The sequence below is a fragment of the Triturus cristatus genome, chromosome 11, assembly GCF_964204655.1.
Source record: "Triturus cristatus chromosome 11, aTriCri1.1, whole genome shotgun sequence".
Lineage (NCBI taxonomy): Eukaryota > Metazoa > Chordata > Amphibia > Caudata > Salamandridae > Triturus > Triturus cristatus.
In genome coordinates, this window is record NC_140594.1 from 436,390,590 (window position 1) to 436,534,768 (window position 144,179).

The following is a 144,179-nucleotide window of genomic DNA, read 5'->3' on the forward strand; positions in this document are numbered from 1 at the left end:
ATTCCCATGTTTTTACAGTTAGGTTAAGAGCTGCTAGTAAAGTTTCCAATACGACAAAGGACTGGAACTCAATGCACATTGAATATTACCATTTGGAAGACAGCACCCAGTCAGACAGTCTACACGCAAATATGAGGTATAATGGAAAAGTTAAGGCCTTACAGCAAGTAGTTTTGTATTGCAATATAGAGTCTCTCACTTGACCAGTTTGATATTGGGCAAAACCCTCCCTTCGCCTTTTGGAAACTGTTGCAAAAAAGAAACGAACATCAGGTCAGGGCCCAGTGTAGTTCGCACTGAGTGATTATAATGTAAAACATTTTTTTTTAGTAGGTTTTATTGGATATAAGCAATATGATACAAAATATGTCGCTCACAAATACATTATAGAAGGACTTTCCCCCCTACTTCAAGAATATACAACAAAATAGCATAACCATGCACCAACCATAAAACATCCCAGTCAATGACAGTTTTTTTGTTTTTCCCTCAATGACCTCTGTGTTGCATACATAGGTTCCGCACATTCCGACCTTACCACAATGATGTATTTGTCCGAGTGTTTGTTAGAGTCCGAGGAGGCACCAGTTCGTTTATGGTTGCACCAAGCTCAATTCGCTCTGCCTGGAGGTATTCTCGCAGGAGAGCCCATATATCCTTAGGACGAGAGGATGTTGGTAATTCTTCCGCATACAGTTCCAGCTGTTCGCGGCAATAAACCATGTCTTTAAGCCACAAATCAGCTTTCGGACTCAGCCGGCTGTCCCATGTAAATAAGACCCTCCGTTTAGCTACCAGCAGGGCTACTCTGACGAACCTGTCCACCACAGCTGTCAATTGGGGAACATATCGAAGCAGACACACTTGTGGAGTGCACTGAAGCACCTGGCCAGTCATGATGGTTATAAGACTAATTACCTGTTCCCAATATTGAAATACTAGCGTACATTGCCATGCCAAATGGAGAAAGTCCGCCCCCTCTAACCCACATCTCTTGCAACAGGCCGACTCTCTCAAACCCATTCTGTGTAACTTTTTAGGAGTATAGTACACTTGATGAATACATTTTAAATGAATGATGCGAAAGTTGCAGTTTGACGTGAGTCTGCCTGTCAACATACAAATCTGTTTCCATTTTGTGTCAGTGATCAAGGGGGCTACCACCGTGTTCCACCTCTCCATACTTTTATCCGCCTCGCAGGCTGTGTCCCCCTGAATTGCTTTATACAACTTGGTTACCAGCTTCTTTCGGTTTGGCGTTAGTAGTATCAATTGCAATGCTTGCAGCGTTTCTGGTTCCTCCGGAAAACTTGTGTAGTGGTCTTTCATTGCGCGTCGAAGTCTATAACAAGTGTACTGAAATAAATTCGGGGGATTTTGTATATAGGCCAAATCTCTACCCGTGATGTACCTGCCTTCTGGGTATAGATCATTCATAAGTGTGATGCCTGCCTCTCCGAGAGCTGTTATAGGGCAGCTCTCACGGGCTACTGATAGGGCAGCGTGCCCTGCTACAGGTAATGCTGGGGCGTACAGAGAAAATTTGTGTGTTCGCTTACCAATCCCCTGCCACGCTACAATAGTGGCATCTATTGTGTTTATCTCTGATTTAGGCGTCTGTCTGTTGGTGTGAGTAATGATGCTCCTCAATGGTATCGGGTGCGCATCCCCCTCCTCTACCGCTACATGCGGAATGAAAGCGTGTGGCTTGAACCAGAAATACGCATATTGAGCCTGCCCACATAAGTAATATACATAAAAATCCAGAGCATTGAATCCCCCGTTTTCATATGTCAACGTTAATGTGTGCCAGCTAATCCTCGGTTGTTTATCCCCCCATACCAGCTTCAGTAATTGGGTTTGAACTGTTTTAAAAAAATACTTCGTCAATGGGATAGCAATGTTGCAAAATGGATACAAAAACTTGGGAGAACGACCATTTTGATCAGCGCTATACGATCTGCCAAGGACAATGGCAAACCGACCCAGTGGTCAATTTGCTGCACTAACACCGAGTATGCCCTACCATAATTCTCTCTGATCACTACCTCAGGATCTCGATGGATCCACATCCCCAAGTACTTAACTGGCTCCTCGGACCACATTAGGGGGAATTCGATCTGGGGCGAGGCTGTGATTAATGTTAGGGGGATAATAACAGATGTTTCCCAATTTATCTGAAGACCCGAGAATAGGCCAAATGTAATATATTCCCGGATATCCTGGTATAAATAGCGTTGTGGTTCGCGAACATATAGGACCATGTCGTCCGCGTATAGGGAGATTCCGACCGGCCTATTCTGAAAATTTAGAGCAGCAGCCGTGTGGGTCTGTCTAATTTTACACGCCAACGGTTACAAAACTATAGCGAAAAGTAGAGGGGACAGGGGACAGCCTTGCCTAGTGCCGCTTTTGATGCAGAAAGGCTCTGATGTGAGTCCGCCCACACTAACCCTCGTAGAGACTTCAGTATATAGGATCTGTATCCTACGGACGAATACAGGAGGAAACCCCATTCTGTTTAGGATGTGCCACATGTATTTCCATTCTATGGAGTCAAATGCTTTCGCACCATCTAATAACACTGCGACTGCCGACAAGTCAGGATTGAGCACATGGAGCATAGCAAACATGGTGCGCAGATTCAAGGAAGTAGAGCGGCCCGGTATAAACCCAGCTTGATCTGGGAGCACAAGAAGTGACATTAGGGGCTGAAGTTTGGTAGCCATAATCTTCGTCAATATCTTAGCATCTAAGTTTATCAGTGATAACGGGCGATAGGAGTCACATCGCGAAGGAGATTTTTCTTTCTTCAGCAACGTTATAATTAAGGCATGTCGCATCGATGGAGGTCATTTTCCCGATTTGTGCGCTTCCGCATACACTTCAAGCAGGTGTGGTATAAGGAAATCCGCATATGCCTTATAAAATTCTGCCGTTAGGCCATTCGGCCCGGGAGCTTCATTATCAGGCAATGAAAAAATGGCCTCCCTGACATCACTCTCTTCGATAGGCAAACTTAAATATTTCCTGTGGTCATCCGAGAGCCATGCACAGGCCGTGTCACCTAAGTAATCATTCATAGCTTCGTCATTCATGCCTCCTCGGGAGGTATATAGAGAGGCGTAGAAACTACGAAATTGCTCCACTATGGCGCCTTGAGAATAGTGAGCCACACCAGCATTATTAATTATATGATCAATCGGGGGATTGTCCAGTCGTTCTGAAAGTCTATTTATCAGCACTTTCCCTGGTCTACCTCCCTCGCCATAAGCCCTAGCTACATGCCTCTTGGATAAATATTTCGTTTCCATGTCCACCAAGGAGTTATACTCTGCTACGTGTTCGTTTATTTGGGTCAAAACCTCAATGGATGGTGCGCTGTTGTATTGAGATTCAAGATCCCCAAGCTGCTGCTCAATCTCATGTAATTGTCCCCGTATATCTTTAAGGATTCCCGCTGAGGTGCTTATACAAACCCCTCTGATCGTCACCTTGCAGGCGTCCCATAGCATCGCCTGGCTGTCGACAGAGCCCTCATTTGATTCAAAATACTGTATAATAGCAGCCTTAATACTCTCAGCATAAAGCGGGTCCAACAGTGCATCTGCTCTAAAGCGCCATGTGAATGGTCGATGTGGGTTCGCCGGTATGATCATGTTCATCACCACAGGATTGTGGTCAGACAAAGTCCGCGGGAGTGTGTGGACCTCCTCCACCCAGCCATTAGCTTCCGCATTGAGCAGCCAGTAATCCAGCCTAGACCAGCTGCTAAATGCTGGTATTATGTGCGTACCCTCTAGAACACCCTCATGGCACATGCGCCAGGCATCCACCAACCCCTTTTCTAACATGACATCCCGTATACATTGTGCCACTTTAACCATGCGTGTCCCAACTGGATTGGATTTATCAACACGTGGGTGAAGGTGTGTATTGAGGTCACCCGCCCAGATAAGTGCAGCCTCCGGCCAGGTTCGTTACACATTAATCATTTGCAAGAAGGGCGTTGCATCATCTACCACTGGTCCATATGTGTTGATTATCATCACCAATACCCTTCACAACATGCCTTGCACCATTGCCCAGTGGCCCTCATTATCCACACAGGTCTTTACAGGTGTAAACGACACCCCCTTCTTAATTAAAATAAGAACTCCCCTCGCATATGTGGAATACGATGAAGCAAGTCGGTAGGCCGCCCATCGGCGTAACAGCACCTTCAGTGTGTTTATGTAGGTGAGTTTCCAGCAATAAAGCAATTTGCACTCTATGCCTATCTAGTTGCGCCAATACTTGACTGGTCTTTTTAGGTGTATTCAAACCTCGGACATTCCAAGTCATACATTTGTACAATTCACCCTTCATCTAAAGCAGTAAACAAGACGGAATTTACGATTCGCTGTCCCAACATACATGTATACTAAGCAACACATAGTTAAGGTGTCAGTGCATCCCCAATCTGTATGCCAATGACCGGAAAAATGAAAACATTCCCCCCCTCCCACTTCAGCAACCCCAATTCGCTAAAGACCTGCCCCTTAGAAACCTTCCACCCCAACAAAAATAACAAACCATGATGTCTCAGGTGGGGAATACCCATTGGGGGCGTAGCGGCGAAAAAACACTCCCAGATCTAATAGGGAGGGGGCCGCCAATAGTTAGTGCCTTCCCACCACCAAAGTCATCTCATAGTTCACACCAAAATCACATTAGGTAAAACCATCAATTAAGACGCCCGCAGTCAACCACAGGTCAGCGCGGGGCAGAGGATCATTCAGGCACCCTCTCGGTTTGCCACATGCAGAGGCAAACTTTTGCGCAGTGTAACAAGAACAAAGGAGAACCCCCATGGTGCAGACTGCAGCGTGCACTTTTATCAGAGTTCAACACAGAGGGGCAAATATAGGATAACAGTAAAGCAGCGAGATAACAAGCAAGTGATTCAAACAATCCACCCAGTCCGTATAGTCTGATAGTTGGACCAAGCCCATGTGCGGGGCAAAGCCCCTCTTACTGTTCAATAATCGATGTTCACTGATGTTTCAGAGACCTGGCGTGTTCCATCACGTGTTTAGTACTCGTGAAAATCTTGCCATCCGCTGCCTCCCCAGTGTGCAGCCTGGCTGGATAAAGCATCGCATACGGAATCCGTTCTCTAATCAGTACCTTCTTGACATTTTGAAATTCCTTCCATGCTGCCTGCACATTTGCTGTAAAATCCGGATAAAAGGATGGAACATTATTTTGATAGGTCGTTGTGCCTTTTTGCCGCGTTGTGCGCAGGATAGTGTCACGGTCCCTAAAATGTAATAGTCTGGCGATTATTGGCCTCGGAGGAGCTCCAGGCGGAGGGCGCGCCGCCAAAGCTCTGTGAGCACGTTCAACCGCAAAGAGGGTAGATAAGTTATCAGCTCCACAAATTTCGAGAAACATCTCCTCCATAAGTTAATGGTTCCGGGCAACGGCGGACACGGAGACCGCACTACCTTCAGTTGTTCCCTTGATAATACTTAGTAATCAAAAGTCAAGAAATGCGTGCACAGAAACAAAACTCCAGCACTTGCCGTTGAGGAGTGCTATCTGCTTACGCAGACAAATGTAGAAACAGTTTGGTGGAGTGGTGCACTGCTTATTAAAATCTCGAAAATAGTCAAAGAGTCAAATATGCCTTAGTAGGTGCCTTTTATTTTCAAAGAAGATTAGCCAGCCAACGCGTTTCGTTCATAAAATGAACTTCTTCAGGGCTGTAATTTACAATGAAAACACATAAATGGTGTGCACTCAACACATAACCGTATACACAATTGAGCGGGTGTACAGTAGGGTGACACAGAAGTGAGTATGGAGTCTGAAAAAAGCAATCCTAAGTAGGAAGAGTAAGTGTAGGGAAGGGGAAGGCGTGAACTAGTGAACAAGTCACAAGTGTATGATAAAGAAAGGAAGGGGAGGGTTGGGGGGGGTTTGTAGGGAAGGAAGGACGAAAAAGGAAATAACCAAAGAAGATGGTGAAAAATAAAGTAGTGACGACGTAAATGAAAACATGACATTAAACATATATTCAAATTATAAGCTCAACGAACAAAGGACATAAAAACAGCGAAATCAGGAGAAAACATGACCAGATACAGATAACAATGTTTAGTGACAATCAACCAAAAAAAAATCTTAGTCTATGAAGAATAGTAATAATAATATGTGAAACATGAAAAAAAAAACTAACGAATTAAATAAACACACGTATGTTGAAATATAAATAGAGTTATGCTCCCTATTCTCTTGTTGCTTAGAACATATTTATATTGTTTTTTATACACAAATACTTACTAATGTAAAAAAAAAAAGTGATTTTGACACTAGATAAGTGAAGGTAGTAGACATTATTAAAAATTAGTATTAATATTCCTGACATAAATAAGCTAAGAGGTTGGCCCACAATTTGTATATATGTACATAAACTAGGAAATAAGAGACAATACATCCATAGTCACACAAGTAAAAATGTATACAGTCCCACTCGGACAGCCCATGTGGGGTAAAGATCACACTGTGGCCCTTGCTGTCAGCAGTTAGAAGTCCGCAAACATCGGTACTAAATCCCAAGAAGAATGAAAAAAACTAATTAAAGTACATACCAAAGTAAAGGCGCTCTTGTCACACTGGGTTCGAATACACCTAGGTCTAGGTGGGCACAGGGTCACGCACAGGCCACCGTAATAAGGGCCTGAATGCACTATGTGCTACAAAAATAAAAGATAACAGTAGTCACATATAAGTGAAAAGAATATAAGTATTTTATGAATAATGTAGTTTTCCACGAACACGCAGAGGAGAGCAGGTATGCAGCATAAAAATCTAACAAAGTAAAATACTAATTAAATAACTAAATAGGGGGCGTGTGAGCCAAATAAGATCTATCCGATGAGGTGAAAGTATTAGGATCTACATAAAGTAGAGGCGGAAGGGAACGGGCCTTAGTGTGGTTCAAATAAGGACTGGAAGGACATATATCATAGTGAAAAAAACAAACAAGAGTCTGAACAATTAATATATAATGCGACTAGTCGAGTAAAAAGATGCACTACGTATTTAAGAAAGTTTTAGAAACAGCAGTCAAAGCGGAAAGGTGCGGGCCTTGGTGTAATCTAAATAAGTATAAAAATAACAACTATAATGATTAAAGGGACAATACTCTAGACAAATAATGTGTACTTCTGGTAATTACGCATTTGAAAAAGTTTATGACACAACAGTAAAAGCGGGCCTTATAGTAATATAAATAAGCATTCAATATAACACCAAAAAATGGTCAAAGGAACAATAATCAAGGCAAATGGTATGCACTCCTGGTATATACGTCAAAAAGTGAGTTTCGCATGATAAGTACATCAAAGGGACGACATCTCGCTAAAATAACTGGGAGCTTAAAACTCAACCTTAGTGTGCAATGATAATACTCAAAACTAAAAGGAACCCGTTTAGTTAAGAAAAGACGGAGGTTTGTAACAAAAAGAAAAAATGTAAGCAATTACGTCAAATAGAAAAAGACGCGCACGTCATGAAAAAGAAGATTAAGATAGAACATTGCGATGCCTCAGCGCCTGTGTCTGCGACCGAAAGCGGCATGGTTAAGTAAGACGGAGCATACCTGTACGCCGAAATAACGAGGACTCTTTCCTTCTGGGAATGTCAAAGTGGGTGCTACAAGCGAAGAGGCGCGGGAGAATAAATAGCTAGAAGGCGAGCACGTTAGCACGTCTCTACGCGGGGAGGTTCCAAAAACGCGTAGAGTGATGCAAGCCAGAGAAAATGATGTATCTAAGACTCTGGGATCCACAATCAAGTGGAGGCAGAGTCAGAACTAGTAGAAACATCCCGTCGGGATAAACGTCAAAGCCCCGTGTGACCAAAGCGGCCAGTAAAGGCAGAGTCAGAACCAGTGGAAACATCCCGTCGGGATAGATAACAAATGCTCGTATAAATAAAGCGGCCAGGGATGGCAGAATCAGCGTAAAACGTAGCGCTTTCAAATAATTTAAACACTGAAACGGTCAAGGTTCGATGTGTGATAATAAAAATACATTAAAGAATTGTCAATGTCCATAACAATGGACTAAGTTCGTATAAGGGGAAGATGGGGTAAACGGGGTCTAATGTTACACCCAAACAGTAAAATGTTTAAGATTGACAAGGAAAAAACAACATAACTCCAAAAAGAAGAAAAACAGCAAGGGCCACAGTGTGATCTTTACCCCACATGGGCTGTCCGAGTGGGACTGTATACATTTTTACTTGTGTGACTATGGATGTATTGTCTCTTATTTCCTAGTTTATGTACATATATACAAATTGTGGGCCAACCTCTTAGCTTATTTATGTCAGGAATATTAATACTAATTTTTAATAATGTCTACTACCTTCACTTATCTAGTGTCAAAATCACTTTTTTTTTTACATTAGTAAGTATTTGTGTATAAAAAACAATATAAATATGTTCTAAGCAACAAGAGAATAGGGAGCATAACTCTATTTATATTTCAACATACGTGTGTTTATTTAATTCGTTCGTTTTTTTTTTCATGTTTCACATATTATTATTACTATTCTTCATAGACTAAGATTTTTTTTTGGTTGATTGTCACTAAACATTGTTATCTGTATCTGGTCATGTTTTCTCCTGATTTCGCTGTTTTTATGTCCTTTGTTCGTTGAGCTTATAATTTGAATATATGTTTAATGTCATGTTTTCATTTACGTCGTCACTACTTTATTTTTCACCATCTTCTTTGGTTATTTCCTTTTTCGTCCTTCCTTCCCTACAACCCCCCCCCAACCCTCCCCTTCCTTTCTTTATCATACACTTGTGACTTGTTCACTAGTTCACGCCTTCCCCTTCCCTACACTTACTCTTCCTACTTAGGATTGCTTTTTTCAGACTCCATACTCACTTCTGTGTCACCCTACTGTACACACGCTCAATTGTGTATACGGTTATGTGTTGAGTGCACACCATTTATGTGTTTTCATTGTAAATTACAGCCCTGAAGAAGTTCATTTTATGAACGAAACGCGTTGGCTGGCTAATCTTCTTTGAAAATAAAAGGCACCTACTAAGGCATATTTGACTCTTTGACTATTTTCGAGATTTTAATAAGCAGTGCACCACTCCACCAAACTGTTTTTAAACATCTCCTCCATATAGTCCTCTAAACGCCCCACATTTGTAGACTCCGGAAGGCCCAAAACGCGAATGTTATTGCGCCTTGAGCGCGCTTCAATGTCCTCTCATTCTTTTCTTGGATAACAGCTAGGATTTTCGTGATATCCGATGTCTTCGCGGCAACCTGTTGTAACCCCTCCTCTGCATCGGAAATGCGCTGTTCCGCCTCTCCGAGCCGCATCGCCTGCTTGTCTAACTTTGCAGAGAAATGATCCATTCTACCGTTTAGGGCCTTTATCTTGCCATCTATTGCTTGAAGACTTTCGTGAATCGCTGCAAGCGATTTCTCCAACGCTGTAGGGGCCTGCGAGGAGGAGTCCAGGTCCGAATCAGAGGCTACGCCCTGCGCCGATTTAGCTCCCTTCCGTGGCTCAAACGTGAGACAAGGTTAATTCATCTCTGACTTACCCATGTTATCTCCACCTGTTAGCCCAGCTCTTACAGTGACTATACGGCGCCGCCTCTCTCTCTGAGCCACAGGCCGCCCCAACCAGGACCAGGGCAGCGCGGTCAGGGAGACGCCCCCAAGAAAGTCCCACACCGAACCCCGAGCTCCCCATCCACACGAGTGTAGCGTAGGGGGGGCAGCCAACTTGTCACAACCAGTGCGTCACTCCCCAAGGCACACCAGGCGGTAACTGCAGACTCACGCTGTGCACCAGCAGGCAGCGCAATGGAACCTTGATATTGTCCTGGCCCACAGTAGTAATGTAGAGGGGGAGGGGAGGAGGGGGCACACACTCTCAAGCGCACAGCAGAAAAAGGTTAAGGAGACACCTCACAGGGGCACCACTTCGTCAGTTATGCACCTCTCGGATCGCCGTGCCCAGTCCAGCCAACTACACCCAGTGCTGCCCCACCTCACCGCGTCTGTGTATGACTTCTCCCACAACACGTCCAGGGCACATATTGGCAGTGAAGTGGTAGATGATCCGCATCTCCTTCAGATCAGGCGATTACAGCAGAGAGGGAGGGGGAGAGGAAATCTCAGCATGAAATCGCCGTGGCAGGAAAAATGCCGCCCGGCGCACACACGGCCTCCCAGCGAGCCCGCGGCCTACTCCGGCAGTCCACGCCGGCCGCTTGCGTAGTTTCAGGTCCCCGTATGCAGCGCACAAGTCCCCCGCTCACCTCTGATATTCACCGGCCCAAATAAGCACGCTCAGCCCAGCCGTGACAGCAGCGTCTCCGCAGGTCGTGCCACCCTCACTCCGCTCCGGGCCGCCCAGCGCAGCAAACGATGAGGCCCGTGCAGCTCCAGCAGTCGACTAGCGGATCCTCTGACCTCACCGCACCGCCATTTCCACTACGCCGGCTCTTCTCCTCCGCCGCCGATCATCCCACGATGGTCACACCGCAGCACAAACTACATCGCTGCAAAGGTCTCAAAGTCAGCAAGACAGTACCACCAAGTTTAACAACAGATGGCTCCATAGGGGAAGGATACATTCAGGATATTTGTCGGCGGCCGGCAGAGCAACACTACAGTGCGGCCATCTTGCTGAGCACCAAGCCACACCCCCGCACTGAGTGATTATAATTAATTTAGCAAGTTCAGATGTCACCATTTGAGCACGGAAAAGTGATCTCAAATCCGACAGATAAAGAATTACATTATGGCTACAATTAGGAAATGCTGATATAATAACCTTCCAATATATTGCAAAGTGGAGGAAATTGCGCCCCGAAATTCGTGACGCTGTATTTACTAAACCATGAAACTCGGTCTACTTAGTCTCCATGGTCTGAACGGTCATTAACTCAATCCGGCTAACAACTTGTCATCAGCATTTCAGGCTTTGGGTCAAGCAGCCACCTACTGATTTAAGGCATCTTCAATTCTAGTCATAAACGTCTCTTGATAAAAAATTATTTCCAAACCCTGTAGCGTCGCGCTCTAGTCTTCACGGTGTTACGTGATGACGTAGAGCGCGGTGGCCATTTTGGGTGCGATGATAGAGCGCAGAGCCCGCGAGCAATGCGGAGGTCTCCCGGCGCTTTCCTGATTGTGTATCATAAATAAATAAATATCTTACTTACCTGCAACTCACGGTGTGACAGTGTCCTTCCTCCCTGGGGACCCAGAACATTACAACTGGCGACGAGGGCGGGATCCAAGAAAAATATAACCAGGAGCAAAACGAGGACCGCGTGGGACCAGGGTCATTACACCAGCAACCAAGGGGGCAGCAGCCGACCACACACAGGTACGGAACTAAAGGGAGAGCGCGGCAGAGGGGACGTTCGCCGTCATAAGCAGCCACCCACGCGCAGGAACAGCAGCTGCGACCAAGCTGACTGTAGCCAGCGTGATCTGCCACGAGGCAAGGAAGGGAAGGAAATAGTCATCACGCGCCACCCCAAGGCGCACGCGAGGACGCGGAAGGGGGCGAACACAGCAGGAAAGACACTGCCCACAGGTGAGAAAAGCAGCAGGCTAAGACAACGATCGTTGAAGCACAGAGTCAGTGGTTCCACATTCAAAGAAGATAGAAAGAACGCCTGGGGCCCTGGCGGAGCAAGCAGAACACAGCACAGGGGGTGGATCTGTGTCGCAACAGAGCCCTGCACGCCTGCACAGACAAAGCGCGCCTGGCAGTCTGAAGGGAGAGGAAAAGCCACCTGGAAGAAGAGCGGAAATGTGTGCTCAAATGTCCTCACTCACAACACCCATTCCCTTCTTACCCAAACCAGGGGATCCCTCGGTGAAGTGGGAAGATTGGAAGGAATACTTTATGAACTATCTGGAGGCCCTGGAGGACGAGAATGGAGAAGCATTTCCCAGCAAAAGAAGGAAGAGGATATTGCTTCACAACCTAGGTCCTGAAGGCATCAGAGTGTTCCAGAATATAGTCCCGACCCCACGACAAGCGGCGGATGACGACGTGTTCCAGCATGCGATTGATGATCTAAATAAACATTATAGGCCAGCGGTGTGCACGTCCATAGACAGATACAACTTCCAACAAAGGAAACAAGCAGTGGGGGAGTCCATAGACTAATACCTAGCATCGTTGAGGAAATTAGCAGTCACGTGTAAATTCGGTACATTACACGATGAATTCATTAAAGATCAAATCGTCATGCACACCACGAACTCGACGATCCAGGACAAACTGTGGGTAAATGGAGATGCGACCCTGAAGGAAGTCATAGCCATGGTGAAGACAGCGGAGCTATCGAAAAGATGTGCGGAGGCGGTGAAAAAAGAGACACCAGCCAAGCCCATGGTGAACAAAATCACGAGGCAGAACCACCGGAAAGAGGCAAGGGAGCAACAGGGGACACGAGGGCACAGGCCAAATGGACGCCCAGACCAGCACCGGCGAAGAAACCGGGCAATGAAGGCAAGAACACGTGTTACAGGTGCGGCAGTCTGTCTCATCCAGCCTATGATAAGCGGTGTCCAGCCTTTCGTGCCAAATGCATGTTTTGCGGGATCATAGGCCACTACGAGAAAGTATGTCGCCGACAGCAAAAAAGAGCGGCAGTCAAGTACGTCGCACAAGAGTCAGATGTGGAAGGAGAAGGCGAAGAAGAAGAAGACAGCGTGTTGTGCATAGAAGAAGACATACAAGGGATCAACTGCAACCGCTCCAAGAAACCCCAATGCGACCTAGTGATAGGAGGAATACTGATAAAAATGGTAGCAGATTCCGGATCCCCGTACACCATAATACAACAGACGGTGTGAGACGAACACTTCAAAGACCACCTGGGGCACCACATGGAACCCCCAGATATTCGTCCAGTCACATTCACAGGAGACCTCATTCCCATGGTAGGATACCGAAGCCTGAAATTTGAATTCAAGGAACGGAGTGCAAGATGCAAACTATACGTGGCAGAGAAAGGTCCTTCGGTCCTGGGGTGGATCGACCAAGGAGATTTGGGAATACAGTTGAACCCCGGTGGCACCACACAAGTTCTGATGACCAGCGACAAACAACACCCGGACGTCGAAAAACTGAAGGAAGAATTTCCCACCGTGTTCGGAGGCAAGGTCGGCAAATTGAGTAAATTCACGCACAAGATCGATCTCAAGGCAGATGCGAAACCGGTGTGCCACAAAGTAAGAAATATCCCACTGGCGATCAGAGAGAAAGTACAACAGGAATTACGCAGGCTAGAAGATAACGGCATCATAGATCTGATAACTAGTGCAGAGTGGTTGGCACCGTTGGTGGTAGCAATGAAGCCAAACGGCAAGGTGCGTCTGTGTGTCGACCTGAGGGAATTGAACAAAAACATAATAGTAGAAAAATTCCCACTACCAAGGATAGACGAGATGCTGGCAAAAACCAAGGGGATGAAATGGTTCTCAACCATCGACCTCACCTCAGCCTACCATCAAATAGCCCTACACCACACATGCCGAAAATTGACATCATTCATAACCCCCTTCGGGTGCTATCAGTTTCGCAGGATGCCGTTTGGACTGGCCTCGGCAGCAGCCGTATTTCAGAAACTTATGCACAAGCTGTTCAAGGAAGTAGAAGGAGTTCAGTACTTCCAAGATGACATCTTGGTGATGGGCATGAACAAAGCAGACCATGACGCTAAGTTGTCCAAAGTCCTACATGTCTTAGAACACAATGGACTCAAGGCGGAGTGGGACAAGTGCCGGTTTGGAATGACATCTGTCACATACTTAGGTCATGAGATCAGCGACCAAGGCATCACACCTAAACAATCCAATGTCAAAGCGATATGCGATGCACCACCCCCGGGAACCAAGGAAGAAGTCAGGTCATTTCTAAGCATGGCCGAGTTTTACAGCAAATTTGTACAGCATTTCGCCACCAAGACACACCACTTGTGTCAACTCCTCCGGGACAAGACAACCTTCGAGTGGACGGAGGAGACACAAGAAGAATTCCAGAAGATCAAAGCGGACATCAGCACAGCAGTTCCTCTGTGTGGATATGATCAGCAAGCTAGATCGGTGTTAACGACGAATGCAAGTGTAAGGGGCCTAAGAGTGGTCCTAATGCAAGAGACAAAAGAGGGGGAACTGGCCACCCTCAGCTTTGCATCCAGATCTTTTTCGCCTACGGAGCAGAAGTAAGGTGTAATCAAAAAAGAGATGTTGGCGGCAGTCTGGGCCATGGAAAAGTTCCGCCAGTTCTTATGGGGTACGAGATTCAGGCTAAGAACAGACCATAAACCTCTGGTCAAAGTCCTCACATCATCTGGACATGAGAGTGCGACCCCCCGTATTGCGAAGATGACCTTGAAATTATTGGATTACAGGTATGATGTAGAACACAACCCGGGAACCAAAAATAAAGTAGCAGACTATCTCAGTCGAGCCGCAGCCATGGAGGAAGCTCCAAGCGGTTCCGAGGATGAAGACACCAGAGTGGCGTTCACGGAGGATCACGAACGAGTGATAAGCGAACAGGAGTGGAAGGAAGCATACGAGACTGACTCAGACATCGGGGCTGTCAAGCAGTTCATACTAAGGGGATGGCCAGAGAAGAGGCACGTGGAGGTAGCGCTCATGAAATTCTTTGAAGTGAGAGAGGAGTTATCGGTTTGTGACCGAGGGATCTTCCGGCGGAGAGGAGAAAAGGTAGTTCCTCCCAACAAGTTGGTGCCACGTTTACTTGCCCTCATACATGAAGGACACCTGGGCATTGTGAAAACAAAGCTCAGGGCGAAACAGATGTACTGGTGGCTGGCTATGGATAGCCAGATAGAAGGGCACGTGCGGGAGTGCGAACGATGCCAAAGAGCGGACAAGTCCCAAAGCCTGATGCGCCCACCCTTAGGAAAATTTGACAACCCCGCTAACCCGTGGGAGGATCTGTCGATAGACATCTTGGGTCCAGTATTGGATGCTCACCGGAGTCCAGAAATATGTGGTGGTACTCGTAGACCAGTACTCCAAGTGGCCAGAAGTTGACATACAGGAAGACATGGACACCGACAAAATATTAAAGTTTCTCACAACCATTTTCCTTAGAGAAGGTATTCCACGCTCTCTCCTAAGTGACAATGGGCCTCAGTTCACGTCGGAAAAATGGAATGCGTACATGGGAAGGAATGGTATAAAGGTCAAACACGCATCCATATATCATCCAGCGGGAAACGGACTAGCTAAGAGGTTCAATAGAGTCATCATGGGCTCGGTACAGTCAGCGATCGGAGCCAGGAAGGACTGGGAAAAAGAATTAAAGTGCATGTTGTGGGCATACAGGATTACCCCGACCAGCACAGGATACAGCCCCTTCCAGATCCTAAGAGGTTGAGACCCATTCACGAAGGACAATGTTGCATGGAAGGAGCGCACTATCACGAGCAAGTGGTCTCAAGCAGTAGTGCACCACAATCTGGAAAAGGCGCAAAGAATATATACTGAACACTTCAATAGAAGAAGAAATGTCAAGGAGACGGAGTTAGAGAGAGGAGAGTGGGTTCGAGTCAAACTAGTCCAGTTAAGAAGGAAAGGTAACAGCAAGTTCAGTGCACCAATGCAAGTGGAAGAGGTTTACAACCGAGCAGCCCTGCTGAGCGATGGGAAAGTTTGGTCTCAGGACAGGATGTCCAAATGCAACAAGATATTGCAGCAACTCCCCAGACTCAAGATACTGAAGTCAATCCGGTGGGAGAAGGAACGGGAAATACTAGAGAAAGAGAGAGAGAGAGGAGGAAGTAGAGATGGGGAGTGATCCTGGTGCCTTGGAACTCTCAGGAAGCACCAGTGGATCGCCTCGTAGAGGAGTTCCCCTGAGTATAGGAAGAGGTGGAGCAAGAAATCCCTAAGAAGTTGCCGAGTACACTTCCAGTACTCCTGTGAGGCGTACCGGCAGAGCTGTGGTAAGACCGTTGAAGTACAGAGACTTTGAGATGGGAGACGGGAATGAGCTCACCAGCAGGTAGACTGAGAGACATTATCTTATGTGTAAAATGTATATCCATAAAGGAGGGAGATATGTAGCGTCGCGCTCTAGTAGAGCGCGGCGGCCATTTTGTGTGCGGTGATAGAGCGCGGAGCCCGTGAGCAATGCGGAGGTCTCCCGGCACTCTCCTGATTGTGTACCATAAATAAATAAATATCTTACTTACCTGCAACTCACGGTGTGACAGTGTCCTTCCTCCCTGGGGCCCCAGAACATTACAATCCCGTTCATGTCAACAGAACCGATTCAGGCGGGAGACACCAGATTTTGAGACCAAAAAAATGGCTTCGATTTAGCTGCCTCCCACCTGAAATTGCCTTTGCTTGAAATAGGAGTCAATGAGTAAAATACATTCTCCCCGATTCCTTTTTCAATTAAATATTGACATGTATGTAAATGTCTATTTTGCATTTTACATCAATGTGTGCTACAGGTCTGTGTGCCAATCTATGCAAATGGGACTGTGGGCCCCCCAGAACTGTCAAGCTGCTACCGCTGCTTGCGCCAAGCACCGCCCCTTCTTTCTCCCTCCAGAATCGTGAAGGGCGGGCGGCTACAACACTTGCCCGGGTCACAGTCACCTGTCATCGCCCGGGTACAATTTTACTGTTAATATCGCACCCGACTCTGGTCGTTGCTGTTGTGAGCTTGAAAACTGCAGTCATTAGCTTGGGCAGTATTTACACACCGGCGGAGACTGACACATACGGAACCCACGGCCAATGAGCACTTCGAAATCCTTGCAACGTACTAAGATTGACTGGCGAGTTTCCGATAAATGATCCAATCGTCGGTAGTCTTGCACATTATGATCCCGTCCTCTTCTTGAATACTCCCACAATACATTCAGTAAAGGGATTGGCTCTCCTGCAAACCGGAAGTACTGCACTTCATGATAGATGTAAATAGCAAGATCTGTAACGGACAGTGGACTTTTGGGCTGCGTTTACAGACTGGCCATTTACAGACTGTCCATGTAAGTATCTCAAATGACTTACGGATTAATTGCCATTGGGCCTATGATCTGTCAGTCCATATGTATTCTATATATATCTACCTTTTTTCTTTCTTTTTTTTACAGTGCCGCACATTGAATTTGTTTCAAGTACAAATTTAGAGCCCTTCTACTTTACGTAACTGTAATTGGATTATAAAATAGCTTTAATGGGGGTTATTGAGATCGCTGCGTGTAAACACAATTTCAGGGTATGTTTGGTTAGTACACTGGGAGAAAATATTCGTATGTAGTGGTTGATCACAGGTTTGATTCATGTTAGAGCTTTCTATGTAGCATGCAGCTCTCAGGTTTCTAGCCCGTGCACATAGGTTGAGCAATGCTTGCGTTGCAGAGATCCTTGAATAATCTCCTGGACACAAAATACAATCCTGCTATAATGACCGAGTTACGCGCTAGTGGTTTGCATTCTCATGTTACGCGCATGGCATTCCCTTTGAATACCTGCAGGGCTATTTAACATTTTTGTTATTTCGTGGGTGATTAGATGAGTTTGGTTGGCTAGTAATAAACATTTATTGTTAAATGCAAAAAATAAAATGTGTGCTATAAATGCTTACTATTCTTGTAATGGCTAATAGATATACTTGGCTTTCTAAGTCCAGGAGCATAAATAGACTTGACCTCAAAAAACTTTGACTTCTCAGTTTATCTCTTGGTAGTGTGATTTGGCATACTACATGTGCATTTGTTTCCCCTGATGGATTGCTAAGTGACCACCTGATGTGAGTGCCCCCAGCTGCCTCTCTTGTACCTTCAACCCAGGCCATTGGAATTACTGTTTTTCTGTAATGATTTTAATTAATTGAACAGTTAATAAAATTCAACACTGGAATTATGCAGCTAGAGATAGCGAAATTATGCAGGAAGTACGAGTAAATTATGTGGAAAGAAAAGCCAAATTATGAGGCACATTTTGTGACAGTATTACCTCATCGTTTTGTAATTTTTAAACTTGTTAGTACTAGTTTAACACCCAACTATAGCAATACGCTACAGAACGGTGACCAGTCCGTTTTGGAAAGTGCCTTCCTCTGCACGGTAACATGTGTCGCAGTGCTTTTAGTAACATTTGAACCGTTTGAGCTAGAAACCAAACTTGTTTTTTGTTAAAATCTGCAGATTCTGCAAATGAAAGATTATTCGGCAAATCTATAATAATGCGGAAATCGCTGCAGTCACGCAATCCCATAACTCCAGTGGCCCTGCTTTATCCCTTGCTTTCAGCTTGGGCACGGACCAGACAGCAGGTTTTACTCATTCACTGTAAAGTGAGACATTTGCTGCTGGCACATGAAGGATAGTGGACTAACCGCTCCCATATCCCCTGTATCCTTCTGCTCCACTTGGCCGAGTACAGACCTTCCACACCAGAGGAACTGAAAAGGGAAGAAAAGGACAATGGGACATCCTCCATTCATGTGAAACTAAAAAAAACCCAAAAGGCCCATTTTCCAACCCTCCGTAAAGATGAATGTGTTGGAGAATGGAGCTTTTTTGGGTTTGGCTTTTCAGATTGCTCCGCTCCAGGATATTGTGGCATAGATTAAAAAAATTTGCAACATAAAAATGGATATTTCACAGCACACAAATGCACATTTTGCAGCATTATTGCTGCACTTTATCGTACTCGTTATCATACGTTTTCAGCTTTAAAAACAATGGAAACTGTTTCCTCAGTGTCATTTTTAAAGAATCTGGGTACGTCCTATTTGAAATAATCATATTTAAAGTATCTGGCTGTGTTTGTTTGCTATGTATTCCTTTGTGGTAACAATTTTGAGCATAGATTAAGCCAAGCACAATAGTACAGGTTGGTCAGTGGTCCTGATTTCTGTGTGATTGCCCTGGCTTGGCTCTGGAACATGGGTCAGACCACCCTATCTGCTGTAGGATACAATGTCCCGACATTTGCCAATAAGCGCAGAAGAACATAGGAGCAGGAGGATACGATGTATGGAGCATCCAGGCAAAACACTTTGAGCAAACTGGAACGTTTTCTCTGTTAAGCAGCCTTGCAGGCAGTGGCGGTTCCTCCGCTACAGCAGAACGTCGCCTCACTGCTTTTAAGCATTGTAACAAAGAAAAAATAAAATGATAACTGAACATTATTATCATTTTATTTGTTCCAGCGGCTGGGGCGGGCCGGGCTGTTCTAATGAAAGAGCAGGGCAGAGCAGGAGTGGTTTGTGCACTTTCACTGTTCTCCCCACAGGCTGCATTGCAGCCTGCGTGGAAAATGTGCCCTGGCTCCCTGTTCCTGGCGCAGCATCTAACCGCGACGCTCAGACCAATCACAACGCTGTTGTGATTGGTCAGGGGAGCCTGGGTTCTTACTGGTTCGCAAGTGCTGACGGAGGAGAGACGCTGCAACGATAAGGTATGTTTTTTTCTCTTTATTTTTTTACATGCCTACTACTGCAGCCTCTTTGTGCAATTTTAAAACGGCAAATTGAACCTGTCGACCCATTTTAACAGGTTTAAAACCTATTTCAAATATTAGTAAGCCACCCACTAAGTAAGCCTTAATGCCCAATAAGGCATGGTTCATGGTATTTGAAAGTAGGACATGCAAATGTTTAATGTAAAACATGTCCTTACAGTGACATGACCACAAAATATATTTTCACTGCAGCAGGCCTGTTAATTAGGAAAGCATTGGGATATAATACTTAAATTAAATAATGTTATCTGTGCTTAGAAACAGCTACAAAGTTCATTCTTGGGACTTTTAAAAATATTTCTTACAAACCCACTTCATTGGTAAAGTTGGATTTGTACTAAGTATTTTACAGATCTTTTTTTAAAAAAGTCACCTTTACCTGCCTAAAGCCTTTAGAAGCCCATTTGCAAAAGCCTACAACTTTCACCCTTGTACTGAATAGCTCGTTAATGAGGTGTGAACTTGCTCCCAGAGGTGAAATAAAGACCTTGGGTGTGAGGAGGTATTCTGTTCCTCTAACAGGATGATTTCTGGTCTATGTCCAGGAACTTAAATAACTTAAAAGTAGCCTATCCTGTCACAGGAAGATGTAGCTAACACCAGACCCTTCCCCATCATTTGCCCATCTAGTCAGCCAGGCACCAGTTCCAGTGGGAGAGGAGCTGCCTTTAGACCCGGTTTTGAGTGACTACAGAGAATGGATTGCTCATTTCCCTCGCCACACCTAGGGTCAGAAGCTATGCACAGGGGAAGAAAGGTTCTGCCATGTTGGATTTAGGTAGACAGGGGCACTGTCGGATTGTTTGCAATATGGCACACAGGAACTGCTGTACAAGTGGGTAATGTTACAACATTTTCCCTATGGTTTAGTAAGGGGCCAGGAGACACCCCACCAGGCATCAATGTGGCACCCCTGAGCACCCTTTTCAGAACACTGCTTGACCGGTGTAAGACAGAAGGACTGTTCCTTCTGTTGAGACTTGAGGAGACCAGAAAGACTGGACATGCTTCTACTTTTATCCAAAACAAAGAAGTGCCTTCCAAGGGCCGGTTGGCTGGCCTCCTAATAAGCTACAGGGACACAACCAGCTCCATGAATTCCTTCTCCTGAAGCTCCCTGCTGACCAGTTCCAGCTGAAACAGCCCTAGACCCTGCTAGTGGCTTCTTCTGTATTGAGTCTTGACCGCCACATTTTGTCCCTGAGGTCCTCATACCCATGGCTGTGTCAAAGTGTACTGGTTAAAACTTTCTGAGAAACCTTACATGTTTATAAACATTTTAGCTCCAAAGGCCTACGGAGGATCAGGACAAACCTACCAAGTCGATCCGATTGCGGGCCAAAGATTCAGTTTGCTCCCACTCTGAGCTTTTCTGCAGTTACAAATACGTTTCAGCTGGAAGGCGCGGAAATGCTATCCATCCTCGTTGAGCCCGTATCGGCTACAGCTTTCAGCCTTGCTCTGCTGGAGGAATCTGAAATCCAAAAAGGAGACTATGTGCAAAGGTAGAAATCTTCACAGGGCGAATGTGCTGAAAGTATCCTGCCAGTGAAAAAAGTACTTTTACGCACATTTTGAATTTCATCCGCTCAGATCTTTCCTGCCAAAAGTCACCAGCTTCTCTGGGATCTCGTCCAATGTCTAACTGGCTTTGTGTACCCCTTTTTGGCCACAGCCTGCTGTCTTGCCCCGCTGGGGATTTTGGACTTCTGTTTCAATGGCCAAGTCAGAAGGTAAAACTACTGACTACGATGAACCTGGTTTTATTGCCCGACCCATGCTCCATCATGGTTAGCCAGAAATCGTATCTAGGTTTCAGCCAAGCACAATCGGATGACCGTGGTTGGTGCGTAACAGATTTTGGCACTATTTTTATTTAAACTTTAAAAATTCATATCTCCAGTTACCCATATTGGATTTGTTGTCATTTTGGTATCGTTTTGTTCATTGAATGAATCTCAATTTTAATAAATTGTGCTAGGATTTTTTTTTATTGTTTTGTGTTTTTAGAACTTGTAAATGATTTACACATTTTCTTAAGTTAACCCTGTCTGATCTGTGCCACAATTACCATGCGTTTAATTTGGGTTTATATTACTTAATCCTTTACTGGGCCCACTAACATAAATAGTGGCATAATTACTATTGGTAGACTAACATTCACCCCAACTAATAATCCACTTGCTCGCATGGCAAATATTGCAGACATTGCACTACTTGATTATAGTCAGTTAATCCAGTGACAACTTAAAGATTTTTGGGCATCAGCAATATATATATTTGTGACTCCTTTTTAGGAACAACTTTATTACCCCTTTACGGGTCATTCAAGTCCTAGTGATGCTGAACAATATTCAGTTATATGTTAGACCTTCAGAAACAGGGACACAGAAATGCAACTGAAAGCTCAAAGTGCCTGGTCTAATCCAGCCACATAGTACCAGAAAGAATGGTTGAACAAGCATTTCTTTTTGAGATTTGATCTAGATTTGTTTTAGTTGCAATAACAGCAGTTCAGTGTCTAACCAGGGTGCTACGTCCACTATTGGAAAAACATGCTATGGGTGACTAGTTAGATGTTTGGTGTGCTAGTGCATAATTTTAAAATAAGTCATATACACATAGTGATTGAAATTGTAACATTAGTGCGAATGTGTAATTTCTTATATACTGGATTTCTTGCTGCAACAGTGAAAATCAAAGCACTGTTCTGAGCACTTAAACCATTCCATTGGTAAAAATCAAATAACTTTCTCCTAATTTTTCTTTTCCTGTCTCAGCCCACTTCTTCTATTTATATGTGTGACTTCTCTGGCTACATGGATACCTGTGACCCTGCTGGGTAATATAATCTGGGTAGTGTAGGATACAGGAGATTGACAGAGAGATATACAGAACAGTGTAGTGAGAGATGAGCAGTAGCGGGAGTAGAGATCGAGATGATGTTTAAATATATGTGAGGTAGGGATAGAAGTTAATAAAGGAATGTGAGATAGCCAGAAGAAAAAATAAAGAGCTACAAAGGGGATAATTTTAGAGTGCAGTAGAGAGAGATAGAGATAAGGAGAAGCAAATGCAGAGAGAGTCAGTGTAGTACACAGTTCTTCAAACTGTGGGGCGCGCCCCCCTGGGGGGGGCGTGGATTGGTTCCTAGGGGGGCACGAAGGCTTCTGCAAGGACATGTAAATGAAGACGCCTGGAAGTGCAGCGATGTTTATTTGCTGCATTTCCAGGCTGTCTTCATTTACTTCGAAGCCCTCAGAGTGCCGTGGGGCCAGAGGTTAGTGGGTGTGCTGCTTGGGGCTCGCTGGGCAGTGTCTGGAGTCTTAAGACTCCAGCAGGCCCCGGTTTTTCACAGGTCTTTAAAGACCATTTGCATACCTTTGGAAACTGGTTATGGAGGCTGTTTTTTTCTCTTCTTTTTCCAGTACCCCCTGGGCCCCGACTCTGCCTATTCCTCCTTACATTTGTATTTTACATATACTGCTGTAGTGTGAAAATGCAATTCATGAAAATGAATATAAAAAGGGTTGCCAATAGAAAAAAGGCCAGCCATGTATGTTTAAAGAGCCTGCAAAGACCTTGCTTTGACACTAAATAGGGTCTTAAATAAAAAAGTATGTATTCATTTGTAATTTGACTTTCTGTCTGTTCCTTTTATTTTCAGTCACGAAACATTCAAGCAGCCCTAGAACACATTTAAAAGTGCTTTATATTTGCTTTTCGAAGTATGCACAGATAAGTGCTGAAATTAGGGCTTTAGGTGACTGTTTATTTTTGTACTGTCTGCAACATCAAAATAATGAGCTGGCAACCCTAATCATAAGACTGGAAGTTTGTTGCAGGATCAGCACATTATTTATTTCCTTCACCCTCGATTCCCTGATTTAATTCCATAGTAGCAATAGTTTAACTTATATCTGAAACCCTACGCCCGTCAATAACATGCTGATTAACTTAAAGTGTCTGGGAATTCACCCTGCATTCAGACAACTCACTCCTCATTCTCACCCTGCACTCACAGCGCATAGTTATGGTTTTCCCGCATTTGCCACACAATCCATCATCTGCTGTATAATTTGCAGATTGAAAAATGCAGCAACACATGTTACCTCACAGTGGAAGGCCCTTTCTAAATGTTGACTGGTCACCTTTCTGTTGCTTACTGCTATATGTGGGTGTTAATGTGGTACTTATGAGGGGCAATAAAGGGCAGGACAATGTTAACAAGTGTAAAAATAGCAAAATAGTGCAGTAATGCTATCACAAAATATGCAGCATAATTTGCCTTTGCTTGCTGCAGAATTTAGTCAACCATGCTGCATAATTTGGTCTTCTCCTGCCGCATAATTCCAATGGCCCTGTATATAGTGCTATGAGGTCCCAGCCTGTGGCAGAAAGCACTGTGAATATGCAAGTCATTATTTTAAAACAGTGTTTACATACTCTAAGCTAGGCAGCGGCAACATGATGCAGTGATTGAGATAAAAAAAGTTCTTACAAAACATACTTTTTAGGGATGTATGTCGTTACAACGCACACTTTTACAACGCATGCACTTACAACGCATTTTTTACAACGCAAAATCCATTACAACGCATTCCATTACAACGCATGACACTACAACGCATTTTTAAAAACTACCTTTACAACGCATTCCATTACAACGCATACTACCTTTACAACGCATACCATTACAACGCATAATATTAAATTGCATTTAAGGTAAGTATTAGATAGTATAGGGGTAACAATTACTTTTCTAACTCCAGGGGGTGCAACAGTAGGGTAAGTGTTGGATAGTATAGGGGTAAAGATTACTATTCTAACTCCAGGGGGTGCAACAGTAGGGTAAGTGTTGGATAGTATAGGGGTAAAAATTACTATTCTAACTCCAGGGGGTGCAACAGTAGGGTAAGTGTTGGATAGTATAGGAGTAAAAATTGCTATTCTAACTCCAGGGGGTGCAACAGTAGGGTAAGTGTTGGATAGTATAGGGGTAAAAATTACTATTCTAACTCCAGGGGGTGCAACAGTAGGGTAAGTGTTGGATAGTATAGGGGTAAAAATTACTATTCTAACTCCAGGGGGTGCAACAGTAGGGTAAGTGTTGGATAGTGTAGTGTAATATTATGCGTTGTAATGGTATGCGTTGTAAAGGTAGTATGCGTTGTAATGGAATGCGTTGTAAAGGTAGTTTTTAAAAATGCGTTGTAGTGTCATGCGTTGTAATGGAATGCGTTGTAATGGATTTTGCGTTGTAAATAATGCGTTGTAAGTGTAGTGTGTTGTAAAAGTTGCGTTGTAAAGGTTGTTCCCCACTTTTTAGTAATAAGTAATCAAACTGTATCAAATGCAGACATTTTTGTAAGTGTCTCCACTAATCAAGATCCCAGCTGATAACTCCTTTACATTACATCTTAAAAAGAATAGATCTTTGCCACCATAAAGCTTTAAGCAGATCCACTGGAATTATTCAGCAGAAGAGGACAACATTATGCGGCAGGTTTGACTAAAGTATGCAGCAAGAAAAGGTAAATTATGCGGCACAATGCGCCACATTTTGTGGTTAGCATTACTTCATTATTTTGTCATTGTAACTCACGGTAACACTGTCAGGGGAAATATTTCACCTCATTAGTACCAGTGTAGCACCCAAATACAGCAGCAAGCAACCACAAGATTACCAGTCAATCTTTGCAAAGGGCTTTCCACTGCTCCGGAACGCTTTGTGACGCTTTAAGTAACTTTTGTTCCGTTTGCGCTAGAATCAAGTTTTTTTTGTTGAAATCTGCAGATTATGTAGCAAATGCAATACACTGATAATTATGTGGAAAACGCTGCTGCAGAAACTCATAATTCCATGGTTTCTTTTTTAACTTTCTGCACTACCACCCGCACTTCAATTTCAGGCAGAGGCATCTCAAAGTCAGTATTAACCATTCAGGGGCAGTTTTTTTGTGAAACCTGAGTCCATGGGGTGGCAGGTAGAAGGCCAGCAGGGCCGCATTCAGATGCAGAGCCCTAATCCTCTTGATCCCTGAGGCCTCACTGTGATGGTCTAGGAGACAGAGGAAAGGAGCGAGATTCATAGATATTGTCAAAGAGACGGCCCAGAATAGGGAGCACTGTATGCGGACTCATTTTTATGTTTACAAATGGCCAGAGACTGCTTCTTCAGCGAGATACCCCAAAGAAGGGGACAATATAACTGTTTTTTTTTTTTTAAAGGGACATTCATTAGTGAAGCTGGTACTGCTGCCAAGTGTGTAAGTGGCCACTGCTGGTTATCATAAAGGAGCAGATGCAGCAGGACTGGGGCCCAGGGATTTTGGGGGCCCACTGCATCACAATTATGACTGTCTACCTTTAAAAAAAGGGGGCATCAGAGCTTATTGCCCTTTCAGGCATTAGGACAGAGGTGATTATCCATCATGGAGGGGAAGAGGTAAAAGAGGTAAAGGAGATAGACTGCTACCCAGGACTGTAGTTATTATTAGTGCAGCAGGTATAGTTGCATTGGGGTCAAAGAGTGTGAGAGGCTCACAACACCCCAATTATGGGGAGCAGTTTGTTTGGGATATCTGTTTTTGTTTGATGCATTTGCTGTTTTATAAATCTCATATTTGGTGCAGTTCATAAGCTATAGAAAAAGTATTCCTGAAATCATCTCATAAGCCCCGCTCCCTGCACGCAGCCATGTCCCTCCCGCTCCCCCAATCCTTGTCATAAAGTTTTGGAGGGGGGCCTGACCTCAAAACATTTTGCTTAGGGGGGGCTCAGAGTAAAAAAGTTTGAAGACCTCTGGTGTAGTACAATGATCTGAGGAGTGAGGGAGTGTGAAAGATAATGTAGAAAAAGAGGTGAATGTGAGAGTGAGGTATGGGCAGTGAAAGGTAGGTAGACATAGAGACTTGAGGAAAAAAGAAAAAAGATGCAAGGTAGAGCGAGAGCAAAATGAGAAAAGATATATAGAAATTGGCCAGGTATTAACTGTACTGGAGATGAGAGTATGGTAGAGAGAGGAGTGAATGGTAGGAAGAGGAACTTGGTATTAATAAGAGGAAGTTGAGAGACATATGTGGCATAGAGACAGTGGCGTGGAGTTTATACAGAGGTAGAGAGTTGTGAGAGGAAGAAATGGTTTGGTAGTGAGATCTATTTAGAACAAGCATTTGCAATGCAATGGGTCTCGCATTTCGGACCTTATAAGTATTTAGCTATGCAGCACATTATCGCACTAAATGTAAGCAGTATGGTTTTAAAAGACCACATCCTTGCACACACAGCCGCGGTACACATATTATAAATTAAAATCAAGAAAACAGCTGATAAGGATCACATAAAACGTTTCCATTCTATGCATCAACTAGGTATTGTAGTACCTCCAGGAATGGTGCTCTTCCCCAATCAGTGGAAATAAATGTTATAGCCTCCAGGCATTTCCATGAATGAATTTGTGTAAATTAGCATTAAACTAAGTAAAATTGAATAATCTGCAATCCCTTCTTTGAAATTATCATGAAGCACCCATATCAAAGCTGTTACACACTGCCACTTTATAAACCTTTGTATACAGTGTGAAAGGGGTGATAACAGTAACCGATACTAAAAGGTACAGAGAGGACCCTAATGTAAAAAATATACATTTCTGCTCCAATAAGTATTTGAAATGCTCACTCAAGCCAGATTTTTTGGGCAGAGTCTTCCACTAAAATAAGTTAAATCTCATTAGGAGCAGTCTGTTGCGCCACTCGCCTCCATCCAAACAAGATCACGCTGATTTTCCTCCAGACATTTCAGATCAAATTTAAACTAAGTGTGAGCCAGGAAGTTGCATTCATAACATCTTCAGGCCCGACAAGATGGCAGCAAATTGCACACAAACATACATTGTAAACATATACAGATGGTAAAGAGGAGATATATGGATTTCAGCCGAGCACTGCTTTGGCGTAGCTCCCCCTGCGCATAACATGCATTAGGCTGCAGCGAGCACATTTTGGCGTAATTCTCACATGGCTACCGGTTCAATATTTTAATATAAGCCACACTTGACTGACCACAAAAATGAAGAGAGTGCACCGGGAGACAGCCCACAGCCAGGGAAGGCCAGTCTCTATGGAGACGGATTAAGCAGGGAGGCAGACAGTATTCTTTGTTGGCAGAAGGCTCATCGGCATTCCGAGCTCTTCCTGGTTACTAAATATAGCAATCCAGGTTTGTGTGGCAGTCTTCAGAGGGAGGGCAGGCGTCTGACGGGTGAGTTTACGCTTGCAGTGAGTGCATGGTTTGCGCGATACTGCATACCTTCCCGGCCTGTGCCCCTGCCTTGGCGCCTTGGCATACGAGTCATTTCTGGCGAACCACTTCAGAATCTCCATGTCCGTGCCAGACCCCTGCCGTTTCCCCTAAACTGAGACCGCCTGCTCAGGCTCTCCCAACTGCAAGTGACAGAAGAGGGTGTTAAAATCCCACTCGTTCGCCTGACGATGCGAGGACGCCAGACCGGAGCTCCAGCATTGTGTCTCACCGCATCCACGCTTGCCTATGCACCACAGCGCAGCAGCCAGCGCCCATAGCTTGGCAACTGCAGTTTTTTAATATGTAGCGTTTAAAAACAAGCAACGATGAGTTGTAAAGAAAAACGAAACGTTCACTGATCGATGTTTCGAAATCAACGATTAACGATGAGACCGGGTGGCAGCGTCATGACTGAACGACTCAGTGCTATAGTCGTTAGGTGCTTGTGCTGTCTCTGCCTCCCGCCGTGAATTGGGAAAACGCTACTGTTTTATTGCGCATGCGTACAATGTAAGGCATCGTGCGCATGCGAGACAAAGAGTGCAAATTCACTCACAAATAACAAACAAGCATTGAAAACGCAATAGGACTCGTATTTACGCGAGCCCTATTGCATTTTAAACGGAAGTGCGAACGTGAAAGAAGGCAGGAACGGGAGGGGGTGGGAAGAGGCAGGGAAACAAAACTGTTTTTGAAGTAAAGGGGCCGAGGAAGGAACAAAAATGACGACATAGCCGTCAGGTGGCGGGACTAACAAGCTAAACCCCAATCACAATGCAGAATGTATGATTGGAGCAATCACAAATATGGCCGGAAATTGGGCGAGCTTCCCCCGCTATAGTGTATGCTGCATGCCTCGCAAAGCGAGCAGTGCGTTGCGCTGCAACGCTATTCGAGACCTACGAAGGGTGCGAGAAATAGTTGAGGTGAGAAGGGGGTGAGCTGAAATGGAGAAGCAGATCCTTGGGGAGATGTATTTGCAAGAGAGGGTGATGGTTAGCGAGCGAGGGAGTGGGATTGATGATAGAGTACAAGTGGTAGAGAAATAGAGGTAGGCAGGAAGGAGTAAGATGTTTAGAGCCTCACATACTAAGAATTGATTAGGAAAAAAGATTGCAGATTGAGCATTGACTTTTTTCAACTCCAATTCAGATTTAGCAAACGGATCTATTTACTGGTAGTTCTGTTCACAAAATACTAAATCGCAGGGTGTTGCAAAATTACCAGCCTAATTGATATTTATTGGGCAGGTCGTAATTGCAACCCCTGCTGTTGGCCACATTAACAAGGATGGTGATCTGTAAGGGACAGCTAACCACCTTGTCTGTGAGTGTGTTGAAATAAAGACCACTTTTAAAACAAATGCAGCCCATTTCCTTTAAAGGAAAGAAGACTATGTTAAAAAAAAAATGTTTTCTTGTTTCAAAAAGTTTCATAGGTTTGGCAATGGAAACTTTTTCAAGATTCTCAATGGGGGATGCGTCCATACGGGCCCTCTTCCCTATTACGAATCAGTTACCACCCCAACTTGGGAGTCTGTAAAATTTCAATATACTACGGTCGCAATACATTGATACAGCAGGGTCAGATTCACTATTTGGAAGGTGTGTCCAAAACATGCTTCTTTCAAGTAGTGATTCTGAAACCATTTCTACACCCATTTACTGATTTGTAAAGCCTTTTCTGAATCTCCAAATGTGTTTAGTACATTATAACAAGGATTTTAGCCTTCACAAACCCTCTGATTTACCGAATTGGAGGGTTTGACACTGCTAAAAACCCTTTGGCCTTGAGAACGTTAGATAGTTGAAGGAAAGGGAACAGAGGTAGAACAAGAGAAATGTGAGGTTAGGTAGTGTACTAACAGTGAGGTAAATTGAGAGGTTAGGTAATAAGAGAGAGGTTTGGGTGAAGGAGTTGCAGTAGTGAGATAAATGTGAGGTAGAAAGAGCAAAGAGATAGAAAGGTAAGTGAGGGTTGGGAGGTAGAGAAAGGGCTAAGAGAGAGGTAAGGAAGTAGAGACATGACAAGAGACCTGGAGAAGTGTGGTAAAGATAGAGGTGAGGTATGAGAAGTGAAGTAGATGGAGGAGAGTTGGAGGGAGGTCAGATCGAAAAAGAACAGCGGAGTATAGCGAGAGCGATCAGTAGAGAGTTGAGCTAAGGAAAGGGGATTGAGAGTGATGGATATAGGTGTAGGCACAGAGAGTGATGGAGAGGAAAGCCATGAGAGAGATATAGAGGGAGATACATTTGAGTGAGGTAAATGAGGGAGAAGTGAAAGAGACGAAGGTGAAGCAGAGAGAGCTGAGTTTGAGAGAGAGGATGGCGGTGCATAGAGAAATAGAGAGAGAGGTTAAGAGAGAGGGTTATTGTAGAATAGGAAAGTTGAAACAAGGATAGAGAAATTTCATAGAAAGATAATGGTGTAGTTTAATTACCAACAACTGTCTGAGAGTGCAAGGGTTAAGGCTGGACAGGCCGGGCATGCAATGAGCAAATGTATTATCTTTTAGGGCAACACAGCGCCTAAACCAAAGTTGCTGCGTTGCATTGTGCAAGTGAAGAAATGGTTATTTAAAGTGACCTTCTTCTACACCTTGCTCCTGTGCCAGTGTACAAACTGGCTGCCTAGCACTACGCACAACCCTTGCACCTTTGTGCAGAGGTGTGTGTGTGTGCTTTCTAACATTTCTACTGGAAGCATACCCTTCCAGTAAAAACCCTATGCCAAGATAATTCTTAAACATTCTACGCATCGTATGTGTGGTGTACAGTGCACCACAGATGCAATGTGTTGAATGTTTTGAGAAAGGAAAACAATTCTTCATGTTCGAGCCTGCTTCGAAGGGGTGTTATTTTTTTTTTTACACAAAGCCTAATCTGACTATATTACTAGATTGAGTTTTACATCAAAATTAAGGGTATTTGTGCTAATCTGTCCAGGTTACACCCATGTAATGTTCCTTTGGTTCAAAGGGATGCAAAGCACTATCTGTGCTGAGAAGCGGCCACCTTTCCAGCACATAATACTTTTTGCGCTGGAAAGTAAACATACTTGCAAGAGTATGCCATGCTTTGCATCCCTTTGTGTGACTTTGCCGTATTGTAAAAACCCGTAGTAAATCTAATAAAGTTTGTTATGCATGCTCCGCTGTTAGATTAGAAAAAGAAGTTGGCTTTTATGAGCAATGTATCAGGTTATTAGGGCAGGTGGGGCCCCTGGGCAATTGCCCTCTTTGCCCATGCCTCCGATTGTCCCACTCAAAAAGAGTACACGATTGGTTAAAAAAATTAATATGTTTACACACATGGTAATACCTTGGGAGGGGGTGGGAGGGAGTGGCATTAAAGACCTATGTGTAGTCAGATACTGCCCTGTTCTCTTTATATTTAAATTATTTATTCTGTAAAATATCCGCGTGTGTCAAACCACAATGGCTGCTGTAATATCAAACAAATTTGAGGTACTTGACACCCGTCGTATGATAATAGGCATTTTATCCTGAATGATACCAGACACTTGTGCAAAGAGTCTTGCAGCCATTTTCACCCGAAGAGATATGTTGTTATGAGAAACGAGTATGTGTCTTTCACTCAAATTTGAGTATGCTTAAATAGGCATCAAATGTGTGGTCAGATTATAGATCCCCACCTCAGGAATTTCCAGGTTGTTGGGGAATACAGGTTTTTAAGACCATATGAGTGAGATGTGGTTAGAGAGATTTTAGAGGGAGTTGGGAGGGAGGGGAGGGGGGTGTTATTGGTTGTTATTCCCACAGGTTTATCCAGTGGGGTGTAGGACGCATAGAGTGCACTAATAAGCACTACAGGATCCTGAATAGCGGGCGGGCTTTGGCTTAAGGTGTGCATCACCACATTTCCCCCAACAGATGGACTGGCAATCGAACCTGAAGGATTATTTTGCACTTTTATATCCAACTGTGTTGAATCTTGAGATGAACGCCATGCCTTCCGCAACGCCCAGCGGGCTGTTTTCACTGTTTTATTGCAAATCAATAAAATGTGTTTACAAAAAAAGAATGAGTGAGCTAGTGGTTTTTGTGGACTAGCTACAGACCGAATTGTATCCCTTACTCAACTGACTTAACCTTCACAGTGCGGTGAGCATCAACGGATCATCCATTGTCCTGGAAAGAAAACGTTTATGATGAAAATACCACAAACATTTTGTTCTCCAAAATCAAGTTTGGTATGTGAGGGAAATGCTCCCCTCGCGTCCCAGATTTGATATCTTTTTTGCTGAGATGCACACCACGCTGTGCTTGGTGATGCCACAGCTAAATAAAAGTAAGAGTAGACGGCGCTAATGGCACGGTTTGCTTTCACTTCTGATCAGTGCCAGGGAGGGCACCTATCAACATGGGAGAGGCAGCGCTGGAAAAGAGACGGGGGGACTGTGCCTGGGTTTCCCCATCCCCCTGTGCAATAGTCTTTCTGGCACCCGGGGGTGGATATGGGCACCTGCAACAGGAATGGATTAAACAAGGGATCATACAAAGTCAATATCGTGTCCACATGGTGTTAGAAAGTGCCATCTTTCTGGCATGGTATGCCCCCACTTTTTGCTGAATGTACTTTGACTGAGTGTGCCCTGGGCTCCTACCAATCATGTGCCCAGGGCCTATGTTCCTTCCCTAAAAACTGTGCTGAAACCCAAATTGCAAACCCTGGCCACGTCAGCCCCTGGTAAATGGTACCCTAGGTACCCAGGGCCTTGAGACCAGGGAAGCCCCCTAAGGGCTGCAGCACTTATTGTGCCACCCTTAGAGGCCCTGTACCCTGACACACACACACACTGCCTTTGCAGGCTGAGTGTCTGGGTACAGAACAAGACAGAGAGTCGACATGGCACACATCCCTGTGTGCCATGCCCACAAAACACACACTGCCCTGGCTTACATCAGCCACCCCTCTAGCTGGGTGCCCTTTGCCAGTGGTGTGGGCACAGGTGCATGAGCCCTGTGCCCCTACAGTACCCAGGTCCATTCCTGGGCACTGTAAGTGCAGTGCTGCCATCTAAGAGTATATGGTGCTGGGAGATCGTCAACACGAACTCCACAGCACTATGATGGCTCCACTGAAGACTGAGAAGTTTGGTATCAAACTTCTCAGTACATTAAACCCGCACTGATGCCAGTGCAGGATTTAATGTACAATGCAAGACAGAGGGCATCTTAGAGATGCCCCCTGAACCTAACCTACAATCCACGTCTTGTCTGAAGGGCTGCCTAGGCTGCCACACAGCAGAAAAGGACCCCTGGGTAGAGAGCCATCCGCTCTCCTGGGCCTGCAATAATGCACATCCTGTGTGAGGTGCTAGGTCTCCTCCCCCAGGATGGGCAGGGAAACTTCAAAGGCATGCCGCCTTTGTGAGCTTCTCCAGGCCACTTGCTGTACTCAGCAACTGGCCCCTACAGGTTCTAAACCCCCACCCTGGTGGGAAGATTGGCCGGAAACCCCAAGGAAGGAAAGGGGGTGTGCCAGCCTCTGCCAACCCCACCCCTCAGGTGGGGGAGGCGAGGTGAAGCACATCTCTGGGCTCTCACCATCTTGAAGATGGGGAGCCCTGCCCAATCAGGACTAGGCTACTGCCCCCCTCCCACAGGAGAGTGGCAGGATAGGGGGTGTACCCACCCCAGGGCAGGGACCTATTAGTCCCTGCCCTTTACCTACCTGTAACGCCCCTAAATTCAGTATTTAGGGGCACCCTGAACCTTCCTTCCTTAGATCCAGATTCCGAAACAGCAAAGAAGATCAAGAAGACCTGCCGTGCAGTTGCCAACAAGAGGAAGACACCAACTGCTTTGGCCCCAGCCCCACCGGCCTGTCGACCCTCAAACCTTTTCCTGCTAAATCCCGGCATCTCCCGTGGCCAACAACCACACCAACCCCGGAGGACCTGGCTACCTTGTGACTCTGAGCATCTGGGACTCCCACGAGCAGTGGTACTGCTCAAAGCAAGTAACTGACCCCTGGCATCAGCCAGGAACCGCAAACCCTGCACACTCTGCACCCGCCAAGCCTGGCCTGTGCTGGAGTGGACAAAGACCACGAGGACGTCCCCCCGGCGACTGTGACCCCGATTCCGGCACCTAAGGACCCACCTCGACGCGCCGGACGATGCCTGCAGCCTCAGAACCAGGGACCCCCCTACCGCGATCAACAGAGGGTAAGATTTCCCGACACCAAAAGGCACCCCGGCGCCCTGCGGCCCCCTGTCCCCAACTCCTGGGTACCTACCTATCCTCCAACTACCCAACTTACCTCTCGAAGTGGTGGTCGCACCTGAAGAATCTTCGTCCCCCGAGCTTGCAACCTTTGTTCGTTCTTGAGCTTCCATTTGGGAGCTTCATACCTATAAGTAAAGAACGGATGAAGTATTTTCGAATACAGAAAGAAAGAAAAAGCTATTTTTATTGTTTCTTTGACAGCTCAGGGAAGTGAAAAATTGAAAAAATACTCCCGCAGGAGCGCAGCGAAACCAATAAGCAAGCCTAGTGCGTTTGTCGCACAGGTGAGTTTCTAAAAAATCCATTGAGAGTACATTAGTAAGGGGTTTCCCTACTGGTGCGCAGTTAGAGTGTGAATGATGACTGATTAATGGAGTGACTGAATGGAAACACTTTTGGTGCAAATCACGTTGTTTTATATAACTAAAGAACTGAGAGAGTCTGATTAGGGTTATATTGTTGTGGAGGCAGTTTTAATGCTACTAAAGAATGAACTGTTAATAATCGAGGCTGTACCATGAAGATAGGACATCATGTAATTTAGACTTTAGTAAAAAGAGAACAAAAATATTGTATATACCGTTAGTAAAAATTGTTTTCTATTTGTGCCTTAGGCAACCGTTCATGGATAAGGAGATACTATTTCTTATAGTCCTGAAGAAGGAGGTCATAAACAACGAATAGCCTCCGAAACGCGTCGACGCAATATTGTTGTGTTAAATTTGGAAGGGGCACACAAAACCTTTGTCAAATAAGGAAGTCAACCCTTACTCAATTGTTGCCCACAAGGTTTCCGAATTAACTGTTTCATGACAAAATGATTGTCTTTTTAATCTCCTTGTTGATTTGTTTTTTGTCTTAGTTAGTAACTTTTATTTAATTGTTCTTTTAAATGTGTTGCTGTTTTTATTAAAAATCAAATGCATTTTTTATAATGATTATATTGTGGTAAAAGAAATTTTGAGATTCGAATAAACAATTCATTCTTTTATATAAACTGACGTTGCCTTGCATTGAAGTGTTCCATTACAATGAGTGATTTGTGAATATCTGATTTGGGTAGTTGTAAGAAAGAGAATGTTTGAATGAATTAGCAAATATTCTACTCAAAAAGGAAAACACTTTTTTTACTTCACACGTTCTTGAGCTTCTCCATTGCAATCCATTGAGCGCCCGACGGCTCAAAAGCACCCAGCCGCACGAGTGGCCCTGGCAGTGCAACTTCTACTCCTATCTACTTCCCCATTTGCCCTGAGCAAGTGACCAGGAGCCCAGCTCCCACAGCCGCGTGGCCTGCTAGCCAGCAGCCACCAACCAAGGGTAACATTGGGCCTAACTCACTCTGCCCCCCGCTGCCCCTGTGCCGCTGAGGGTGTAACAACTGTACTTACCTGACCCTGGGAGACCCCTGAGTGTATGCCCAGAACCTTAACTCTGCCAGTCGAGTAGTTACCCAAAAGCCGATAACTCACTTTTCTTCCATAGGGTAACATTGGCTGGTTTCACTTGAAAATTCTTTTAAGTGTGGAGTTTCTAAACGTTAAAATATTCACCTAAAATCAACCGAGTAACGAAAACGGAAATACTCACCTGCTATTAGGAGAGATCCCAGTGCTGGATCTTGGTGCCCAGCACTGACCCTGAAAAGTAATTACAACCTTACTTACCGCTAACTCAATGTTCTTCCATAGGAAACCATTGACTGTATTTCTGGTAAATTTCTTCTAAGTGTCGATTTTTGCAAACTACAAATATTCTTTCAAAATCGCACCAACTGTGAAAACGTAATTACTTACCTGTCTTAGATAGATGTCCCAGTGCTGAACCTAGGAGCCCAGCACTGGATTACAAAAGTAACAAGAACATACTTTACCTATAACTTGAACTTTCTTCCATAGGAAACCATTGACTGTTTTTCTGTGAAATTTCTTCTAAGTGTCGATTTTGCAAACTTATAAATATTTGTTAAAAATCGCCTGTATAACCTAAACACATTCTCTCAACTGCTTACAGGTGTTACCCTAGTGCTGAACTAGAAAAAGTAACAATAACCCCACTTACCTGCTAAGTGAATTTCCTCCCATAGGATAACATTGGTGATTTTATTAGAGAAAAGTTTCTGTCAACTTTTAAAATACCAAAATATTGCTTAAAAATCACAACAGTAGCCAAATCGTATTTATTCACCTGTTTTGAGGAACTGTCCCAGGACTGAATCTAGGATCCAGTCCTGGAGTTAGAAAAGTAATCCTAAAAGTAATCAATTGCATTTCACTTGACATTCCCTTTGAGCTCAATGTATTATTGTGTTTGAAATTGTGTTGCCTATTGAAACAAACTGTAACTATTTCATTCAAAAGTCAATTGCCTATTGCAAAGTATTTAACTAAAGCATCTCATTCTGAGAAAGTATATTTTGATACCTATTGTTGGTTCTAAAATAAAACAACCATATATTTTTATATACAAACCATTGGCCTAGAGTTCAGTTCTTGAGTGTGTGAGACCATTTGCTGACTGAGTGTGTACAACAAATGCTTTACACTGTCCTCTGATACTGCCTTACTGCTCGACCAAGCTACCACTTTAGAGAGTAAGGTTATATCTAACTTTAGCCTATGCCAAACCTCTGGGGACTGTGGACTCTGTACACACTGTACCTATTTGGGAACAGTATATACAGAGCCACTTTCCTACACAAAGTCCATGGTTTGGTCAATTTTGGGATCTTTCCTGTCCCGGATAGTAGGGCCACTCACATACCTGGACTTAGCCATTCTTACCGAAACCTGGCTAAATGAATACTCCTCCCCTTGTTTGGACTTATTAGTCCCCCCTAATTACAACATTGCCAGGCTAGATAGGCAATCTAGCAGAAAGGGCGGAGGCATCGCCTGCATCTACAGATCCTCCCTGCTGGTCAAGGAACTCGGAACGCTCACTACCGACTCCTGCGAGTACCTTGCCCTCTCCCTCTCCAACAACGCCCTACATCTTGGTAACTTGCACATCTTTTACCACCCCCCAGGCTCTAATGACTCTTTCACCGATCACCTACTGGAAGTCGTCACCTCAAAAATTTCCTCTAATTCCAAAGAGATCTTCCTCGGTGATTTCAACCTGCATTGGAATGACCCCAATGACCCTTACGTCAATACCATCAAAGACCTCCTAAATGACCAAGCCCTTACCCAATCCTGCTCTCTACCAACTCATTCAAAAGGAGCCACCCTGGACTGGATCATATCCAAGGAGTCAGTAGTCAAAATCATCTCGATAGACCCTTGTGACTGGTCCGACCACCACACCATATCCTTCATCTTACCCGGATCACTCAAGACTAAGCCCCTTCAACCGATAATTCCCAAACGCTGGATTAGGGACACCAAAAACCTGGACCTTACGAAGCTGGAGACTCGCTGCAAACTTGACCTCTACCCGACCTCGAACACAACCTCAATCAATGACCTCTATGATCACTACTCGGCATCTATGTCGAACATTCTAGACGACCTTGCCCCTCTGAAACTAAAGAGAACACAAATCAAAGACAGAAACCCCTGGTTCTCCGCCTCCCTCAACTCAGAGAGGAGATCCCTACGTCAAGCCGAAAGAATCTGGAGACAGCACCCGTCTACTGAGCACCTTAAACTTCTCCGACGGGCCAGAAACTCCTACAACAGACATATCCTCAATTCAAAAAAAGAATACTTCAGAGCCGAATTGGGCAATGCCACGAATAGACCCCGCAAGCTCTTTGAATTGGTTAAACACCAATCAAACAAGCTGGCCAAAACCCCTAAAGAATCCCCGATACCTCTTATATCTTCGGATGAATTCTCCTCCTACTTCGCCGAAAAAACTGCCTCCCTAGGAATCGAACTCAGCACCATCTCTTGCTCTCAACCCCCCCCTTGACCAACTGCCTCCCGCTGCACCCTCTTCTCTGACCTTACCCAAAAACGAAGCTTGCTGGACTAACTTCGAAGTCTATGACGAAGACTCCATAGCTAAAATCCTCTCTACTTTAAACCCTAACAACCACTTCAATGACCCGCTACCGTCCAACTGCCTAGCTGCGGCCTCCCGTGCCATCGTTCCCTGCTGGACCGCGAGGATCAACGCCTCTCTCCAGCAGGGATCGATTCCGGACCCCTTGAAAGCCGGCCAAGTCCTTCCTATTCTAAAAAAACCAACGCTTGACCCAGCCTCACCAGACAATTTCAGACCCATCTCCAATATACCCTTACTAGCCAAAGTGTTAGAGAAATGCGTACAATACCAGCTTAGTCAACACATCAACAACTACCATCTTCTGGATGACTTCCAATCGGGATTCAGACCAGGGCACAGCACCGAAACTACCATGCTCCACATTGTGGACGACGCCCTCCAAGCCCTAGACCAAGGCAAAACATGCCTCCTAATCCTTTTAGATCTATCTTCCGCCTTCGACACGGTCAATCATGAAAAACTACTTGAACGCCTTAAATACAGGATGGGTATGAATGGCGTTGTCCTCGAATGGTTCAGGTCCTTCCTCCACAACCGATCTCAAAGATTCCTCATTGACGGAAACCTATCAGCTCCCACCCTGGTCACGGTTGGAGTCCCTCAAGGCTCAACCTTGTCTCCTACCCTCTTTAATCTTTACTTAGAGCCTCTCACTGAAGTTCTTCGCTCCGCCAATATCTCCTACCACATGTACGCGGATGACACCCAAATTTACATCAATATCTCTTCACTCAAGGAGGTCCTTGCCCTGAACGAAACCCTGAAACTAACCGTTCAGTGGCTCGCCACTAACCAACTAAAACTCAACGCCAAGAAAACTGAATTTCTCCTGATCTCCCCCTCCAAAGCCAACCCGGAGCTACAGGAGTGGTTCAAGGCCATCACAGCTCTAAATTGCCAGCCGACCATCGTGGACTCCGCCAAATCACTGGGCATATTTCTGGACTGCAACCTGAACATGCGTGACCACATTAATTCAATGGCCAAGGCAGCCAGATTCCACCTGAGCTACCTCTGGAAATTAAAACCCTTCATTGAAGCTCCGGATTTGAAAATGGCAGTCCAAGCCCTAGTCATATCCAGGCTGGAATATGGATGCTCCACCCTCACAGGCCTACCCAAGCGCTCCCTGGCACCTCTAAAAGCCTGTCTCAATGCGGCAGCCAGACTTCTCACCGGCACCAGGAAATTCGACCACATCTCTCCACATCTGAAAGCCCTAAACTGGCTCCCTCTAGAGGCCAGAATACAGTTGAAACTGGCATGCATTACCCACAAGGCCTTATACGCAAACTCCCCTGCTTACCTGTCACAGAAACTGGTGCTATCGGGAGGAAACAGGAACTCTCGATCCACTAACAGTCTCCTGCTCCTGCCCGCCCACTTTCGTAAAAAAAAAACTTACAATAGGGCTTTCTCCGGAGCAGCACCAAGAATTTGGAATTCCTTCCCGCCCGATATCAGAAGTATCCCCTCTCTAGCTCGCTTCAAGAAGAAGGCCAAAACCTTCCTCATGGGTAAATTCCTGTACTAAGACCCCTTCTCAGCCGCTATGACTCGCTGCCTGAGTCCAAGACTATTGCGTATTCCGCAACTCTACAACCGGACACCATTGTGACCTCAGGGGGCCACGGTCTCCGCCAACCCTAGCAGTACTTTAACCTCTCATTTATGTCCCCTTGCCCCCATGCTCCCTCATCCACCCCCTTCTATATTGTATATTTCTCCGCTTTTAGAGACTTCTGTTTCTGCTGTTTGTTATTGTCTTGTTTTCTTCCCTGTAACCATGTAAAGCGCTCTGATACCCGCACGGGTCATGTTCGCGCTCTATAAAACATTAAAATAAAATAAACATACCGGTTTTATCAGGAGAAGCATGAGAACATTGATTGGTAGGACTTTTGGGGATCTCTGCAGATTTCAGAACCTTCCCTCACAGAAATGTTAAAATGTGTGATTTCAGGCAGAGTTTAAGGTTTTCAGGACACTGTGGTTAAGAAAATGTTGTGGATTCCACGCAAGACACACCATCCTGGACTCCATGGGTATCAAGTTTTCATGAATGTCTGAGTTTGGGCGATTTACCTGGGCTAGCGGCTGAACGTTGGCCGAAATTGCACAGCTACCCACATTGCTAAAACGAGTTGTTTTTCATGCCAAAAAAATGATGTCTCCATGTTGTGTCTTGGGACCTCTCCTGTCGCAGACAATACGCCGAGCCATAAAAGAGGGGTATTGTTTTTATTGGGAAAAATGTGCGAACACAGAATAGTATAACATCTTTTATTACAAATAACCAACGTTTGAACAGACAGACAAGTTTGGCAGTGTACCCCGTAAAGACCTAGCACCTGACCCGCTATCCCTAATTGATATGCATATAATAGGATTTCTCCATTAGTCATGTGTGCACACTGTTAAAGCACCCACTGCCACGGTGCAATCCAAAACAGGATTATAGCATACAGAATGAATCGCAAAGGTGCACCACTTAATAGCAGAAAAAGATAGACACATCACAAAACATCAAGTCCGTGTCCATAGTATTTTTCATATAGTATCTTCTTTTGTTCACAAAAATCTCTTTTATAAAAGACCACAGCCGACGCGTTTTGTCCAGTAACGGACTTCTTCAGGAGAAGAGTCCCAGGTTTAATACCCTCTGTATATACCATTCAGAAAAGCGCCTCACCACGATAAGGCATACCGTCTTCGCTTTGCAGGAGGTTGCTCTAGGTCGAACGGTAGCCGTATTAAGGCCGAATTGGGAGACTGCCCATTTTTACTGTTTGCCCACCTTATTGTGGTGAGGCGCTTTTCTGAATGGTGTATACAGAAGGTATTATACCTGGGACTCTTGTCTTGCTTAATAGGAAGTAACTATCCTGGCTTTATTAATGCATAGCGGATATGAGCTTTGTGTAAATCCTGCCTGTTATATACACCCACTGCAGAAACTCCGACGTTGACTTTTTTCTAGGAGTGCCCGCTTTTCTTGCTCTAATGCCCTGAAGAAGTCAGTTACTGGACGAAACACGTCGGCTGTGGTCTTTTATAAAAGAAATTTTTGTGAATAAAAGAAGATACTATATGAACAATACTACGGACACGGACTTGATGTTTTGTGATGTGTCTATCTTTTTCTGCTATTAAATGGTACACCTTTGCGATTCATTCTGTTTGAAATAACCAATTTTTTCTAAACTCAGTATCTTGTGCACATTTAAATACCCACTTTTCATTCATTATAAACTGCAGCTCAGTTGTTGGCTCTGGGTTTTGCTTGTTTTTTTTTACTAACCACAAACATTCTATATCCATGTAGCCCCTAGTGTCTGACTTACATAATGGTAAATCGCCCATCATTGCAAAAAATAGCAGATGAAAACATTGTCACTTAATTGCCTACTTAATTTGAACATTGTTTTTATTTCAACCTTTAGAATTTTGTGAAACCATGAGCAATCTAAACAAATGAAACATTGCTGAATGTGGAATCTTGTCTAGTTTTCAGAAACGTGTAGTTTTCCCAGTTAACTAATGGGTATCACACCTATTTCCACCACAGACTAGTAGGCAATTAGGTTGAAACCACAAACAAATAGGAAAAATAAACTATCAGATAGAAAGATGCAAAAACTGTACTAATAAAGTTTAAAAAAAAATTATTTTATACATGAAAGATGCAAAAACTGTACTAATAAAGTTTTTATTTTTTTTATTTTATACATCTCTGCTTGTATTTGACAGCTGGGAAGATGGTGATCTTGCCACAACAACCCTTTTTGTTGATGACATTTTTAGAGAAAAAAACACCTATGCACTTTCTTGCACAGCACTGTTTCCCCATTTCTCCAACAAAAACAAACGTTTGCTTTATTTTTACTATTTTCTCAGTTACCTCCAATTGAATCCACACACCCTAGGCACCTTTAAAATCCCTAAGGTGTGGAAGGTGGAAAAAGGATGCAAATTTGGCCTGGATTCCTGATGTGGATAAAAGTTATGACGGCATAAGATCAAAGTGTCACAAAACATCAAACAAGCTTTGGCAAACCCAGTAGGTCTAGCCTATGCAAGATTAATTCACATTACCTATGTATTTTAGCCATGTTGTTCACCAGCGTGGCTACTGTTCAGCATGGCTAAAAGTTAGTGGTGTAAAGTAGAGTGGCATGGAGTGGATTGAAGTGGGGTGTTATGGAGTGGTGCAGAGAGTCGTGGAGTGGCGCAGAGTTCAGTGAGTGTCATGGAGGGAGTAGAGTGTCTGAGTAGAGTTGCATAGAGTGTTGTGGAGTGGCGCAGAGTGGAGTGGCGTAGAAGGTGTTATGTAGAGTGGATTAGAGTGTTGTAGAATGGCGCAGAGAGGAACAGATTGTCGTAGAGTGGAGTGGCATAGAGTGGAGTAGCGTATTAGAGTGGAATGGCGTAGAGTATTGTGGAGTAGAATGTTGTAGAGTGGAGTAGTGGACTGGAGTAAAGTGGAGTAGTGTGTCATAGAATAGAGTGGAGTAAAGTGCCATGGAGTGGCATAGAGGGAGTTGCATAGAGTAGAGTAGTGGTGTAGCATGTAGTAGAGTTTAATGGAGTAGAGCATCACATAGTGGAGTATCTTGGAGTGAAGTGTTGTACAGTGGCCTAGAATGAAGTGACATAAAGTATAGCGGTGCAAAGTAGATTGGCATAGACTGCAGTGGCGTGGAGTACATTGGTTTTGAGTAAAGTGGCGGATGGTCCTGTGACATAGTGCTGTGGCGTAGAGTGCAGTTGCGCAAGGTGGAGTTTCACTGTGTACAGTGGCATAGAGTGAAGTTGTGTAAAGTAGATTGTTTCAGAGTAGAGTGAGGTAGAGTTTAGTGGCATGCAGTTGAGTGCAGTGGCATAGTGCGGTGGTGCAGACTATGGTGTCGTAGAGTGCAGTGGTGTAGAGAGCAGTGGCGTATAGTACAGTGGTGGAGAGTAGGTAGAATAAAGTAGCATAGAATGCAGTGCCGTAGAGCGCAATGGTGCAGAGTGGCATAGAGTAGAGTGGCGCAGAGTAAAGTGGTGTAGAGAGCAGTGGCATAGAGCAGAGTGTTTAGTGGCATATGATGCAGTGGTGCAGAGTTGGTGTAGAGTGCATTGGATGTGAGCAATGTAGCGTAGAGTGCAGTGGTATAGAGTAGAGTGGTGCGGCGTAGAGTGGAGTGGTGCAGAGTAGACTGGCATAGTGTGGTGCATGGTAAAGTGGAGTGGTATAGAGTAGTAGCTTTGAGTGGTACAGAGTAGAATGCAGTGATAGAGAGTGCAGTGTTGTAGAGTAGAGTGGAGTGGTGCAGAGTAGGCTGGAGTGGTGTAGAGTGCAGTGGTATATAGTAGAAAGGGGTAGAGTGCTGTGCTGCACAGTAAATTAGAGTGACGTGGAGTGGCGTAGATTGCAGTGACCCAGTGTGGAGTGGGGTATATTGGAGTATGCATGGTGTGGTAGGGCACTGCTATTACAGAAAATAAAAGTGCCATTACGTTTGCCCAGGCTTACAGTTTTACTGATGAAACTATACAGCATACACCCAGGGTAAACAGGCTTTGCTCCAAAGTTTTTACTTCGTATAACATTTACCACACATTTTTTGAACAGTAGGTGGCAGTGTTTCTTAATGTGACACACTTTATATAATTTTACAGGTAATTAAAAATGACTTCCCCAAAAATATAACATTTTAAAATAGTACCAAACCTGTACACAACAAAATTAATTTGTTAAAAAAAAAATGTATATATACACAATCCACAAATATCGGTGCAATAAATCGGGCGGTCTGAGGTAGGATACCGATACTCCTTATAATGCAGTCCACAACTCTCCACCAATCCAGGAAGAAACTCGGACGCGCAGAATGCTACAAATAATTTTAATGGCAGGGTAAAAAAACGACACGTTTCAGCTTTATGCCTTGTTCACGCTCGTATGTATACACATTCACCATGTTTAAATACACTTCCTGGTTACATGTACAAAAAACGGACTTATCTTATCAATGCCTCCACACCATTGTTACTATGGTGGCCATCTTGGAAAGGTACAGCTATCCTCATTGCTAATCCATTTTATATCCTGAATGCAAAACATAACAAAAGAATCAAATACTCTTGCAAACTAAATTCAAGTGTCATCCTGAGTACGAGTCCACATTTTGAACCGCTTATTACAATGATGTTATAAATGTACAAATAAAGATCGCATGATGCCCAATTTTTCTTCTAACAAAATCATGTAGCTCAAGCTAGATTAATATGATGTATGTATGGACAATAGCGTTCTATATGCCTCCGCTGTCATTCGGTATACACCATCCAAATATATTCACTGGCACGTGATAAGGGCAATTATCTAAACGGATGTTAGTGTCAGCGAGCAATAAAGATACACTATTCAATCTTAATGATTTAACCTTAGTCCCCAAGTGGGTTATGGCACAAAAACGATATATCCACATACATTTACATTTATTACCCAAGTGGGCATATGGCACATATTTTTGTAGTAAAATTATTCTTTCTATAAACAGAGTAACGTTTTCTCAATAAATATGGGCATCCATATGCGATCCAGTAGGTCAATTTCCATTCATCAACGTAACTTCTCACACTGTGATAGGACAGTAACAAGAGGAAGTGCAAACCTAGGAAAAAGTATATGTTAAAATTAATATTATAAACCAACTGCGGACCAATGTTCTTAGTGAATACTTAATCATATAAATGAATTGCCAATTCCTCACTTAGGTTCAACCCCTTTGGTGCCAAACTTTCCAAATCGATAATGTACTTCGATTCCAATTTTCTCAAGGACAATTCCCTATTGCCCCCTCTCAAACCCAGATTCACATTGTCAATAACCACCATGCGTACTAGTGTGTCATCTTGCATGTGGCTCTCAAAAAAGTGCCGAGTTATGGGGTATAGTCTGTTGTTGTTTCTAATAGCCCGCAGATGTTCCAATACTCTCATTTTTGCTTGATGTTTGGTGCTGCCCACATACCATCTATTACATGGCCACATCAAAACATATACACAGTATGTTGTATGGCATGTGAGACTCTTCTTAATTCTGAACTCCCTCTTGGAGGTGGGTACTATCAATGTGTCACAATCTATGCTCCCTCTGCATGCTTTACATTTATGACAACATTTGAAGCATGGTCTCCCTCTGAATTTGTCGGATTCAGTGACATAATTCTGACTGAGCGCATCTCGAAGTGAGTGACCTTTTCTGAATGTAATCTGAGGATTATCAACCACATTTCTCTTGAGATGTTCATCGGTCAGAAGTACATGCCAATGTTTTTTGAAAATTTTACGTACCTCATTGGCCTGGCCAGAAAATGTTGTAATGAATCTAATACAATCACTACTCTCATCTTCTTTCTTAGAGTACAGCAATTCATTTCTAGATTTCTTTTCTACTCTACAAATAGCATCCTGGATATTCTTTTTACTGTATCCCCTGTCCTTAAACCTTTGACACATGATAGTCTCTTCACATTTGTAATCCAAATCAGTGCTGCAGTTCCTTTTTGCACGTAACAGTTCCCCATAAGGGATACTGTATACTAAGTTGCGGGGATGGCTACTGCTGGCATTGAGGATACTATTTCCTGCAGTCTCTTTCCTGAATAGTTTGGTCGTCAAGATATTGTCCTTGACTTCCAAACACACATCCAAAAATTCCATTAGTTTCTTACTTATATGTTCAGTAAACCTCAAATGGAGATTATTGGTGTTCAACTTCTCAATAAAGACTTTAGCCGAAACCTCATCACCACACCAAATGAAAAAAATATCATCAATATAGCGCAGCCACAGGGCCACATTTTCGGAATTCGAAACACACATATATATATATATATATATATATATATATATATATATATATATATATATATTGTTAAATAATGTATTAAGAATTAATGTATAATCTTTTAACAGTATGCGGCAGTGTTGGGCTGTGACAGGATTTTTCAGTAACAATAAGTATGGTAAAATGATGTGTGTTAGTGGAATGCATGGTGAAGGTGTTTCAAATGTGAGTGAATGCAGATTCGTGGTAGTGGTGTGAATTGTAAAATCTGCGATGCAAAAACATGTGTTGTGAAGGAAAGCGTGGTAATGTTATACCACCCACCCCCAGTAGCCTGCACGGTTGTCACATAAATCCTCTCACTTTGAAGTCTGAGAAGGAAAAGTAAACATCAAGCTTCCTTGGAAGACAGAGCATGACATTTGACGAATATCTTTAAATGCATAGGAAATGTGACAAGATAAGAGCAAGATTTAAAGGCCTGTTTATAGTGGGTGAGTACTAGCGGAAGAATACAGTAAATAGGGTATGGGCCATGGAAGGGACGAACTCAAGCTGGACAGCCTAAAACAAAGCCAGCAAATAGAAAGCAAGCAGATGTTAGTTACAAACCACAAAACCTATGAGAAGCAATGGGCGGGCACCATTCCCAGGGAAGCTTTCCAAATGTCCTCAAGATAATGTTAACAAACCAAACAGCTTTGCTGTCTATTAGTCTTCGACGTAAACAATGGCTGAGCCCCGAGAGTGGAAAACCCAAGCAGCTAAGGGGTTAACATGCAGAGTGAACTTCACGTCACCCCTTGGTCTGGCTTAGAAGACTTTGATTGTCTATCTCAGTTCCTTCCCTGCTCCTTATTTGATGTTTTTTTTCCTACTCTTGCATTTGCCCTACCATTGTAGTATTTCTTCTTTACCATTGTTTCCTATCGGAAGAGGTGTATCCTTCCCTTGCTGACTTAACGGCTATTTTATTTTTAGCTTTAGAACTTTATATGTGAGTGTGTGGTTTTATTCACTGTTTCCCTCACTGTCTCAGCCTTTCTGCTACTCCCCACCCCCTTGTCAGGCTCGTCCCACTTTATTTGATATTTTTAAATTGCTTTTTTTCACATCCCCAGTAGTTGCACTCCTCTGCTGGAGCCTCACACTTCTCTCTGTTTGTGTGGCATCTCCGGCATAATTTATTTCCTATCTTACCATTTGAAAGTTACGGTCAGCCATCTTGAAGCAGCAAAGTAAAACCGTCTAGTATAATTAAAATAAATTCCAAGATGGCAGTTAGTGCATGGGCACGCAGGGGTGGTCATCTTGGAATGCTTTACCTTTGACAAGATTCTATGATGGCCGCCAATGTGTGCACATGCGTCATCTTGGTATGGTTTTTATCACAAAGTAAAAATAAAAAGTATTCTAAAATGGAAAACTGTGGTCACATGCGTACTGATGCACTAGCAGCTATTTTGGAACTTTTAAAAATACTTTGTGCACTTGCAAAGCATGTAACCATGGCGAAGACAACAGCTCTCTAGCTTATTACAGGCGAGACAGATAGGCTTTGGCAGTGTTTATGTTTAATAGCTTTCCAGTGCAAGTCAGGAGCATGGCAAGCAGGGGTATGGTTATGCAAACAAGCTAAACATTTTGGCTAAACATTTTGATGGGTGATTGGGTCGGACTCTTTGGAGGGTATAGGCATATCCTGGATGAAGCGCTCCCTTTCTGGACGGTTTTGTTGGGATTGCTGGCCTCTTGGAATTGCGGCATCGGGACGGGGCGTCGGACACCAAGGCAGCTTCATGGTAACAACCAGAACCGCGCTGGGGGTCACATTGTGAGTCAGTCGACCTCACTGAACTTTGCAGAGGGTGTGTGGGGTTCTCAGGGGCTCTTTTGGAGGCTCTTGTTGAAACTGGTGACATCGGGTCCCGAGACTGTGAAATGAATGTGGCGAGAGGAGCATGTGGACAGTGTCAGTTGGGCACTGGCAGTAGGCCAAGGTAAGATGGTGCCTGCCCTGTTATCCCCACTCTGTGACTCCTGGCAATTTGGAATGTGGAAGAGAGTGACTTATAGACTTTTGTGCTTCCACCTAAAGAGAACTAAACAAAGCCTGGCAAATAGGCAAAAAGGATTTATTTGCTTACAACAGTCTCTGTAGAGTGAATCACATGGAGCTGATTTGAAGAGGCTGCATGCAGTTCTGGAGCCCACTCTGTCATGGGGAAGCCTCATGATGTCCTTGGTATCTATAATGCCCACAGGGTTCTAAAAGCACATTGATGCAAAAATGCCTCTATGAAAGGATCCTTTGAAGTGACGAAGGTTGGCGTAACTGATACAGAGTGTGAGGTGGAGCATGTCGACCACAAGTTTAGGGAGATGGACGAGCAAATTCAAGACTACAGTCATAGGTGTTATAAATTCCAACAGTTTGTGGACTGTGACGTCTCAACCATTGCCCTTCTGTAATCAAAAGCCGAAACCTTTGAGAGTGCTAGAACTGGAATCCTGTCATTGGTTCTAACAGATTAAGTAATCAAGTTACCTGACAATTTCTGAGGTTATGGTATGCGTGGAAGGGGTTGGAGTGACTTTGGTTAAATTCTCCTGCCTGCCCACCACAGACCCTCTTGGAGGAGAAGCGGGGACCGCATTTCTCTTTAGCCGAGCTGAGTGAGGCTGTGAAAAGAGACTATAGAGCTGGTATACAGTGAGAGGAGACTGGAACATACTCACATTTCTGTACCTGAGCAATGCCACCCTGATGTGACTAATGGGCTTCCTCACTATAAAAGATGCTGTCTTGTTGTTAAAAAAATCCATAAGGAAAGAAGTATGGAGAATAAAGTGGGTTTATTACAAAGAACAGTTCCTCCAACTGCCTAGCCTAACGCTCCTCAGGTGGAGATCTGAACATTCTAAGGTGCACTCCAGTTAGAATTCTAGGGAGGAACCACCCAGGGAGGGGGAGAAGAGCGTACCAATACATAATAACAATGACAATGACCATAACAATATTCTGAGTGAAATATGAAAATAGGGGAAGATTATAACACATCTCCTTACCACTAGAAAATGAAGCATGAAGGAGAGGAGACAGGGGAGAGCGGGAGAGAGCCAGGGAAGAGTAAGAGGGCGTGATCAAGAGAAGATGCATGCAGTCTAACAGTACATAATGAATTGTGTAATAACATCAGAACCTGCAAAAAGACTGTGTGAGAGACACTACTGAAGGTCATTTCATGACATAATCCCCATGCCAGTTGGGTGACCTTACAGTTCTGTCACTCCGTTTGACCACTGGTGTAAAGATTTGCCTGTTGGACTCGTCCATCAACTTGTTGTCACCCTTTTGTTCCACATATGGAACCACCCTGTCCATGCTCCACATTCTGCAATCAGCCATAGTGACAACATTTTTTCCAACATCTTTAATCCTAGCAGGACCATAAAATTTGTTGTATCTGTTACAAGTGTTATCAGGTCTTTTGACAAGAACTCATTGACCAATTTTAAGATCACGTGGTTTGGCTCACCATCTGCGATCGTACACTTGTTTGTATTTCTCTTGATGGCACTCAATCTTTTCCTTGGCTTTTTGACCATCCCATTGAAAAGAATTATCTTCAAACAGCCAGTTGGGTGTAAGTTTGACTCCAGGTTTGCGTCCACTTAGGAGACAAAAAGGGGAGTAACCAGTCACACTATTGGGTGTAATATGGTATGACCATTGCATGTCTTTTATGGATTGAACAGTGAATTTCTTAGCAACCATCGCCAGTTGTAGGGCAACGTTAATCATCCTATTGCAGCGTTCCACTAACCCATTGGCACGAGGACAATATAAGGGAGTGGAAATATGTTTTATGGCTAGACTAACCAAGAATTCTTCAATTTCTTCTGAAACCAACTGGACGCCATTGTTGGTAATGAGGATGTGGGGCACCCCTTCACTAGAAAATATATCGGAAAGGAAAAGTTTTATTGCTTTTGTGTCCACTTTGTTGCCAAATTTTAGTGTGCCCCATTTTGAAAAATAATCCACCAGAACTATGATAAACCTTTTTTGTAGACCAACTATTTGTAGGGGACCTATAATGTCTAAGCCTAATTTTTCCCATGCTTTAATGGGAACTTGCACTTGTTCCAGTGGTATCCTTCTTGTGCTTTTAGTCTTATCGCTAAGGCCACACGCATGACACCCTTTGACTAAATCCTCATTGAGAGTATCCATACCAGGGAACCAGTATCCTGAACGGAGTTTATTTTTGGTTAGGCTTCTTCCTAGATGGCCTTCATGGGCTATCTCACAAATGTGTCCTCTAAGTTCCTCCGGGGGAACTATCTTGTCAGATTTGTACACGTTCATTCCTGCCAATGACAGTTCATTCCTAACGTTCCACAATGGTTGCAACTCACAGGGAAGATCTGAAGATTTCTTAGGCCAACCATTTGTGATGTTTTCACTGACTGTTTTTAAGGTGACATCCTTTGACACAAAGTTCTTCCTCTCTTCCTCTAAAATAGCAGGAATGGTGACTTGTAACACTTCAAAATCTTCTATTTTAACTTCCATATACTTATTTAGGGTTAAACGAGAAAGGCAGTCGGCAACTTGGTTCTTATTCCCCGGAACATATTCCATCTTGAAGTTAAAATATTGTAGGGACACTAACCATTTCCCAATCCATGGCTTAGTTTTCTCAATGTCCTTAGAAGAAAATCAGGATACTAAAGGCTTATGGTCAGTCCTAAGTACGAACGGAATGCTCCATAGAAAATACTTAAAATGGTTGGTTGCCCAAAAACAAGATAAAGCCTCCTTTTCAATTGTAGAGTAGTTAACTTCAGCATCTTTGAGTGTTCGGGAAGCAAAGGCTGTGATTTTCTCTTTGCCCTCTTGCACTTGAGACAGGGCGGCACCAATGCCTCGGTTACTGGCATCAGTAGTGAGAAAAGTGTCTTTGGTACTGTCAAAATTTCCAATACATTGTGCTGAGGCAATAGCTCTTTTGAGTCTAACATATGCAGAATTGCGTATAGGTAACCATTCCAATTTGTTTTCTTTTTTGAGGTAGTCTCTAATGGGTTGTACCATATCTGAGAATTTTTTTAATAAATTTTGACATATATTCAGCTAAACCCAGGAATGATTTGATCTCTTCTTTGTTTGAAAGAACTGGAGCTTATCTATTTCGTCCAATATGTGCGTCCTGTATGTCCGGGGATGTACGCAATCCCATAGTACGTGTACTAGTATGCCCCTTTCACCACAACCCCTCCAACAGTCAGGGCTCTGTGTCGCGTCAGCTTGGTGTAGTCTCTCTGGGGTGTAGTACCAATGATAAACTAATTTGGTGAAGGTTTCAGTGATGCCCACTTGTGTTGCTGTGTGGCGTGCCCTATAGCATGCCCCTTCCCACTCCTCGGGGGTGAGATTACGCCCCAAGTCCCGCTCCCATCGTGCCCTCCCCACGTGGCAAATGTGGGAGTATCTGACTTGTAGCATCTTATAAAGATCTGAAATCAGTTTCTTATCTGAGGTCCTCGTTATGACCCACCGTTCATATGGCGTAAGGAGCCTCGCCACTTGTGGACAGTTGTCAGGGTGCATGGCCCAGTGTCGGACCTGAAGGTAGCGCATATGCTCTGTCTCTGGCAGACCGTAGTCGGTCCGGAGCTGCGGGAAGGAGATAATATCCCCTTTCATGAATAGAAGACCTAGCCCACGGCATCCGGCCTCTTGCCACAGGTGAAAGGACTGAGAAACCGTCCCAGGGCCAAAGTCCGGATTTTCCAAGATCGACGTGAGCGGCGAAGGGAAGGTTGTGAGCTTGTGGTGCATGCACGTCTGGTCCCAGACTGTTAGGATTGGGCATGTCACCTGCGAGGCTAGGGGGACGGTGGACTTTCCGGAGAAAAGAAACCTTCATGAGAGAGGTACCCGCAACTGCTCGGTCTTGGAAGAGCCAGTTCTTCTCAGATTCGGAACGGCTCCATTCGACCAGATATCTAAGCTGCGTAGCCTTGTAGTAGAGGGTGAGATCCGGGATCCCGAGTCCCCCTTCATGAGGTGGGAGAAAGCTGACCACCCGTTTAAGTCGTGGTTTGCGCCCTTGCCAGATGAAAAGTAAGAGGTCTGATTGAACCTTCTGGAGCCAGCCAGTGGGAGGTGACAGGGGGAGTGTTTGAAATAAATAGAGAATTTTAGGAAGCGCTATCATCTTTATCGCCGCAGTGCGTCCCAGCCAGGAGATCCGGTGGTGTCTCCACCGCCGAAGTTCGGAGCGGATGTGCGTGCGGAGGCATGAAAAGGTCGCTAATCTCATGGCTTGCAGGGTTTGAGCCAAATGTGTGCCCAAATATGGGACAATGTCGTCTGACCAACGAAGAGGGAAGCAAGTCTGTAGTTCGGCCCTCTCCTGTCTGGATAGGGAGAGATTCATCGCAATAGATTTGGTCAGGTTGACCCTGAAACCAGAGTCTCCAGCGAAGGTGTCTAGTTCCTCCAGGAACGCACCCACGGCCCTCTCGGGGTTCGCTAGAGTGACAAGCACATCGTCCGCTTACAGGCTGATGGTGTGAGTAGCACCCCAAATCGAATGCCCGTGATCAGGGTGTGGTCTCTAACTCTCTGCGCCATAGGCTCCATATATAGAGTGAAAAGGAGAGGCGACAAGGGGCAGCCCTGTCTCGTCCCTCTGTGGATTGAGAAGGGCGTGGAGGTATGCCCGTTAATTCTCACCGTTGCCTTTGGGGACCGGTAGCAGTTTAAGATGTGGGTCCTCATTTTCTCCCCAAGACCTATGCGGACCAGTACCTGCTCAAGATATGGCCAGTGGACACGATCGAAAGCCTTCTCTGCGTCGATCGTGAGGAGCATGTGATTCCCGGTATGCGGGAGGCCTTTTCAATCAGGTGCGTGACCCGTTTTGTATTATCGCTTGTCTGCCATTGCGGTATAAACCCGGCTTGGTCTGGGTCCACTATTCCCTGCATGTAAGGGGCGAGCCGGCTCGCCAGGATGCTGGTGTAAAGCTTCAAATCTATGTTCAAAAGTGAAATAGGCCGATATGAGCCGCACTCTGGCTTGTCTTTCCTGGGCTTGGGGAGGACGACTATCGCCGCCTCCAACATGGAAGGAGGGATGGCCCCAGACGTTGCGAAAGAATTAAAAAGCCGGGTGAGCAAGAGTCCCACAGAATTGTTTATAGAAGGCTGCTGTGTAGCCGTCCGGGCAGGGAGATTTACCTAGTTTCAGGCGTGCGATGGCCGAAATAACCTCTGGTCTGATCTCCCTTTCGATATGGGCTGCCTGGTCCGGTGTCAAGGTGGGGAGATTGGCCTCGGATAGGAAGAAGTCGATGTCTGCCTCATCCAGAAACTGGTCATCATAGAGTTGGGCATAAAACGTGCGGAAGGTGTCAACAATAGCCGCGTCGTCAGAGCAAGCATTGCCCTTGCCATCTCTGATTTCTTGTATACCCTCGCGTAAGCGGACCTCGCGGAGCCTGTGCGCAAGGAGACGGCCACATTTATCACCGCCTGTGTAGAAAGAGTGTTGTAACCGCATTGCGGCGTATTCTGCTTTGTCCCAATCTAAAGCCGTGAGTTGTTTCCGGGCCACCGTGAGTTGTCGCCATATGCGGGGAGCTCCAGTTCGTTGGTGCATCTGTTCCAGTTCCCGCACCTTCTGGGTCAGCTCCTCCCGCTTTGCCCTGCGGTCCACATTGTCCGTGGAGGAAATAGCGATCACCTCCCCTGAATGACCACTTTTAGAGCTTCCCAGCGCATGTAGAGGGCGGTGTCTGGTGTGTCATTGTGCAAGAGGTAGTCCTCTATTGCGCATTGTATCTGAGTGACTGAGTCCGGCCTATGTAAGAGAGTGTCCCGGAAGCGCCAGTGTCTAGTCGGGTGGCAGGTCTGTGGGAGTGCCAGCGTGAGTTCTACTGGGTTGTGATCCGACAGGGAAGCTGTAAGTATGTCTGTGGAGAGCGTAGCCTCATGGAGAGTTTTAGTGCCAAGGATGTAATCGAGTTTTATGAGCATTGGAATAGTATGAGAATGCCCGTGTGTGAGGGTGTTGGAGTTGCCAGAGGTCTGTGAGGTCTAGGTCGTGTAGTCTGGTGTGCCCAGAGGAGGAAAGAGCACCCACCTGCCTCGCGTGTTGCGCCGACCTATCAAGGTCATTGTTAAATACTAAGTTAAGGTCCCTCCCTAGTAATAAGTGGTGTTCCTGGGTCGCAGTGGTGGCAGTTAGGGCGTCTTGCAGAAAGCGTTCCTGTCCCTCATTAGGGGCGTAGATTGAGCCCACAGCCACCGTGTGCCCCCCTATAGTAAAGTGATAGGTGAGGAGGCGACCCTTGATCTCTATCCCCTTCTGGAGTGCCTTCCCCTGAAAAGCCCTGGAAACCAGTATAGCTACCCCTGCCGTTTTAGAGGATGCGGAAGAGAAAAATTAGGTCGGGAAGGCGCAAGACCGAAGCCGGTAGCAGTCCCTGGGGAGGAGGTGGGTCTCCTGCAACAGGCAGATGTCCGCCTGCGTACTCTCCAGATATGAGAGGAGTGCCTTGCGCCTATTGGGATTGTTGAGGCCTCTCACATTAAAGGTGAGAACTTTAAGTGAAGGTGGCGGCATCTCGCATCAAGATGTGGATCAGGAAAGCAGGACTACCAGGGTGCCTGAATGCTCTCGCCGGAGTAAGGGCGCTCTGGACCAGGCATCCCCCAGAAATAAAGGACAGCGAGAGACAGCTAAAGCGAAGAAAAAAGTAAAGGCCCATAATAGTTGGTGAAGTGAAAACAAGGCGCAACTGGCGCCAAAAAGGAGAGAATTAAGTGTCCGTGGATTCAATCAGTAGTCCGTCATCCCAGGATGAGCAGTAAAGGGGTCCTGTGGGGCACCGCAAGTGCCCAGCCGAACCGCGTAAAGAGGTCATGAGGTCGGCCAATAGACCGTCATCCGAGGATCAGCAGGAAGAGAGTCGTTGAAATCGTTGCGTGACCAAAGGGAACCTCTCCCCCCTCCCCCAACCCCCGAAACCTTGGATATGAAATGCGTCTTGGCAGCAGGAGTCGATTACGCTGTCGCAGATTTGGCCAGAGCGTCCGGTAGTGCCGCAAGGGCGACCTGTTGCTCCTGTTTGACAACTAGCGGGTCTGGGCGCCGAATGCGTGGTTGGCTGCACAGCCGCCTCCACCTGGGACGGCCGTCACCTGAGCCCTGGTCCGACCGCTCTCCCTCGTCAGTGTCCTCCGGAGGGGGAACCCCCAGCAACTTGCACACCTCAGTCAGGGAACAGAGTTGGAGCAGTTTCCCATCCTGTCGTAACCCCAGACGGAACAGGTGCCCCCAGGAATAGGGGATGTTATGCTGGCGAAGGACCTCTGTGATAGGTCGGAAGGACTTGCATTTTTGGACTGTGATGGCGGCGAGGTCCTGGTAGAGGGCCAGCAGCTGGTTGCGGAAGGTAAGCGGCTGCATCAGGCGGGCCTTACGGAGGCTCTGTTCCTTGGTGCGAAAATCCTGCACGCACACCAAGATGTCTGCTGGTGGCACCGTCGCTGTTCTAGGGGGGCCAACCCTGTGTGCTCTGTCCAGTTTGAGAATGAAGTCGGGTGGATTACCCAGAACGTGGTTGAAAATGTCATGGACGTATCTGAAGATGTCGCCCACCTCCTCGTTGGTGCCCACTCCCCGAATTCGAATGTTGTGGCGTCGGGAGCGATTCTCCAGATCCTCAAGATAAGATTGGACGTACACTTGCTGCTAATGGATTTGGAGGACTTCCTGCTGCATGGCCGCCAATTCTGTATCTTGCGCATCACTCCTGTCCTCCAAAGATGCCACTCTGCCCCTATTTCGTCCACATCTTTGCGAATGTCTTTGATTTCCGCTGTGAGATCTCGCTTCACTATCTGGAGATCGTCTAGTAGGGCTGCAAACAGGGATTCGAGGAAAGCCCGTGTCACTGGTGCATCTGGATTGGAAGCCATCTGTGTCACCGTGTCAGCACCGCCGGAGGCCGACCGCCCGGGCGAACAGGTCCTTGAGGGAGTGCTCTTTCGTGGTCGACTTGTCCCTCCTGCCTCTTGTAGTTGACATGCTCGGTGTTCCCCACTGTGCTGGCCTGGTCTGGCGCGTGGGGATCGCCGTTGTGTCACAGGGACGTCTGCTCTATTGAGTCCAGTTCGCTTCTGCATCGAGAGGTCGCGAAAGTCCCCCACAACGCCGCCTGGCTCGCCAGCCAACCACCGCGCACCGGGTCCCCGAGGCCACAGGGATGGATGGCTTGGGCAGGGCGCGTAAGGACAGCCAACGATGTGCCCTATGTGCCAGCTCTCTCAGCTCAGGAAGGGGGGGTGCGTGGGATCAGAATCTCCGGGGTGCGTGGAATCAGAATCTCCGTGTATCTCCGCTACCCACCGATGTTGGCCTCCACTGTTACTGTCCGACGCTGGGCCTAGCGGCCGCAGTCCCCAGGTTGCTGGCTCCCCCCCCTCTTCCAGGTGGCCCAGCAGCCCGTCAGGGATGCTCCAGATGAGGCAGCCAACAGGGCCCAGGTCAGTAGGCGGGAGGCTCAGGGGGACCCGGGGCCCAGGCTGGAAGGCAAACCTGCTCTCGGCAGAGGTCAGCTGGACCCGGACGGTAAGGGAAGCAGGGGCCGCAGCTGGGGGGCAGATAGGCAGCAAGACTCACCACCGCCGGCTCCGGTCCGCTGCTCCACTTCACTTCAGTGGACCCAAGCCACGCCAGACGGGGTGGACCACACGTGGTCGAGCTACCCCCGAGTTGTCCGGGCACTCCACACTCACCCCAGCAGCGCTGTTGTCTTCGTCTACAAGATGGCGATCGCCCCCTCGAACGTGGCAGCAGGAGAAGTGGAGACAATGGAACTCGCCAATGTGGACCTCAGGATGGCGCAGCACGTCAAGATCGGGGATCGGGACACCCTCCGGTGATGCAGTCTGCCTGCGGCCAGACTTGGGAGCTCTCTGGGGCCCCTCCTCTTTCGGCTATGCTCCGCTGAGCCACTGTCTCCCCCTGCAAAATGGCGGTCGTGGCCGGGTCCCGGGACTCCTCGGGCCCTGGAGGCTTGTGGGTACAGGTGGCCGCTTCCAGCCAGGGTCGTGAGCTGTGCTTGATTGGACTGGCACCGCTGGTCGCCCGGAATGTCCACAGCCTCCGCGGTTCCACCAGTCGCGGCCCGGCAGACTGCCACATCCGTGGGCGGGACTGCGGCCGCCGCTCTGCCGTCTGTCTGCCGCCACCGGTCACTTAATCCAGGCGGCGGGAGGGTTCTTGGGGTCCCGTGCCGCAGGGCAGTAGCCGGCTCAGACTCTGTGACCACCGCTCCGATGTCGCGGCAGCGCCGGCAATCTCCACAGTCGCTAGGCAGCCCCTTTTCTGCTGGCGTGGCAGCGCCGCAGGCCGCGGCAACAATCTCCGCGCTCACCAGGCCGCCCGGAGTCCGGCGCCGATAGCGCCACTGCTGCGGGACGGGAAGACGTAAGACTCGGGCCAGCAATGCAGCGCCTCACCTCCGGCCACTGGTCAGCGCCCTCCGGTAGGTTATGGGGCCCAGGCTGGTGCTAAAGTTCGGCGGGTGGAGGAGAGGAGAAAGACCCCGTCTTATCTCTCCGCCATCTTGGCCACGCCCCTCCTCTTCTTAAGTTATGATTGTGTTCCTCGTCGTCAGAGCCATAAATAAGAAAGTCATCCTGAAATCAGATAGATTTGTCAACACCCCCCAAAATATGTTGGCATTATTCTTTGAAAAGTTGCTGCAGCCGAAGCCAGACCGAAACGCATTCTTAAAAATTTGTAAGTGCCAAAAGTGCCAAAAGCCAAAGTGAGATCTAATACAGAAAAGTACTTAGCACCATTAATTACAGATAGCATTTCATTAATATTTGGAAGTGGATACCTGTCTACCCAAATGTTGGCGTTTAAACTTCTCAAGTCCACATACACGCGGATGTCATTGCTCTCTTTTTTAGAAGTTATAACAATAGAAGCCAACCATTCTGAACTTTCCACTGCCTGGATAATGCCAAGCTTTCAAGCTTCTCCAGCTCCTTTTTTAAAGGCTCACGCACCACCAGGGGAATAGACCTGGTTTTGTGTGCAGTTGGGACAGCATCATTTTTGAGTTTTATTTTGTGCATGTAGTTCCTCAACAAACCTACATTTTCAGTAAAGACCTCTGGGAATTCGTCACACATCCCTTTACCTGTTATCAACCAGTAATACCTGTTCAACATTGTCTAGGATCTAGAGTGATACCCAGATCCTTCTGGTGCTTCCACCCTAATAAGTTGCTTCCCTTTTCCGTGATGTAAACCTTCCCGAAGGTATGTCTGTCCTTAAAGGTGATGCGCATGCTAACCATCCCTTTTAAAGGAATGGGGTCCTTGTTGTACCCCCCGGATGTACATCTGGTTTTTCCAGAATGTAATCACCATCATTAAATAAGCTTTGGAAAGTGTCTAACTCTATTAAGGTGTACGGGCAACAGGAGTCTGCGAAAGCCTTAACTTTTTTGCCATACAATAGTATTTTGCAAACCGGATAATTAACCTTTTCTTCAACCCCTTGACCATGAACTTGAAATATAAACTTGCTATCTGCAGAGTCAGAGGCTCGATCATGGACGACGTGTACATCTTTGCTCACATCTCAAGAATTGCACATTTTTTAAAAGTGTCCCACTCTATTACATTTTCTGCATTTCACACCTCTAGCAGGACACCTGGGGAAATTGGCTAGATGATTAGCATTTCCGCATCTGTAACATCTGAAAGTTTCTTTTTTTAGCATAGGGCTGACAGTATTTTTGCTCACAACTTTCAGAATTTCCTCATCTTCTTTAATTACTTTGACATGCTTCTCCTCTACTGCAGACTCTTTATTAATTTTCATTTCTTTTACACAATAAGCTGTGTGCTCAATGCTCTTTGCTATGGTTACAGCCTCGTCTAAATCAGGATTTTGGGTCAAAAACCTTTCTTGTACTTTATGATCATTAGTGCATTGGACCAATTGATCCCTGATGAGGGAATCTGCCAGTGCACCAAATTTGCAAATGGCAGAGAGCCCTCTCAAGGAAGCAATGTATGTAGTAACTTTTTCGTTCTTGCCTTGTACCCTTTGAAAAAATGTATGCCGCTCCAATACAACATTAACTTTATCCTTAAAATGAGAACCCAATTTCCTTAAAGTGGTAGTGAACACATCAATATCACCCTCCCCATTCTCCTCTACACCATCAGCTAAATCTTCGTAAACCTTCCCCCCATGAACCCCAAGATTATGTAACACAATATGTTGTTTTCTTACTAAAAACTTGTCCCCTCCTATGGAGATTAGGTAGGAATGAAACATTTTGACCCACCTATCCCATGGAATCTCCGGTTCCCCTTCATCATTTAAAAATGGAAGCGGATGATTCATGTTAGCAACTGACATAATAACAACATGATTTAAGACAATGGAATATTATGCAGTGAATGAGAAAATGCTGAATATTAAAACAGTACAAAAAAATATATAAATCCCATCCTCGTTGCCAAATTGTTAAAATAAATCCGTAAGGCAAGAAGTATGGAGAATAAAGTGGGTTTATTACAAAGAACAGTTCCTCCAACTTCCTAGCCTAACACTCCTCAGGTGGAGATCTGAACATTCTAAGGTGCACTCCAGTTAGAATTCTAGGGAGGAACCACCCAGGGAGGGAGAGAGGGGCGTACCAATACATAATAACAATGACAATGACCATAACCATATTCTGAGTGAAATATGAAAATAGGGGAAGATTATCACACTTGTCTGCAATAATTAGCTGTGGTTTCCCACCTAGTTGCGAGTTTGTGTTTTCCAACCACATTGCAGCACACGATTATCTGGAGACCAAGCAAAAGCAGCAGATAGCGGAGAAGCCGCCACCATATCTAAGACCCGGATTAATGCTCTGGCCAACAAGAGTGCGATGCCTGTTGGAGGCCTGAGGGAATCTCTTCTGTGATTGATAGTTGTTGGTACACTTCTAAGACTTTAATTCAACGTGATATTTGTTTTAGTGGATGCTCTGTGCATTAATGTTCTCTCTCTGTTTGCCTCCCTGCCTTTATTAGTGACAGAAATATATCTATTTCTTGTGATGGGTGTATAAGAACATTTTTATTAGTTTGTTAATTATTGAGCCCACTGCGTCAGGGCTGTCTGATCTGTTTGCAGTGCTTGGTGCATGTGATATTTTGTTTTCTGTTGTGTGATTTATCTTTCCATAAAAAATGTAAATTTTAATGTTGGAGTGAGGTACATACATAAATTCTTACTCCGACGTCAGACTGTACAAATATCTTATCGGCTGTACCATACCACTCAGTCTGGTATCATTTGTACCAAAACCTTTTTTATATTTGTAAAATGAAGGTTCTCAAACCAAGTTAATATGTAAATTAGAAGCACAACTATATACTTTCATAGCACTTTTGATTACTGGCTTGGTTATCAAAATAGGTGGTATGCGTGGTTCTGCAAAATTTGTAGGGGAGCCCACTGTCATTGTCCTTGTTGAGAAGTTTTACTAGTTTTGGTATTTTAAAATATAAATGGTGAAAAAGCCCTGCAACATCTTTAGTAATTGTTTCCATTCCGGCAGGTTGTAGTCCTTGACGCTGGTCTCACTTCTCATGATGCCTGCCAGAAATAATGTGGGAGGCAGCATCCCCAGCAGCAAAGTGAAATACTCCAAGCTTTCTGACACAGACGAGGGATACATCGACCTCCAGGTAAGCTGGCAGCCTGTTGTTGGTGTTACTCTAACTACTGCGGACCTTTCCCTTCTTTGGTTGTGATTGCCCTTGGTCGTTGTTTGCAGGCTGGGGGACAGGGAGCAAGTGGAGAGGAAGAGCTTGGAAGATTGGTTCTTCAAATGTCGAGATTGGAACCACTGAACAAATGCCAACTCATGAACTGCATAGTTGACAATTGTCCACCTTAGAGCCACCCTTTTATGATCGTGGCCACATGTTGCCTGACCTCAGAGCTTCCTATGAGTAGGCAAGAGCATGTCTGGAAACTCGCCCAGCATTTAAAATTTTACAGTTTGTTCCACTCATCACTTAATGCAGTTCCAGTGTAAAATAAACTGCTTGGGAGTCTCTGACTGGACTTTGTTGCAGTATTTAGCAGGCAGCTATTCACTTGACTTTTTAATCAATGTTTTGGGTTTATTTTGTTTTTAAAAATATTTATGATTCAGTGGATTACATGATTTGATTTGTTTACAGTGTTTTTAATGTACTTTAAAAAAATTAGGCTAGATAAATGTGTGTTTTATAAATCCCTTGTTTGCAATTGTATGTGATATGAAAAACATGAAATAAAATGAACTATAAATGTGTGTATAAGCTGAGTAAATGGCACTTTGTCATTTTCTGGGACCCTGTAAAGACAGAATACTCCGCTTCAATATGATATTCTTATGTATTTAAGAATCCTCAAGAGTCACTCCTCTCCCAGTTAGAGGTGCCCCAGTGACCAATGAGAATGCTTTAGTGGTGTTGAAGAGAATGCCCTTATTACTCACTGGTAATCTTCATTACCCTGAGTTCCATTTTTTCATCACAATTCTTACTACGTGAGGTAGTCTCCCCCTACTTCAAAATCCAAAGACAGATACCCTACTAAAGATGAGAAAAAGAAGAAATCTAGCTATAAATGCTTGTTTCTTCTTTGTTTTTATAAGAAGACCGTCCCTTCCTTGTATCTTTCAAACTTACGCTTGTGACTGATCTGCTTTTATTAAGCAAAATAGGAGGACATTGTAGTTGGCAAAGTACACAAAGTTGAGATGGAGGGACGAGAGCTGTGACTGGGAACACTAGGACTTAAGGAAATAAGAGTACTGGTAAGTAATCGGGTCCTTACCCTGTGATCTGTCCCAGTACTTACCACATGAGGATGTAGTCAAGCTTTTATTTTGTGAAGACACCAATAATATGACAACTTCAACCATGATATTGATCCAGCGGAAGCGGTGTACATTTTATAAACCTGCACAAATATCCAATATACCATGAACCAAACAAAATACTCATTTACCATTCAAAAGTTTGGGCCCATAGAAACTCTACAACCACTTACAAATCATGAGGTCCTTCAATAGATCTTTGTAAGAGCAAATAGGCACTCAGATAATTAGAGATGGATGCTATTTCCTTCATGAAAACCTGTAATGAAGAAAATTCCTAACTAACAACAACATCCAAAACAAATTAGGTCAGATAAGACCCATCAATAAAAAACAAACTCAATATATTTATCAAGGTACCTTTATCTAATTTTCAATATGAATAGTCAATGAACAAAAACACATTAGAATTATAAGTACTTTGGTTATTTCAAATGAATACAGGTAATTTCACAATATAACAGAACAAGGCAAAATACATCATAAATCAATAACTGGCGTGAGGCGAAAGAGAGAGAAAAGATACACAATGCAATTTCAATATGCAATTTGAGATTCATACAATCCTACGGTCAAGAAAAGTATTGCACAGCGTGCAAAAGTCTAAATTAGCTAACCCCTCAAGCCTAAAAGGTATAGCTTGTCCAACATTACCAAACAATGAAGTGCAAGGATAATTCAGGAAAGTTCAGTTCAGGGAAGGAGTCCAAGTTCGGACCGACAGCATGTCACGCCCAAGAATTGCAAGAAAATTAGCCAGCTAGCCAGAGCATCAGGAGAGCGCGAGAGCGAACGACCTTTTAGTTATACTTCAAAACGTTCACAATTCCAACCTTCAAATGTAGTTAATTGACAGTATTACATGATTCCATTGATTAGGATCCATGGTGTGATCATGGCGTGATCATTCTCCAATTCACAATCATCCGGAGCTCTTACGAAAATGCTTTTGCTCATTTGTAAAACATCAAGTCCTCTCGGAAAAAGGAAGTACATTGACACTTTCCGTATCCACGTGCTCGCTTCCATGTTAGCTTGCAACAAAGTCAACACAATTATTCATAGAAAGAATACTCTAACCGTAGGAAGGAAACTCTAGTGATAATCAGTCATAACTGAAGCAAATAGATCAGCATTTTAGAAATAATGAAGGACAAATTACATTTTTCTGAGGCCTATGTTAGGAAAAGAAATAATACAATAACAGGCTTTGAGGCCTTCATGGAAAAGCACAAAATCATAATTTTCTAAACAATGAAACACACTATTATTGAAACGTATAAGAAAATAGAGAATGCATAAGAAACAATATAAAAGCATCATATATTTGAAACTTATAAACATAGTCTGATTAAGATTTTTCTAAAAGTATAAGCAATCACTGTTTTTCTATTTACATGTTCATGTTCAAGAAAAAAACATAAGTAGGGCTCCCGGTTTTATGGTATTTATTTTTTTGCTATTTCCGTCTGTATTTATCCATATTTATTTTTTGCTAATTTTATCTGTATTTATCCATATTTACTTTGGGTTTTTTGGAAAAAGTAAGCTGATATTAGTATATTTCCACATTTATTTAACCAATAAATATGCACTCATGCCTGAATGTCTGCCAGGTTTCAGTGCTGTGAACACCCGCAGAAGATAAATCAGTGCACTTATATGAAAATATGCAAATTTCAGTATGAACCTTGTGCATAACTACTGCTGTTAAAGCCTCTTTACTAAAACCCCTTTCTTTTTTAACCCCCTTATCTATCAATCCACACGTCTATTGGCCTAGCAGTCATGGCAGCCAGTATTTAGAATTACTCAAAAAGCAGCCCAATTTCCATTTTCATCCACATTTAAAAATAAATACAGACAAGAAATAAAAGTGATTTCTGTCTTTATCTGTGAAAATCAGTAAAAACGAATAACAGGGAGCCTTAACCATCAGCAAGAATAATTTTACTTTAAACATTTTCATAATCACATTTTTTATATCACTACTTGGAATTTACTTTTATACCATATTTGTAGGTACATTTAATACATTTCTCTCTCATGACATAAATGACTCTCATTACTTCAGTTTGCAAACCTTCTGCATGCTTTTACGATGCAGTTTTGGAACTCTAAATGTGTTATGTCACTCCTGCTTGTTTTTACGTTGTACTTTGAAACTCTCCCGTGTTTGAAAAATATTAAACTGTTAGTCATTTTATAAAATATATTAAGTTAACACTAAATGATCAGACTTGATCAAGCAAATTAATTCTCAAATTATCATGCTCCATCAATATACATAGTTTATTGAATAGTATTTTTAGCATTTAATTCAATGCAGCTTTTATAGAACCAAGAACAATAGCATAATTGCTCGCACATCCAAATAATAATGCAGAAAACCCCACATATCTCTGACCAAAGGTAGCCACCACTCTGGTGGAGCGGTCTTGTAAGTTCCATGAAAATTCCTCTCCCATGGATACATAGGCTTGGGAAATGGCTTGAATTACCTAGCTAATTAGGGTTTCTTTCTCTTATTGGCTGTGCCATAAAAAAAATAAACAATCTTAGCAACAAAAGTTTTGAGTTCTCTCTGTGGATTAGGCAGTGTTTATAGTTTACGTCTGGTATATCAGTAGACATTTTAGTAAGTGAATACTTCCTCTCAACACATTGTTTATTGATGCTTTGATATGCTCTGTATTTATTTTTCCTTTGCTAGGAAGAGGGCTGTCCCAACAGGGTGAGTTTGTTTTCGGTTGCCAAAACAAGGGCAAATAATAACCATATATTTCCATGCTTTTCTCTTCAGTTTAAAAAGAGCCCTCCAAAGATCCCCTACAAGGCAATTGCACTGGCAACAATACTTTTCTCCATTGGCACCCTCCTGATTGTGATAGGAGCCTTACTGCTGACTGGGTACATTAGCGGAGGGGTAAGCACGTCTATATTTAATATGTATTCATGTTTTTATAGCAGGGTTTACTTTATTTTGTTTCAGATTGAAATTGTTGTACTGTAGGCATTAGTAAAGGAGCTGTCTTGTAATCTGGCATTCTGAAGACCAGAGCTTGTTGAAAGACAGCTAAGTGACACAATAGATACTGAGAAGAGGATTGCACGTGTTCTCTTGACTCAAAAGAGATTTCACAATATATGCTGCGGTTCCTGGGCTGCTGAAAAGCATTACATGTTTCACTGGTTAATGGTTGGCTGCTTGTACATAAAGCATCCGTATGTCTTATTCTTGACCAAAGAGAAACTAACATCATTGTTGGAGGTTGCAAAAGAACATAAATATTTAGGCATAATTTTCAAAGATGATCTTAATTTTAAATCACACATGGTTGCTCGGTCGTTGAAACTTGACTCCGTCCTGGGACAAAGATCTGTTGAGGTACTGAAATAAATGTATACCATAAAAATTGTAAGTTCACTGATTTACGGCTCTGAAATTATGGTGGAATCCGATATATTGCACATACAATCAGTAGAAACTGTAATATTGAAACTCTGGTTGAATTTCCCAAAAGGATGTATTAATTAGGCCTTGTTAATATCAAGTATAGATATTGGCCGAGAATTTGAAATTATGGAATGAACTTATGGTTATCCCCAATTGATTCATTTAGATATCTGTTAAAATGCCAAATGCAATTAAGAGGTGGAAACCATTGGATGTTAAACTTTTGAAATGCTTTGCAGGCTCTAATCTGTCTTCTGATTTTACTTTTAACGAACTACAGCTGAGTCTTAGTAAAAATAAGATAAAAAAATATGATCAGAGATTACTCGCAAATACATCAAAATGTAGGAAGAGACAACAGCTTGCTCATTTAACACATGCTGAGTTTAAAGGCAAGTTACAACACTATTTGAAAAATATGAAAGCACAAATTGCCCGGCGCTGGATATTGAAGCTGAGATTAGCTCCGGTCCTATTATTTACAAAGTGGAAATACAGTGGTGTGAGCGCCATCATGGACCATCAGATAGATAATCTCTGCCCAAATTGTGCATAGTGCACTTTAACACTATGCCATATTTTACTCTTTTGTAGTGCTTTTGCAATTGAAAGGAAAAACATTATTACCAATTTTTTTAGAGAGCTCCAGATCCGCGATATGCAAGACCTATTGTCTCTAATTTTAGAATGTAGCAATATTAATCTATGCTACAAGGTGGGCATATTTCTTGCGGTAGTAGACAATAGGGTGAGCAAAGAAGCTATTGCTTAAATGTTATTAATTGTTATATGTGTAAAATATTTCCCTCTTGCTCTTATCTCATGATATTGGTTTGCTGCTTTTTTATATTTCTTGTGTGGGTGAAATTCTACAGTATTTTGATTATTTATTTTAATATAATAGATACTATGTGATTGTTATACTATGGAAAGTTATAGGTAGTTTAAGCGGAAGTAAAGTGAAATAAAGTTTATTGTATTAATCAAAAGATTACAATAAAAACGTATAAAAAATCATGGTCAGCAAAAGTATCAAGGGATCGATAAAACGTTCTAGACATGTGATTTAAATTAATGTGTAAACTGTTTGCTTAGACCTAGTCACATTATTTAAAATCAATGTATAAAAGCAGTTTGCAAAATTAATACTTTATAGGCTTGGTCTAAAAATGTCATTTGCAATATTATTGCCTTATTGTCACTGTCTAGGGCACTGGCCCGATATGCTGTTCACTTCATTCTTTTTCCTCCGTGTAAAGTTGATTAAAATGTTCAAAAATATTTTTAGTTATACAGAATGATTTGACATAATATTGCTTCTGATCTTGCAGAGGAGGCTCCGGATGAGAACACCTTTTCTCATATTATTTGTATACACAGGGCATTATGCGGAGTACACTACTGATAGAGTCTAGGATATTATGTGTGATATTAACTGAATTATAATTTTTGTTTTGAAGTGTTTCTATGTTTAGACCCTCAGTAATTGTTCATGTGTGAAAATATGTCGTTGGACATTTTAAAGTGATTTTAATATTGTTAAAAAGCACTAGTTTGAATTATGAAATCATTCAAGTCTCAAGAACATTGGGACACGCACGAGTTCAGTATGCCGTCTATGAAATATGGCACTAATTTATTTCATGAGGTGGTGGTGCTCACTCACTTTGAGAAAGACTTGTTTAAGTTGAAACGCGTCAGTGTGGTTGGAACTGGCTGCAATAAAGAAAAATGTGTACACACGGCCTGTAGCTTGCTGTTCTTCAGCTTGACGATTGATCCTGTAAAAAGAAAATATATATATATATAAATATATAATATATATATTTTATTAACATACATACACACAGACAGTTGTATTGTTTACTGTATTGCCCTGGATGAAGACCTTTTTAACATTCAATCATCATGTCCTAGGAAGTTAAAGTGGACTCATTTTTTAATTTTTAATTCTTTGCCCATTCATGTGTCGTTCTTCATATTAATCATTTCTCGTTTTTACTTAACTTGGTTTGAGCGTTTAAGATCTTTCATTCTACAGTGAAACACCTGAATGATATCTTGAGGCACACACACCACATGCATTATTTTCTCTGTTGACTGTCTCTATTAGAGTGGATTTTGAATCTTATAAAGCGCTATGCTGCGGAAGGTTTCCTGGCACTGAGAAACAATAATAAGAACATATGCAGTGGAGACTGCAGAACTATCAGAAAAGATAGAACTAAAGAATATGTGGGATCCGTCTCCGAGCGAGTGGCAGTTGGTTCCACAGTTTGGCCCCTAAGAATCTAAAATGCCTACCTCTTATCCTGGTAATTTTTGTTTTCAGATTGTTGTAGTTCCACTTTAGTGCATTATTCGTGGCCAGGTAAGCGTTATGTAAAAGGCATAAGAATTCAAATTGAATTCTTGGCTCCCTTGATAATCAGTGGAGTTTTCTTCAAGCTTAGGACACATGGTCACATTTCTTAGCACAGCAGACTATGCAAACAGCTGCCATTTTGAAGGTTCATTAGTAATCATCTGTAGAAAGTCAGAAAAACTCGATTGAAAAAATCTCATTTAAATGAAACACAAGTGGAAACAAAGATGGAGAGTGTCTTTTTCTGCCGACACGGATTTGCCCTTCGTAGCGAGCCGGGGTTGTGGTAATGCGAGCCGCAGAATGCCTTAATATGGGGTGCAATGACAAGTGTTGGATGATTCCCAGAGATTTAGCTTTTGTTGCCAGGGACTGTGGGTGTAGGCGAGGATTTTATTGGGCCTAGAAACTTCCTCTCCTCAGTCTTTATTCTTATCTATTATGATCAACCCTGTTGTGTTAGCAATGGGCTTTAGAAAATAAAAAATAGACTCCATCAATTGCTCAACCCCCTTAATACAGTCGTAGAGCAAGGGCAATGATGGTTTAGACTGCTTGAAGCCCAGGCTTGCTAACAAAGGTGTTGAAATGCTCTTTGTGAATCCTGATTACCCCTCGATGATTCTTCTGTGTCGTGACAGAGCTCAATCATAGACCACGAAAAGACTGACTTTTCTTTTCTGCACGCTTTGCCGGGGGTAGTGTGCTACAATCACACTCCTGGTTCACTGTCTTTGATGCTTAGATAATGAAAAGAAAACTTCTCCAGCACGGAAAACTGTCAAGAAATGTTCCCCTGGCGTTAGCACTTCCTCAAGTGTCTGGTAGATTGTATTAATACCCAACTTTAAATGGGAAACAGCCTTTACCACACAGCATTTTCTACGCATTACGTTTACAACGGTACACTTACCTCGTAAACGTCTTCACAACGCGTAATGATTCAACGACCATCTTTACCACGCAAGCAACGTCATCACGGAACAGTGCGTCAGTCCGTTTTCAGTGTCGGCGGAGACCTGCGAAAAAGGCAAAAAAAAGAAGTAAGGGGTCTTGGGGGTGTCTCCCCCCCCCCCCCCCCCCCCCCCCAAAAAAAAGAAAAAGCGTGGTAAGGGAAAAATCGAGGTAAAGGCAAAGCGTAGAAAAAACATTCCGTTGTAACGCATGCGTGGTAAAGGCATGCGTTGCAACGGAATGCATAGTAACGACATATATTCCTTTAAATCAGGTTTGCAGTAGTAAATACACATTTCATGACAGTCGGTGGCAGATTATCAAAGCTTTAGGTGTGACAGAACACAATTTTCACTAGGATCTTCTGAATCTGAACCTCTCGCCAAGTGTGAAAATCAGTACCTCTCCGTTTCAGAACCAGAAGTCCTACATACCTGCATTCTATTTACCTTCCCTACAGGTCTCACTACTCAAGTTCTTAATTTCTCATGTTCTATGTGAACTGGCTTTATGATTCAGTGTGTCTTTCAGTGTGTCGGTGCGGAGAGCTGCTTTTCATGTGGTATTTCAATATGCAAGTGTTTGGTCAGTCTACTCTGTAAATGCCGGGTTTGGAGCATTGAAGGCTTTGTGGGAATCAACTTTTCCAGAAAAACTTCACAGGCTGCACACCGTTGTTCAGTTATCAGGAATTGCTGCTGATTGATTAGATGTTCTCAGAAAAGTTACCTGGGGGACAGGGGACTTTGTTTTGAAAATGAATACCATCCATTGTAGTTAAAATGGACTCTACCATGAGTGTGGGTCCGTATCCTCCAAGGGCTTCTCATTCCAGGATTGACCATCCCCACAGCACTGGACAATATATTCACTCCTGTTACAACCGGAAGCCCGTTTCTAGTGAGGCCAGTGTTGCAATCAGAAGAGAGAGAGCAGTTTGAATCAATAAACAAGGTTTCTGCCTAGAATCGTTTTTATCTTTTTGATGCTTGACGCATTTAAACCCGAGGGCGTGTCTTTATTTGGCAGATTCTTTTTACAAGGGTTCTAGTATCTTCCCGTTCCTCTAGAGATTGGTCTCTGTCGTATGTGAGACTTGATTAGACAGATCAGTCTCATGATTCCCCCTCATCCGCCCCTTAGTTTGAGCCCTGTGTCCTTGTGGTGCAGGGGCTGCTGCGAGGAGAGCAGCCTCCTATGCAGCGAGTACTGAAACCTCTCAATGGAGGCCAGCTTTCATTAATGTTATTGCAGCAAACAGCAAGATGATGGAAGGAATACTTGGATTCATCTCAGCCACTGATGATCATTGCATCTGGGGTTGCCCTGCTGACAGGGGCATGGCCTGGCAGTTTTTGTTTCTCAGTGCCAGACATAGGATTATGGTAAAGTTTCCTACATGCTGATTTCCTTGCTCTGTCTGTCTGTCTTCCCTCTATCTGACTCGTCAGCCCACAGTACACTGATTAGTCTCTTTTTTAAAAAAATATAAAAGGTAACTAGTGATAGTGCATAAGCATGCAGGAAAGCCATATGACATACACCTGTCTGTACAGTAACTATTTATTAGCTTTTGAGGCAGTTTACGGTTTTAGATAATGGGGGAAACCTGTGGACTTAAAAGTAACAGGATCGCCATAAAGGTAATGGTATCTTATTTCAGTTTTCCCGAACTAAATATTTTTGCAGCCAATTACTAAAGTGCCTGGTACATGTGTGTCATGTTATTTGCTTTTGGGTTGCCAGAAGACTTCTCTTTTTTCTCCACAAATTGAGTGATTTTCTATTTTACCGCGTTAGCTGAGGATTGGGCCCTTTCCTGGATCCATAAACGTCTTGTGGACACTTCCCTAATTGTTCGCTCTAGATCTGGAGACAGACCAGGGTCCAGCCTATACCTGAAATTGAGACCATGATTTTCTTCCCCCTGCCTTCTGGGAGAGCGGAACCCTGCCAGAAGCTAGGTCCTGTGAAAATACTTCACACTATTCAGCATGGATGTTGAGCGCCTGATTATAAATACACTAAAACTATCCAATCCAAAGCACAGCCCCCACACGTATCTTTCGCTAGCCAAAAGGCGGAGTAGCCAACCGCTGTACTTGTATTTTGTGTTAGCATAACTCGGCGAGTTATGCATTCTTACAGGTCTGGCATAATATAAGCTACTTATTTAAACAGCTTTCAGAAGTATTTTTAAGTTCAGCCATATGGCCACACAGTGGCAGCATTTACCAAGGTAAGGGACAAGGTAGTAAATTGTTAGAAAATATGTTTCCTAAGGATATGATTAAAGGATAAGCAAAAAAACAAGCATTGGCGAAGACAGTAGATCTCTCCTTTGAGAACTATTGGCTCTGTCAGTGCCTTTTGTTCATGCTGTCCTGCATTTGCCAAAATTCTGCTGCTATACAATATGAACTAAAAGAAAAAAGGGGCAGTGACTCGGCCACTGTCAACGCGTCATTTTGGGTCGTGCGTCATGATGTTTGGGTGCTCTTGCTCATGGCACATGTGAACTCATGCGTGTGACTCATGTGCCTTTTGATTTTTTTTTTTTTTTAATTTACTTATCCGAAAAGGATCCGTGAAATGAAATGTGAAAATGAAGTAGCACCAAAGTGTTTTTATTTATAAAGCAGATTAGCTGGCAGTAATTTGCTGCATGGCCCTCGAGAAAAGCAAAAATAAGACTGGGATAGAGGGCAACAGAGGGGTGGTTTAGGGATAGAAGGGAAAGAAGTACGCGACGGAGAGTGCAGCAAGGAGGGCTGGGGAGATGAACACGAGGGAGAGAACAACACGGGGTGATGGGAGAAGCACAAGGGCGAGAGCAACATAGAGCGTATGCTGAGAGTAGCACCCGGCCGAGAGACAACAACACCGCACAGGGGGAGAGAAGCACCCATGCCAGGGAGAACAACACCGATTGTGGGTGGTTTGGGGGGGTAGAAACACCAAGACTTGAGAGAGACACAATGAGCATGGGGAGAGAGAAGCACACAAGGGAGACCACTTGAAAACAGAGGTGCTCCAGGAGAGGAACAAACGTAAGATAGACAAGGCGATCCATCAAATAAGAAGCAAGCAAATGAGAGTGACAATAGTAAACTAGTGGTAAGCAGTGGGCAGACTTTAAGCCCATTGTAAGTTCTTGGTAAACTGAGTATGGATCTTTTCCAACCATTTACCTTGTGCTGTCTGGTAGGCTCAACCTAAAAACGAATGGTGTCAAGTAATCTGGTGACATAGGCCACACATATTTTTTATGTAGTAGTTTTAAAACTAGTGACCTCACCATAGTGTACTGCGGGAGGGGTGGGGGGGCTGCATACATAAGTAGATTATTTGCTGCCATAGAGACACTCGCGCCTTAGTTCCTCTTCAAACCCTGTGCATGTTTGGTTCTGCATCGTAAAATCATCGCTAGTCATAAACATTCGAATACTCCTGCATGTGTGCGAGTAATCCCAGAACATGCTTACAACTTATGAACCATATATTTAAATAGTGAACATCTGGCATTTTTAAATGCAGATACAAATACTGCTGCCTACCAAGGGTAAACAATCAGAATTTTAAATGTTTTCTTTTCCGAAAATATAACGAATTAAAATCAATACAGTACTCGGCATGATCCTTGCTGACTAATAAAAATGAAAAACGTGGAGGAAGTGAAGTGAAATGGAGCCAGGTAGGCATCAGCATTACATAGAAAACATGAAATCAGTTACTGCTCCTTTATGAATCCAATTGCTTCTCTCCCATCCGGCTTTGTACCTTCATTGACTCCACAGCCTCAGTTCTTTTTCTTTTCTAACTCTTTAGAGAAGTATCCGGCTACATATTTTGTCACATTTTTTTTAGAGGAAAGTTATCTTTTTCTGAAAGTTTGTTTTTCACAGCATTTTTTTCCACCCAAGAGTGGTTTCTAACAGCTTTCCTGAATCATTTCAGTTTAATTGGCAGGTTTCTTCCATTGTGCCGCCATCATGTCTTCAGTACCAGTGAAATGCCTCACATGTGATAGAAAAACACTGCTAATGATTTACGTTGAGTGTGTGTGGTCAGCCTCCCATCTTCAAATCTAGTGGAAAAATGTGAATTATGTAAAGCAGTGTCTAGAAGATAGTTAAAGGATCACATAAGCAGCTGTGGCTGAAGGATGCTTGAAGAACTAAGGAGCAATGAGTTGCAGAAAGAGCATGATGGAGCAGCCAGTGAGGGGGCTTCTTGCATGGCAGCCCCTTATGATTTACATAGAAAGAGCACCGGGAATGAGGAACAAAAATGATTGCCACTCCCAAAAGTCTCAAACTCCTGATTGATGTTAAGAGCTTCAGCGTTTATTTCCGTCACTGTTATGGCCTATTTGCTTTCTAGGACAGATCTAGCATCTGTTACAAGGTCAACTTCGACAAGAGGTCCTCATGCAATGTTAAGAGATCACAGGGGGCAGGTTGGCAACCTCTTATTCGATTCTGCTTCATTCTGTGTTACTCCACTTAGCATCGAAGCACAACACTTTGAAGTTCACCCATTACAAAAATAATGTCAAGAAGACTTCCTTCATATTCGCCATCGACGATGGGGTATTAGATCCTTCTCCTCAATTCATTGTAATGCCTTCAGATGATCCTGTGACAATGCAACTCTTATAGATGGTGCAAAACCCTTTAGTCTAGTATATCAAAGTCCAAAGGCAAGCGTCGGTTTTGTCTACTCTTAGAATACCTGTTGCTCCTCAGGATATGGCTCCAGCTCTTCCAGTGGTGAGTCTCGTAAATCTTCCAGTGCAATTAGCTGTGCAACCAGAGCTTCCACACAGCACTAGTCCAACCGGATACAGGTCTCACAAAGCTCAAGTAGTCTACTTACCTCTGATCCCCATGGGAATCCATGCTGAGGTTAATAAGTAAAACTGATGACAGATGGCTGATGAATGTTATGCAAAATGGTGCTGCTCTTTGCTTTAGGACACCACAACCAGTGATTACACCAAGGAAAATACCCCAAATCCATCTGGATTTACTATGCAAAGAAACAAGTATACTTTTTCTTGGAGTGGAAAAGGAATTTACTCAAGGTATTTCCTAACCCAAAAGAAAGGACTAAAAATAGAATACAAGATTGCTAACAAGTGGATCCAAATATAGAAATGTTGCTTGATGCAGCAGCATTCCAATTTACAATAATAGCACATGAAGTTAGTGAGATTTGTTTAAGTAAAGTCACATTTTCAATACAAAGTTTTTGCTTCAGTCTCAGATTGGCCTATGGCTGTGGTGGAAGTTCATCTGTGGGAAAAATGCATTCTTCATCTACCTATATTTGGTCGACTGTTGACAAATACCAAGAATCAGCAACTTTACAACATTTTAAGTACATAATATTACTTCTCTTTGATCTGGGACTCAAGGTCAACTTTTGAAATGAGCATTTGTTCCATTTCAAATGCCAACCAACCCTGGATCTACTGTGGATACAAGGCAAGGGAGAGTGCTTCCTTGGAGAGAAAAATGGAATCCATGGGTCAGGAGTGTTGTCAACTACAGAGCATTCTGAGCCCAACAGACGCGAAACAATGCAACTGCATCCTAGAGGATCAGCAGAGCTCAAGGGATTTAACAGGTGGTAAGGCAAACGTCATCTTTTGCAATTCGTAAGACAGTCTCTTCTGTGGTGATGCCTTTGGAGCAATGTTGTGCTGAGAGTTCCTTTCCACCAATACGTTCCCACTCAAACAATGGTCACCAATGCATACTCTTTTGGATGGGGAGTACACCTAAGAGTTCTAATGGTTCCAGGGCCCTGATCCAAGAGAGAATTCCAAAACTGCATCAACCTTTTAGAGGTCAAGGCAGTCCATCTAGCACTCCAGGCCTTCCTGACATCACTGATCATGAACAGGAATGTGATTCAATCCAACAGTTTCCCCCCAAAATGTACTCCTTAAACAAGCACAGGAACAATAGAATCATAACACTGTCCATGAAATCCAGGCTAGGCAGACATGTTCTCTGCTAAGTAAACCATGAATGAGCCCTCAACCACAAAGTACTTTAAGGCTTCTTCAGGTATACTTATTTGCCACACCCCAAAATCCAATCTTTTTATGAATTAGTCAGAGAAATATTTTTACACATTTTCTTCAGTTTCCTTGATGACATCCATATTCAGGTCAGGAATCTAGGGGTGTGGCTTGACACTAAGCTCTCGTTTGAGCACCATACAAGACAAGTGGCGGGCACATGTTTTGGAGTCCTGCGGGGACTCTGGAAGATCTTGGACTTGCTACCTATTACAGCCAGGAAAACCATGGTCTAAGCCTTGGTAACATCAAGGCTGGACTATGGGAATGTCCTTTACCTGGGAGCTAATATCAAATGCATTCAGAGACTGCAGCGTATCCAGAACGCGGCAGCCCGCTTGGTTCTGATGCTGCCTAAGAGAGCTCCCTCTAAGAGGGCTCTGGCCACCTTGCATTGGCTTCCGATCAAGAAACAAATCCTGTTCAAGGCCCTCTATGTTAGCCATCGGATCTTACAGGGGAAGGGGCACACCTACCTATCCAATCTTTTAACTCCATATATCCCCACCCGTCAGTTAAGATCTACCGGTATAGGACAGGTTAGTATACCTTTCATCAGGAGAGTAAGGATGGGTGGCCGCTCCTTTCGCTTTCTGGCGGCTCAGCAGTGGAACAAACTCCCGTGGGGGCTCCGGTTGGAGGCGTCGGAGGCAGCTTTCCGTAAGGAGCTGAAAACGTACCTCTTTACCGCAGATTGACCACTGCGGTCTTTTTCTTTTTCTTTGAGGGGCTGTAAATTACATATTATGCCAGAGGGCCGCTAGGCTGCACCGTAGCGCGGGGACACACTAGTCTAGTGTAACCAGGCGCTTTATAAACTTGTTTATTATTATTATTATTATTGATGAAGCTAAAGTTTGCCAGAGACAGGATGATCCTCATTGCACTATAATGACCTAGATAGTGGTGGTACATGGCTCTTCTGCAGATATCAGAGCGGCCTAACTGGAGGCCACAGATACTGTTTTCTACTGTTCATACTCCAGGAGCAAGCATCTGACATAATGGAATTTGGCAGCAAAGCTCCAGAATACATCCACACTGCCCATCCACATTATGTTATATCTTTCACCTGTGGCTGAGTCAGGTTTTCCGTCCAGGTACACCAGGCAGCCATTACGGCCGACAGAGAAAGTTAATCTCCGAAATACTGTTCTTTTTTTTGGGTAACCTATTTTATTTTACCAATGCATAGCACATAGAAACAAAAATATAGAAAATGAGAATTTGAAGAGAATAGCATGAGCATTATTGTTTTTAACAGCTGCTAAATAAGCATGATACATAGACCCCCAACTTATTCCATCACCTGTTCTCTCGCTCGTTATCTCATCTCAGTACTGGATCAGATTCTTCATTTTTTAAGACGTTATAAAATAAACCCCTCCCAGGACTAGCAACCCTTGTAAAACAGAAACAATAAATCACCCACCATGCCCCCTTGCACAGACCCACAGCACTCTGTGCCAACTAATATGTTTTGAGGACACCCATGCACACCTCCTCTACAAACACAGCATGCAGGCACATCACCTTCACTTTGTTTTGACTTCAAATAAACCCAGGGCTTGGAACTTGGAGTAGAACAAAGTGCCTTCGGGGCAAATGTCTCAGGTATTCAATCACTGGGGTCCATATTTTGTCAACTTTTTTGCAGATCTGAGTGTTAATTTCTCAATCGCTATCATATGCCAACGATTGCACATTCATAGCCCCTCTGACAGTGCATTCTTCTCCAGCAGAGATTAGATGTTTAGCAGCCCCCTACTGGTGTCAAAAAGGATCTTGTTTGTTTTTCTCCCACCAATTTTTATGACCGTCTTCTGTATGGAGCCATATCCCTATTGGATTTCAATGTGTCTTTGCCTATCCCCTCCCCATGAATGCCTCAATGTGACTAAGAACCTCCTTCTACACAGTCTTAATCTCCTCACACTCCCATAGACTATGAATAAAGATTCCCTTCACCTGAAAGAGACAATTAGTTATAGATTCCTTACCTTAGAATTGTGCCCAGGCGTCAGACTGGATCCGGAGAAATTTTTTCGTAGCAGAACCCCTGAGCGTCGGTAGGTGGTGTTGGTCGACTCCGTATCAGTCGTCTGCGTCGTGGTCGCCGGGTTGACATTGGGGTATCTACTTAGACGCCACCCCTGCGCACTGACATCAGTTCTTTCTTTTTCAGCGCCAGCCAGCGCAGATCCGGAGAGAAGCTTGCCCCATTTGTCACTAAATGACAAAACATTTTTGACTTTTGTCGACCTCTTTTCAAGGCTTCAAACGTTGTGACTCCTGTCACATGTTGATGTCCGTTATTGATCCGCACCTCGTGTGCCTCTGGTGCCCGGAGCGCGACCACGACCCGAAGTTGAGCTCCTACTGCCGGGCCATGGCCCGAAGTCTTTGCGGGAGCAGTCCCAAAAGCTTTTGGAGGCTCGACAGTCCTCTTCGCGCCATTCGAAGTCCCGGTTGAAAAGAAGGTCGTGGGACCAGTTGCGGAGCCACCATAATTCGTCATTGAAGTCTTCGCTCTCCTCGGGTAAGTCGAAACACAAAAAAGCGAAGAATCGTCGTCGCTCTTTGCCTTCTCCCCGTCTGTCGGCCGATGCATCACGGGATGCAGAGAGTTGTCACTCTCCGGCTCTGCCATCAGAGTCCGCAGGGTCGACTCCGTGCTTCCCTCCCTTTCTGGGAGCCGGGTCCAAGCCCAACATAGGGGTTCCTATGGACAGGAACATCGCCCGACGCCACCGCCTGGCTCCAGGTGACCTACTTTTCCTCTCCCAACATCCTAACCCCGAGAGCTCGGTGGTTCAAGCATCGTCCTTAATAGGTAGTGCGTTCCCTACAGCTCCACAAGATAGGGAATCCAAGAAGCTGGACCACCTAGGGAAGAAAATGTTTTCTTCCGCCAGCTTAGGACTGCGGTTGATGAACACTGCATGTCTCTTGGGCCGGTACCAACACACTGTGTGGGACATGGTTGCGCAAGTACTGCCACAATGCCCGGGTGAGGCCCGGGCTGTCCTCGCCCGTGCCATTGCAGAGGGTCGAGATGCAGCAAAGTTCACCATCGGGTGTGGACTGGACACCGCTGACTCACTAGGCTGGACGGTTTCAACGTCAGTAGCACTCAGACACTACACCTGGCTGAGAACGTCTGGCTTTTCAATGGATGTCTAATCTACCCTTTTGGACATGCCCGTCGATGGCTGTCGCCTGTTTGGTGACAAGGCAGACACACACTTGAGCGTTTTAAGGACTCTAAGGCTACGGCCTAGTCCTTAGGCCTCACAGTGTCCTCTCGTCCCTTGCAGTCTGCTTTTCGCCCCTTTCGTGGCTACAGAAGGGGTGCCCCTCCACGTTCCAACCAGAGCCGCAGGCCGGCGCAAACTAATCAGTCTCTGCACGGCCGGGTACGTGTGACCCAGCGATGTAGGTCGGGGGGGCCAGAGGGCGGGCTAGTCCAACACCGCCCCCTTTGCTGCAGCCTCCAAACCTTCCTAGACCATTCAGGGCCACCAAAGACCTGTAGGCGGCAGATTCGCCATCACCTCCCCCACTGGTCCACCATCACGTCGGACAGGTGGGTTTTGCAAATAGTCTGGAGGGGCTACTCCCTCCCCTTCAAGACTTCCCCTCCATCCATGCCACCAGTATTTCGGCACATTTCGGAGGATCACTTGGCCCTTCTCCGTCGGGAAATAGCGGCTCTCTTGGCCAAGAGAGCCATCGAACGATTCCCTCCACCAGAAGTAGGTTGTGGCTGTTATTCCCACTACTTTCTGGTGCCCATGAAGGACAAAGGCCTGCGTCCTGTCTTGGACCTCGGGGACGTCAACCGCTTCCTCTGGAAGGAGAAGTTCAAGATGTTGACTCTGGCTCAAGTCATGTCTGCCCTTGACCCTGGAGACTGGATGGTAGCGTTGGACTTGCAGGACGCCTATTTTCACAACCCCATCCTGGCTGCCCACCGGCGTTACCTTCGGTTCCCGGTAGGCCACGAGCATTTTCAGTTCACCCTGCTCCCCTTTGGCCTTACCAGCGCCCCTTGGGTGTTCACGAAAGTGATGGTGTTTGGTCGCAGCTCATCTGCGCAGATCAGGGGTTCCAGTCTTCCCCTTCTCGACGACTAGTTGTTTAAGACGAGTTCGCCCCAGGCTGTCATCGCCCACTGCCAGACTACGGCAGACCTCCGGCATTCGCTGGAGTTCACTATCAATGTGCCGAAGTCACACCTGATTCCCTCTCAGAAGCTCCTTTTCATCAGAGCCGTTCTTGACACAGCGCCGTTTCGGGCCTATCCTCCCGAGAAGCGAGTCCAGGATATTTGGGCTATGATACAGATGTTTCAGCCGTTATCAGGGGTTTTGGTAAGAATGACCCTGAGGCTGCTTGGCCTCATGGCCTCCTGCATCTTGCTGGTGGATCATGCCAGGTGGCGTATATGGGCTCTGCAGCGGGAGCTGAAATTCTAGTGGGCGCAGCATCAGGGCAATCTTTCAGATTGTGTCCAGATCTCGGAGGGCACTGCACACCAACTGCAGTGGTGGCTTTCGAACCAGGATTGGGTCGACGGCAGATCCCTCTCTCTTCCCCAACCAGTGTTCACAGTAGTGACAGATGCGTTAATTCTGGGATGGGGCGGCCACATGGGAGAGGCGGAGATCGGAGGCCTCTGGTCTCCGGCGGAGTCCCAGCTCCATATCAACCTTCTGCAGCTACGGGCAATCCGTCTTGCACTGAAGGCATTCCTTCCTTCTGTCTGAGGAAGAGTAGTGCAGGTGTTCACGGACCACACCACCGCCATGTGTTACTGCAACAAACAGGGCGGGGTGGGGTCATGGACCCTATGTCAAGAGGCTCTCTGCCTCTGGACATGGCTGGAATATCGGGGCATGTCCTTGGTAGTTCAACACCTGGCAGGTTCTCTGAACGCCAGGGCGGACAAACTCCGCCGCAGATGCGTGATGGATCCCGAATGGCGTATTCACTCTGAGGTGGTGCAAGGTCTCTTTTAACAGTGGGGAGAGCCTTGGTTAGATATATTCGCCACCGAAGAGAACGCGCAATGTCAGCAGTTCCGCCTGTTGGAATTTCCAAGGCGGCACTTGCTCGGAGATGCTTTTTGTCACAAGTGGAGCTGCGGTCTTCTGTACGCTTTTCCGCCTATACCACTTATACCCAGAGTGCTGAAGAAGATCAAGCGCGACCAGGCCCAAGTCATTCTTGTGGCGCCGGACTGGGCACAGAGAGTCTGGTATCCCGAGCTCTTACACATGGCCATCAATCCTCCGATTAGACTGCCTCTTCGGGAGGATCTTCTGTTGCAGCAGCAGGGGAGGGTCCTCCAACCGAACCTGTCCAGCCTCCACCTCTTTGCGTGGAGATTGAGCAGCGACAGTTGACAACTTTTGACCTTCCTCCCGAAGTCTGTAATGTAATCTTGGCAGCCTGGAGTCCCTCCACTAAGACGGTATACGCCTGTAGGTAGAACAAATTTGTGGCATGGTGTGCAGCAAAGGCTGTAGATCCCCTTTCTGAGGTTCTCCTCTTCCTTCTTTCTTTGGCCCAGCAGGGCTCTGCTCTGGGCACTCTTAAAGGCTATCTTTTGGCCATTTCGGCCTTTCTTCAGCTGCCTAATCAGCCTTCTCTTTTCAAGTCCCCTATTGTAAACCATTTTCTAAAGTGCATCACTCATCTCTTTCTTCCTGTTCCTTTCATGATGCCCCAGTGGGACTTGAATCTGGTCTTAACCTACCTTATGTGCGCTCCCTTCGAGCTGCTACATAACTGCCCTCTCAGGCTCTTCACTCTTGAAACTGCCTTTCTGGTTGCCCTCACCTCTGCTCGCAGGGTGAGTGAGCTCCAAGCTCTTTCATCTAAGCCTCCTTTCCTTGCAGTCCATCCGGACAAGGTTGTGCTCCGCACAAGGCCATCATTCCTTCCCAAAGTGGTTACCTCTTTCCACATAGGTCAGACCATCACTTTGCCCACCCTCTTTCTGCCCCCGCATCCGTCCAAGTAGGAGGAGAGACTCCACCGTCTGGATCCAAGACGTGTGTTATTGTTTTATCTTGATCGCACACAACAATTCCGTGTGGAGGGAGGAGCCTAGCGCGCAACCAAGATGGCCGCGTAGGTGCGAGGCTCCCGAGGACCTCCGCGACCTCCTGCATAAATCCTGACTATATCCTGTCCTAGATGAGGGGACTGTGTTCGTGAGACCGAGCTGAGGTGCTACCCGTTTTCCGTTTCCAAATCGGACCTCGGACACCGGCGGGAGCATCGATTGAGGTTTGCGGCCTTCTCCACGCCGGCCCCCCGGATTGGAGTTGTGGGGCGATCCGGAGACAAAGTGAACAACAGCGGCGGGCGAGGCTGGGCGATTCGCGTACCCCGCACTTTCGCTTTCGCTTTCGCGCCCTCCTTGCTGCCAAGCGAGGTAGGGTCGCGAGGCGGCGTGCGGTGGTGTGACTTCATCGGGGTGCCCTGCCGGCCCGCCAGCTGTGATCCGCCCTTCGGAGCTGTGGTCGCCCCCCCCCGGAGCCCGTGAACCGGTCTGTCAGCCCTTTTCAAGGAGATTGGCACGATTTGGGGACTGGAGCCATGGCCACGAAACAAGATGGCGACCGGGCAAAGGTGAAATCGACCCGCCGTGGCGCAGCTCCTCAGTCTAACAACATGGACCGCTACACCCTCCAGAAGGGATCTCCAGAGGCGCCGCGTAGGTCCCCTGTTGGCCCGACTGATGCCCCTGCTTTGCCCGCGGATCTGACCCTCCGGGACGTCATGGGCGCCATCGCCGAGATGAAGGCTTCAGTGGACCAGCGCTTTGACACTCTGGCGCAAAAGATTGACTCGGTCCTCGTGGATGTGGGCCTGGTGAGGGCCGATCTGTCCAAAACGAATGACCGGGTCGACTCTTTGGCCCACACCACCTCGGGCCTCACAACGGACGTGGCGGCCCTCCAAAAGGAGGTGCGCCGACTGGGCCAGGCGAGCGCCCTGATGGATCGTCGACTGGAAGATTCCGAGGGTCGGGCCCGGAGGAACAATGTTCGCATTGTCGGGGTGCCGGAGGGACGTGAGGAGGAGGCGGCGGATCTGTTTGTGGAGGACCTGATCCTCACCCGTCTCCAGCCCCGGGGGCTGAGTAAACTCTTCGCAGTGGAACGTGCCCACAGGGTCCCCGGAGGGAGACCTAAGATCGGAGCCCCTCCGAGGCCTCTCATTGCCCGGATCTTCAACTTTCGGGACAGAGACGCTATCCTGCAGACTTCTAGGCAACAAGGACCGGTCAGACTCGACAATACGGACGTAAACTTCTATCCTGATTTTACTCCGGCGGTCCAGAAGCAGAGACTGAGTTTTCTCGGAGTCAAACGTCGCCTACGGGACCTGAACCTCAAGTATGCGATGCTTTTTCCAGCGAAGTTGAGGGTAGAGGTGGATGGCCGCACGCACTTTTTTGATCGTCCCGACTGGTTGGACACTTTGCCCGGGGACCGGGGCCGGGGGGGGTGGGGGGGGGCGCGGTTGGAGGGGAGGGCTTGCCGGATCAGGACTGAGGGACTAATAGTAGGCCTTGCTCTGGACAACATTATTCGTCATCATTGACTGATTGTGTAAGTTCCCCTCCCGTGGAGGTCGTACGGGGTCTCTTGGGGGCTTTCCCTCCTCCTCTGGGGGACTAGTTAGTGTTTTCATCTATGGGGCGACAGGCACACTGCACTTTGGGGGGGCTGTTTGGGCTCATGCAGGGGTGCAGGGAGGGGGGAGTTCTGTTGGGACGGGTGGGTTGGGGTGGGGTGTTGTTCGTTTTTACCGCAAGGCAAACCCTTTACTGTATTGGTGTTTTTGAGGTGCTCTCGGGGGGACGAGTGATGGCTTCTGTAAGTGATGGGGGGTAGGGACTTGACTTTGTTGTCTTGGAACGTTAATGGACTGGGGGATAGGATTAAGCGAGGTGTGGTCCTGCAGTATCTGAAACGAATTTCGCCAGATGTGGTCTTTCTGCAGGAGACACACCTTTTTGGTAATTCCTTCTTTGCCATGAATCGGCGTGGCTATCGTTTGGTGGCCCACTCGGGCTTCACGTCTGGCTCGCGGGGGGTGGGCATCATGGTTAAGAACTCGCTCCCGCTGGAAATAGATGAGGTGCGCCATGATGAGAGGGGACGCTACACTGCCTTGGTGGGGAGAATGGAGGGCAAAGTGGTTGTCTTTGTTTCAGTGTATGTCCCACCGGGGCTACAGTCTACCACTTTTGCGGACCTGGGGCGCCTCCTCATTGACCTTCCGGGGGGGCTTCTGGTGGTTGGGGGGGATTTCAATGCGGTGGTTTCTGGGACTATGGATCGTCACCCCCCTAGGGACCTCCCCCGGGCGCAGGCGTGGCTGTCCGGCCTTTTAGATACATTGGGATTGGTGGACTGCTGGCGCTTAAAACATCCCACGCAGCTGCAATACACCTTCCATTCGGGTGCCCATGGTAGCCTCTCGCGGCTTGATCATATCCTTGTCCCTGCGGCCTATGCTGGGAGGGTGGGAGAGGTGCGCCATCTGGCGCGGGGTATTTCAGATCACTCCCCGCTCCTGTTGCACTTTGGTGTCCTCCCGAGGGGGGAGGGCAGGGTAGCTCCAATTAATGCCTGGTATCTGCGCGACCCCACTATTCGCGCTGACCTGATTAAATCCTTGCAGCGGTATTTCGAGGAGAATGTGGGGTCTGTCCCTTCGGCTATCTCCCTTTGGGAGGCCTTCAAGACAGTTATTAGGGGGGAGGCCCTCTCCTTCATATCCCATGCCCGGAGGCGCGAGCAGGAGGAGGTGACCCGAGTGGAGGCCGAAATTACTGAACTAGAGGGTGATTTGGGGAGTGGGGTGACGGATGCTGCACTGCATGTTCTACACCTTAAGCAAGCGGCCTATAGGGCCCTCGTCACGGAGGCAGCCAGGGGCCTCAGTAGAGAGCAACAGGGGCGACTGTATGATGTGGGTGATAAGGCTGGTAAATTGATTGCGTGGTTGGATAAAAAGGAGAGAGCGAGTCGTGTGGTTCCGCTGATTGAGAGGAGGGATGGTGTACGTGTCACCGAGCCAGAAGACATTGTCTCTTGCTTCGCGGATTATTTCCGCGAGGTGTATTCCCCGGTCTCTCCCTGCTCGGAGGCGGATTCTCATGCCCTGCTTCGAGATATCGCGCTGCCCTCCCTTTCGGTGGAGGACAGGGAGTCGTTGGATGCTGCTCCTACCTCGGACGAAATTGCCCTCGCTATACGCTCGGTTGCATCTGGCAAGGCCATGGGCCCGAACGGCATCCCTATCGAGTTGTATAAGCTGCGACCGGACGTACTGGCACCCCACCTCCGCGCGATGTTCCTTGCGGCCCACTCGCGGGGCTCCCTCCCGCCGGACCAACGTCTGGCTACAATCGTGGTGATCCACAAGGAGGGGAAACCCCGAGACCGGGTTACCTCCTATCGGCCTATCTCGCTCTTGAATGCGGAGCCCAAAATCCTGGCCAAGGTGCTTGCCAACCGGCTGGTCGGCGTGGTGGGCGAGTTGGTCCACCAAGACCAGTCAGGCTTTATCCCCCATCGCAACACGGCCCTCAATCTGCGTCGCTTGCACGGGGTGCTCGCGCGTGTTCCGTTTGTGCGGGAGCCGGCCATCTTGGCGTCCTTAGACGCCACCATGGCGTTTGACACGCTCGAATGGCCATACATTTGGGCGATGCTGGCGAAATTTGGTTTTGGACCGGGATTCATCAGCTGGGTCAAATTGTTGTACTCGGGCCCATTAGCGCAGGTGGTAGTGAATGGGCGAGTCTCGGCCCCGTTCGCGCTGGGACGGGGCACGCGACAGGGTTGCCCCTTGTCGCCGCTCCTGTTTGCATTGGCCTTGGAACCCCTGGCGGAGTGGCTGCGGTGGCACCCTTCCATCCGTGGTCTCCGTTGGACCCCCGAGTATGAGGACCGCGTGTCCCTCTACGCTGACGATATCCTTTTGTACCTAGCCTCCCCGCGCAAATCACTGATTGTCCTGGTTGATGTCCTGCGCTCCTTTGGCCGTAACTCAGGCCTTGTCATCAACTGGGCTAAAGCATGTGTCTATGTGCTTTCCGGGGAGGCTCCCGTCCTCCCGCGGGGATGTCCGATCCAGATTGCCTCGCAGGGGTTTCGGTACCTGGGTGTCTATATCACGCTGGACCCGGAGGCCCGCTACGAGCGAAACTTGCTTCCCCCCCTCCAGCGCTTGAAGGAGGACGTCGCGCGCTGGCGGCACCTGCCGCTTTCGCCGCTCGGCCGGGCGGCATTGTTTAAGATGATGTCGTTGCCGCGCTTCCTGTACGCTCTCCAGAACACTATGGACCTAGTCCCGGCACGCTACTTCCGTGAGGTGGAGAGTCTACAGCGCCGCCTGTTCTGGGACGGGAGGCCGCGTATAGCCCTGGCGAAGTTGACGCTCCCGTGGTATGACGGGGGGATTGCCCTCCCGGACATTAAGCGGTATTACTGGGCCTCCCAGCTAGCTGCAATTAATCACGGCCTCTATGGGCCCGCCTTGAACCCGGCATTTGAAATGGACAAGATGCTCCTGCCCGGTGGCGACTACAATCGAGCACTCTACTCTGGCGCGCCGGATCCCTGCTTGACGGGGCCCACGCGTGTCATGGTGCGGGTGTGGCACGCGGCCAATGCAGCTATGGGGTGGAAGGACCGTTTGACCCGGGCGTCGCCGTTGTATGCGCCTCAGCGGTTGGGCTCCCTGTGGACCTCGAAGGGCTTCGAGAAGTGGGACACGATTGGCATCAGTAAAGTGGGGGACCTCTGGACGAGAGGGGGATTTAAAACATTCGAGACGCTGCAGACGGAGTTTCAGCTGCAGGGCAGTGAATACTTTCGGTACTTGCAGGTCCGTCATGCGCTGGGCTCCGTCTTCCCAGACGCCGCCTCCATCCCGGAGTCTTCCCCCCTGGAGGATAGAGTGCTGGATGGCCACGTTCCGGATAGCACGATCTCCCTCATTTACAAAAAATTGATTAATGACCGCTCGGGCCTGCTGACCGGCCTCTGTGAGGCTTGGGTTGCCGACGGGCTGGAGTTGGACGACGAAGACTGGATTTCCGCGGTGGCCTCTCCGAAGGAGGTGGCCATACCGGCTCGCCTTCGCTTCGTCCAGCTTAAGATACTCCACCGGGTTTACATGACGGGGCCAAGGCTTCTGCGTATGGGTTATGCTGAGGATGGGTTGTGTAAGCGTGGGTGTGGTGCTTTGGCGACTTTTTTGCATATTTTGTGGGAATGCCCGAAGGTGGAGCGATTCTGGCGTGGTGTGCATGAGGTCCTGCGTCTGGTTACGCATGTCGCACTGTTGCCTGAAGCGAGGAGATGCTTGCTGAATGTGTGGGAACCAACTGATTACTCGGTTCCGCAGACGCGATGGGTGACTCTGGGATATATGATAGCTAAGCGTGACATCGCTCAACTGTGGGGATCCCAGCGGCCCCCGGCGGTGTCGGCCTGGAAAGAACATATGGATTGGTGCATGTTCCGAGAAAAGGTGGTGTATGTGGCGAGGGGCAAGCCTGGGGCGTGGGTGAAAATATGGGGCCCCTGGAATGCCTACCGCGGGGGTATTTGCGAGCCACCACTGCTGCCTGCTGCCTCACCGGCTCCGTCCCCCTAGTTGACCCCCTCCCCGGGCACAGAGTTCCCCCAGTCCTGGACTTGTTTCCCTTCCCCCTCTTCAGATTCCTGTGGATGGTCGGGGTCCCTTATTCGAGGAGCACGTGTGGTTACCTTCGATTGCGGGCTGCCTTGCGGGTGTGTTTTTTTATGTTGTTGCGTGTGTATAAAATGAAACCGTATTGTGGGCTTAGAGTCATGTGGCTTACGTCGTTGATGTCTCCTGATTTGCTTCTCTGTAACGCCAAGTGCCCTTTTGTAAGTCTGTCAGGTGCTCCTGTCACTGTAGCGGCCGGCCGGAAGGTTGTAGGCCCATACTTGTATATACTTGAGATTGCAATAAACGGTTTCAACAAAAAAAAAAAAAAAAAAAAAAAAAAAAACAATTCCGTGTGGACGATCAACTCTTCGTGGGCCATGCGGGTAGGAAGAAAGGTCGAGCCATACAAAAACGAACCATCTCTTGATGGGTCGTTCTTTGCATCAAAATTTGCTATTCCTTGGCAAAAAAGGAACCTCCAGTAGGCCTGCGCGCCCACTCCACCAGGGCGATGGCAGCCACTAACGCTTTGAGACGTGGAGTCCCCCCTCAGTGGTATCTGCCAGGCAGCCACTTGGGCATCACTGCACACACTCACCAAGCATTACTGCCCGTATAGTCAAGTCAGTAGAGACTGCTTCTTTGTCTGTTAATTTCTCCAGGACTTTCTGGTGTGAACTTGGTTCGCTGACCCTCCTCCGGGGTTGGTATTGCTGGGTATCTATGCTAAGGTAAGGAATCTATAACTGTCTCTTTCAGATGAACAAGTTACTTACCTTCGGTAACGATATATCTGTAAGAGTCATATATTATTTATAGATTCCTTACCGCCCCACACATCCTCCCCGTTCTGCCAACTGATTTCTAGAGTAAGGGACTCTCCTTCAGGGCCCTTGTTTTGTGCACCAGTAGTCAGTGTCTTGCATGGCTCTGCGCTTCTGGTGTGGTAAGTCGTGTACAAAGAACTGACTTCAGCACCCAGGGGCGGCGTGTAAGTAGATACCGCAACGTCATCCAAGCGACCACGGCGGCGGACACGGAGTCGACCGACGCCACCTACTGACACGCAGGGGTTCTGCTAAGAAAAACTTTCTCTGGATCCAGTCTGACGCTGGGGGTAATTCTAAGGTAAGGAATCTATAACTAATATATGTTTCTTCTTACAGATATATTGTTACCAAAGGTAAGTAACTTGTTTGTCTCGCACACATATCCAACAGGTGTCTGATGTTGTGAGGTTTATCTGCTTTAGTATGCTAGGTGTCAGGTTCCGTCTCATTAACAATTAATATTCATCTTCTCTTTCTTGGATACTTCTAAGGCGTGTGTGTGTGTTTTGTGTCACATTTTCTCCCCATTTTTTTCTCATGTTACCCAGTGTCTGATTTGTGTGGATTGCAGTCTTTCTATTTCATGCACCAGGATCTCTTACAGTCTGGGAAGGACATCACCTGGCCTTCATTGAAAATATCCTTGATCATCAAACACTTAGTTTTTTCCAATGATCAACATCGCACTACCCATCTTTGGAGTAAATGCTGCATTAGAGTGAATGGCATGTGGGAGGCTAGAACAGTGGTCAGACCACGCCTATCGGCACTTTGTCCCTTAGCAGTGAAGGGAGTATAGTGGCCTGAGATGTATTGTGACTATGTTCTTTTTTTTTTTTTTTTTTTTTCGCCATGGGATAATCCAAAGAGAACGACCTGCAAGGGCCCATTCAATGAATAACCCTCTTTTTTTCTAATTATTTGGAAGACTATTCTACTATTATCCTAAGCGGCTCAGAAACGTAGTACTGGAGTATATTAGGGAAATCAAATTTGTAAATGTTCGCTCTGGCATCCAACCTACCTTACACTCTATGCACTCAAAAATCACACAAGCAACACGCACCAGGGATCCCTACTGACTCACATGTAGACATATAAGAACTTGACCGTAAAGATTTATAGTGCCACACGGTCAATTACCATAATTGAATTGTTTAATATCTAAAAAGATGGATGTTTCCAATGAGTAATAATACAATTCAGTGAGATAAAGGCATCATTTACATAGACATATCAATAAAAATATATATTACGCCATATTAAAATACACATCACAAATATTTAAAAAAAGAGAGAGTGGAAACACAAAAGACAGAGCACTTTGACACTAATTCTTTAGCTAATATGTGTACACAATCAAATACAAACACATAAGTGTGTACTCCTCATCTAATGTGTTGGTATGTTTAGCAAATTTAGCCAAATATGTGCCTTGACGCGTTTCAGCTGTATCCAACAATTTCCAACCACCTTCTTCAAGACAGTATTTATATCTCCCTTAAATCAAAAATAGATCATTGCCACCCAATGTGGGCTCTTAGTCATTCCCCGTTGTGTATATATATATGCTTTTGGTCAGTTTACTTATTGCATTACCAAAAATAGTCTCAACCATGGAATTGACCGATCCTCCATGAAAGCTATACCAAGGGGGCTCTCCCTTCACGTTGCTTAAAAATGCCTTATGGGGACATCACCAACTCTTCTTGCCGGGAACTCTGCTCACCATTCCTCACAGAAGGTTAGTGGTCCAATATCTTAGCTGTTATGGGCAATCATCCGTGACCTCTTATAGACCCTATAGGTCTCCCGCTATCTTACATTTCAAAAAGCTTGGCTTGGCTGTGTTCAGACTGGATTTGCTTAATGTATTTGTTCCGTTGGAGAGCTGTAGTATATTAGGGAAAGCCAAACCTCCTCTGGCAGCCTTTTTTAAAAACTAGCTTTCCCCCTGCCCAATGAATTGAGTCACTTGTTCTTGCATGCTTTGTAGTTCTGACAATAGATTCAATCATACAGTGTTTGAAATGGATATAGTACTACATCAATTCTACCCAGCTAAGCGATATAGTGACTCTTCCACTTGGTCATATTGGCAAGTATCTGGGTCTTTAGGTGGTGCCAATTTGCTTTCATCCAAGTGTCTATTGAGCCAGTTATGTGCAGCCATTGGTGTTTTATAGATGATTTCACCCATTTTATTGGGCATAGGGCTTTTATCTGTTCTCTCCCTTTCTGTATTGCGATGTTCAGGATCCCTGACTTTTCTTGGTTTACCTTCACCCCCCAAAAGCCTTCTTGAAGGCCTCTAGGCATTTTGCAATTTGTGGTATTGGGATTCAGGGTCATTGTTGGTGAGTAGTACATTGTCAGCAATTAAGCTAGTCTTGTGCTCTCATCAGCAAATTGCAATTCACTAATGGGGTGTGTTGGCCCATATAAGGGTTGCCAGTGGTTTGGTGGCAAGGACAAAGAACAGGAAACAAGGGGCATCCATGCATTGACTCCCTGTAGAGTTGGAATTTGTTAGATTTTGATTATTATTTACCTTCTGCTTCCGTCATTGCTGGAGTTCTGCCTCCCCCCAAAGGAGTTGAACAGTTTTGTGAGAGGTCCAGAAGGAGGGTTGCAAAGTCCTAAAAAAAGGCTAGCAAGAGTCTATCTGTTCCTGGAGCTTTGTTGGCGTGCACAGCTTTGATGACTTGACAAATCTTTTGTGATGTGAGAGGTTTGTCTAACTCCTCCTCCCACTCCAAAATAATGGATAGGAGCAGGACTCTTTATGCAAGAAGGCTGATCTCTTCTCTGTGCACTGGCCCCTTTTAATATCTGGTTTTAGTTAAATTTCACTTTCCCCTTATGGAACTTCACTCTTGCTGTTTGTTGGCTCCTTTTCTGGGCTCTCAAAATGTTGGCTCAATGTTTCACAGATTGTGCATCGGTCGCGAGCCATTTTTTGGTGGGTTGCGAAAGTCCAAGCAATAAATGAAGATGCCTTTTGTTGTATCTTCCCTTTTACTCCTCCCCTTGGTACCTTCCACCCACCCCTTTCCCTTACTCACCTTTGGTATGTCCGGAAGCTCACCTTGGAATGTTGGTATCTAGCCTTCACAGAGAGAGAGCGGATGACCTGGAATAAAGTGACGTTACATCTTTCTTCTTGGTGTCACTTAATATAATACCTTTAAATCCTCTATTTATCTTTTTATGTTGTTGCATTTCAAAGACAAAGGTCAAATGTCAGGCTGACAAATAGCTGCTTATCTTTTGTAACATTGATGTTTACAAACTTCCATCACTTTGCAATCGGAGAATGAAAAGTAAAGTGAATTATGTGACTCTTCCTGGGGTACATGGAATGTGAAAGTAAAGTCTGTAAGATGTCATTTTTTGTAAAGCACAACAAAATGTAAATACCTGTACATTAACTGTAAGCATTCAGTAGTTAGGAAAGCAAAAATGAAGCCCATTTTTTATAATTCTGAAGTGTGATGGAAACAGAAATTTTAATATGATCAAAACAAATCAAGACACTGTGCTTGGTGATGCATAAATGATAAATATTTGCTGAAACCCAATTTCCACACATTTTCATTTGTGTATAATAGTTTTATCAGTAAAACTGTATGTCTGTGAAAATGTAGTTGCTATTTCAATGGGAAATATGCTATCTGTAAATGACAGTGTGCTACCACACAATGCTTTAGTTACTTAAAAAAAAACGCCCGCTTTATGTCCATTGAAGTTGGGTAGATTGCAAAAATTTGATGTTCCTAAAAAAATTGGGTTGGGCAAATTGGCCCGTTTGCTGGTTCCTTGTGACATACAATTGTTATTTTCATGTGTACCTATCTTTAGGGACAGACCCTTTATTCATGTCAGTTTCCACTTGTGTGTGGTCTGAAATCATATCCCCATTCATACGAGCACTATGGAGTCTGGGGAGTAGGCTTTTTAGGTCTCGCGCCTAGCGTTGCAGTGCATAGCACTGCTTGCGCAGCGCGAGACCTCATGTAGGGGGTTCTGAAAGCTAACCACACGCTCGTGCATGTGGTTTTCCTTTCGCCGGCTGCAATTGGCTTGAGCGTGTTTTTAAAAAAAAAAAAGGCACGCAATTGGGCAAAGGCGGGCGCATGTCCTGCCTTTGCTCCGCCCATTCCCATCGGTGTCTATTACACGCAGCAGCACGCGTTCGCCTCGCTGCCGCGCTCCCTCGCCCCCACTCCTCTGTGGTGCACGCGCACCACTGGTTTCGATTCCCGCCCTCCTCCTCTGTGGTGCGCGCACCACTGGTCTCGATTCCATGCTTGGATTAAATGTACTCGATGGCCTCCCTTGCCCATTTCTGTGTCCCGTTATGGAGTTGCTGCCAAGGAGTTCACAGGAGTTCGCCTCGGCTCAATACTGGGAGCGATTTTCTTTCCGTCGCTGGGGTTCACGCACCTTCGAATGGTATGTAGGCTACACTGAGCTTTGCGGGGTGCTGCACAAGTACATCAAAACGAGGGACAAGGTGTATTCCTAACCCCAGAGACTTTTGCTTGTCTTCTGGTGCTGCCATGTCTGTTAAAAACCAGGATAATACTATGAAAGCGCTACTCACTTTTCCTTCCACGACATGGTGCTGTTGACAAATTTTTATCCGTCAGTTGTTTGTACGATCTCCCTCAAACCCAACAGTCCCTGCTGGCTTAATACATAGTGCTATGCGCTGCCTCAAGGTTTACTTCAGTGCGCTGTACAGTTAAAAATGAAAACCCAGATTTTTGAAGCATGAATCAAGTCACTTGTGCGGCCGGATCCCCCTGCCTGATGTTTTTTACTCTCTACCATCAGTTCTGTGGTCTAGCCAAAGGCTAGCCTGAATAACTCCTTTTAGGTTGAGCGTTACAGAAAGTACAGCTGTCTGTCAGGTTTCAAAAGGCATATTGTGGCGGACTTACCAAGAATATACAGGGGCATGGAGGCTGCTCCATGCTTACCATTAGTTGGCTTCCCAGTCTCTCTCGTTTGCCTGCCCGAGTGGCCACAAATCAAACACACATGCAAGGCCTCCTCTGACGCAGCTGCTGCGACGCACAACTCTGCCGTTTCAGGGAACACTTGTACTCTCTACCCTCTTCCTTGTGGCAGAAAGCGCCAGGTTGCGGATGCTCGTGACAGCACAAGGACCTGCAGGTTCCCCCTCTGCATCCCTCAATTACGCGGAGGATGGTGGTTATGGTTGTTGTAGCTGACCGTGGGGCAAAATAGTAGTGCATGTAATGTGCTCCTTTCTTTACAGCCTGGTTCGGTTTTTTCAGTGTTTTGGTTGTCTGGCACGATCTGCCGTGTATTTTATATTTTTACGGAGGACCGTGGTTCTTGCCTGGTGGTCTTGAAGGCGTTCATGGTAGTGCTTTTGTTAAAAAAGTATTTGCCCTCCCACCCTCAAAGTGTAGTCAACATCTGTCTTGAATTACAGCATTCTAACTAGCGAGTCAAAACATTCCCGTAACCTGGCACCTTAGCCGTCTCAGGTAAGAAGTCTTCTTAGTTTTTTCTGTAACTTCTGGTCTGCCTAAAATAGAAAAAAAATGTTGCACATTGTTCAGCAGACGGTGGATTATGTGGCATGTGTGGAAAATGCAGATGCCACAGAATTACATAACACAAGAGTTTCTGCCAATATTTACAAACAATGTCCTTAGAGTGATATGTAATGAACTGGACAGGCAGTTACATTTGTAGTAGCAAAATACACGCATTGTAGCTGGAGTTCTCCTTTGAGATTTTTGAAGGTGTGACATTTATGTCGTGTTTCCCACGTGACTCAGTGAACCTGCTATTGTGTCAAATATCGAAAACTGAACTCTACAAACATTTTGGTTGCTGTGTGTTAATGTGCTCACGCTGACGCCTCTGATGTCTGTTCTCTTTTATCTTTATCTCGTCTCTGTGCCAGGTTCTAACCCGGTTATTGTATAATTTAATTATTTATTTATTTATTTTGTTTGAAACGGTTTTTATTGTTTTGGCTTACAGACAACCACTTAACATCCGTATATCAAATCCCAATTATTTTCCGGATCACTCAAACCCCCCCCAACAGTCGATCTTTCCGTGCCCTCCCACCCCTGCTCCCCCCTTCCCCCTCCAGTGTGCTCCATTCCGTACGTATAATTTAATCATTTATGTATTGCATATTGTATGTAAACCATTTTTATTGAACTTGCATGTGTCACGGATAATTGTAAATACACTTTTGCCTTGGTGGGGGTCAGCATGCGGCGTAATGATGACAATCGATGTTCAGCATGCCGGTGTCACGGCGCGCGCCACACACACGTGTGCACGCGCGCCCAGTCATTTAAGTTTTATAACAGAATGGGGGGCCCCGGATACCATTCAGCACTTCTCCTGTGCACCGCCACGAACAGTCTCATTTCGAGAAGGAACTGAAAATTTAACTTTTTCCCATGTTACTAAGCAACAAGTTGCCAAGCAACCTGAATGAAACTGTTACAGAATCATGTTTTATGATTATTACTAATTAAGTATCACGTGAGCAGCATCACACGCGCGCTGAACTGCAACAAGCACAGGTGATGTCCGGCCGTGTACGATTCTCCTCGCACCAAGCAACTTTGGGGTAAATTTAGCATTTTCTCATGATGATGGTGGCGATCTATCAGCATCATCTACTTATACTAGTGGCTGTTATCATTATTACTGTTAATATTGATAATAGAAACAGGTATAGTAAAAGTCAAGTGGGGTGTGTTTTCAGGTAGAAGCCTGAGGCATCGGCAGGAGGGTACAGAACGGCAAAGAGCCTGTGTAATTAGAGTTAATACAGTCAAGAAGCTTACTAAACCCAACCCTTCTATCCTCTCTCTTTCCAAATATTAACCAGTGAGTAGATTACATAGGAGCAACCAAGAAAGAGAAAAGAAGAACAAGCATTTGCAATGCAATAGATCTCGGATTAATAAATGTTTCAGTTATTGGCGTTGCATTATTATCAGCAACGCTAATAGCTCAAACTTTTACTAATGCGAGATCTATTGCATTGCAAATGCTTGTTGAGATAAAGCACATATTAATTGTAGGGTGAGATTTGTGTATGCGAGAGAACAGTGAATACGTCCTTTAGGGTTGCAGATATCTCAAGCTGTCATCCAGCCCTTTTTCCTCAAACTTAAGTTTGGTAGATATTGCTTGCATAGCATGGGAGACGGATATTCTGTTTAAAGTTTGTTAATTAATCGCATTGAAGTTCAACCAACCACCCCTAAAAAGTGATCATGTCATCCGCTGTCCCTACTTAGTTCCTCACCATGTTCCCTGTGAACCACATCTGCTGAATGTTTGGAGCTTATATACTGATTGAAGTGATTAGTTCTACTCTCTGATGTATCTATCCTCTGGATCATCGTTAGTGTCCAGTATCTCGATTTCGACGTCCCTCTTGCATAGAAGGGTTACCCTTGCCATTTTTGTGTTCCCTAAGGCCAGTATCTGAATGGGATAGGCCTTATACTTGATCCTAAATTGTTTAAGGACCTCATAATCTTTTCCAAGCCTTTACTGTTAACCTGTTGCGCGTTTATGGTGAGCCATCTGTAGCAGATTTGGCATTTGGAGAGCTCCAGGGTCACTCTTTGTATTCCGTCTTTTTTACAGTGTTGTTGCAGTAAGATCTTGATATCAGGGTGACTACTCTGTCACAGAAATACATTTCCTTCATTTTGCTGGCTGCAATCATGATTTTTTTTTCTTTTTAGGTGTAGCTGGAGAGTTTTACCATCATGCTTCTCAGTCGATCCTGGCAACAGCTGTTTTGTCTGCCCACTATATGATCGCATTTGATTCCTACTGGGAATTTAGCGTTTTCTCTCAGCAGCACTCTGAACAGTTTTGTAGCCCACTAGTAAGTTCTGTCCTCCAGTTCCCTTTTTCTGGTTAATGATGTGGATTTTCCTACTTCTGGGTCTGTTTTCAAGATCTACGCATTTTATGTTACGTTACAGTGATTTCTAGCGTGTATGGCTCCTCAGGAGTGTCCCTGCGCGAAAAGCCAGTAGTGAAAACAGTATGGAACAGGGGAAATTACCCGCGGTTCAAGGGGGAGAGAGTTCCAAGCTTCGACTGCTTTGAAGGATAGAGAGTTGCCTCCAATTCTTGTCTGCCGAAAGCGAGGGATCGCAGCTAGGCACTGTGAAGCAGAACGCAGATGCCTTCGTGGAGTATAAAAATAAAACCGCTTCCTCAAATAGAGGGGCCCTATGCCATAGAGGGCTGAATGGGCCATCGTGAGAGCCTTAAATGTCACTCTTTGGGCCACTGGTAGCCAGTGCAGATCCCGCAAATGATGTTTGACGCTGGACCTGCCCGGGATACCCAACAGAACTCTGGCCGCAGTGTTCTGTATTACCTGGAGTTTCTTAAGCTGGTATCCTGGTAGGCCAATGTAAAGTGCATTGGCATAGTCAAGGCAGCTAAGGATCAAAGCGCGCGTGTGACCATTTCCTTGGCGGACCTGGGTAATAGAGGAAGAAACCTCCTAAGAGACTTCAATGTGCCAAAACATTGACCGGCCAGTTTTTTTACATGTGTAGGGAACCTGAGATTTTCCTCGAACCAGACGCCCAGGTACTTAACTGACTGTCCCAAGGAACTGGGAAGTGGATATTCTGGTGGCCAAAGTGCCTCCCTAAACTGAGCGGGAAAGGATCCAAATAGGAGAATTTCGGACTTTCCCTCATTGCACTTTAACTGGGCGGCTGCTAGCCATTTGAAAACGGCTGATAAACAGTTTTTAGCTTTCGCTGGAGAAATATCTGAGTCCTTCCAAGTGAAGAAGAGCTGGGTATCATCTGCATAAGCGATGATTTTTGCTCCCAGCTCTTCAGACAGATAGACCAGATGGGTAACATAAACATTACTCCAGTAGTCACCTTTTGTGGGTTTGATGAGAAAGGAGGTAGCCACACTTGCTGTGATCTGTCAACCAAAAATGATTATCTATGCATTTAGTCTGAGATTCTGAGTAACCAATAGTTGTAGTGGCCAGTTGTTCAGTGCCTGTTGTACCCTGAAAGTGAGGCTCTCCTTGTACCCATGCTGTAAATGGCCATTTTGATTTCTGTCATATCTTTCCCAATTTCAGAACTTTCACTAAATCGTTCTGAAATGTTCTCTCCATGTCTGATTTTTTTTTTTTCTGCTGGGCATGCATTTAGGTCTGTGTGCGTAGGTGTGTTTGATTTCGATCCAGTAGTCTCTGCGTCTTTGTGGGTAGTATCTTCCTCCTCTCTGTGCGCTTTGAGTTGAACATTCAGCCAGAAAAAGCGAATTACTTTTCTAGGGACCGGCATGCTGTGTGTCTGATGCCATGTTTAATTGTTCCTTGGCAATCTCCTCCAATTCTCTCAGCTGCTGTCCTGATCACCATGAAGGGAGGACAGCACTGTCTAATCCAAAACCGTTTCTTTTCTGGTGCTGGATCAGACCGCCTGTCTCTGTTCTTTGTCCACTCCTGTTGTGTTTCTCCTCTGTATGGTGGGATGTCAGACCACCACATTGGGACGTGCAACACGCAGTCTCAGTCACTTGGGCGCCAGCTGGATCTCTTTGGCACTTTCTTACGGGTATTCGCTGATCTTTGCAGTGTCCCAAGAAGCCTGCAGAGGTCTATTGTTTCAGGCTGAAGAGATGTCAGTTATAGTATTTGTATGACTTTCGGAGCAACTTGTACGTTTGCAGAGCTTTTTGGTCCAGACCTACACTGTTGCCATGTTCAGTGATTTTGTTTTAACAATCTGTCATCAAGGATTTTTTAGGGGGATGTCAAAAAAGATTTCCCCGCCATTCGGAAGCCATCTCCTACTGGCGTGCTTAGTGTGTTCATATCCAATTAATTGATTTCTCCACATAAGCATATACATACGTCTTCATTGTGGAATTTGCCTTGGAAAACAGATTGTTTGCCCTAGTTGAGCCCATGGATTTAATGAACGTGAGAACACATCCTTCCTGCCTCCTTATGGTAGTTTCTGATTTTCATGTGGATCATCCATTTTGTTGTGAGTATTCTTGAAGAAATCCCACGTCATCAGCAGAAAGATCTCCCCATACTTCAATTTAATTTTGTATTTAGTTACTTCAGAGCAGTTGACAGAGATTGAATGCAATGTTATAGTTGGAGGTTAAGAATCCAGATAAACGAGTTGTTAGGTGTCTGATTGAATTTCTTTGATAATGAGGAGAGTCCAAAGGTTTTACTTAGCAAAAAAGCATGATGGGATATTGGAGTGTCTTTCTTCTTACAGGAACAGTGATTAACGTAATCATTTCTACTGCTGTTTATCTGGCTGCATTCTCCTTCATTTCCTGCATGATTTACTTTTCCCTAAACAGTGGTAGGGTTTATGCTGCATTATTGTTTTGATTTCATTTGGATATATTTTGTAAAAGAAATCCTTCAACATTTGGAATAGGCGGCAGTCGATACATATGCAATCAAAAGTGCCATATTTTCACCATATAGTGCCTAGTTTATATATTGAAAAAATGTTCCAAAACCCTTCATGCAGATGAGAATATTCTGAATATTGTGTTTTCCCGACTGACTTCAGTGAAGATTCCTACGATGCAGATCTAAAATTAGAAATAAATAACGTTTCCTTCCCTTGTAGTCACTAAATGTTTCAGTTTAAAATGTACGCTTTTTTAAAGTATATATAAACATGTGTTGGAAGTGTTGCTATAAAAGTTAAACATGAGTTTCAATTTGACGTTCTTGCCTCTGCTGTGTTGTTTTCTCTTGTGTCAGCTGACTGTTTTCCTTTCTTCTTTACAGGCAACTGATCGCGCCATACCTGTGCTTATTATTGGCATACTTGTTTTCCTGCCAGGTTTTTACCACCTGCGTATTGCATATTTTGCCTCAAAGGGGTACCGGGGCTACTCCTATGATGACATCCCAGACTTTGATGACTGACTGCTGTGATATGGGGTGAGGCAGAATTGGGAGGAGCGATTTACTTCGTAACCCTATAGCTGCTTCTCTCCTGTACTTATAGGTACTTGTAGGTTTTTTGTACAGGGTGTCCCAAAAAAGACCTATCTACGAGACCCCGCATGTTTGACCTGTAATGAGGTTAAATATCCTCTTGCCAAGGGATAACTCATTGGTGTGGCACAGACGTGGTGTGGCGGCAGTGCCTGTAGAGTACCCACAGCCTGAATGGACGCTTGAAGATTTTACATTATCAATCACGAAGGACAAATATTGCAAAGTCACTTCATACCCCCCACCCCACCACCACCACCACCACACACGCTTGATATTTTCTGTGTGTTATTTTCATAGCTTGATGGACTTTCTTTCATATTCTATTTTATTTTCTATGTTAAATAAAATATAGATTAGCTCTGACAGTTATTGATCCGTTAGTGTGATGTCAGCTCGTCCTTTGATTTCCAACCTGGTATGATTTTTTTATGATAATTCAAAATACACAAAGGAGTTCAGCTTCACAGTCTCAGGGAAGAACCCATAGAGGTCCAAGCCTGTGATGTAACTTTGAATGAGATGTTTGGGGTGTGTGGGTCTCAGCTGGTGCCGTGGTCCTTTTTGAGTGTCATGTTCAGTCATAGCTGCTGCCCTGTAATGTCCCGTTATCAACATATTCTCTTTAATTTTCTGGCAAAATGGGAAAGCGAAGATCACAGAAAGTGTAGTGGAAAATGTCTCTGCAGGTTACGGTACAACTCGAGCTTCCTTGCACCTGACTTACATACACTGTGCATACATGTGCCAGACATTTGGATCTCTGTAAGTCTCAGTTTTGTTTTACAGTCTGGGCTTGTGGTGTTGCACAGAAAATGGCTGAGCGCCCATGGAAACGAAAAGAGGATATTATAATAATGTATGATATTCAATTAGACGATTGTCTAGGGGTTCAGTTACTGGGGGAAATGATTAGGAACTGTCCATTCTTCAAGTGAAATATTGCTTTGCTCAAAATCGTACAGTGCTTTCATTATTTTTGTTTACATCGCAGCATAAGCCACCATCATTCCCATTCATTTAATTCAGGATTGGTATAAAAACATGCCATTCTAGCATAGGCAATGTACAAGTTAAGCTCAAATTCTAGATCTTTATGCGTTTTCCTATGCAGATGTCGACCTTATTTTGAGCCCTCCTTATAAGAGCCCATCAGCCCCTTATAACTCGATGAAGCCCCTTAGAACTCGATGAAATGTGACACTGCTGCTCTGCTTCACTGGCTTATAGAATAATTTTAAAGTGGATGTCTTCGGAATTAGACAATATTTAATTGAAAACATGGAAATTGATAACATCGATGCTGTATGTGTAACATTAAATCGACAGAATTCTCTTTTAAAAATGCTTAAGGGTACCTTGAATTGTTTAAAAATACCTAGCTTTTGTCACGTAATTCCTGCCTCCATTTTTTTTTTCTTCTGAAAGGTGTCTTTTAACAAATGAAAAGCCAATTCATACTTTCAGTTACTACCTTTGACCCCTACTTATGCTAATTAAGCCAAAACGATGAACTCCCCTCACTACCAGAAACTGCCCTATTGCCAGATTGTTCTTAACAATTTCAGGTTACATCTGACAGAACTCGAAATTCTCGAAAGGGAAACTGCTGATCCCATGCACACTAAATCTGCTGTTGAAAGTGCAGATGAAACCAATCCTATTAAAACGAAGCAAAACAGTAAATCACATAAAACGTTTTCTGATGTAAAAAACAAAAGTTGTAACCTATGTTTCAAATTAAAGAATTACACACGTGCTTCGTGTTTTTTTTTTTCTTTTCATGGTCTTTAACTTTATTTAAAAAATGTGGAAATTTCGCCAGTGATGGAAAAAAATTGTTGCCATTATTAATTTTGCAGTAAAAGTTAAACGTACTTAGCTGGTATTTTCAGCATCTAATATTTCATTTGTTATTTGAACAGATCACCAAGTTTATTTAAAAGACGGCTTTTCACCTGCTTGGTACATCCCAAATTTAAGCACATCAGAAATACTTGAAGAGCTGTTTTGCAAAATACTCTTTTCAAGCGAATGTGGACGGGTGAATACTGCATGTTGCATGAGTGTTGGAAATCAGAAGGTTCAAAACAGGCAATGGAGCAGGAGAGTGAATACCTGTGCCAGTACAGTTGAACGTTTGCCTTGGTGCTTATGCATTGCGTAAGCGGATCAGGCCTATTGGTACCAAGCCTGCACCCTGAGCCATTTCTCAAGGAATGGCTCTGGCCATGTCCGCCTTGTGAAATTTACGCTTCTAGCACAGAAATATGTCCAGAGTGACATTCCTAATCAACTGTTTGTACGGAGTAGTAAACAAATAGTCATATTTTGAAAAGTTTAATACATTACTCACTGTAGAACTTTCAGGTGAATTTTCGGGGGCAATGCTGCGATCATGTGGTAACTACCGATCTTTGGGAGAGGATTAGAGAGGGTTTCAGAGGTTCACGGTTGAACAAGTATTGACTTTGCAAATTAAGATAAATATTAGATGAGAAGGAGGATGCGAGAATGAACCCATTGTACCTGGCTCATATCTCTGAGTTCATCAGCCTTTACTGATTTCATCTAACAAATGTTCTCTTTCATAATGAACTCCGACAGCTCTTATTGTATCCTGGTCCTTTTCGTTATTTCACCCGTTCCGTTTGAGTGCTGTAACATGCCCTCTGAAAGCAACCTTTATCCCATGAAAGATATGAGAAGCTCATCTAACATTGTTTTCTCCTCTTTTTTGTGGTACTGGCAGTCCTGTACTTGCAATGGGAGGAGCAGAACTGGCACCAGAATGTAAAGAAGGCAATGTCTCCGTGAGCTACTTGTTCTTGACTTTATTTGATCTCTGTTTTCTCAGAATTACTCTTTTTGGAATTAAAAAAAATGCTGTTGATGCAGTCACGATTGCACCAGTGTCATTTATTTTGGGCTGCCCTAGGAAGATCCTGCCTAATTGTCAGAAGATGCAAAAAATGTTATATGACTTTGTTTCTTTATTTTTGAGGTGTGAGGGGAGTGATATCTTTACCACAAGCTCTTGTGCCAACAACGTCCTGGACATCTCCCAATATGGATTCCGCAGCAACCACAGCGCCGAAACCGCCCTACTCGCTGCCACTGACAACATCCCCTCCCTCCTCAACCAGGGCCAATCGGCAGCCCTCATCCTCCTGGCCTTCTCAGCTGCCTTTGACACCATCTCCCACCGCACACTCGCCACCAGACTACACGACATCAGCATCTGTAGAAAGGCCCTTAACTGGATATGTTCATTTCTCACAGGCAGAACTCAGCAAGTCAGACTCCCGCCTTTCCTTTCGGAACCAACAGATACCAGATGTGGAGTGCCCCAGGGATCCACCCTCAGCTTCACCCTCTTCAACATCTACATGACCCCCCTCGCAACCGTCGTAAGAGACCACAGGCTTAACATAATCTCCTACGCCGACACCCAGCCCATCCTCTCCCTCACCAAAGAACCCAACATCACCAGGCACAACTTCCAAGAAGGAATGAAAGCCGTCGCCACCTGGATAAAGATGTGCTGCCTGAAACTCAACTTAGAGAAAACAAAAGTCCTCATCCTTGGCTCCTCGCCTTATGCCTGGGATGACACTTGGTGGCCCCCCGCCTTCGGAAACCCCCCTACCTCAACTGACCATGCATAAAACCTCGGCATCATACTAGACTCAGCGCTCTCGCCAAATCAACGCAGTATCCTCGGCCTGCTTCATCACCCTCCGCATAATCTGATAAACGTTTAGATGGATTCCACCCGAAACCAAAAAAACGGTCACGCACACCCTCATCAACAGCAAACTGGACTACGGCAACGCTCTCTACGCTGGATTCAACAAGAAACTACTTCGCAATCTCCAGACTGTCCAGTGCGCCACAGCCAGATTAGTCCTAGACATCCCTCGCCAACACCACATCACCCAACGCCTCCGCAAACTCCACTGTCTCCCCATCGAAAGAAGAATAACCTTAACACTCCTCATTCACGCTTAAAAGGCCTTCCACAACATTGGACCAGCATACCTAAACGACCACGTCTCCTTTCATGCACCCAAGAGACACCTCCGATCAGCTGACCTCTCCCTGGCTACCATCCCATGCATCTACAAGACCAGAAAGGGAGGGAAGTCCTTCTCCTACCTCGCAGCCAAGGCTTGGAACAACCTCCTCCTCCGCCAAACCCCCACACTGCCCCAGTTCAGGAAAGACCTCAAGACCTGGCTCTTCGGATGACCCCAGCACGCTTTGGTGCACCCCACCCCCCTTCGAGCCTTGCGACCCTGTGCTCTACAAAACCCTGATTGATTGATTGTGACTCGGGTATAAGAGCATAATACCCTTAGAAGAAGGCCTTGTTGATAGGTTTTGGAGTTTAGTATTAAAATTGCATTCTGATTGAGACTTCCAAACGCAGATTCCCCAGGCATCAAACTGGATCCAGAAAATCTTGCGCAGTATGTCTGCCAGCCTTTCATTCGGGACCAGCAGCGTGGATCTGGAAAGTTAACGCAGTCACTTTTCAACCACTTTTTTCAACTTTCTGTCAACTCTTTTTGAGCTTTGCTTCCAGTATGCTAGGGATATGTCTCCCAACAACCCCATGGGGTTTAAGCCTTGTGAGGTATCTCACAGATGGATGTCTTTCTCTGACCCACACTCTGTTTGTCTGTGGTGCCTGGAGTAGGGACACGGCACCAAGGCAAGGGCTTGACTGCAAGTCGATGGACCTGAAAGCGATTTGCGAGTGGGTGATGACGCTCCTGACAGTGTGGCAAAAGAAGGCTCCCTTGCAATACTGGCCGGTATCCGATTTCGAGGGAGTTCTCCAAGCCGTTACCAGAGCCATTTCCACGGATGATTGTCTTCCCACTCCAAGCCCCCCTCTTCCAAGCCCGGTAAGTCGAAGAAGCTCAAGAAGCCGGTGTTCTTCGTCTTCACCTAGTAAGTACTGTGCTTCTAGGCCCCACTTCTGCACTCACCTGCAGAGTCTACATCCTGGTCCGCTTCACCCTTCCCTGAGTTTCCACGGAGCAACTACTGCCCAAATCAAGGAGTTTTACAATGTCATGCACCCCATCTTTAGGGCCAATGTTCCCTTTGGTACAACGTCAACACCGGCACCACCTGGATCATACCCAACCCTAGATTTTCCACCCTGACTGGCATTCCTTTCTGTAGGTGGGGATGACTTGGAGGGTTACATCCTTCTAGAGGATGAGTTCTACCAGGAGGAAAACTGGTATGAGTAACTGGATGATGCCAGTGTTCGGGCAACGTCTCCATAGGGTTACAGCCTTCTAGAGGATGAGTTCTACCAGGAGAAAAACTGGTATGAGTTGAAGGATGATGCCAGTGGTCTGGACACCTCTCCAGACACTGGCCTGGCTCCTCCTCCAGGCCCTGCCATGTAAGAAGTTGCATCTTTTGCAGTCGTACGGCATAGGGCAGAGGAGGTTTTTGATATGCAATTACCTTCTCTTGAGGTCAAGACCAATGTCTTGATAAAGTTGCTTCAGCCCGGGGTGAGCTCTGCATAGCCCCTGCTTCCGTTTAATGAGGATCTCGCCAATATTCTCCTGGGGGCCCGGCCAAATCCTGTCATCGCTCAAGCACTTCAAAGAGAGCAGAGTCGCCGTCAGATTCCTGGGCCTCTCTCTGGGCTCCTTCCACCAGCAACAGTTCTTTCACCCTTTCTGTGGCCACTGTCAAGGCTTCCAAGTCTCATTGTCCTAGTCCTATCAGTCAGGGTCTCCTAGAACAAACAACATAAAGCAAAAATTGGTAATACAGGCTTAATTGCCAGCCGTTGGAGCATGTATTAATGTATTAATGTCCCAGGTGGTATTCAATGATACTCCATTAAAGGACAGGACTGAAGGCATTCCCCTATAGTCACAATCACTCCAAGGGTACTGTGCCTTCATCTCACCTAACTGTGTTATGCTCTGTCTCACTTGTGGAGACCAACAGACAGAGAGGTAATGTTACTAGCCCTGACGAAAGTTCTGGACCCTAAGTGGCCAGTGAGAGTATGCTGAAACATGCCAACAAAAAACAGGGTATAGGGACATTGTATCCCTTTCAGAACTTCAGCATTACGTAATTTGTAACTGTACCAGAGACACCCAACATTAACGGGATACTGGAGTGCCCGCAAGTTATTTTTTGATCTCTTAATAAGCAGCCCCCTCGTTGGAGAAAATAATGAAAGTGCTCCCTATAACACGATTGAGCCCATCCTGGTTTATAGGGACCAAGATGAGACACGATTCTGGATTTCCCTCTGGATGTTCCAGATTCTCTTATGCATCACCGAAGTGCAGTATAACTATCACCAGGAGTTTATCTTTATATTGTTCTTAAAAACGATCTAACCCCAAGTCAGTCTACCCACAATATAGCCAACAACATTCGGTGACCGTATCTTCCGCCCAGCTCTATTTGGAATTAACTTTCAAATGTTACAAGGCAAATTACTAATTTCAGCACCTTCAAAAAGAATCCTTAGTGGACCTCTTCGGAAACTATGTTGTCACTTCTAACTCTTCTGTGATTTACCCTGCCTTTCACTGCCCTGGAGGTCATATGCAAAGAGAAAGACCTACTGTTTTATGAATACCACTGTCCTTATTATTTTAGGCTTATTTCTTTTGCCACTGAATCTTGCAGGGTTACTCCTATCCCAGACAAACAGAGAAATATGTGAAAAGGTGGATCTTGTTGCACCTTTTAATTGGAGTAAGACCAGTCCATGGATTCTACATGATGTATCCAAGTTCAAATCACTTCTATTATGGATTAATTCCAGATCCAAATAAAATTGGAGTAAACATGTAGCTGTGTCGTGTAGACATTTTATTTCACCAAACTATGATTTGTTCCATCTTATGTTTTGAGTTAATACTGTACATTAACTGTTGAACATGTTTTGTCCCATCTGCTGGGCTTTCTAATGTATTTGTAAATATTGTTAAGACAATCGCCCTCCCATTGGTGTTATTAAGGGAGAACGTTGTCGAGGTGTTCCGGATTCAGGGCAGGGAGGATAGCGTGGTCACCCAAGTCCTTCCCACCCCTAGATGAATTAGAAGGGAGTCACTTGAGGTCCCAAAGACCGTTGAGGAGTAGACCACTCAGGTATATGCAGCTGCTTTTGTTGCTTTGCTTCCTCATTCATCGGTAACTGTAATGTGAACAGTACTGAGGTCGTAGGGCGGGTTGGGGTGTGGGCTTTAGCGAGAGAGAAAGAGTGAAAGAGTCTGTGTCTGTCCAACCAACCTAACTGTACCTGGGAAACTCTTGACATATACTGTGTATAACCATATTATCTTTTGCCCAGTGACCATAGATATTGCATTGTCATTCTAGATTGTCATTGAAAACTTAATGTTACACAATTTCCGACTAAAATGGTCATTAGATTCTTCGCTAAGATTTGTTTTAATTCCTAAGAGCATTTCACCTTGCACACCGAACCACATTATTCCACCTGCCACATTCAAATGGTTTCATGGATGATATGAATTGCACTACGAATAATTGTGTACAGTGGGCCACACTGAATGGTACACCTGTGGAAAGGCAGAGAGATTCAGGTTTTGGTGGTACCACTCTACACAGCATTCCTCAACAGAGATGACCCCATTTCAGTTTTTGGGGGCTGCATCCTAGCAGCCAATCTTGCCCTATGTTGGTAAATGAAATGAAAAAATAAAACAGACCGAATGATCGTACCAATTTAAGCAACCTTAAAATATTATGGAATCCAAGCAAGTTGTAGGCAGTCCCAATTATGAATAGAAAAAAAAATGTTTCAAGAAGAGTAGCATCAGCGGCTGTGTGGTTTGAATAACAAAATTAAAGCAACAGTGATCGAAGTTCTGTATGCATCAAGGAGGTCAGATGGTGCAGCATGACGGTACAATCTAGCCAATAAAAGAGAGATGGAAGGAATTGATTGGGCGTATAATATGGATTTACCAGAGAATTGAATGATTGAGACGAAAGGACATTGGTAATCGGGGTGGTTGAATACGTGGAAGACTATATTGTAGATGGACAAGAAAGAAAAGAAATTGGGATTGAGGCAGAGACACAGGTTGGGAAGAGGAGTTAAAGGAATACTTGTAGCAAAATCCAAACATGTTAGGTACCAAGCAGACTACAAGATTATCATTTATCCAATGAGTCATTTTTGTTTTCGTTCTTTGTGGGCTATTTCAACTTTATCCTTCTGCAATGTTGCATTTCCCAGTTTTCATGATCCAGATTCTTATTCATTAATTAAGGTGCAAGTTGTGCTTTGCTCTGTAGTGCTTTGTGTGGCGGGGGTTTGGGTTTTGCATACAGTGCAGAATGGGTCTACTGCACAGTAGTGTATCTAATGCACGAGTTAGGCATCGGAGTCCTCTGCTTTCCCGATTTTGAGAAAATAAGTTGTTCTTCCTGTTATATCAGTTGCACTTCTGTCTTGTCCTTGAAATACTGTCCTGTTTTGGTTACACCAGATTCTGTAGGAAGTGCAATTTTTTAAATCTTTGGCAGTTACCACAATAGTGTTTCGACAATACAAGAACGTGATCCTTAATCTATAAAGAACTCTTGGGGCCAGATGTAAGAAATTCCAGTTTTGCATTTCTAAATAGCGAATCCTAAGAAATCGCAATTTAGGAAATACAGAATGGAATGTACAAAAATTGCAATTTCCTAATAGTGATTCCTACCGAGTCGTAATCACTATTAGGCAATTGCTATTTAGGAAATGCAAACCCATTCATTCCAATGGGCCCAAGGCCCAAAGGTATCTATTATTCTGCATTTCCTAATTTGCCATTTCCTAATAGGAAATCATAATTTGGGGAATGCAAGAGCATTCCTACCTATGGGCTTAAAGCCCCCCCCTCCCTTTAATCACGGGGGGGGGAGAATGGTGCTCGTGTAGGGTGCTTAATTGCAGTCGGGGCAAAGGGGTGCTCTATGGCACAGGAAAAAATGCATTTTAGGTGCATTTTCAAAATTGCACATGGTTACGATTGACTTGAAGTAGCATTTCCTAAATTTCGCATTTAGGAAATGCTTTGTACATGTGCTTAGGAAATCGCAAATAGGTAATCCCTATTGAGGATTTCTCATTTAGGGAATCGCAAAATGCAATTTTCATGGGTAGAAATCTCATTTGCTACCTCCTTTAGGCCTTTGTACAGGCCAAAAGGCTATTTAGCATTTCTTAACGTCCCGAAATAGCGATTTGGTCCGTTAAGAAATGCTAAATAGCTTCATGCATCTGGCCCTTGGTCTGATGAAAGATCTTTTGTATATTTTTCCTTTGTCTACCTGTACCCAATGTAGTCTTTTTTCCATTTCATCCAGTACACCAGAAATGAACAAAGTGCTTTGTCACGATAAAGGACTTTGCCCTTTGGCAGGAAATCATATTCTAGAATAGGTGAAGGCACAGTCGAGCATTAAATAACAGATTAATACAAAGTGCTGTTTTCAAACTTGTATAAATTGATGTATTTATATCCTCTGTGTGTGCTAATTTAGCCAGCAACAAAGCTCAGTTCTTTGAACCCTTTCATTAAGGTGGACATCACAAGTTGGACATCTGAATCCCCGGAGGAGCAAATCAGCCCTCTGTCCACCTGAGGATGATAAAATAAGCATCGAGTTGCATCATAATAATGTTAATTATATAGGCCGTACTAAGGAATTGAGTTTGTGTGTAACAAAATCAAATCCTGTTTGTTTCATATGAGTGTGATCTTGTCATGAAACATTTGTCAGCCCTGCAAGTTTACAGGGACTTGGGTGGTTTGGGAAGAAAAGAGAATCTTAGCTGTTAGCATGTAGGTAAGAACAGACGAGGGTCAATCTATAATTATTTACTGACAGAAACATTAATTACAGTTTGTACAACTTTGGTTGCGATTTCTTGATGGTAATTCATATTGTTTGCCCGTGTTTAACAGAATTAATTCCTGATCCAAAAAGGGAATCATGACACAAATGTAAGTTTCCAGCACTCATAACATTGTCCGACTCGACACCAACGCCAGTAAAATAAAAGAAAGTAGGTTGTCTTCATTTAGAGCTATGTTTTCATTATAAAATAAAATGAGTATCAGTTGCCACGGCTTATTTATTTTGCATTTTCATAAAGGGCGACTCAGCCAGGAGAGTGTCGGCATTCCCTACAGAGAACCAGATGGACCCCATCTTTACAATGTAACAGTGAAATTAACTGGAGAATCATTTAATAACAGAGGGCATAAGAAGAGCATGTATTTCAGTGCAGACATGGGGTATTGGTTGAAAATAGATCAAGTCAGCGTAGGGGGAGGGGGAAAAGGTGGAATGTGAATTAAGGCAAGAATCGATAAAAGGGGGTAGAGACATAGGTGAGGGTGAGGAGGAGAAAGATTGAAAGGGGATCAGGAAGAGCTCGTGTTGGGTGAATAGGACTGTGGAATGAATAGAGGACAAACGTATGTGGACCAGCCTTCTCCTACCTTGATGACTGTATGTTGAAGGCAAGTTCCCAAGAACAATGTGATTAATGGAATGTTTGAATTGCTCAGGGAACAAATCCATTGTTTTTAAACCCACCATGCCACCTCAGTTTGGGCCCAGCCGTATGCACATCAGTCTTGACCCTGCTCCAATGGGAACAGTCCAGCCAAAACTGCCAGGCTAGGCCCTCTCTGAACCCGAAAACAAGCAACCCAGGACTAGTTTTGCCATTATTAGGACTCCTCAGCCAGGTATAGCTTGGTTCCAGAGGCACAGTAAGCCGGATTGCCAGAGTCAGTGTTAGACCTGGCACCTTGGCGTGAGTCTCCCTTCCACTTTTTGTCGCTGTGCCTCATGTGTTTTGCTGGTGTTAGCTGCTCAGAGCACTGTGCCACTGCCAACCAGTGCCACAGTGCAAGTGCTCCCTATTTAAAATGTATTTGTTGGTTGGATTCCATGATTGGCTTATTTGGTTTACTGTCAGACCCCAGTAAAGGGCACCAGGAGTGCCCAGGGCTTGTAAATACAAATGCTGCTGGTGGGCTTGCAGCACTGGTTGTGCCACCCACAGAAGCGGCCTGGAAAAATGTGTCTAGGGTCTGCCATTGCAGAACCTGCGTGCAGTCTGGTACTGTCATGCTGACTGGGTAAGTGCACCCACTTCCCAGTCCCTAAACCTTCCCTTAATTACATATTAGTCACCCCTCTGGTAGGCCCAAGGGCAGGGTGCATTGTAAGCATAAGGTAGGACAAGCTCTGATGTGTGTGGCATGTCCTAATAGTGAATTACAGCCATTTTCGTTTTTCACTATTGTAAGGCTACCTGTTCTCCATAGGCCAGAATGGGCTGCTAGAATTGTTACATTCTATGATCCTAACAGACCCAGGGAACATGGTAGAAATTCGAGTTTAGTATGCCTGAACTCAGAATAATACAATACATCTTTTAGTAAAGTTTATTTTAATATTCTGTGTTTGCAAATACCACTTTTAGAAAGTTGGTATTTGCTTGCCTGACCATTTCAGCCCGCCTCTGCTATGATGTGTATCTACCTGTCTGGTTGTGTGAGTGACAGGGCTGGGGAAACCCAGAGGGGCAGGGCTAGGTAGCCTGGTGGTGAATAGGAAGATTGGCAGTCAGATGGGTGGGAGGAGTACACCTGGGCTCTGAATAGGGTTGTGCTCTGCTACCACAATGCTGGCTCCACCTCCTGCGGAGCGGCTGATGTCTCTGCCCTGCACCCTGACTAGAAAGGCAGAGTCATGTCAACAGAGTGCTCAAGAACTGGTTTGGACTGGGCAAAGGCCCCTCTACCCCAGAGGAACAAAGGAATTAGGGGTATAAGTATTGGGACCCCGCTCCCAAGAAATTAGATCAGATCCTGCTGAAACAAGAAGAACCTCTGCCTGAGGAGAAGGAACTGGGAAAGCTGTAAGGAGGAGTACTGTCCCTGACCTGGGGGATTGGCCTGCAGTGGTTGCCTTGCTGCTGGAAGGAGAGGAGAAAAGACTACAAAGACTTTTATTTCAACTTGTGCTTAAAGATCTCCAAGGGCTTGAACTGAGCTTGCCCCCTGAACGAAGTCCCAGGACAAGTGGACTTCACCCCCAGCTCCCCAGAGTCTTTTGGAAGTGCCTGCTGCTGTTGTTGGGCCTTCTGAGGGACTGCGTGTCGCAAGGAGCTGGGAGCGCGATGCAAGGAAGAGAAGCGTGCCGCCGTCGGTGCTGTTGCCATCGCATCTCGCAGAGAGTGTCGCCGCTGCAGCATCGCATCGAGCGGAAGCGTCTCACATCATTCCTGAAGTGTCCCGCAACGCCGAAGAAGCGTGTCGCCATCGCAGCCATCGTAGCTGTCGCTTTGCACCGCATCGAGAGGAGAGTCTCGCATCGAGGTGGAAGCGTGTCGCCATCGCAGCCATCGTAGTTGTCGCATTGCACCGCATCCAGAAAAGTGCCTCGCATCCACGGAGAAGCGTGCCGCCGTCGGAGCCGCTGTTGTCGCATCTCGCAGAAGGGGTGTCGCCACTGCAGCATCGCATCGAGCGGAAGCGTCTCGCAACATCGGAGAAGAGTGCCGCTGGCAAGGCCGCTGTCGTCGCATCTCGCCAAACGTGACGCCGCTGTAGCTGACGCATCGAGTCGAGCCTTCTCGCAACATCGGAGAAGCGTAACGCATCTGGAAGATCCCGTCTTTATTTCTTTTGCACCAAGAACTTCAATGCATCCGCATCGCTGCAACACTTTCGTTGCCCTGCGTGTCGCATCTAAGGTACATTGACTTAAAATGTCGCATTTAAGAACTTAAGAGAAACTAAGCAATCTTCTACCAACTAAGCAACTGTATTGTGTATTTTTAATCGTTTAATGGTCTTGTGATAATCCTATATAAAGAATCCTTATTTTTAATATAAATACCTGTGTGGTGTCCATTTGTAGTGTTGTCACTTGGTTACTGTATGTGTTCACAAATGCTTAACCTATAACGCTCTGAGATAAGCCTTGTCTGCTCGCGACAAGCTACCTAGAGGGTGAGCAGGGGTTATTTTAGGAGTGTAACCCCTTACCCTAACTAGAGGAAAGGTTCCCTGCTTGTCACAAGTACCTACCTGTGCCAACCAGAGAACCCGGATTCTAACATTGGTGGTCAGCGGTGAGGATTCTGGATTTGCATTTGTGACTCATGTACAGTAATTGGTGAACACTACTTAGTGAGTGCAGACCTTAAACGCAACCAATACTTGTTGGTAGATTTCTTTTGGACTGTCTATTTTTGAGCACTGCCAAGCTTAACCATGGTGGAGAAAGCAGCATCCATAGCCTCTGTTAATACAGAATTTGAATGGGAAGAAGAGAAATTGGATAGCTACACTGCAAAGCAGCTGAAATTCTTTTGCAAGAAGTTTAAAGTTTCTACAACTGGATGTAAAAACAAGGCAGAGTTCTACATGGCGCTGAGGGCCTGGGTAGAAGCAAGGAATGCCAGTGATGATGAGAATGCAGATGAGCAACTGGATGAGCCAGTGGGTTCAAGAGGAAGGAGATCCCCTTCCCCTGCAGGTAGCAGTGTTTATAACAAAAGTTTATCTCCAGAGGTGTTGGCAGACAGGAAGGACACCAGAGCTCATGCAATAGAGATGGCCAAACTAAATGGACAATTGGCAATGGAACAGAAAAGGCTAGAAATGGAAGAGAGAAAAATGCAAATGGAAGAGAAAAAAGTCCAAATGGAGCATGAAAGGATGAGGATGAGGGAGCTGGATTTGAAAGCCCAGGGCTTGGGAAGCACTCCCTCTGGTGGCAGCACACCCCCAGTGCAGGTAGAGTCCAGAGTGTACATACCCAAGGATGTAGTGAAGGAATTTTTTTTAAATGATGACATAGGGCAGTGGTTTAAGGCCTATGAGGTAGCCATGTCTTCCCACCGGGTCTCTGAGAAAGATTGGGGAGCGGGGTTGTGGGGGCGGTTCCTCAGTGAGGGGCGGGATACCCTCCTGGATTTGCCTTCAGATGATTATAATTCCTATCCCCATATGAAGGCTGCTTTGATGTCTAGGTATGGGTTGACTCCTGAGGTGTATAGGCAAAGGTTTAGGGGTTGCACCAAGATTCCAAACAGTACGTATGTTGAGTATGTGACTTTTTTTGCAGAGCACTGGATGGCTGGGTGAAGGGTAGCAAAGTTAATGATTTTCAAGGGCTTCTTGATTTAATGGCATGGGAGCACTTGTCTAGTAATTGTTTTCCTGAGCTACGCGAGCACCTGATTGATAGTAGGCTGACTAACCCTAGGAAGCTTGCTGAGGAGGCGGACCGCTGGGTCAGTACCAGGGTCCACAAGGGTCAAGTGGGAGATTCCGCCAAAGGTGGGCAGGGTCCCCAGCAGAAGAGTGGGGGGGACAAGGGTAAACAGAGGGAGTTCCAGAAGAGGCCCCAAAGTAATCCCCAAGGGAACCAAGGGAAAGGTTCTCAGCCTCCCCCCACCACAGAAGCCGACCGGGGCTCCGACAGGTACACCTGTTCAGAAGGGGCCCATCAGATGTTACAAGTGTGGTAACCTGGAGCATTTTGCCTCTGATGTGAAGTGTCCATTATTTGGTAAACCAGCACCCACTGGTGCTCCATCCTGGCAGGTGACTACTGTAGCCCTGGGGGAGGAGATGAATGTCCAAGGTGGGTGGGGTCCCTCAGAGATGTCCCTTGTCTCATTAGGAGACTGTGAAGTGGTCCCCCAAACCCAGCTGCCTGAGAACACTAAGAAGTACAGGCAGTGGGTGACCATAAATGGCCATAGGGTTGAAGCTCTCAGGGACACAGGAGCCAGTGTGACGGCTGTCAAGCGCCACCTGGTGTCTCAGGAGCACGTTGTCCCAGGAACATTCTATCCGGTTGTTGCCGCCGACAACACCGAGAGTCACTGCCCAGTGGCTCAGGTTCCCTTTCAGTGGGGGGGGGGTCTCTGGTACTCTTCAGGTAGCTGTGAGGCCCGCCATGCCTGTAGACTGTCTGTTAGGGAACGACTTGGAGAGCTCACCTTGGGCTAAGGTGGAGCGGAGTGCTCACCTGGAGATGTTGGGTATGCCGGATTGGGCGTGTGTCACCACACGGTCCATGGCAGCCAGTAGAGGTACTCAAGAGGTCCTGGAGCCTGAGAGGGAGGCCCAGGGACCGGCCTTAAAGAGAAGGAGCAGGGGGCGCGGGAAACCGGCTCCTGAAGTTCCCACGGTCCAGGAGGAAGCAGTCCTTGAGGGGGATGCCCTGGAACCTACAGGGGAACAGATAGCTGAACTGAGGGACCTGCCTGAGCTGACCCATTGGCAGCAAGAAGGAGGACCCTCCAGGGAGGAATTCTGCAGGGAGCAGAAAGAATGCCCTTCTCTTGTGGGTATGCGGCAGCAGGCTGCAGACCAGGCCAACGGTGATCAGTCTGGAACACACTTCATTTACTGGGAGAACGACCTCCTGTATTCTGAGCCTAAGTTTGCTGAGCCTGGGTCAGCCCGTGTGCTGGTGGTACCCCAGCGCTCCAGAGCCTTCCTACTGGGGCTAGCTCATGCTGTGCCATTATCAGGACATTTGGGGCAGGACAAGACCTTTGAAAGGCTTGTCACCCACTTCTTTTGGCCCCAAAGGCGCAGGAGTTCAGACACTCACTGCAGAACATGTCAAACTTGCCAGGCAAGTGGGAAGAATGGAAGGAAGCAGAAGGCTCCACTCCAACCATTCCCTGTGGTCGGTACCCCATTCCAGCGAGTGGGGATTGACATTGTATGGCCACTGGACCCCAGGACAGCGATGGGCAATAGGTTCAGCCTGGTCCTGGTGGACCCTGGTACCCGGAAGCCATCCCTCTGAGGACAGTGACGGCCCCCGTGGTGGGACGTGCACTGATGGGAATTTTCTCCCGAGTGGGATTCCCTCTAGAGGTGGTGTCTGACTGAGGTACCAACTTCATATCTAAATATATGAAGTCCCTTTGGCAAGAGTGTGGGGTAACCTACAAGTTCACCACACCTTACCACCCCCAAGGAAACGGGTTGGTTGAGAGATTCAACCGAATCCTAAAAGGCATGATAATGGGTCTTGAGGAACCCATGAGGCGTAAGTGGGACGTCCTCTTACCATGCCTTCTCTTTGCTTACAGAGAGGTGCCACAGAAGTCTCTGGGGTTCAGCCCCTTTGAGCTGCTGTACGGACACCCAGTGAGAGGACCTCTAAGTCTGGTCAAGGAAGGCTGGGAGCAATCTCCCAGGAAACCTCCCCAGAATGTATATAGCTACATGCTGGCCTTCAGAAACCAGACTAGGCGTTTCAGGGAACTTGCTGAGGCAAACCTGGAAGCCAGCCAGGAGGAGATGAAGCGGTGGTACGAATGGAATGCCACTCTGGTAGAGCTTCAGCCTGGACAGAAGGTGTGGGTCTTGGCCCCCGTGGAGCCGTGTGCGCTCCAGGATAAGTGGATCGGTCCCTTTGAGGTTGTGGAGCGCAAGAGTCCTGTTACCTACTTGGTGGACCTGAAGTCTCATAGGAACCCCTTAAGGGTCCTACATGTCAACCGCCTCAAGCCCCACTTGGAGAGGTCCCAAGTGGGCATGCTCTTAGCGACAGATGCTGGGATGGAGGAGGAGACCAAGCCTCTTCCTGACCTCCTGTCAGTCAAGGAGCAAGATGGGTCAGTGGATGGTGTCATCCTCTCTTCCACCCTGACCCCTGAGCAACAGAATGATTGTCGCCAGCTGCTGGGACAATTTTCAGACCTGTTTTCCCTGGTTCCCGGTGTCACTGATTGGTGCATCCATGATGTGGACACTGGGGATAGTACACCTGTGAGGCACAAGGCCTACAGGGTGACTGACAGGGTAAGGGCCTGCATCAAGGAGGAGGACTCCAAGATGTTTGCCCTTGGGGTAATTGAGTCCTCAAGCAGTCCTTGGACCAGCCCAGCGGTCTTGGTCCCAAAGGCTTCAGCGCCGGGAGCCACACCCGAACTCCGGTTCTGTGTGGACTACAGAGGACTCAATTCGGTCACCAGGACTGACGTACACCCCATCCCCAGAGCTGATGAGCTCATAGATCGGCTAGGGCTGCCAACTACCTCAGCACGTTTGATTTAACATCTGGGTATTGGCAGATCGCCTTGACTGATGGGTCCAAAGAGAGGTCAGTATTTTCCACCCCTGATGGGCATTACCAGTTCCGGGTTATGCCCTTTGGGATGAAGAATGCCCCTGCCACCTTCCAGAGGTTGGTCAACCAGGTGTTGGTGGGGCTGGATTCGTTCAGTGCAGCCTACCTGGATGACATCGCAGTGTTTAGCTCCACGTGGGAGGAACACCTGCGCCACCTCTGGGAAGTGTAGATGGCGCTGCGGAGGGCAGGCCTCACGATCAAGGCGAGTAAGGGCCACATCTGGCAGGGTTCCGTGGTGTACTTGGGGCACCAAGTTGGGAGTTGCCAGGTGGCACCCCTTCAACCTAAGATAGAAACCATCCTGAATTGGGAGTCGCCCAAAACCCAGACAGAGGTGAGAGCCTTCCTAGATCTCACCGGGTACTACAGGAGGTTTGTCAAGGGGTATGGCAACATTGTTGCCCCCTTGACAGCGCTGACTTCAAGGAAGCAGCCCAGGAAGGTGATCTGGACTGACACCTGTCAGAAATCTTTTGAGGCCCTGAAAGCTGCTATGTGCACGGCGCCCGTGCTTTTGGCTCCCAACTTCTCCAAAGAGTTTATCGTTCAGACAGACGCTTCAGAGCATGGTGTGGGGGCTGTTCTTTCACAGATTAATGAAGAGGGCCTAGATCAACCTGTAGCCTTTATTAGCAGGAGGTTACTACCACGGGAACAGAGATGGAGTGCTATTGAGCGTGAGGCATTTGCTGTGGTCTGGGCACTGAAGAAGCTAATACCATACCTGTTTGGGTCTCACTTCCGGGTTCAGACAGACCACAGGCCCCTCAGATGGTTGATGCAAATGAGGGGTGAGAATCCAAAGCTGTCGAGGTGGTCCATTTCCCTACAGGGTATGGATTTCACGGTGGAACATCGCCCTGGTACAGATCACGCCAATGCTGACGGTCTGTCCAGATTTTTACGCCTTAGTGATGAGGAACTCCCTGGGGTAGGGTAGTTCTCCCCACTCTTCAGCTGGAGGGGACACGTGTTAGACCTGGCACCTTGGCGTGAGTCTCCCTTCCACTTTTTGTTGCTGTGCCTCATGTGTTTTGCGGGGGTTAGCTGCTCAGAGCACTGTGCCACTTCCAACTAGTGCCACAGTGCAAGTGATCCCTATTTAAAATGTATATGTTGGTTGGATTCCATGATTGGCTTATTTGGTTTACTGTCAGACCCCAGTAAAGTGCACCATGAGTGCCCAGGGCTTGTAAATACAAATGCTGCTGGTGGGCTTGCAGCACTGGTTGTGCCACCCACAGAAGCGGCCTGGTAAAATGTGTCTAGGGTCTGCCATTGCAGAACCTGCGTGCAGTCTGGTACTGTCATGCTGACTGGGTAAGTGCACCCACTTCCCAGTCCCTAAACCTTCCCTTAATTACATATTAGTCACCCCTCTGGTAGGCCCAAGAACAGGCTGCATTGTAAGCATAAGGTAGGACAAGCCCTGATGTGTGTGGCATGTCCTGATAGTGAATTACAGTCATTTTCGGTTTTCACTATTGTAAGGCTACCTGTTCTCCATAGGCCAGAATGGGCTGCTAGAATTGTTACATTCTATGATCCTAACAGACCCAGGGAACATGGTAGAAATTCGAGTTTAGTATGCCTGAACTCAGAATAATGAAATACATCTTTTAGTAAAGTTTATTTTAATATTCTGTGTTTGCAAATACCACTTTTAGAAAGTTGGTATTTGCTTGCCTGACCATTTCAGCCCGCCTCTGCTATGATGTGTATCTACCTGTCTGGTTGTGTGAGTGACAGGGCTGGGGAAACCCAGAGGGGCAGGGCTAGGTAGCCTGGTGGTGAATAGGAAGATTGGCAGTCAGATGGGTGGGAGGAGTACACCTGGGCCCTGAATAGGGTTGTGCTCTGCTACCACAATGCTGGCTCCACCTCCTGCGGAGCGGCTGATGTCTCTGCCCTGCACCCTGAATAGAAAGGCAGAGTCATGTCAACAGAGTGCTCAAGAACTGGTTTGGACTGGGCAAAGGCCCCTCTACCCCAGAGGAACAAAGGAATTAGGGGTATAAGTATTGGGACCCTGCTCCCAAGAAATTAGATCAGATCCTGCTGAAACAAGAAGAACCTCTGCCTGAGGAGAAGGAACTGGGAAAGCTGTAAGGAGGAGTACTGTCCCTGACCTGGGGGATTGGCCTGCAGTGGTTGCCTTGCTGCTGGAAGGAGAGGAGAAAGGACTACAAAGACTTTTATTTCAACTTGTGCTTAAAGATCTCCAAGGGCTTGAACTGAGCTTGCCCCCTGAACGAAGTCCCAGGACCAGTGGACTTCACCCCCAGCTCCCCAGAGTCTTTTGGAAGTGCCTGCTGCTGTTGTTGGGCCTTCTAAGGGACTGCGTGTCGCAAGGAGCTGGGAACGCGACGCAAGGAAGAGTAGCGTGCCGCCGTCGGAGCTGTTGCCGTCGCATCTCGCAGAGAGTGTCGCCGCTGCAGCATCGCATCGAGCGGAAGCGTCTTGCATCATTCCGGAAGTGTTCCGCAACGCCGAAGAAGCGTGTCGCCATCGTAGCTGTCGCATTGCACCGCATCAAGAGGAGAGTCTCGCATCGAGGAGGAAGCGTGTCGCCATCGCAGCCATCGTAGTTGTCGCATTGCACCGCATCCAGAAAAGTGCCTCGCATCCACGGAGAAGCATGCCGCTGTCAGAGCCGCTGTTGTCGCATCTCGCAGAAGGGGTGTCGCCGCTGCAGCATCGCATTGAGCGGAAGCGTCTCACAACGTCGGAGAAGAGTGCCGCTGCCAAGGCCGCTGTCGTCGCATCTCGCCAAAGGTGACGCCGCTGTAGCTGACGCATCGAGTCGAGCCTTCTCGCAACATCGGAGAAGCGTAACGCATCTGGAAGATCCCGTCTTTATTTCTTTTGCACCAAGAACTTCAACGCATCCGCATCGCTGCAACACTTTCGTTGCCCTGCGTGTCGCATCTAAGTTACATTGACTTAAAGTGTCGCATTTAAGAACTTAAGAGAAACTAAGCAATCTTCTACCAACTAAGCAACTGTATTGTGTATTTTTAATCGTTTAATGGTCTTGTGATAATCCTATATAAAGAATCCTTATTTTTAATATAAATACCTGTGTGGTGTCCATTTGTAGTGTTGTCACTTGGTTACTGTATGTGTTCACAAATGCTTAACCTATAACGCTCTGAGATAAGCCTTGTCTGCTCGCGCCAAGCTACCTAGAGGGTGAGCAGGGCTTATTTTAGGAGTGTAACCCCTTACCCTACTAGAGGAAAGGTTCCCTGCTTGTCACAAGTACCTACCTGTGCCAACCAGAGAACCCGGATTCTAACAGTCAGCTATGGACCATCTCCAGGCAACAGTGAACCTCCTTACATTGTTGGTATTCATGATCAACGTGTTGTAATCACACCACTTTCACAGAGGCTCCCTTACCTTTACACCATCCTGAATATAGTGAACATTCTGGCCGCCTTTCCTATGGATCAACACGTCCCGGACAATGATCCAGATGTTTCAGCCTCATTCCTGGTTCTACTACTGGCCTCCTGCATCTTGCTCATTGACCATGCCAGATGACACATGGAAGCTCTGCAGTGGGATCTGACACTAAAGGAACCTGTCTGTTCCCATCTAGGTTTCGGAGGAGTATGCAAAATATATGCAGTGATGGCTTCTCGACTGCAGTTGGACCAGAGGAGGACCCCTCTATCTAGGGGAGAGGAGTTGGCCTAACAGCTAGGGCGGTAAACCTCGAATCTGGGGAACTGGGTTTGAGTCTCGGCAATGACGCTGAACATCCTGTGATTCTGGGAAAATCACTTAATCTCCCTGTGCCTAACAAAAATGAATGTGTCCTCATGTAACGCAACTGGTTCTGTGTAAAGCGCTCTGATACCCAATACCTTCGGGTCAAGTTCGCGCTATATAAAACTCTGCTAAATAATTTTAAAAAATACCTACCCCACCCGCAGTTGGCGGTAATGACAGTCTTGTCACTGCTGCATTGGGAAGGTCATCTGGGTCAGGTAGAAATCAGAGGACTCTTGTCTCTGGTAGAGATCCACCTTCACTTCAACCAGCTAGGGTTGCAGGCCATTCACTTGGCGTTAAAAGCCTTCCGGCCATCCATCAAGGGGATGCTATTTCGGGTCCTCAAAGACAACACCACCCCTATGTGTTAATGCTACTAGTAGGGCAAGGGGTCCTGGGCTTTTTGCCAGGAGGCTTTGCCTTTTCTGCACCTGGCTGAATCAAAATGTGCACCACCTGGCGTAATCTATAAATGCCGGGGTGGACAAACTCAGCACACATTGCCAGATCATGAATCGCAGCTACACATAAGGTGGCACAGTGTGTTTTCTGGCAATGGGGAGAACCCTGGCTTGATCTCTTCGCCACTGCAGAAAACATACAATGTCCATATTTTGTACGCAAGAAGGCTCTCCATGTGTGACGATTGAGCAAAAGAAGTTCACTACATTCGATCTTTGTCCCGAAGTCATGGATGCCATTATTGCAGCCAATTGTCTTTCTGCAAATTCTGTGCACACTGGGTGCTAGAACAAATCTGTGGCTTGGTGTGGTACCAGCAATTTAGACCCATTGCAAGCCAAACTATTGGATCTCTTTATGTTTGTTTTGTCTCTAGCCTGCAGGAACTTGCAACTAGCACTGTTAAAGATTATATGTCAGCCCTTTAGCCTTTTTACATTTACCAGACCAACTGTCCTTGCTCAAATCACCAATTATGATGTGATTTCTCAAAGGTTTAAATCTCATATTTCCTCCTAAACTCTTTGTGATGCCACAGTGGACATCAATTTGGATCTTACTTTTTTATGTGCACTCATTTTGAGCTGTTTCATAGCTGTCCTCTTTGTCTCCTGACCCTGGTGAAGTTCTTTCTCACTGTGATAACTTCAGTTTGTCACATTAGTGACTTCAAGCTGTCAGTCCTGCTGCCCTACTCCACCTTCTATCCAGACATACTGGTGCTGAGGACCAAAGCGGCCTTTCTACTGAAGGTTGGGACTCCCTTTTATGCCGGACAGTCCATCACACGTCCGATTTTCTTTTCCCCTCCTCACCCAAATGGTCATTGAGCTTTTACAAAGACCATCAGATGGACGATCAGCTGTTTGTGGGATTCTTTGGGGCACAGAAGGACCAAGAAGTGCAAAAACAGGGGACTAGTCCTATGCACGAAAAGCTGTAATGAGCTGGTCTAGAGGCAGCCTCCAAAAGGATTGGTGTTCCATTCTACTAGGGCCTCCAAGGCTTCTACCACTATGTAGCGTTTATCCTGGATATTTGTCAAACTACTATATTGGCATCAGTCACTCCTTCATGACGCACTACTGCTTTGACAGCCGGGTCTAATGAGAAGGAAATTGTGTTTGTTTGGTCCCGCAAGACTTTTAGGTCTGAGTTGTGAGGAAATAGTGTGTATATACCGTGTTGTTGTACGACTTCACCATGTATTACACTTACAAACCCCTTTAGGACCAGTAGGTTTTACTTGTGAAACCCTAACTCAACCCTGGGTAGCTGTGGCTCTCAGCAGTCAGGCTTCCACAAAGGAATAAGCGTTAAGCATTTAAATAGTGTCAAAACAATTGAAGAAAAAAATATACAAGACACTCAAGAAATCCAACGCCAATTTATAAAAATAATGTATTTTTAGACACCAAAATGAAAAAGATTCACTGTGGGGTTTCGGCGATATAGCATTTACAATGTACAGTAAATATGTACTTTTTCCTTAACTGTGAACAGACATTGGCCAATTCAACAAACTTGACACAAACGTTTTCCTGAAGAACTAGGGTAGGTGTGGATGCAATTACTTTGAGTTACTTTAGGCAACCAACTCCAGCAGGGTGCCAATTGGGAGGACCGGCAAGGTCTTTAGAAACCGTTACCTCGGAGGAAGTTACAGTCTTCCATCAGTTCCAGGCACTTCGCTATAGGTTGTAATGGAAATGGTTCTGATGTAAGGGATACAGGATGCTCAAGGATCCTGTGGATGTGATACAGTTGTCGAGGGTCTTCCTTCGACCACCCCATGGTCGATGAACTTGGTGAGGTATTCTCGCTGCAGCACTCGCCAGTCCTCGCAGAAGTCCAATCACCACTGGGCTACCAGTCACCCAGTATCGAGGTCACAGCATAATCCTTCCTTGGATTATAACTTGCCTTGTGGGTGACCAAGGGACACTCTGACGACTCTCCCTGGAGGAGCATACTCTGGTGCATCTTTGAGCATCGGGTCCTGGTCTCTGGTGCTGCATGACGGTGAGTGGCGGCGATGCGACGATCTGGGTTCTTCAGCAGTTGTGGCCCTTTGCTGTGAACAGGAGGTCATCCAACTAACCCTTGGAGTCTCTTGTTTTGGCTGGGCTCTGGAGACGACTTCTCCAGAAGCAGGACACAGCAGGCAAAATCTGTTCTCCTTTGCCAGCCAATAGGCTACCAGGTTCCCTCCCTCCTGATGACCACTTCCTGTGAAGTGTGGCATCTGACCATCCCAGAATTCTCTGTTCTGGCCATTTTCAACATGTCAGAACCCTTCTCTTGGCGCATAAAGCTTCCTAGCCCAACCCAGAGATGTGGCTACCAAGGGGGTTACACGTCCCTGTAAAACTGGTTTGGGAACTGGTTTCCCCTCTCCTGCCTGAGTGCCAGCCTGAAACCTAAACATTAGAGCAGCCCCTCTCCCAAGTGTTCACCATTTGCCCTGCAGTCGGCTTCTCCTTTGAAGCTTGATCTTTGGGCCAACACTCGTGTGGCTTCCTATCAAGGAGAGGTAAAACTTCTCTACTGTGCAGGTTCCTATTTTCTTCTTTCCTGGGACTCATTTGCATGTCTTCCAAGGAGGGCAGAAAACTGTCTCGGGGGTAGACACCGTGTGCAGCCGTGAACAGGAAAATGGGATGTGGGGAAACAAACTGACAACTTTGTAAAAGTTGCACCCGGCAGCAAGTTACATTAATTTTGTCTTGGGCATCAAGTCGGCCTTAATGTAATGAATTGTTTGATACCTTACAGTATCAACTTGATAGTCCCAGTCAGAAGTAAGCAGGGCCGTTGTGGCCAATGGACCTACTTGCCTTTTCCACAGTAAAAATGACAATTGTGAGATTTTACTATTGGAACATGTAAAACACTTGGTCCTCTTTTGTAATATACAGCACCCTGCCTTAGGGATCGCTAGGCCTACCTTACAGGTGACTAACATTAATTAAAAAGGGAGGACATGGCTTTGCCATTACCTTAAATGGCAAATTAGAGTTTAGTAGTTTAAAAACTGCCCTTCCGCTAAGCGGTGGCAGACTTGGAGCCATGTTTTATCTTCCTACTCCCAGGGTGGCACATCTAGTGCTGTAGTCCCTGGGGTGGCCCTCTAACTTACAGGCCCTGTGGACCCTCGCCACCATGTACTAGGGACTTACAAGCACGTTAGCTATTGCAAATTGGGTGTAAGCCAATCAAGCATACATACTTTAAGGTTAGGGTACAAGCACTGAGGTCTGGTCAGCAGGCCTCAGTGCTCTTTCAGAGTCGAAAAAACTGCTGCCTCAGTCCAAAACTCTGGGGCTGACCATACAAAAAGAGACATTACCTTAAATGTGTCATTGACAGACTCATCACCGGGGAAGGTACTGTTTTGGTATCTATACTAAAAGTGAGGAATCTGCAATCTGAAGACAAGTTACTTGCCTTCAGTAAAGCTCTTTCTGGCCAACACTCTAACCACAGATTCCTCACCTTCCCTTCCACCTCCCCAATTAGTGTAATGGACTCCTACTAAAAAGGTCCCAAATTGGAGATCTGCACACTGGCAAGAATATTTGTTCGATGGGCTCTGGGTTTAGAAAAATTTACATCAGCGGGCTTGAGTGGGGCTTATATGTTGTTCCAACCATCATTTTGAGGTAGAGTGTAGTCGACATGGAGCTGTACTATGCCACCTACTGGCACTGAAGTGGCTGTGCTGAAAAATCTTCTGGTTCCAATCTGACGACTTGGAGTATTCTGAAGCGGAGGAATCTGCAGTTAGACAGAGGATCCACCAGAAAGAGCGTTACTGAATGCAATTTACATGTTCTTCAGGTCCTCCTTGTGACATCATCAGTGATGTCATGAGTGATGTCACTGACCATGTCATGAGTGATTTATTATGTGAGGTCATAAGCAGTGCATTGCTGGGGCATAAGTTCTAGTTAGATCAGGTAACTATATCTGATGAATTTCTGTGGTTTTATACGCGTGAAATGTCAGCCTAACTATAACGGCCCTGTAACTTTTGTTTTTTTCCTTGAATATATATTTATATATGTTATACATGCTCAAGTTATTCTGTGATTGATGTTATCAGTAATGTAATTTGAGATGTTGTGAGTGATGTCACTGACAATGTCATGAGTGATGTAATATGTGAGCTCATGAGAAGTGCATTGCTGGGTCGTAAGTTATAGTTAGCTCAGTTAACTAGAAGTGCTGAATTTCACTGGTTTTGTACGAGGGAATTCTGAACCTAACTATAACGTCACTGTAACCTTTGTTTTTTCAGTAAAGTTCTATGAAATTTTAATTCTGTTTCCTAACTATAATGTCACTGTAATCTTTTGTTTTTGTAAGTGAATTTGTAAGGTCTTTTTCTAAAATTGTATTCCCTAACTGTAACCACTAACCATTGACACTGGCTTTAATGATTATGTCGGGCGGAGTGGTCTGAAAACTGTCCGACCTTAGGTAGGCAGTTCCGACATGGGTATTACGAAGTGACCGCCCTATGGGCGTTGGCAAACATGCATTTTACAATGGAAGCTTGTGCGGCGGGCAGAAAAGGCCCACAGCACAAGCTTCTAGTGTAAAATTCATGTTTAGAAACATCCCTGCACCGTGTGGCAGGCACCTCACAGTGCTTGCCACATGGTGCAGGTATATTAGCCCCCTTTGTGGTGGGCCAGGGAGAAGGGAGCCCTGCCAAGTGCTCCCAAACGCACTTTCTGACAGCCTTTCCATGTCAAAAAGGACGACATGAAAGGGCTGTCGGAAACTGTCACTATAATCCTGATGGTGGAGCCAAGCCTGGCTCCGCTGTCATTAGGGGAATATGGTGTGTCTAGATGCACCGACGGGCTCCTTGAGCACGTAAGAAGTTCTGAGGAGGGTCCCTCCACCCGCCCCATCATAATACGGCAGGTGGACCGCAATGTCAGATGTTCGGGCGGTTCACAACTGACGGTCGGTCGGTTGAGGTCCGCCTGACGTAATCCAGCCCTGAGTGTGTGAGTGCGTGCATGAGTGTCTCAGTAGGTCTGAGTAGGTTTGTAAGTGGGTATGAGAGAGTATGAGGGGGGTTGTAAGTGGGTATATGAGTGTCTGAGTTGGTCTGTGAGTAGGTGTGTGAGTCTCTGATAGGGGTGGGTGGCAAACTCCTCTCCACTGTCAGAGTTTGCAGACTTTTACCACTCTGCGCACCGCTTGGAACACGGAGTTCATAAAAAACTCCACCGACCGAGTGGAGTTTACCAGCAAGCCCACCCCTAGATTTCATCCCTCAAGAGTAGTGTTCCAGGAAGTGCATTTGCAGAGTGGTTGAGAAAGGAGACAGGGCCTCTGAGGTCTGAGCAATCCCACTGTGGGGGAATTACTTGTGCCAATAGTAGGGGTTCTTGGCCCCTAACAATACTTAGCAGCCAAGGGAACTTCATCCCCCAACCAGTAGTGCGCCAGGAGGTGCATTTAAAGAGTGGTTGAGAAAGGGGGCAGGGCCTCCGACAAGATCTGAGAAGTCCTGCTGTGGGGGAAATAGTTCTGGAAACAATAGGGGTTCTTGGCCCCCAACAACCCTCAGCAGCCAAGGGGACTTTATCCCCCAACCAATAGGGTGCCAGGAGGTGCATTTGCAGAGTGGTTGAGAAAGAGCACGGGAACAAAGGAGGTCTAAACAATCCTGCTGTGTGGGATTAACTGGTGACAATAGGAGTTCCTGGCCACCAAGGACCCTCAGCCGCAAGGGTGACTTTATCCCCCCACTAGTAGTGCGCCAGGAGGTGTGTTTGCAGAGTGGTTACGAAAGGGGTGGGGCCTCCAACGAGGTCTGAGCAATCCCACTGTAGGGGACTTGTGGCAGCAATAGGGGTTCTTGGTTTCCAACGACCCTCAGCAGCCAAGGGGACTTCATCCCCATATCAGTAGTGCGCCAGGAATCGCATTTGCAGAGTGGTTGAGAAAGGAGGCGGCCTCCGTGGTCTGAGCAATCCCACTGTGGGGGCTTATTTGTAGGTGTTATTTATCCCCGTGTAGGTGGTGGTCCCCACAGCCCCCCATTATTCTTTCTTTAGCTCCAGGGAGGTGGGGATCCCCGGGGCTCAATGAGCCTTAGGAGGGAGGCCCATGCACCCCCTCCTAAAAAAGAAATGCCCCCCGACCTGACCCAAACGGTGCTGTATTCAAAAGAAGCGCAGGAGGCAGCGATCGTTTTTTGATTTGTGGCTCCGTCGCTTTTGTGGCAAATGTTTTTTTAACAAAATGATTTTTGGCCCTGTCGGGGTTACAGGCAGACCACACCTAGGGGCCAGGGTATTCCTTCCCTGCCCCCTTTTCTTTTCCTTATACATTTTGTGAATCCCAAGTTTGCTGCAAACACTTTCTGGTTGGAGTATTGGCAGACAATCAGATCTCACCATGATATCTGTGCTTAGGCTCCCCATCAGATATCCTTATTTGCTTTCCCTTAAATTTCTCAACAATAACTGAATGGATTTACACCGGATTACTAAAGGCGTGATCTGTGAACCAATATCTACCTTCCTGCCAAATTTGGTGTAATTCCGTCTAGTGGTTCGGGTTGTAGTCTTGTTCAAAGCTCCTATGGGAATTAACATGGCAAATAGTATTTTTTAACCCCCCCCCCCTATTTTTTGGTCCATGCTTGACGGATGACTCTGAAACTTTCCATACACAACAAGACTCACTATGACACTTGTTTTGGAAAGGTTCATGAAGATTTGTCAAACGGTGCAAAAGATATAGGCAAGTCAAAAAAGGCGGGGGGCGCTAGGTGGCGCTGGACCGACATGGCCGCACTTCTGTGAGGCTCCAGCCGGCCAGGCAAATGACGATCCAGCAAGCCCATCCTGCAGGCCAGCTAATGCAGCGCTGACCACTTCGGCGTGCGTGGGCACCTCCTGAGACTACCCTGTGCTGATTTCGGGAGCGGCGGCGGCCGGGAGGCAGAGAAATCGGCTCCGGCAGGCCCGCGGCGATTGACCGGTGATAGAGGCGGAGCGGCGTGGCGGATGCAGGCACCACAGCAGACCGGGGATCCGCGCGGCCTGCTGGGCCGTTACCTAGGTACAGCGTGCTAGTTCGCACTGCCGAGCGGGAGGACATGGCCGGATAGTTCGGAGCTGTGCTGGACGGAGCGGCGCCTCGTGGACAGCGAGATCACCTTTCATGGACGGCTGGGAGCGGGTCCGTGGTCCGAGTCTAGGCGGCCATTGAGTGCTGCGGCCACGCTGGAACCGCGTGGCTTGGTCGCGACTGAGGGACTGTGGCCTGCGCTGCGTGGCCCCTTGAGTGGCCCCTATACATCCGGATTGACTTCGGCGGCGGACGGCGACCTCCCACCCCCCTTGCATCTGCTGGTGCGGAGCCGCGTCTGCGCCGGAACCTTGAGGGGGGCCCCGAGCTGGACGCTCTTGTGATCGGCCTCCTTGACGGGGTGCGACGCCTAGATCCTGCCCGGAGTGGACGCTTTCCTCCCCCATGCGGCTGAGCTGGCAGGTGTGTGGCTGACGGTTAGTGACTGGGACGGTGCGGGAGCGACCCCCTATCAACCGTGGGCCAGAACGGATCACTCGACTGCGACCCCCTGCTTTGTTACAGCGACTGGCCCCGGAGGGCTTTTTGTGGGAGTGTGCCGCTGAGCGGTGAGGGAGCGCATTGAAGACCTGCCTGAACTTCGGCGCTGCTAGCGTGCATCGCCCACCCCACTCCCTGTGGGTACTGGCCCCATCGCCTGCTGCCGCTATGGGCAAAACGGACACTAAACAAACTACGCTTCCCTTCAACCCCGCGAAGGGGGGGAAGAAAACTCGTGCCCAAAACGCTGAGGGGGCGGAGACGGGCCCCGGCGACGAGGAGGATCTGGACTGGAAATCCTTCTTGGTGGGTATGCAGCGGAGTTTGTCCTCCATTGACGCGAAGATCGACGCCATGAATACCAGGCTGGACGCGGTGGTGCAGCGTTTGGACCGGCATGGCGAACAACTCAAGGAGGCGGAGGGTCGGATCTCGGAGTTGGAAGATGGGGCCGGGTCTACCGCAACTAAACTCTCGCAGATGGATCGCCTACTCAAAGTCATAGCGGAGAAAAACGAGGATTTGGAGGCGCGTTCCCGGAGGAATAACGTCCGCCTCGTGGGCCTGGCGGAATCCAGTGGCGGTGGACGTATGGAAGACTTCATAGAGCGCCTACTGACGGATAAATTTGGCCGCGACGCTTTTTCGCCGCAGCTGGTGGTGGAGCGGGCCCACAGATCCTTGGGTCCCCGGCCGGTCCCGGGGGCTCCCCCGCGCCCGGTGATCATCAAGTTCCTTAACTATAGAGATCGTGACACTCTGCTGCGCCTGGCTCGGGAGCAGCAACCTATCCAGCATGAAAACACTACGCTCTCTTTTTACCCGGACTTCACCCAGCTGGTGCAGGAAGCCCGTCGCAAGTTTGTGGGAGTAAAGAAAAAGCTGCAGCAACGGGACATCCCATATTCAATGCTTTACCCCGCCAAGCTCAAGGTCAATCACCGCGGCAAAGTCCACTTCTTCGGCAACCCGCAACAGGTGGAGGACTTCCTCAAGGACCGAGGGCCTTCCGCGTCTCCACGACGTAGTCCTGGGGCGAGGTCTGGATCCCGGTCCCCTACGTCAGCTCCGGACTGATGAGTATTACGTCGTGATGCTATAATGTTCACTCTTGTCTTTTCTCCTCTACGTCCCGCTTACTCCTCCCTTACTCGCTCTCTACTGCTCCCCCTTGACTCTCCCCCTTTTTTTTTTCACTTTGCTTATGCTTCTTTCTGGTTGTGGGAGCGGTTTGGTGGACTTCACGTGCTGGAATGCCGGACTATACGAGAGCGCATTAACAGCCCATTGACTTCCGTCTTAAATCTGGGGGGGTTGGGGTAGAGCATGGAGAGTGGGGGTCTCACTCATGTCGCCAACTGTTCTACTGGCGGTGCTGGCATGTTCGTTGTTGCTGCTATTTGCCTTGGCACTCCCCCTCCCACCCCACTCTCGCTCCCTGCTCTTAGCGGCGGTGATATGGTGGGTGAAATATCGGGATAGGGGAGGGTAGGTCCAGCTCACTGGCACTACCCAAAGAGGGAGTACCCCATGAGTATGGTTTTGTTTGATGGGGGGGATGTGGGGGGTATGGTTCCCGGCAGGATTGGGCTGTCGTGGTGGGAGGGGGAGGGGTGTGGGGAGGGTGGGTTGTGGTGGGGAATGTTGGTTGCTAAGTGTTCCTCTGACGAGTTGGTTGAGTCGGATGGAACAGATGTGGGGAGGGACCGTAAATACAACATTACACTGCACTATTGGACCAATCACATATCCGCATTGGAGTTGATGGTTTGTCGCTGCGTGTGGTGGTGCCTGGAGTCGGCTGTATGCCGCCTAGTTGGGCTGGAGGTGGGAGGACACCTGAGCGGCTGGACACGGCTGAAAGTTGATCCGCAAGTGGGCACTAGGCGCCAGCCTGAATGATGGTGCAGGATGAGGATATTGCGCTGCGCGACCCTCATAGCAGAGTGAATGTTCTGGCCTGGAATATACGTGGGCTGGGCGACCCGCGTAAGCGCCGCCAAGTCCTGGGGTATCTCGATCGCCATCACATACATATAGCGCTACTACAGGAAACTCATACGGACCCCCGTAGCACACCCTCATTTGCGTCCCGTTGGGCGTCTTATAGCCTATTCTCCTCGTACTCCACCTATTCCAGGGGAACTGCCATCCTGGTCAAAAAGCACACCCCCTTCGTGCCCCTGGGGGAAAAAAATGATGCCGAGGGCCGCTTTTGTGTTGCGTGGGGTCGCGTGGGCAACGCCACGATTACTATAGTGTCCTCCTATGGTCCTAACCTAGATGAGCCCGCACATTTTATCTCCCTATGGGAAGTTATATTGGGGGTAGGATCTACTCACTTGCTCTGGGGAGGAGATTTCAATGTTCCTTTGAATCCTTCTCTGGACCGCTACAGTGCGGGTGCCCCACACCATCCCCGCTCTCAGGCATATCTCTCAGACCTGCTGACCCACCACTTACTGATAGACGCTTGGCGCTGGGTGCACCCGTCCGCGCGTGAGGGCACGCACTGGTCGACACCACACTCCACATGGGCTCGGCTGGACTATATACTGCTTTCTAGGTGCTTGGGGTCCTCACTGCTTGCAGCGCGACACTTGCCTCGCACCTTTTCGGACCACGCACCGGTACTGATCACTCTGGCCAGGACCGGGTTGGTGGGCGCACCGCTCCCGTGGCGCATGCAGCCTAACATCCTCCGGACTTCATCGACCGCAACAGAGGGTCGGTGGATAGTGTTGCGACGGTTTGGGAGGCCCTCAAGGTCACTATGCGAGGGGTGTGCATCTCGAAGGGATCGGGGGTACTGCGCTATCTTCGCGCTACTCTGACTTCTTTGGAGCGTGATCTGAGGGCGCTGGAGACTGCCACAGATTTCCTGGAGGACCCCGGAGCGCAGCTAGAATATCGCAGGAAGCTCTCTGAGTATAAGTGCACTGCGGAGAGGGAAGTCCACTTTCGGGGGAAGCACTTCTTGGCGCGGGCATATGGGGAAGGGGAGCGACCTGGCAGGTTCCTCGCGGGGGTAATTCGTCCCCCACAGGGCTCTAATCACATACTGGAGGTCAGGGCCCCGGATGGTTCCATGTGCCGTGATACGCCCTCTATACTCTCTTCCTTTGTCTCACATTATTCGGACCTGTACACCTCCAGACGGGAAACGCCGTTGGAGATGTCCGGCTACCTCTCGGAGCTCACTCTCGGGTGGTTATCCAATGCCCAGCGGGAACTCTTGGCGGCCCCTATCGGCCTGGCTGAAATCAAGGAAGCCATAATGCAGACGACATCGGGGAAGGCGCCGGGTCTAGATGGCTTCCCTATCGACTACTATAAAACCTTTATCGACCCGCTGGCTGCGGTCCTGCGTGAGGTGTTCGAGGAGGCAAATGAGACTGGCTCTTTGCCACCCAGTATGTCGGAGACTCTTATAGTCTCTCTCCTTAAACCGGGGAAGCCTCCGGATTCCTGCGACTCCTACCGGCCCCTTTCTCTCCTCAACAGTGACGTGAAGATCCTGGCCAAGGTTCTAGCGAACCGGGTTAACCTCCTGATTGGAGACTTAATTCTGCCGGATCAGTCGGGGTTCGTCCCCGGCAGGTCCACCTCTCACAATCTTCGGACCCTGTTCTCGATCCTCAATAATGCTGATCCCTCTCTAGCGCTGGTGGCGGTGTTTTTGGACGCCACCAAAGCGTTCGACTCGGTCGAATGGGACTATCTCCATTTGATCCTGCGTAACATGGGTATGCCCATAGCGTTCTCCAGATGGATCCAAATCCTTTATCGCCGCCCCATGGCAAGGGTTCTTATCAATGGACGTGTCTCTGAACCATTCCTGGTCACTAGGGGCACACGGCAGGGATGCCCGCTATCACCGCTCCTCTTCGCCTTGGCAATAGAACCCCTGGCGTCCCGGCTTAGGCAAAACTACCTGGCGGCTTCCTTGCGCTGCCAACGGAGGCAAATCTTGGTGTCGCTCTACGCGGACGACCTCACGTTGTACATCAAACACCCCCGAGAACACTTGAACCCCATACTCAGAGAGCTTGTTCGGTTCTCATTGTACTCGGGAATACATATCAATTGGGGCAAATCTGCGGTCTTTCCCCTAACGGAGGGTGTCGACAGATTCCCACTCGACTTCCCGCTGGAATGGCGCGACACGGATGTGAAGTATCTGGGGGTGTGGATCTCTAGAGATCGACAGGAAGTGATGCGTATGAACTATGGCAAGACTCTGGAGCATATACGCACAACTATAGTTAGATGGCTGTCCTTGCCGCTGACCATGGCTGGCCGTGTCTCACTTATCAAAATGGTTTTACTCCCCAAACTACTCTACTTATTCCTCAATATACCGTTCCATCCGGGGGGCTATTTCTTCAGGGCACTGCGGACTGAACTCACCCGGCTGGTATGGGGGGGAAAGAGACCGCGGCTCAAATGGTCTGTGCTTACTCGCCCGTACGTACAAGGGGGCCTCGATATTCCGGATTTTGAGCTCTACTACAACTGCGCCCAAGCACACTACGCGTATTACTGGTATCGCCCTGCCCCTTACATGCCGCAGACAGCTGTGGAGCACTGGCTAGCGGATCCGACCCCGCTGGAGGGCATGGCCCTCGCGGAGGTCCCCTCGTCTCGGGCCGATCGCAATCCGGTTCAGGCTACAGCGCATGCTTGGGGTGTTTTGGCAAGACTCATGGACGCGCCGCTCCTTTACTCCCCGTTGATGCCCTTGGTCTACCACCCGGCTCTTCCCCTTCTGGAGGAGGGTCTGTTTCAGCGAATCAAACTTAAAACTGGGGTGACACGCTGGGGGGGACTTGTTCCACGAGGGTAGGTTTCGCGACCTCCCGCTCCTATTCGGAGAGGCGGTCCCAACCCCCCTTGAGGTTTTTGCGTTCATTTGTCTTCGCAGTGGCCTACAAAAAATACTACCGGCATATCCTGCAGAACCTGCAGTTTTGGAGCCGTTTCATTATCTCCTCGACTCCGCCTCCCCGTCGCATATGGTCTCCTCGCTTTATCGGCGCCTTTACATCCGTGAACGGGGGGATATTCTGAGGTCTCGGGCCGGCTGGGAGACTGAGTTCGGCACAGTGCTCACGGATGCACAGTGGGAGTACTGTTGTCTGCAAACCGAAATGATCTCTTCGAGCAGTAGGTTCCGCATTATTCACTACAAATTCCTACACCGTCTCTATTGTACCCCAGTCCAGATGCATAGGTTTCAGCTTCGTGACAACGATCGGTGCGATAGATGTCACTCCCCGGGGTCCGATTTTTTACACCTGGCCTGGACCTGCTCGAGCATAGACGACTATTGGAACCGAGTCTACGCGGCCATAGGCGAGATGCTCGGGGGCCCGCTGCATCCCTCCCCACTTCAGGCCTTGCTGGGATACACTCAGGATATACCCAAGGCGGATCGTCGCTTTGTAACCTGTGCGCTTTTGCTAGCCAAGAGGCGTGTGGCATGTCGATGGGGGCGGGGGAGAAGCCCTAAGTTTAAGGAGTGGCTGCGTGATATGCTTACCTGTCAGGAGAATGTTCTGCTGTATGCTGATTTGCTGCCACCTGCGTCACGGCCCCCTGACATTTGGGCCCCTCTGACGAGCTACCTCGCTGCCCATGGGGACCAGGGGACTCATCCTGATGCGGCTGAGGGATAGTGTTGGATGGAGACTTGAGGCGTGTGGGATGGATGTATGCCCTTCCCGTGTGTGATTCAGGCCTGTGGGGTCTTTAGAGTTCTTATATATCTCTTTGGGGGTCGATACTGCCACTATTCATTAACTGTCTCCAATGTGATGCAATCTGTGATAATGTAGATTGATGTATATCCTACTGCGAATAAGTGTAATGCTTGATGGTCCCTTTCTTGTTTCATGAACAAATCTAAAATAAAGAGTTAAAAAAAAAAAAAAAAAGTCAAAAAAGGGTTTTTCTTTAGAAACCTGTTCCTAACTATAACTACTTACTGGTGACTGCCATTAGGTATATATATATATCTTTGGCAGGACCTCCACCCTGAGCTCTCCATGCCCTCCCTCTGCTGGGAGTGTGCAGCCGTCCCACTCTTGTGCTGCCTGACAGAAACAAATACATTATTTAAAACATTTCAGTCTTCAGAGACGCCTGTGAATGGAGCGCATAACTTTAATCCTGGTTTGCACAATGGTCTGACCTATGTTCCAAAATTCAGGGCATTTATCTAAAATTAAGAAAAGTGGCGGAACACCGGGACAGTCCTCTGAAAACCGGGACTGTCTGGGGAAGTCTGAGACATCTGGTCAACCTAAAGTGGTAGAGTCTCACAATGTTAGGCAGAATGGGTGTGAAATGGCCAGAAGTGACATCATCATGTGTGAAAACTCCGGAAGTCACCGCGGCATGTGACGTCACATGTGGCATCACAGTAAGTTGCATCACAATCCATGACTACACAGAAAGTGACATCAGATCTGATGCCCTCACATATGGTTATCAGGTCAATCATGAGTACATTTGAGCGCATTACAATATTTAACAAATTAGATTATGCATTGGGCTTGTGCCAAAATATTGACACAACCCCAACACAAAATCTTGGCCCCATTTTATACGTTTGTTTTAACACCATGCCCGAAAGAAATTAGAAACAAGGAGAAATGTGGCACTGTTCTGCTTAATTGGTTGCAATGTCTGCATTTTAAAGTATCTTATGGGGTTAGGGCACCTGCTGCAGAGATCTTTATGTGCCAGCTAAATCTCAAGGAATAATAATAATGGTTAGATAACTCTGAAGGATCACATATTTGCTGGAGAGATCTGTGTTTTGCCTAGTCCTAGTTTTGATTCCAAAGTAGCATAGAGGGTTAATATGTCACCTGCTAGGTACATTATTGTTGGACCCGGCCTCGTGGCGTGGTCCTTAACCCCATGGATTGTGCCCGTTCCCCGCCCCGGCCTTCACGGGCCACCCTTCTGAACTGCACCGAGGCCCTTCATCCAGAGCTGCACGAGGCCGCATACCCCTCGTGGCTCCGCCATCTTGTTGGCATCCACGTGACTCTGTGCACCAGCCAGCGCGACCCCGCGCAACCCGGCCTCGACCCCAGCGAAGCCCCGACATCGAGGCACCACGAACTGGCCAGGGGGTGCCGCAGGAACCATTCATCGCCCCCGGCGGAGGACAGTATCGATGAGACCCCCGACTGTCCTCCCCTCTCTAGGTGTGATCGCCCTGCAACTCTCTTGGGCCTGGCGCCTCTCCTGCTGGGCGTCTGGCCACCTCCACCCGGCCTCTCCGCCCCCCCCGGGCGCCTGGGTCCGGACATCAAAGGGCTCCAGACCTATATCTGGGGCGACCCCGCCACAGATCGGCAGTTGTATCCCGGAGTCGAGAGCCCTGCTGATTGAATCGCGGCTGACCCTACGGAGAAGAACTCTTGTCGGAACCATCACAAGCCCTGCTGACTGCGTCGCGGCTCCTTCTTGTGAACACTTTGAAACCACCTGGAACATCGGAGCCCTGCTGAAGCTGTCGCGGCCCAACCTCGCTGAAACCTCCCTCGGAGCCCTGCTGACGACGTCGCGGCTCGAGCTGAGCAGAAACCATCTTGAGAGCCCTGCTGATTGGATCGCGGCTCTCCATGAACTGTACGCCGGAGCCCTGCTGACGCCGTCGCGGCTCGACCCCTCCGAGATCCGGAGGTCCTCCAGCTTGAGGATAAGAACTGGGCCCCAGGTACCCTCGTACCGCACCTCTGCCAAAGACTGTCCCGCTACCCTTACCCTTCCAAAGAGACACTGAGACTTTTGGTGGATCCCTCGATCCCTTCGTGTAAATATTGACCTCGTAACCTTTTTATTGCTGATAAAGAATTGCTTGTCGTGAGACAACCTCCTTGAGTCCTGTGTGGTGGTGTTACTGTGCTAGTACGTGATAGGAGAAGGATCTCTCAGGAGACTTCTCGGCAGCGCTCGGCTACTTCGTACAGTGTGAGGGCCCCCCTTGGTGGTCTCGCCGACTCCTCGGGGTCCGCCTTCCAACATTTGGTGGCCAGCGACGGGATCCGAGCCGAACGCAGTACGTACCAGCCAGTACCCACTAGCTACCCATCCAAACGAACAGTATCATGAGCAGCCAGGAAAACAACGCGACAATGGAGTTCCAGCCCGAACGGCTGGAGGAATATACGCACAAAGAGTTAAAACAGTTCTGCAAAGACAAAGGCATTGCAACCACCGGCCTAGGTACCAAAGAGGAGATGCAGAAAGCTCTGAGGTCATGGCTAGAGGCCAGGGCAGGCCCCTCCCAGGAAGAAGGTCCCTTGCCCCTGACTGAGACTACATCAACCGCACCGACTCCGGTAACCGGAGGAAGAAAGAGCCTAGAAACCGGCCTCTCCGAAGAAGAAATACGAGAGCGGGAGAAGGTCCGGAACCACGAGCTAGAGCTCGCACGACTGAGGCTGGACGGCGAACTCCAGCTGGCAGAAAAGAAACTGGCCCTAGAGCAGCTACGGCTTCAAGAGGAGATAGAGGAGAAGAGACGACACTGGGAGTTGGAGGAAAAGAAACTGACCCTTGAGCACGAGCGCAGTCTCAAGGAGCTCGAAATCAAGGCCAAGAACGGAGGGACCAACACCCCCAGTACTGGAGACACTCTACCGCCCTCCGAGACCAAGGTACATATCCCGAAAGAGGTCGTCAAGGAGTACTACAAGAATGACGACATCCAACAATGGTTCAAGGCCTACGAGGTGGCCATGACCTCTCATCGGGTGCCCCGAAAAGACTGGGGCGCGGGCCTGTGGGGGCGGTTCCTGAGTGAGGGTCGAGACACGCTGCTCCAGCTGCCGGAGGAGGTGATGACCTCCTACGATCACATGAAGGAGGCCCTGCTCACCTGCTACGGGCTAACCGCGGAAATGTACCGCCAGCAGTTCAGAGACTGCAAGAAAATCCCGGGTACCACATGGGTGGAATATGTGGACTTTTTCAGTCGGGCCCTAGAAGGGTGGATCAAAGGGAGCAAAGTAACCACCTACGGGCAGCTGGTCGACCTCATCGTGTGGGAGCATCTCTCCAACAATTGCTTCGTGGAACTGAGACCTTTATACAAGAAAAGGGGTTTACCCGTTTTAACCCTCTGGCACCTGGGTAAATACACAACATGTGAAAAATATATAGTGCCTTGGGATGGATATAAACTTAATTACATGTAGAAATAGTTTAGTTATCTCTATCGAAAGTACTTCATTTTAATCGAAAGAATCTATATATATTTTGTAAAATCAATCCAGAATCCAATGAGCCACAACCCCCCAAAAACAAATTATAGACGAATGTATAGCAAATAAAATATATTTATATGGTTTTTATAGTACGTTTCTCTTCACATTCTTTCAATACATATATACATCTTAGTCTCTTAATCACAATGTGCAATTGTCTGTCTCTTCTTAACAATATGCAATTGTCTCTTTGCCCTACTAATCAATAAGGATGTTTGCAATGATTTAAATCACATTCCTTAAATGAAAATCACTCTATCAAAGCAACATGATGGATTGTTTTTTCAAAAATACATTATTAAATGTTCTTTTTATCTGTTTCGTCACAGTTAGATTTCATCTGAGTGTCTCCAAAATAAATGTCGACGCGTTTCAGCCTATATAGTTTTAGGCCTCTTCAGGACTAGGGCAGTCAATTGCGTAAATTCTCAATTCCACCTATAAACCAAATATACTATTTAGTGTGTATATACACGTACAACTAATAATATTTACATCTATATACATATAAACACATACTTAGGTCAAACAAAGTGTGTTAACACCATTACATTGTTATAGTACTTTCTCCTCTCTGGAGTGACGTATTGTGAGAGATTAGTAGAAACATGCCACCAACTTGTGAATCTTTAAACTCATAATAACAGCAGTGCCCCAGTTAATGTATTATGTGGCCAAAGAAAGAAGAAAGTGTACCACTAATTCCTTTAAGTGACCTACTTCATTTAAACCAATTATTTCAAAATAATTGTAGCCAATGTACATACGTTTACCTCAAACTTGGTCTGTCCACTGCAATGTAGTTCACGAGGAAAGTAAGGTGAACTACTATCTATCACAAAATTATTGCATTAATGGGGGACGGCTCACACATGTTAGTGCTTAGTCAAAGCGGATATATCTCTGTTTCTTCCAAAAACGTTATCCTGAAAATAACGAAACACTGTACCTAAATATATAAGCAATCCAATTCACTGGTAGTTTCGAAAGATTGTGTTGTAAGCTAATCTAAAAATGTACCTGCTCAATCTTATTTTGAAAAATGAGCGTCTCTAGGACCCGGCCGTTATCGAATCACGCCGTCTGGACAGACTAAAACGACAAACAAATGAAATGTAATCGATTAACTGGGAAAAGATCTCCAAATGCTGGGGGTCGCGTAGTTATGAATCCTAAAAAAATCTTTCAAAATTAATAATGGTACCTGGTATAACAGCAAACTGCGGTCTTCGTATTTTTCTACATAAGATCCAAGGGCTCCGATCTAATACACACCGCTCGCGTTACTGAACTCGCGTGTGAGGTTAATTATCACGTCCGCAGAACGCGAATGCGTGTGAGTACGTAACAAATAAACATCGCTTAAAAGAAGGACTATGGTAATTCAATCGACACTAAGGAAAGACTTGTATCGAAAAAAAGACTTGTATCGAAAAAAAGACTTGTATCGAAAAAAAGTCCAAAACGAGGCAAACTAAATAAAAGTAAAATATAAATAACCAATTATTTACGAAATGTTATACTCAAATGGACCTAATAACAATATTTATTTTTTTAAAATGAACGTGAGTACCAGATGTATCGATTCCCTAATCAACCAATGATGTCTGGGCTGACTGAATGTGGCTGTAACGAAAAAGGGGATGTGGGGGAGAGTATCAAATAGTCATACCTTATAACCCCAAAGAACAATAGGTGGAAATACATCACTCCTTACAATCTTATTAACCATAACAATATCTGACAATAATGAATTATGTACAGTGTCATTTCAACTAGGGGCCATGTATCTTCCAGAAAAAGATATATATTTGATTGGTAAACAGATCATAGTAATAATGCCCAAATTTCATCTTTATCGTTGAGACCCATTGTAGCCGTATGATACTTCTCGATTAGTCTAGCTTCTAATCTGTTTAATTTGATTTGTAGCTCGTCTTTTCCTAAATTGCCAATTACACATAGCACAGACCACTTTAAATCATTTTCCGTGTGATTAAAGGTTTGGTAATGGTGCACTAATGGCGCTCCTTGAACGTTACATTTGATCCTCGATTTATGTTGTAGGATTCGCTTTTTCAAGATTTGTGTCGTTTGGCCTATGTAATATTTATCACATGGGCAATTGATGCAATATATCGCATTCTTGGTATTACAATTTGAAAAAACTCTTTGGTGATGTATTTGTCCATTAATGTTTACTTGTTTTGAATTCTCTGTTAGATTACATGCTAAACAGTTTTGGCAACGGAAATGGCCTATTATTGGTGGTAAGTTAAGTAAGTTTCTTAAATCTTTTTTAGCAGTCTCAGTGTGTCTAGCTGCTCTCACCAGCTGCTGTCTGATATTTTTTCCTTTTTTGAATGCGAATAGTGGTTTATCAATTCCTAAATGTTCAATCAGCTTCCAATTGTTTTGAATGATTTTTTTGACTTTATTCGCTTTAGGGTCAAATGTGAGAACACATGTCAAAGGAATCTTCTCATCTTTTTGTTTAGGGGTCAACAGGGTGTCCCTTGGTGTGAACCAAGCTCTTTTAAGAGCACCTTTTACCAATTTCTTAGGGTACCCTCGTGTAATTAATTTGTCTTTGAGTTTCTCAGCATTGGTGAAGTAGTCTTCTTTGTTAGTACAATTCCTGCGTACGCGAAGAAATTGCCCATAAGGTAAATTTTCTTTCAACGTGCGCGGATGACTGCTGGTAAAATGAAGAAGGGTGTTGCGATCTGTAGCTTTGGTATATAGACTCACACTCAACTGATCGTTATCTTGTTGTACACACACATCTAGGAAATTGATCTTTTCCCAATCTTTAGCCATAGTGAATTTAAACTCGACGGTCCTGGAATTAAGCCAGTTATGGAAATCTGTCAGATGTATTTCTTCACCATTCCAGATCATGAATATGTCGTCTATATAGCGACACCAAAACCCTATGGAATTCCTAAAGGGGTTGGTGTCGCTATATATCCACCTTTTCTCGAATTCAGCCATAACTAAATTTGCAATTTCTGGGGAGAAGCTACACCCCATGGCCACTCCGGAAACTTGTAAATACATATTTTCTTTAAAGCTAAAGAAATTATTTTTTAAACAAAGGTATGCTAGAGATATTATGAAATCAGTTGGGACCTTGTGGGGGCGATCTCGTTGGTCTAGAGTGTATCTCATTACTGCTAAAGCCTCATCTTTGGGTATATATTTAGGTACAGTGTTTCGTTATTTTCAGGATAACGTTTTTGGAAGAAACAGAGATATATCCGCTTTGACTAAGCACTAACATGTGTGAGCCGTCCCCCATTAATGCAATAATTTTGTGATAGATAGTAGTTCACCTTACTTTCCTCGTGAACTACATTGCAGTGGACAGACCAAGTTTGAGGTAAACGTATGTACATTGGCTACAATTATTTTGAAATAATTGGTTTAAATGAAGTAGGTCACTTAAAGGAATTAGTGGTACACTTTCTTCGGCCACATAATACATTAACTGGGGCACTGCTGTTATTATGAGTTTAAAGATTCACAAGTTGGTGGCATGTTTCTACTAATCTCTCACAATACGTCACTCCAGAGAGGAGAAAGTACTATAACAATGTAATGGTGTTAACACACTTTGTTTGACCTAAGTATGTGTTTATATGTATATAGATGTAAATATTATTAGTTGTACGTGTATATACACACTAAATAGTATATTTGGTTTATAGGTGGAATTGAGAATTTACGCAATTGACTGCCCTAGTCCTGAAGAGGCCTAAAACTATATAGGCTGAAACGCGTCGACATTTATTTTGGAGACACTCAGATGAAATCTAACTGTGACGAAACAGATAAAAAGAACATTTAATAATGTATTTTTGAAAAAACAATCCATCATGTTGCTTTGATAGAGTGATTTTCATTTAAGGAATGTGATTTAAATCATTGCAAACATCCTTATTGATTAGTAGGGCAAAGAGACAATTGCATATCGTTAAGAAGAGACAGACAATTGCACATTGTGATTAAGAGACTAAGATGTATATATGTATTGAAAGAATGTGAAGAGAAACGTACTATAAAAACCATATAAATATATTTTATTTGCTATACATTCGTCTATAATTTGTTTTTGGGGGGTTGTGGCTCATTGGATTCTGGATTGATTTTACAAAATATATATAGATTCTTTCGATTAAAATGAAGTACTTTCGATAGAGATAACTAAAGTATTTCTACATGTAATTAAGTTTATATCCATCCCAAGGCACTATATATTTTTCACATGTCGTGGAACTGAGACAGCACCTCCTCGACAGCAAAATGACCGACCCGCGAAAACTCGCCGTCGAGGCCGATCGATGGGTCAACTCCCGGGTCCCCCGGAACTCAATGGGGGAGTACCAGAGGAACCCCACCGGACCCCCCCGCCAGCGCGGTGGAGGGGGAGGGCCGAACAGGAACCGAGACCCTCCCGCCGGGGCCCCCAGGAGCCCCCCTCGAGGGCCACCGCAGCAACAACTCTCCCCGAACCTAGCCCGAAGGGGGGCGCCCCCGGCCAGACCCGGACCACGGCCACCAGTAACGTGCTACGGCTGCCAACAAACCGGACACTATGCCAGCGATCCGGTCTGCCCCCTGAACCGAAGAAACGGGGCCGGCGGGCCCCCGCCCCGACAGCTGGCGGCCGCCGCCCTGGGAGAAGGAGAAGAGGAAGAGGAGACCCTCGACCGAGGGACCACTGAATGGGAGCCGGCAGCCATGTCCCTGGTCTGCCTGGGTAGCCGAGAAATGGTACCCTGCACCCCCATCCCAAGCAACACCCAGAAGTACCGGCAGCAGGTCACGGTCAATGGACAACGGGCCGAAGCCCTTCGTGACACCGGCGCCAGTGTCACCGCTGTCCGCTGCCACCTGGTGACCCCTGAACAGATTCTACCAAATGTGCTGTGCCCCGTCCGGACGGCCGACAACAGTGAAAGCCTGTGCCAGATGGCCCTGGTCCCCTTCGAGTGGGGAGGGGTGATGGGCCTGCTGAAGGTGACGGTACGCGACGACGCCCCTGTCGACTGCCTCCTGGGAAACAACTTGGAGAGTTCCCCCTGGGCTCAAGTAGAGCGACGAGAGCACCTCCGAATGCTGGGACTATCTGACTGGGCCTGCGCCATCACCCGGTCCATGACCGCCCGGGCCCCCCGCTCATCCTCGGCCTCCGGGGCCGCCCAGCCCGAGGGGCTCGCACCTCCTCCCGCCAGCAGCGAGGAGGAGGCGGACACCGACCCTGGACCTAGTGAATCCTCCCCCGAAGAGATGGCTTCCCCGTGCGCCCTACCAGAGCTGACACAATGGCGACACGAAGGGGGCCCCACCCGGGAGCAGTTCCAACAAGAGCAGCTGTCCTGCCCCACTCTCGAAGGGGTCCGCCAACAAGCATCCGCCCAAACCAACGGGGACCAGACCGGCACCCACTGGGTCTACTGGGCCGAGGGCCTGCTATACAGTGAGCAAAAAGTGGCAGAACTCGGGGCCAGCTGAGTGTTGGTGGTCCCCCTCCGCTTCCGGGAGTACCTGCTCAACCTAGCACATGATGTGCCCCTCGCCGGACACTTGGGGCAAGACAAAACGTACAGTCGTCTGGTGACCCACTTCTACTGGCCCCGGATGCGGAGAGACGTGGACAACCACTGCCGGTCCTGCCAGACCTGCCAAGCCAGCGGGAAGACGGGGGGTCGGGTCAAGGCCCCCCTCCAGCCCTTTCCAGCCGTCAGCACCCCGTTCGAACGGGTCGGAATCGATATCGTGGGGCCCCTGGACCCCCAGACCGCCCTGGGCCACCGCTTCATCCTGGTCCTCGTGGACCACGCCACCAGGTACCCGGAGGCGGTCCCGCTAAGAACTATAACGGCCCCCGTGGTAGGCCGGGCCTTAATGGGGATCTTCTCCCGAGTGGGATTTCCCCGCGAAGTGGTGAGCGACAGAGGCACGAACTTTATTTCAAGATACATGCGGTCCCTGTGGCAGCAGTGCGGGGTCACATACAAGTTCACGACCCCCTATCACCCTCAGGGGAACGGACTGGTTGAGCGGTTCAACAGAACATTGAAGGGAATGATCCAGGGCCTGGAAGAGCCCCTCAGGCGGAGATGGGATGTCCTGCTGCCGTGCCTCCTGTTTGCCTATCGGGAGGTCCCGCAGAAGTCCCTGGGGTTCAGCCCGTTTGAACTATTGTATGGACACCCGGTCCGCGGACCGCTCAGCCTGGTCAAGGAGGGCTGGGAGATGAAGCCCCAAGGCGCCCCTCCTGACGTCTACCGATACCTCCTGACCCTCCGAAACCAGACCCGCAAGTTCCGAGCCATGGCCGAAGCCAACCTCGAGGCCAGCCAGGAGGACATGAAGCGGTGGTACGATCGGAACTCTTCTACCATAGAATTCGAGCCAGGTCAGAAAGTATGGGTCATGGCCCCGGTTGAACCCGGCGCCCTCCAGGACAAGTGGACCGGGCCCTTCAAGGTAGTGGAGAAGAAAAGTCCCGTCACCTACCTGGTCGACCTGGAGTCCCCCCGGAACCCCCTCCGGGTCCTACATGCTAACAGACTAAAACCCCACTTTGCCCGGACCGAACTGAGCCTGCTACTGGCGACCGACGAGGGGGGCGAGGACGACTCCGAGCCCCTGCCCGACCTCTTGCAGTCCAACGTCCATGATGGATCGATCGAAGGTGTCCAACTCGCCTCTTCCCTGACTCCGGAACAGCGCAACGACTGCCAGCAACTGCTGCGGGACTACGCAGCCCTCTTCTCCCTCACCCCGGGGGTGACCCACTGGTGCGTCCACGACGTCGACACCGGGGAGAGCCCCCCCGTGCGACACAGAGCCTACCGGGTACCCGACCGAGTGCGGGCCTGCATCCAGGTCGAAGTAACGAAGATGCTGGCTCTGGGGGTCATCGAACCCTCCGACGGCCCGTGGGCCAGCCCTGTCGTCCTGGTGCCAAAGGCCGCAGCTCCCGGCCACCCCCCAGAGTTACGATTCTGCGTGGACTACCGAGCCCTGAATGCAGTGACCAAGACGGACGCCCACCCTATACCCCGGGCCGACGAACTCATCGACCGCCTAGGGGCCGCTCGCTACTTGAGCACGCTGGACCTCACCGCCGGGTACTGGCAAATCCAGCTCACCCCCGGCGCCCAAGAAAGATCCGCCTTTTCGACCCCGGATGGGCATTACCACTTTCGGGTGATGCCCTTCGGAATGAAGAACGCCCCGGCCACTTTCCAAAGACTGGTGAACAAGGTTTTGGCCGGGCTTGAGGCCTTCAACGCGGCCTACCTAGATGACATTGCCGTGTACAGCAACCACTGGGCAGAGCACCTCCTTCACATT

The 144,179-nt window shown here is 46.4% G+C and overlaps 1 protein-coding gene across 1 annotated transcript; it reads left to right on the forward strand.

The window, feature by feature from the left end:
• Positions 1-16,962: 16,962 nt before the first annotated feature.
• Positions 16,963-100,222, forward strand: TMEM230 (transmembrane protein 230). The gene is made up of 4 exons (XM_085636356.1): positions 16,963-17,101; positions 60,661-60,790; positions 64,778-64,900; positions 98,251-100,222. Exons 2-4 carry the CDS (start codon positions 60,692-60,694, stop codon positions 98,389-98,391), a joined length of 363 nt encoding a protein of 120 aa, XP_085492482.1. The 5' UTR covers positions 16,963-17,101; positions 60,661-60,691; the 3' UTR covers positions 98,392-100,222.
• Positions 100,223-144,179: the final 43,957 nt, after the last annotated feature.

Bases quoted from the DNA above. Each gene is read 5' to 3' on its own strand.
- TMEM230 (XM_085636356.1), top strand. From the start codon at position 60,692: ATGATGCCTGCCAGAAATAATGTGGGAGGCAGCATCCCCAGCAGCAAA. The intron at 60,791-64,777 runs GTAAGCTGGCAG...TTTTCTCTTCAG, and splicing joins AGGGATACATCGACCTCCAG to TTTAAAAAGAGCCCTCCAAA. The intron at 64,901-98,250 runs GTAAGCACGTCT...TCTTCTTTACAG, and splicing joins CTGGGTACATTAGCGGAGGG to GCAACTGATCGCGCCATACC.